This window comes from Pomacea canaliculata, linkage group LG2 (assembly GCF_003073045.1).
Source record: "Pomacea canaliculata isolate SZHN2017 linkage group LG2, ASM307304v1, whole genome shotgun sequence".
Classification (NCBI taxonomy): Eukaryota; Metazoa; Mollusca; class Gastropoda; order Architaenioglossa; family Ampullariidae; genus Pomacea; species Pomacea canaliculata.
The window spans coordinates 41,233,025-41,354,943 of NC_037591.1; the positions used below are offsets into that span (position 1 = coordinate 41,233,025).

Genomic DNA, 121,919 nt, shown 5'->3' on the forward strand with positions numbered 1-121,919 from the left:
TTTCCATCTACATTAGTGCCTTGAGATTAGATAGACAGGTAAAAAAGAAATAATGAGTGAACGACGGCTTTTCGCTGACAGGACGAGAGAACCGAGTGAACAATGGCTGTTGGCTGGGCCAGAGTTCAGGTCTCTTCCTTCTTCAACCTTTCACATCGCCTTTCCTCTTGTCATAACCTTTTAATATTGATTTATGTATCACGTGAGTTTTTAGAATTTTGTTAAAACTTCGTCTGTATCTTGTGTGTATATAGCTATATATATATATGAGCGAGAGAAAGAAGGGAGGGAGGAAGTGGTGTGTGTGCGCGCGCAATGGTATGTATACTGTATCTTTTCCACGCGGATTTTTTTTTTTTTTTTTTTTGGCACGTGCAGGTTGCCGAGCTTGACGTTGATGTTTATGTTTACCAATGAAGACGGACAGTATGCGACACCGACAATATTTCTAGTAGTTTCTCCTGGGGTCATAGGTAACAGCTGGCACGAGTTGGTCACGTGAAGGTTCCATGATGCGAGAGCATCCCTGTATCTGTGCATCTGATATCTGCACTGAAGCGGGGTAGATGGGGGTTTTGGGGGGTAGAGGTAGAGAGGGTGGGCTAGTGATGATGACCTATTCCATCTACCTACCTTCTGACGAGGCCTGAGACGGAGGTGGTGCTAGAGGGGGCAGGGAACTGATGATGACCTATTCCATCTACCTACCTCCACTTCCACTTGCTGACGAGGGCTGGTGGAGGGAGGGGTAGGTGATGGTAGAGGGGGCAGGCTACAGATGATGACCTATTCCATCTACCTACCTTCTGACGAGGGCTCAGACTGAGGGCGGGATAGGTGGTGGTAGAGGAGGCAGGCTACTGATGATGACCTATTCCATCTACCTACCTTCACTTCCACTCGCTGACGAGGGCTGGTGGAGGGAGGGGTAGTGTGGGGGAGAAGGCACGCTAGTTATTCAAGCGTGCTTGTGCGGTGCTCGGTGTGTGCCAGAGTAGATCATTACCACTCGGTGCCAAGGCAGCGGCTGCCAAACTCACAGACAGCTGCGTGCTTTGTGGGTAATCAAGCCTCGGAGAATAAAGCTGCTGGCGAGCTTTGTTTGCACAGAAACCCGTGTCTGAGTCTGGCGGCTCTTAAACACTCGCTCATTTCATTGACAGTAAAAACCAGAGGCGCAAGATGTTTGCCACGATGTTAACATGTGAAAACAAAGAAGTGGAGCGTGAGATGCGTGGATCTGAACCTGGAGCTTCCACTCTCTCTCGGTCGCCACCGTGTGTCGGTGTGTCTGGTTGTCTGTGTGTTCGTGTGACTGCATGTCTGTGTCGACTTGTGTGTATGTGTGGGCGGAGCTTTGCGATGGATTGCTAGTCATTACATGCTCGTGTTCGTGCGTGCGTGAAGGTAGAGCTGAATGTGCAAACACCGATGATGTCATGCGGAAGTAAACAAGAATATTCTTTCAGCCTGAAAACTGATCACTCTCAGTCCAATCCATTATAAACGACTGGGGGCGAACTAATAAAAGAGTGAATAAACGAACAAACTAATTCAGAGATATGGACGGAAAAACAACAGATGGACTGATCAAACAAAATAAAATGATTGACGTAGAGAGGAACTATATTTTACCTGTGAACACTTCACACCCATTGTTATAAAATAGTACCGGTGTTTTCTCAAACAAGCAAAAAGTCAACAACCAACCAAACTCATCAACAAGCGATGGAAAGCTTGGGTTGTGTCGATGTCGAGGTGCGGTAAACAATAGACGAGCTTGTTTACAATAGTCTGCCTGATTGAGACATTTGTTTATCATAAAGTTTCCAGCTCCTCCATGGTGTGCACCAGGGTGGCTGAGAAGCGGTGGGCGATGAGTGATGGATGAAATGAGATAAGGCGAAGAAAGTTGTTCACACAGTGAATATCACTTTTCACGTGAGTGCACGTGCGTGAGACTGTTTGTTATATTGTGTAGGTGTGTGTGTACATGAATACAAGTCTTGATAGTCACTGTGTTCGATCGACCTGTTTGTTCTACTTTAGTGCAGGCATTCATTAAAAAAAAAAATTATAATTCCTTCACACATAAACAAGCACACGCTTCTAAAAATATTCTTAAATTACTTTTAAATTCAAATTGGATGTAAATGAATGGAAAAGATGCAGAATCTCCTTTCAACCCTGTTCATGGTAAGAAAAGGTTAAAGTGGTTAGAAGACCACAGAAACTGACTTTTATACCTGTGTACACTTGTATAGCATCACATAAACAAACAAACAAACAAACAAACAAACAAGCACAATGTAAAGTCTGTGAACGTTGTGATGTGTCTCCAAGGTTGGTTTAGTCCAGTAGCCGGGTGTTAGTGCCCTGAATATCATCAGTTAGGTAACCGTCACTATCAGGTCGTATATACTTCGATGAAAGACCGACAAAGCTCGGGGTGAGGTCAAAAGGGCAAAGTTCGTCCTTTTCGTCGAATCGCAAAAAGTAAAGGGAGAAAGGTAGTGGAGGAGGAGGAAGGGTAGAAAGAGTGTAACAGAGTCCGTGGGCCGATCTAGACGATTCTCAGCGCGTGCAGTGAGCTCACGCGCGGCTGCTGCAACTGCTGTTGTCGCCGCTCACGGCGCAGTGGCGGGTGCGTGTGCGTGTGTGTGTGTGACTGTGTGCGCGTGCGGATCGCCTCCCCTGTGCGCAGACGCCGACGCCGAAGCGCGTGCTGTTACGAAACTGCCGGCCTCCCCGCGCTGCCTTTTTCCATACGACGACAGCGTGAATCCAAATAAGCAGCAAACAACTTTCTCTTTGAAGTGCCCGACTCGCTAATTCAAGGAGAAAACATCACCGCACTCAGCGATGCAGCTCGGCACGCTGCTGACTGCGGCCTTTCAAGCGAGGACACCGCACGAGCAGCCAAGATAAAAGTTGAAAAAAAAATAAATAAAAAGGGGGAGGAGTGAGATGCGCTGCACCGCCAAAGGAGGAGACTGCGCTCGCGCCCGTGTTTAGTGCCGAGTTCATTTACAACGAGCGGCGACAATCTTCCTCTTGATGGAGTTCGGAGTATCCATACTAGAGAGGAGGGCCTCGGGCCTGTGATCACTTGTCTTGAAAAACTTCTTGGCCGCGTTCTTGGCTCCAGTAGTCGGGTCTGAGGAGTATCTTTGTAATCTGAGGTGAGTCTCTCTCTCTCTCCCTCTTTCTCTGTGTGTGTGTCCTCCCACCCCTTACCTGTTTTCTGCATACTCTTGTCTGTCTGTTGTAGGACTGCATCCACACTGATAAGCTGCTGTCACAAACAGTTTACACTCTTTTCGCAAACACTTCATTTTATTTATACTTGTGTGTGTATATGTGTGTATGAATGTCTGTGCATGTGTGTATGTTTGTGTGCCTTGTGTGTTCGTCCATCAAACATTTGACGATCACATGACACTCCACTTACATGCGTGTATCTACATAAGTACAAGGTGACCATCAAGTACATCCCCCCCTGCACGTGCATGAGTTCCTCTAGAAGTAGGAGCCAGTTCCAGACACCGGGGGATCTCTGGCTCGTCCTCGATTGTAAGAGGCAGGCTGCAGTTGACCTCATGCCGTGCCCCGAGGGTCGAAGCCTCCCAGTGACCTCTGCCGCTTGTTCTTTCCCCCCCACAGGGACCGGCTGTCTATTTTTTCTCCGTGCTCCTGATCCTGACCATCAAATGCCGAGCATTTCTGTCCTGTAGTTATAGCAATTATATCTTTATGTCGTCTCACATTCCTGTGGTTCTCACATTGCGCCTCCCTCTCTCTTGTCTCTCTTGTCTCTCTCTCTTGTCTATATGCGTGCATATGAATGTATCCGACAGTGTGTCAGCGTGCGCGCGTGCTAGAGTGTCAGAAAATAATAAAAATAAACATACTCGCCATGAATTCAGTTTTACGATCAGTACATCCACCATCATTTATTCCCACACTCAATATTTTTTGTCATAAATACAAGTCAATAGTCCTCCAAGTTGATCAGTTAATCAGTTAACCTGGTGACCAGTTAGCTAAGGTGGGGAGGAAGCTGGGATGGAGCAGGACCCCAGGGGTAGGGAGAGGCGCTGGTGTCACCTGCAGGGTTGGAGTGTGTCACGTGGTTTACATGGCGGCTCGAGGCAGCGGCGTCTCGCAATATTTCTTTTTGTGGAATCGATCTCAAGAACGACTGCAGTTGTTTTTGCCGGCGAGTATCAAACCACTCTAATCCCCACTTCTGCTCCCAAACATTAGCTTCCTTCCCTTTGGCTTGGCGATAATATTTATAATGGCTTTGTCATTTCTTTTTTTAGCTTTCCACTTTTACCCGTTATTTTTGAATCCATCAAACGTTGGTTGGTTGTTGGTTCGTTTTTTTCCTTACTTTTATTTTATTTTTCACCAAATCCTACCATCTTTCAGCAGGACATTGTATCTTAGAGCAGAACAGACCACAACAGTGTTCTGTCGAAATTTCATAGCATGACTGAACTGAACAGCAACATTTTTCTTCCTCCCTCATTCAATCCGTATTTGTGGCCGTGGCTTGTGCCAGGGGACGAGATGCAGGGGCGAGAGACTGTTTTCCTATTTTTGAGTTTCAGGGGTTTTATTGGTCGTTGTTATTTTATGTATTTTAAAACAGGTTTTATTGCTGCTGTGATAAATGGGAATATAACTGCCAAAGTTCCGATTCTTTTTACTTCGCGAAGTAACCTTTGTATGTAAGGTTAAAGGTCGAAGGGTGTGGAAGTGACAAAAGGAGAGTGGCTTACCGACCCGACCCGCTTAAAAGCATGTACCCTCTCGGTGTCAAGTATGTTATTTGTTTGAATTCCTGTCTCGTATGCTGTCCATGTTTCTTCTCGTTCTAATTTTGCATATTCATATTCATATTATTATTATTTATTTATTTGGGTTTTCGTTATACACCTCCCTGACGTGAGCTCCGCCATTCTTGATGATTTTTGTCAGCTTTCATTGTTGTATGGTCTGTACACTCTGTACTCCCACTGAGCTACATTCACTCCCCGTCTTCTCTGTACCCGTACCCCACGTGTAACATTTTACATCTGCGGGTGTGAATTCTCCCTCGTAACCATCACCGTTCACTTCCTATACAAGTCATTTGCACTGAGATTAAATCCGATTTTACGTGTAAAGAGCAAGCGTGGGAGGAGCAACACGGACAGGACAGGTGATAAAAGCCGTTAGGACTCTACACGTTCCATCCCACCTCGCACGCGCAACTACCGGCTGAACACCCAAGTCTTTGATCTCTCGATGCAGACCAGAAGCGGAAACACCTTTCGAGATTAGACAGCTACCTGACCGAGCATCACATCTCCTCTCACTGGAGGACGTTTCTAGTTGATGAGAGGGAGAATTCAGCAGACGTCGCACTGACGAAAACCGCCCTCCAGGCAGTTAAAATGGCTCCCTGGCGTCCTCCCCTCGCCCTCCTGCTCCCCCACAATTGTCAGAACGAAGTCTGCAAGTGATGCATCGGGGTGCACTTCACTTCTCAACCTGCATCCTATATTTGAGGACAATTTTGTTCTAAGCGATTCTTTTTGGTTAGTCGATATTTGAAAGGGAGCATGCGTTAGAGAAGATGACGTAGTAGACACGTGACCAGGTCCTAAGCCATCCATTTGATTGAGGAGTGAGAACTGAGGTTTGGGTCAAGCGATGATGAAGCACCAAAGTATTTTTTTAATGTTTGTTTTTTGCATTCACAGAAATGTAAAAGTCAGGAACTATCAGCGACCCCTTGAGTTATCCTCTCCTGGTAGTAGTAAAGGGGAAAGCTATTTATAGTCTAACAAATGGAAGTTGCAGAGGCTGGTACCTTTCAAAACCATCACATCCCTGCAACTATTTGGCATTACAAAATATCTTTACCTCCTCCACCGACACGCGCGAGCACTCACACCCACACACACACATGCACGAACAGTCCCACGCATGCGCACACACACCGCATCAAGAACTGTACCAAAGACTATTATGTTTTCTTTTGAAATTGTACCCATCACACTAAATCTTTTTTTATGCTCGTCAGTAGAAGACAGTAATTGTTATTTCGCCATGCACACTACCACCCAGGCTCTCACAGCAGAAAGTAGGACAGGGACTACAGGGACTAGTAGGTCAGCGCCATTCCAGGTCGGTGGCGGCAAGTTCTGGCAGTTGTAGGCATACAGATGTGGCAAAGCTTTGGTGAGGGAATGTGGCATTGGCAGTGACATTACTACTGACATTTGTGTGTGTGGGGATCTGTATGCCAATTACACGTGTGTTATAGTATGACACTAGTTCATACTCTTGCTCGCTCGTGCAAGTCTTGTATAGCACTTCAGTAACATAATAACACTTTTATAGTGTTTCATGGCACATCAAAGCATGACAGTAGTTGCCTGGACTACATTCTAGACACTTGTATTTTATACCATTACAGTAACTCACTTACAGACCTGTCACAACAACACCCATCACCCATAATTCTTCACGCCAGAAAAGACCTCTAGAAGCATTAACACTAGATAATAGTGATTGCAGGATGAGAACAGCTTTACAATAATTTAATAATATTGCATTATCGGTGCGTTAAATAAAAGTACATGGAAAATAAACTCTGATATCATTACACCAGTATATATTCCTACAGTGCATTCTAATTTCAGACATGAACTTGTTCTCGTGTTAACATCGGATGTCACGTGAATAGTGTTGTGATGGCTTGTCGAGTCCATCATCTGTCAGATAGACACTTAGTACAGCATCGCACTGTACCGTCCTGTTATAAGGCTACCTGTACCAACGGTCACACTTCATCGCAAATACGAAACAGCATCGTGTTACGTCACTTATCACGTGACAGTCTTTCTGGTTTTTATTGGCCGTCTTGGTTCTCGTTGTGCTACCGTTGTAGTCACGTCCCACGAGAGGTTAACAATTTCATCACGAGGGTAACTAAGGTCTGAACATGTGTGTATGTGCCAACAAAGTTTTTACCTAAATTCCACGGCGTCCCAGACGCTTCCTTTGCTTCCGATCATGAAAATCATATCGAGGACTCGCCAAGGCCCGTTAATCAAAGCCCTGCCTGTTGATACCCGTTATACAGTTTCCGGATAGGCTACGATAAATGACGGTTCAGTGACAATGATGGGGGTCGTGCCGAGTTCTCACTGACCCAGTCTGACATGTTGCATCCAATCACAATAATATTCAACAATGCAGTGGAATGTTGGAATTCGCGTTAAGGAAGGTACTTACCGACATGATCCATTTCAACTGTTGTAAGGACAAACTCCTCATCTGTCGGCAGTAATTTGAATATTTCTATGAAAGCCCTCATTGTTATAGTTTCGCTCTACTAAGAGAACATTTGGATTGTTTTATAAGGAGAGCCACTAGTCTTGCATCATCAGTAAGAAGATAGCAATCAGCATTCTAACTAATTACAAATTAGCGATGTCACCAATCAGATAAAATAAAAGTAAATTGTCAGAAAATTGTTGTCTAAAATATTTAGAAGACGCAGGTGCAGGAAGTTTATTATTGATTATTTGTTTATGTATTGTTAGTATTCTTAGCTTGATGTTTGCAGTAAGATATCAATCACCTGCTTTGTTTGTCCTTGTCATACGATAATAACACGCAAGCACACCCATCAACACACACACACACATAAACACACACACATGCACAGTGTGTCATCGACTGGATTGAAGACGATCTGCACAAACCGACTGTCACGTGGCAACAACACAGACATCTGAAGGAAAATCTATAAAAGCAGCAGGAAATGTTTGTAAAAGCATCAGGAAATGTTTACGAAAAATATCTTTAAAAGTGTGGGAAAACTTGTGTGAAAACAGCAGCGAACAAAAAAATCTGTAAAAATAGCGGAGAAAAAAATTGTAAAAATATAACACTGGTTCCGCGAGGTTTTATTTACTCGATGAAACAACAACAAGAAGATGAAGGGTCTATAATGTACTCGGTACATCCACTGCCTCTATTCTCTTTTGTCTCTGCTCTTCCTTTCTTCCCCTTCTCTCTATTCTTCTTTGTTGACAAACGTTTGTCCACGTGTCCAACAGATCTTTGTATCGGTTATTTTGCTCCACTACACAGTCCGGATTTTTGAACATTTGTCTGGAAGACAAGCTGACCTCAAATTTATCCAGGACCAGTGGATTATTCACCTTTAACCTCCAATGGTCATCGATCTCTTTTCTCCTCTTAATTCGGAAGTCGGTTCCGTTGGCTCTTGTTTATAGGACGTCTTATTATTTTTTCTGAGATGACTGTGTCCCACTCATTATCCTCAAGAGGTTGGCTAGACAGGTTCTTAGCCCCTAAACGGACAGCGCTTCAAAGTTAGCGGCCTTTAAATTGCTTCTTTCCTCACAGCGGAAGATGTTGTTAAGTCACTGTAATGACCATCGTTACTGCCCCACAGGGACCCCACAGTCTGCCTGATAGGAAAGAGGACGAGGACAGGGACGCCCTGCTGCGGGGGTGGGGAAGTTGAAAGGGGAGACAACTGACCGGCGAAGGGAGCGAAGCTGACCGACGGTTCCCCAGTCAGATCTCAGTCTTGGACTCGCAGTCGTGCCCCCTGGTGGCAGGAGACTTCGTCAGCACTGGTCTGGAAACTAGTCAGCTTCGGGGGAACGCGCGGCTGTCGGAGACCATAAGCGCTTTCACCCAGGGAATCACTTTCACCTTTCAGACCCGGAGCCAGTGTAAACAAGTCCTTGTTGGAGAGATGGGGGAGCAGGGGCGGGGGCGGGGAAAAGGGGGGAGGTAGGAAGGAGGGGGCGGCAGCCATCGACAGCTGTGAGCGGCAAGGGAGGTAACACAATAGCCTTTGACGTCACCGGGGTAGATGTTGGATAACGAACAGCATTTTAACCGTTTTGTTGACGATGGGGAGAAGAAAAGAAACTGGGGTATACATACGTGGAGGACTATACACTTACCTACCCGCCTACCCACAGACACTCCCTCTCATTCCTTCCCCTCCACACGCACTCTCTTCTTCCTGCAACACAGTTACTCGCCCCTAAGCTCAGTTACTCACTCATTTTATCGATTGGTCGCTCGATGAACAATCCCTTCGATTGCTCAAGTCTTCAGCCACACAAACCTACACACAGACACACTCAGTTCATCACAGTTCACAAGCAGGCAAGAGTGTTATTTTTCCCTGAATACCTTACAACATCTGCGTGTGATTTAACGCTGATGGATCCATTTTTTAAGCTTTGGAGCAGAAAAGTATACAAACACCGGCAAAACAAAGCAAACAAACAAACTAAAGGACCTGGCTGTCAGACATGAAGAGAGTTAATCAAGCTTTCAGGCGAGATCATGTTGTAGCTGGCGAGAACATTCCTCGGCTCCGGCGACAGCTTGCCTCTTACCCCCCTTGCCTCTGCAGTCGCCTGTGAAGTAGGTGGCGCTGCCACTGCCCCACACTTCTCAAGCATCCACCCCTACCCTATACACCCACACACACCACCCTGCCCCCCAACTGTGAAGAACAAGACCTCGGTCTCTCAGCTTAATTACTCCAGAGGTGCTGCAATCCTACATGCTTTCGCTTTTGACCTCTGACCTTCCCATCAGTTTCTAATTAGCCAAGCATCTTCTCCGTATCCTCTCTCTTCTTTTCCTCTTTTTTATTGTGGTTGCACATGATGCTGTGCACGCAAAGGATACTTGGCTAGGGTATTTCACATTAAAATATCACTACACGGGGTATGTGTCAGTGGAGGCAGCTTGAAGAGCTGTCAAGCAAACACATTTGTTTACATTCCGTACAAAGATCTTTATAATATAAAACATTATTTTTAGTTAAGTTTAGTATATTCTATAAATCAGGAACTATGTAATAGTAGAGACATATGGATGAAGCATATGTTCCTCAGTGCCAATACAAGTCATTCATAACTGTGTTTGCAGACGATAATTGGCGATAACATTTTGACATCAGACATACCTTTCCCTCTCCATCCATCCCGTTATCTATATGCTTCTTTAACTTTCATTCATTCTTTTTCCCAGGATGCTTTGCAATGGTGCTGGCTCTGCATAAAAATCACATCCCCAACCCCTTAACTTTAGAAATAGAAAATAAATTGATTGTCAACAAGACCAGTGAGTGCTTGTCAGTGAAAATGTAAAGCGGGTCATTTAATGATTTCTACCCGATATTGCTAGACTAGTCGGGTATAATTTACTGTTCTTAGAGATAGGAGAGTAACGGGAAGTTGAAAAAGACAGAAGATGAAACACCTTGTTCTTCTCGACACCTTATTTTATTCAGTATTCAATAAGCTCTCTGAGTGTCTTGGACCATCTTAAGTCGAGCTCTGGTCTTTGATGACCTTACTTCATGTATTGGGCGCCACTTGACTTTGATGGTCATAATTTATACAACATGCTTCATTAGTTTCCCTGGTATTAATTCCTGCACACAGCGCCCCCTGCCAAATCAGACTTTGAAGGTTTTAACTCCTGCAGCGGGGCCCACTGGACTCCCAGGTCTTAATTCATGCAGCGGGGCCCATTAGGCTGTTTAGTCCAGGCACTCATCCTCGTGAGACTTAAATCAAACGTTTGACATTATCATGGAAATTTTCTGCAATCGAGTGTCGATCAATCTCCCGCTGCATCATGAAAGCAAGTTATTTATAGCAAGAGCCGGGGTTGGATTCCAGCGCATGCGCAGAATGTCTCTATTACCTCCACCTGAACCCTTTCTCTACCCCGCATACACGCTCGCAGTATACCACTCATCATCATGGGTTTGTTTTCCTCTTTTGTTTTCATTTTTTTTTAAAGACACCCGCTCCATCCCTTGTGGTTGCTTGGAATGTCTCTGTCTCTCCCCGGGACTAAGACTGATGACGGAGAGTGAGAAGGAATGACAATGAGATCGTCTGACTGAGCAGACGATGGTTTTCATTTATTTACTTTTTGTTCATTTGTTCATTTGTCTGCTAACGTGTGAAGTCTGTTACAATTGTGGACTTGCGTGCTGCGGTGTGAGTGCTTGCAGGCAAGTGGCCGTTATTTGTTGTTGTTGTTGTTGTTGTTTCTTTTTTGATTTTCCTGAATTCTCGCGTGTCCTGGCTGCATGGTGCTGCGCGCCCACAGTTGTCGGCTGCCATAAAAAGGAATCACACAGGAGGCAGGAAGAGCTGTGACAGATCCTATTCTCTTTTCTCAAAACTGCAATCGGATTCGAAATGCTTAACGGCAGTTTCTATTCCATCTGTCCGAAATGTGTAGGCACCAGCCGTTGATTTTCCATTTTTAGTATTCTTTTTTTTTCTTTCTTTGTTTCTTTCTTAACTTCTATGTTTTTGTTTGATTTTTTATTTCTTTACGTGTTGTAGTGGAGACTGGTTTTAAAAATATTCGTCCTTCTTACCATACCAGTCAAACCCTGACATAGCTCGTTGGAGATTTTTCTCTTTCTTACATTCTTTATTTTTTTTTTTTTTGCTTGGGTTTTTCCTTTTTCTGTATTTTTTTAATTATTTTCACATGTTTGCCGAATATTGATGTTTACTGGTTCTAAAAGTTGGAGGCGGTTAGGTGAGTAGATAGAGCACCAGGGCTCAAGGCCTGGGGCGATACACCAAGCGGTTCGATACCTGAATGGCGCAGCGCACTTCCCCCATTTGACCCTGCTGTTGAATGGGTATCCACCCGAACTGGGTTGAGAAAGAAATGGCATCGAGAAAGAGGAAATGGGCAAAGTCCTCACAACAATTCTAGCCCCGAGAACAGCCCTGTCTCTAACATCTCGCTCCCCAGGGACCTAGCATCCAAGACCCTACCTTCACCTTTCTGTGGTCAGGGCGGGCATGGTGACATAGTTCAGCATACCTCTAATGATATTTACCTGCTTATTCTATTTTATTGTTTCACGGACAGTAAAGCAAGACGATTCCAGAGAAGTCTTTTTCTGGGTAACAAAGGTCTGGATGTAATTCAATGCGAGTTTGACAAAGATGAGCTTGGCTACACTGATATTAAACTTGAAACTCGCATCGCTCTTTTTGTCATGTGAACACCGGATAGAAATATTCTTTTGACAAGGCCACGATTTTAATCAGTTTTGTGAACTAAGCCAAATGGATCGTTTTTCTCTTTCTAAACTCATTTTTCTTTCGTCTTGACGTTTATTCAGTGCCTCATACTAAGACAGAGCAGTCCGTGGCCCTCTACTGAAATGCATATCCTAGAGGAGGAATGCAAATAAAGAAGGAACCTTAAAAAAATACTGAGTAAAATCCGTGTTTTTATGTCTATTAAGACAGGATATTTTCAGGATACTTGGCGGTGTAAATCACAGAAAAATTATTTTTTAAAAAACCATAAAAATTGCGGACGATTTTTAAAAAACAACCTTGGCAAGACTCAAAATAAGAAAAAAAAAATAAGTAAAAAAATAAGAATAAAAAATGAGAAAATAATGTAAGTAAAAAAATTAAAAACACACATTTATATGAAATGTATTAGAAAGGATAAAATAATTTTCCCTTACGTATAGTGGTTTTCCTTAATACATATACCTACAACTACAGAAGTGAGAGGGGAACTCTCAGTGTGAATGCTCCAAGAAGCGAGAGAATGAAGGAAATATTGAAATAAAACATGGCTATATTATAACATATTGCCACGAGTGCTCCTCACACTTTTATATTTTTTGTTATATGTTAAAGAAGATCCGAGACATAAGAGACATAAGAGAAAAAATATTTACCCTTTTTAGTACATTTCAAAAGAACTTGAATTTGAACAAAATTTTAGTTATTTCATTTACTAGAAAAAACATTTCTTACTCTTATTTTGTTTTTATTCATCCTCTTCCATTTGATTATTTGTGCCGTCTGCTTAAATAACTGCTGGTGTAGGACTGATGAAGTATAGGTATCTCCTCAAATCCGATCTAAGATTTCCCATATAAAATAAACTTAAAGTAAGTTTACTACTTGGGAACTGATGGAAATAATTTAATGTTGAACTGTCACCGGAAATGAGTAACTGGTGAAAATTTCAGACGTCTGATACTATGGGAATGGGTGAAACATTGATTACAATATTCCAGCCAGACAGAGTTCACTAAAAGTTTTAATAGAAATTCATCTTTTTAAAGGAAATGGGATGATCCATCCGTGTGTAGGTTTGCAGACAGTACCTACGGGTAGATTATAGTCTTGCCTCGCTGACTTTTGACATCCTCACCCCAATGATTTGTCCTCAAACCGCACATCAGAGATAGAAATAAACGGCCGGTACTGAGGACATGTGATTAATAGAACAAAATCGTCCTCCAGTGATTACAAATACATTTGTGACGAAGGCGATATTATCTGATGCTGGTTATTGCGGAGGAGCATGCACAACCTACACTGGCCCTCCTCAGACTCAGACCCTTCCTGCTTTTTGTCAATGCCAGAAGGCTCCTCTACATCCTCATAATAGTTGCGGGTGCCAGTTAATGTCATGGAGCATTCCCTGACGAAAACCAAACCCTAGATGCATTGTCACGATATCTATCCACATAAACAAATGAATGTGCATGCGAATCCAGCACTTAATGATGGCGCCGTGGAGGAGATTGCATGCCTCTTGTTGTTTGTGTCCCGTTCTCCTGATTGCGCCACCTCAGCTCATCCAATCAAACTGTCGAATCGAACATCAAAACGTTTTCAAACGTAGCCCTCGGTAGTCTCGTTGAACCCTCGGTTGAACGCTGCTCACGACAAACTTCTTTCATCTAAACTTCATGTGCTCTTTGACGGGACCTTCTCCTCGTATTCGGAAGTTGCTGCTGACTTCGGAACTTCGCACATCTCGCAAGATATCTGGGTTTGTCTCTAGCCGCCTAGCATGGCCGTCTGACCTCTTGGGACCCTCCATGACCTTTCTGATCCTCGGATGTCGATCCCACACAATTGCGAATAACGACCACCCTTTGTGGGTTCCTGCCTCAGCCTTTCTCCTGGCTGTGTCGGAGCTATCTCAATGACCTTCGACCCTCATTACGGTCCCCCAACCCAGTCTCCAGACCAACTGGATTCCCCTTTCCCCAATCACCACCATCAAGTGGTTGACTCGTGTACAAGTATTCGAGGCCGCCATAGCTTCCCTGCTACACTCTTGTTTTGTCACAAGTTCCCTAAAGTGCATGCTTCCGATCTGTCCTCTCCTATTATTTCTCGTTAACGAGAACCTGAAACCTGGCAAAGCTTCCGGTTTCTTCCAAGACAAAATGGCTTTCTGGATTAAAAAAAACATTAGAACAATTTAAAGCTCTAAAAATCGTAAACATTAGAAAGTTTGTTGTTTACCTTCAGATACATTAAAAAGGAGTTCTTTGTTCTACATTAAAAAGCCCGGATGTAACAAAACACTTGCTACCGTTACGGAATTTCAGAGTTTTACATTTCTCTAATGATGCCTTGAACTCAAGAGGCTAACCTTTGGCTGGGAACTAGTACATCCACCAACAAGTAGTGCCGTTGTGAGGAGAGTAGGAGGATATGACTTGTCAGTGGAGGGCGACAGGTGCCAGTGTTCTCGCCTCCAGGTCCCCAGAAGTCCTGTTCGTGATGACATGTAGTTTGGGGAATGACCCGCTTCCCTGATGACTGGTGAGGGGCAACACTTTTCAGCCACTGAGGCTGCTTGTAAATAAACTTGTTTGTTTTGTCCTGTCACTGTGAGTCCTTCCACCGCGCATTAATCTTCACGTGCCCGGGGTTTGGTGTTTGAGGAGTTTGTCTGGAAGACTAAGTTCGTGAGTGATCATAAATAAAAATTGTTATTAGAGTGGGACATCCACCAACACACACACAGAGCCTAATTCTTATTCACTCTCACACTCTTTCACTCTCTCTCTCACTCATTTACTCACTCTCTAACACACACACACTCACTCACATTCTGAGTTAGTGAGTGGCAGCGAGAGACAACGATGTCAATGAATGGGAACTCTTTATTGACGATAGAAATAAAATAACAACGCAATGATCTTTGTTATTTCCCGCCATTTCCATGGAAAGTGAGAATAACCTCAATCGTAAAAACGAGGATATAAAATGGAAATAAAGGCTATAACAGAATCAATAATTATGAAAAGGAGGAGATATGAGGATAGGATGGAGAAAGACCGGGGTACGGACGAGTCAGAACACTTAACCAGCACGAACCTTTTACTGGGGAGGGAGACTGAGATAGAGAGAGAGGAGTGGAAGAAAAAAAAAAAGAAAACTTTATTCAGCAAGCCTCTTATTTTTGAAGCAGGCATGTTGACATATCAACACATACCGTGTGGAGGTCTTTGATCTCATCGATCCTCGCCGCCACCGTTGCCCTGCGAGGGCGGAGCACCACCGTCCCGCTGACGACGAGCAGACGTTCCGACAGGACAATCAAGGCCGGCATCTGACGGTTACAGAAACGTTGTGTGGTGAAACCCGGTTTATTCCTTGGCTCGCCAGCCTCGCGCATTTCACGCCCATTGCCTCCCGGCCTCGGCGGACCACGCTCGTCCAAAAGAACAATTAAAAGCACAAACAAAGTCCGACTGTGTAAGCGTGCTTCGTGTAACATGATTGAAATCCCAGGGGGAAACGAACCGACCGCTGTGCAAACCCGGCCAATCTCTGACGGGACTCCCCGGGTGGGGAATGGAGGGGAAAGGAAGCTGGCTTTGTGATGGATGCAATTTATGATCGCGGTTTGCACACTGCACGTCAGCGCCTATCGCTCCTACCACGTGTTCTGTAGGAGCGATAGGACGCCATGTTTAGGGGGAACTCTGGGGGCCGGATAGTAATTGGAAGTAACGGTCCGCTGCTTTGAAATAACAGTTTTCGCCGCCCGACACGTGGCTGCTGCGCATAGAGCAGACAAGTGTTCCCTGCTGGGGGGAGTTGTTGTGAAACTAGAGCAAGTCTGTTCGCGAGGATAAAATCGGTCAGTCGAGGATTTGTTTGTTTATTTGAGTTTTGCGTCGTGCCATGAAGTAAGTCACAGCTGGTACTCCAGGAAAGGTGTCTTGTCTCTGTGGTTACAGTATTTCTAGCTTGACACTTAGTTATTTATATTTACTTACCCCAGGCCACAGTAGCTCTAGCTCCAGGGTTAAAACATCTTCTGTTGGGTATGGATTCAGCTTTAAACAAAATGCTTCTCCTATGGTTTCCTATTCTGCCCCAGTCAACGACTTGCACTCTGACCCCTGGAGGTAACCTTTCCACACCACGTTGCGGCATGCAACCAGGGGTTGGGGGTAGAAAAAATTAGGATGCTCATTTTGAGAAAACAAGAGAGCCGCGGAAATCTGTATGCAATCGCAAACAAAATGGAGCAAATATTAATTGGCATAATGGAAGGCAAATAATGTTTTCACGGACTACAAACCAGTCAGCCGACATCATGGTGGTGTGTGGCGCTCTGTCTATCAGGACTAGTGAAACATGTTTTTAAATTTGTCGACTAATGAGAGAGAAATGGAAACCTCTGCCAGCGGTTTGCTTTTTTTATTCTGTCATTCCCTCTATTACTTCTTCCAGTCCTACAGTTTTCTTTCTATCAAAACCGTTCTGTGAATCATGCAACCAAGCACTTACCAACAAACATAAAAATATGTTTACTGCCATGTTATGGCTGCTACACGAATTGTGTATTCGATAACAAACGCAGGTGATGTTTGATTGTAGTGAACACAATGTAGTGTTGTTGACAAATAAACAATCCGTGTTGACAGATATATTGGATACGGTTTACGAGTGCATTGGGTGATGATGAGCTTAATGATGGTAGATTGCTGTTGATGATGGTGGAGGTGAAGATCGGCTCGTGCTAGGGTGGCAGTAGTGATGCCATAATAATTTCTATTGTGTATTTTGCAACTGCGAGTGGTGGAACAGTGTTTGGATAATAGTAATGAGCTAAAGTACTGTTACTGAATGGATTAAAAAGAAATATTGTGTGACTGGGATAAGTAAATAGTGGGTTAGATGGTGGATGTCTTGATTGTTAGAATGGATTACACACCCACACACACACTCTCTCTCTCCTATTTTACTTTGACTCTTTAATATCATCTCAACATTTTATACTTCCCAACTAAAAGATGAATAAATCATGGCATCATATAACAAGCACAGGAATCAAAGAATAAATATTTTTAACCATTTAATACTAAAAGATATGGAAAGCTGCTCTGCAGCATCTTACGAGAGGGAGGCGCAGCACGTCTGTCCTGAAAGCTGTGCTAAAGATGTCAGACTGCTTGGCACAAACCCCAAACTACGACTTAAGGCTTTGGGTAGGGCTGCATGGAGCAGCTTTACTGGCTTTTGACCTTTGCCCAAGTCTTTCTACTCAACTTTTTAAAGCCGCCATTGGTGTCCACGTGACGTCACGAACATGAGTTTTCATTGGTCCTAAAGTCACAAGTCGACTGTCCTACTGACATCAATGAAGTCGACTTGCGCTTGGCATTTGTTGGATAGTTAAAGACAACCCAACCATGGACGCCCACTCATTTTAATGAAGACGAGGAGGAGGTCGTTCGATCAAGCTAGTCTTCTATTGGCTAAAGATTTAGGTTTCCCCAACATGTCTTCACTTTACTTTCTCATCTTGGTTCCTACCCCAGCTTGCATACCCGGGTCCTCTGTAGCTCAGTGGTTCTGACGTCACGTATCAAAGGAAAGTTGAGACAACCTGCTGCAGGCTTTTCTCCGAGAGCATCCTGCCTATCAGGCTAACTTACAGACCTGCAGCAGTCACGTGGGTGAGTCGGGTGCAGGGTGAGCTTGAAGGTGGAGGAAGTGACGGAAGCAGACCACCAGGTTGACTCCAGTGTGGGTGTGCAGCCCCTGTACGGCCATGCATGGTTGCAAATGATGCTGAGTCTAATTGCGGGGGCCAGACAACCCTCTTGTCCAATCAATATCTCGGTTTGGTTCCTCCCTAATCTCTCCCACGGGCCCCCGCCGCACAGGGAGAAAGTTGTCTGAGGCCGGTGAACGCTCGACCATTTCTCTCCAGTTTATACCTTCAATTGACATTTGGGGCACTCACATACGGGCAACTGAGCGTGCGTGCTGGGATACTCGGGGGAGGCAGCGAGAAGAGCGGAAAGACCGGCTTGAAGCGCCCCCTGCAGGGAAGTGACGGGCTGTGTTTAGTTACTAACATACTATATCCGTCTGGTGTGTTTATGATGTCTTCCATCTTGTGGTGTACGTACAGAGGTCAGTGGTGGCGCCATCAAGACAAGGGCAACCACTGGTCCGTGTGTCTCCAAGTCAGGTGTAGTGTTACATACTGGTATCCATGTCACATTTAAATATATTTTTTGTGTTTGTGTGTTACCTGCTCTCATCTCTTGGTGTCACATTCTGTCAAATATAAGTGTAGAGTCCTTCATGTCTGTGACAACACTCAGATGCCAGCAACTTGAAGATTATGTTTATGTTTGACTACAGTAATCCTTTAAATGAAAGTGTTCTACAAGTGAATGGCCGCAGGATGCAGTGAAATGTAAGTGGTTTACTGTGTCTAGAGTTCTGCCAAGTCCTGTCCTTTCATCTTTCCTGATACATTGAGCACCTTTACCTTGTGGGCGAGGAGAGGATTCTGAAGAGGGACATATTATTAGAAATAAGTCAGATTTGTCCACGTGTGTGCATGTTTCATGGCGTCCGTTCCACACCATTTGTCAGATTCTCATCAAATTTGGCACGAATGTCCTTTTTGTCTCACGGAAGGTGATAAACACTACTTCTTTCATATATGTTCTTTGATCTTTCTGTTGACTGTCTATCGCCCTGACTGGTGATGAATAAATAAATATCTTTTCAAGTATACAGTTTATGTCATGTTCGATAATTATATCTATGAAACCATAAATGTTCGCACATGCAAGCACAAGCAATCACATTCTCATGTTGAAAAATACAAAGAGCCTAAATATTTAACAAAGAATCACTGGGTTTCATTTCTTAATATGTAAATTCTCGCAAATCTGTCCAATGCATGACAGTCGACTTCGTTTCAGACACTATTGAAGCTTTTAACTATTATCTCCTGTTAATTATTAAACTTATATTTGACTTCTGCTGCTTTAATTACTACAAATAGAGTGTGAATATGTTTTAAAAGTAGTTATATACCTAGGTATTATGTTGTGAATATACATCTTAGATATGTAATATTTTCTTCTCGCTATGTCTTTATTATTATAATTTTGTCGAACGTTTGCTTTGACGGATAACAAAAATTCATGCTCTGCTTAATTTGAATTTGCTGAATTATATTTTTGGCTTATCTCTAAGCTAATTTTCTGGGAGTAATTAATGCACAAAAGCCAAAAAAGTCATAAAGTGTGCTGAATGTAAAAAAACAGTTCTGTAACCTTTCATCTTTGCCGGCGCATTGGAGGAATAACCAGGGGACTGTAGTGTGCCGAGCCGTTATGCTCTGTTTGCACAAACACACATTAACCCCCGCACTTTTGATGTCGGTACCCTCCCTTGTCCACCCACCCACACACACTCACCCCTCTCTCCATCCAGCTTTAACTCCCTCACATATTTCTCTCTTCTCTTTTCCTTTCGCATCCCTTCCTCTACAACCTAAGTGCTCCTTTCTTCTCGAGAGTGAGAACTGCTCACGAGCATTTTTTAGTGAGTGTTGGATTAGGACAAATTTTCTTCGTTTAATTCCGGATCAGTGAATTTATCTCTCTTTCTATTTTTGCTCTCTCTAACACATTTATCTCTGCATCATTTCTTACAAATATTTCAGCCTATCTTTTTCTTTCTTTTATTTTCTCTTTTTTTTCTGTCGAAAGTTATAATCACAGTAATCTACTCATGTTTGATTGTGCTGTGGTGTACATGGGCGGTTGGCCATTGTCCCGGGTATCTGGCTCGCAGCACAAGTCGGCGTTTAACACTCTTTCAGCGAGACGCACAAACCCGTGAAAGCCAGTGGCAGGGATCGATATCCAGCCATTCACTTTTCTCTGCTTTCTTCTTTTGCTCCCAGCGCTGCTCACGGACTGGGTGCTCTGAGGACCTTCCATTCAGCCTCACCGCATCCCTTGGTGGCATGCTTGACTGAGGAAACAGAAGCGAATATAAGTTTGTTTGCATTGCATTGAAAAATGGGTTTTGAGGGATGAAGGAGTGGGAGTGTTGATGGAGATGTGTTTGGAGATATGGATGTTGTGGAGACACTTCCACCTTGTTTACTTTAGGTACCTCGTGTAATGTACCTATGTCCCTGGAAACACCTTTGACCCCGAGGTCAGTTTTACTCTCTACCATGGACTGCAGTTTACCTTCCTTTATTAATATTAATTATGTTCTTAAATGACAGCATGATATATTTCGACTTTTAGCACGCACACACAAACATATATATATACAGACACACAGACACACAGACACACAGACACACACACGCACGCACATACATGTGTTCATTCATTCACACTCGGATATATATGTCTACAGCTAGTCATCGGAAGCGATGAAATTTGTTCGTGAACACCACTAACATGAACAAGTTATTGTTTTTAATATTTTTTAGTCATCCAGGACACATAATTTGGAACAATATTGTTGAAGTCTCCTGCCGGAAGTGGCTGCGAATCACGTGGCCTTTCGAATACAGACCCGCTAAGATGGCGGCAACCATTTGAAGATCTTGGGTTGTCGGGACCGTGAACAAGAACCTAGAAATAAAATAAATAAAAACAAGCCAAGTGCTCTACAATCACAGGCTTTGTACACTTGCCAGAGTGTGCTTCTATACAGAATTACAGAGGGAAGCAGTGCTCCTTAAGCGACAGCTTGATTTGAAGCCCTCTCTTCTCTTTTTTTTCTTCATCTTACTCTCTTCATCTCTCCTTGACAGTTTTATGCAAATTTCAATACACAATGAAGAAAAATCGAAAATTGCGGTCAATCTAGACACTGAAATATCTGTGCCTTGAAGTGACAAACAATTTTACAATATAATAGTTCTGCTGTCGACAGCTTACACTTTTTTTTTCTTTCCTTCTTTCATTCGGCTAAAGAACTGTTTTCCTGCATCCTATTCTCCTTTCGCCTTGGGCCCAGAGCAAAGTTCAGCTGAAGTTTTACGAGGCTGCTGTGTAAACAAGATCAATTTGTGGCCTGAAAGAAGTTTTTGGAAGAAATCAATGAAATCTTAAATATGGCGCGTCTGGCGTCTGGCATCACACATCTGCCGGCAGGAAGGACGAAGACAATATAAAGTGAAATCCTGGCATAAACACACTTTTTTTGCTCGCCTTTTGGCTTTTGTTTATGGTGAACTGTATTCATTGAAGGAGATGGCACAATGAGCAGACCTGCAGATGGATAAATAACCGGGGCTGGTTTTTATGACTGGTTGCAGTTTTTAGCTCGTACATTAAACTGACCATAAATTTCGCAGGCTCAACGGCGCATGAGCAGTTTTTTGTTCTGAACGATTACACATCTGAGGCAGGGGATGGTTGTTATAGTAAACAGTGGATTAAATAACAATCAGTAGTTCTTCCAAGAATACAAGTGAAACAATATGCATAGAACTGATTTTTTAAAAACAAATTTAGGAACTATACCGTTTCAGTCTACTGAGGTGTATGAGCTGGGTCAGGGTCGCAGCACAAGGTATGACCATAGTGATAAGGACATAGTTGAGAGAATAATATGATAAACATATATATATATTTAACATGTTCTCAAAAGGCTATAAATGTCTATATTTAAATAAGATGAGTTTAGATAAACAAGATGAGATATGTTAGGTGAGACAGGTGGTGCTAGGCTATATTTTAAAATATGTTTTATAGTAAGAACTGCTCCAATTTAATGCAGCTGAGATTGGGAGAGCTAATTTACTTCAAGAAGAAAAGGATGTCAGTTAGAAGAATCTTAAAAGACAAACAATGTAAGTAGCAGATGTCACCATGACATGTTCATTTCTGCCAGAAGACAAAAGAAAAATATTCGCTTTGCAATTGCGAGATGCGCTGCTGTCTTTAGCTGCTCTTTGACCTCTCGATCCGTAATCGAAGATGTTTCTCGACTTCTGCTTTGCCACAGCTCCCTCTGCACCCAAAGTGTCTCCTCGGAGAATTCTGCAATAGTTCTTGGCTGAGTGAAAATCATGAACGAAGAAAAGGAAGCGCAGAAACGAACTAACATTGTAATTATCATCAACAACATTATCATTGTCATCAACAACATTAGAGAAACTTTTAATTTTCGTCGAAAATGGATCAGAAAAAATAGCAGCAATCATAGGTTGTCTATTCTTCTTCCACCAGGGTTAAAACTTTTTACAAAACCAGAGCAAACTGACATTTCGTTTTCAGTTCGACTGTGATAGTAATTTTGAACACAACAGGGTTATTTTGGGTGACATTTGACAGAGAAAAGAAGGTTGCTGGGTATTGTCACGTGACCGGATTGCTTATCTTCTTCCAATGAACATCCATGACGTGTCAGACCTCAGCCTGGCGGCATGTGGCCAGGAGGGTGGCGCCACCATCCAGTCCACACAGTCTCCGCGTTTTGCCCAAAAGCAACCCCAGGAGACCTCCACCCAATTTCCAGTCACATCAACCACGTCAACATAATGAAAGTACTGATGTGAACCCACTTTCATCCTGCGGACATGCCTCGCAGAAAGGCCCACGAACCAAGGGAAGAGCATCGCGTAAAGCAAGCAATTAGGTGCAATGGAAACAGTGGACAAGGGTCACTCACGAGTTCTGATCTTCTGCACCGTCTCTTGAGAACCTCATCAAAACCAGACATCGGGTCCATTAGGGACCAAAGCTCACGCATTGCATGCTGGCAATAGGAGTGTTAGTTCAGTTAGAACTTGGATAAAAAAAAAGACTGATGCGAGGGGCGATCACTCTCGAGCGCAGGGCTTCTGTTTCCTTCCCTCCCTCTTCCTACTCCCCATCCCAACTGCGTGTTTATGTGTGTGTCTATCTTTTACTTTCTGTTATTTCTTCCTTGCCTCATTTTCAGTAATTTTTTTCCTTCTGTTTTTTTTTTCATCCGTCTGTCTTCCCTCTTCCTCATGCAGTCTGTATACTTCAATAAAAGTGTAGGAAACGCACTAACAGATGGACAGAAATACAGACCGAGATTTATTCAGAAGCTAGTTTCTCGTCCAGGGGACTTTTCTGACTTTCATTGGTTGCCGGCCGCCATGTTGAGTCTGTCCGTGCGGGTTTCTCTCTCCCTTCATCTCATCACGTCTGGGCAAGATGGTGGGTTAACAACCACTATGACTGCTCAGACTTCAACACTAACAAGCAAACGCCCCGAAATGATGAGACTGACCGGACACCTAAGTCCACGGACAACAAGAATTTCGAGGGGGTAACTCATCTGCAAATGGCCTCGTTACGTGATGTGGTCCATTGGCTGGTCTCCCTTGGGTTAAGGAGATGAACAGTGCTTAGCGCGATGCTGGGTGAGACAAGCTTGGCTACGTGCGACCTTAAAAGGTCAACAAAGGAAGCTGGGGAAGATTGAATTTGTCTGACTGCATCGTCATGGTCATCGCCGTCCTGACCCTTCCCGTCGTCAGCAAGTCTGGCCAGACGAGTTAGCTTCAGACCTTCCTCCACTTCTGTCCTGTTGTTCTTCCGGAAGATAGGAACCTCTTGCTGAAGCTTGTTTCAAAGCTATTTTCTGTGCTCACCACTATGTTCACTAATTATTCTTACTGTCCGCTCACGACTGTATTTATTTCTAATCCCCCTTCTCTCTATTCCTTTAACCCACCTACCCGGTTAAATACCCGCTAAGAACTATTTTCCAGTATGTTATTCAAATGTTTGCGTCTGGGAGCCTGGATTGCCGTTCTCAGAAGCTACTAATTGCCCTCCATGTTTCCGAGGAAAAGATTCCTGGATCCTCCATACAGCTGCCACGTGTGAAATCTGTGTTCCTCTTCTGAAAAAACTTTTAAAAGTGTGAGCTACGCGGAAGCCAGGAGGAGAGGTCAATGTTGGGAGGCAGCGAGAAGTCGCCCACGTGGCCACTTCTTGGAAGGTGGCACAAAGGTTACAGAGTGGTCTTTCTGCCAGACGCTGACACCTATTGTCCAAACACCAAGGACTGTTTGTTTTACGAGGCCAGGACTGACACTGCCTCCTCCTCCCCTTCCTCCTCCACACGCACAATCGTGTTATCCAAGTCGTCCAGAAAAATTAGTCTGGCGTGCCAAGGACTAAGTTCTGGTTTGTCACCAGCAGCCTGGGAGATTTCTGGAGAACAGGCAGCACGTGTCCCTAGGTGCCACCAGGGGTTGTGAGGTGTGAGGTGTGTCGGCCTGGCGCTGTCTACAGAAGGTGCCACCATCTTGACACCTCCGGGACGCCGCGGACAGAACTTTCGTGATTCTAAGCAGATATTCTTCCCATTTTCGGCATCTATTCTGAGAGAAAGCCATAGATAGAAACTCAGACATTAGAATTATCAGAACCAGAAGGACAGACCAAACGATTGCCTGAGTCGGGGACACATCGTGTTAAACTAATCATTTCCTAGATAATGACAGCACTGACATCGTCAATCACACGATGACTTTGACGAATGTTACGATTATGACTGAGGCCACGTCATTAGTTTTCCTCTATTATCGTCCTGCTCATTGCTGCCACCACGTCTGATGTCGGAAATGAGTGAATGTCATAAGCGACCCGGGGCTCGCGGCAAATACTTTATTCGCTCCCGAGGCTGAGCGAGCCGCTTCCACCAAAGTGAAACTGCTTTTGGTCTCTGGAGCAACATCGCACAAATGTCACTTTAAAAGCTTCCGGTTGGTGAAGACCAAGCAAACCTGCGGCTGAATCGACTTCCGTCGATACCCGAGCATCTGCCGCGGTGCTTGCTGGCCGGTCTTCGGTGTCATGGGAATGGAAGCTGCGGTGTGGTTGCTGGTGCAAGAGCGGGCGATGGAGGGACAGTGGTACCCACACGGAGGTCAGATGAGTTCAGTCAAAGACTGAGAGTGAGAGATCGTTTCCACGAGCGAGCTTTGGCAGGTGAGCCACTCCCAGAAATGTGCGAAGGTGAAAATCAGATAGTCTACACACTTGAGTGTTGGAATGGTTCCAGAGGCTTTGCCTGGAGAGGCTGAGAGAAACGTTCAGGAGATAGCAGCAAGAATAATGAAAATACCTGAGAATATGTTTTTCAAATAACTGACAAAGGTGTTCAAAGTTAGACTTGGATATCGGGTATGGTCTCTGTCTCTCTTTTTATTAGATACTCACACTCACACACTAATACATTAATATTAATATATATGAGTCTACATAGTTATAACAAAGTGGATATCACTGACAGTCATTGTGTGTAGTCAATCTTGCCCACCCGTTACTGTCATACAACCAATGAGCGCCCTCAAGTTGTTCAAATGTTTTTCTCACACTGGATGCTGTCTGGCATCTTATTGATCATACCAAGCATATTGACTCTGCTCATGATGAGGTCTTCACACGGCAGACAAATCTCTACATCGCCCGACAAACACCATAATTACATTTTTCGGCTCATTCATCTTCTACAAGCATACGTCCCTGGTGTACTTGCAGCGGAAACTGTATCTCTGCCTCGCAATTTGTAAGAAGACAAGAAGGTTCCTGAAGGTAGTCTTTTTCTGCTGTGTCTGCGCGCGTTTAAAATCCAGGATTTCCTCTCGCCAAAGGCGCGAGGACAAAAGCAGCTCTCTTCTCGTAAACTGGAAAATTACCCCTCACCCTTCCTCCCACCCGACTACCGACACTTACCCGCGCTGGCGTGGGAATGGACTATGCAAAGAACTGCCATAAACATAGAAGGTGAAGTAAAAAAGAAATGAGGGAGAGGAAATTAGGCAGCAAAGGTTGTTTTATTGCAGATTGAATGAAGGCAGTCTCTCCTTTTATTTGCCCATACTTGCTATCTCTCTCTCTCCCACCCCACCCACCCCACCCACCCATTTCTATTACTTGTTTGCTGGCAGAGCATCCAATGGTCTGACAGTTTGTCTCTGGATCATGTGACTTCCTCTTCCTGGCTCGTGACAGTTTGTCTTCCGCTCTGTGGTCCTTCTGGACTTGTGACTGGCTTCTGTTCACGTGACTTCCGAGCTTGTGACCGTTTGTCGTCCCCGTGTTTCTGGCAGCTTGTCTCCTGCACATTTGGGCTTTAAGCATGTCTCCTTCCTGAGTTCTACCAAATCCTGGCAATCCTACAGGAATTTCAACTGTCTGGACAGCTTCAAGGCAGCAAAGCAGGGATCTGTGAGGAAGAGTATAAAAAGGTAAATGAAGACATTCACGTTTCGATTACTTTTAAAAGCACATCCGACGGATCTTCAGTCTAAATGACGGGAGGGTAATGTCGATGAGGGAGGCATTACTACCAGGATAAAATCCCCAAATCGAAAATTTTATAGCACTAGTGAGATGAATCTTTTTTCTAATGACTGGGTAAAAGTCGGTGCAAGATATTATTTCAACAAATCTGGTGAATACTCGCCTTTTGTTCTCGAGATACAAGTCTTTAAGTATCTATATTCACAGGTCAACAATTCAGACCTTAGTGTTGTATGTGAAACAAGCCAATGGGAGCAGGTGAACTTGTGGACCAACTGGATGTCAGGATGTTGACTTCTTTCAGTTCATGGTGATATCTGAGACGTATATCTCGAGAACTAAATTTTACCCAAATATCACTCAATTATTAGAAAAGGAATTGCACCCCAGTAGTCTTTATGGCCTCTGCAATTAAAGTTTACGAGGTAAGCAAGTTTACGAGGTAAGCCTAAGACAGTTTGTTTCATCCGTGAAAGTAGGTGGTGTAAGTCTCAAAAACCATCCTTCGGTGTTGTTGTCGTTCATCCCGTAAATAACTTTGTTGGTTTGTGTTTGCTGTGGAATGGAAGAATCCAGCGAGGTGCTAGTCCGATGCACTTGATGGCTGCAAGTGTTTCTGTGGGTGATGCAGACTGCGATGAGAGACCTGGCATCAGTCAGGCAGACATTCTAGTGTCGGCAGCTGCCGTGCAGCTGATGGTCTTTGGGGTGAGACCACATCTTCTACCCGACTTGCTGGTGTAAACACAGGCTGTTCGTCTGCTCGTGCTTCTACCCGTGTGTTGGGTTGTGTGTGCACAGGTATGCACTTTTCCTATTCATTTCCTGTTTTCTAAGCCAGCTACAAGAAGTTTCGGCTTACAGCATTTCTGTAAACAGTTCATCAAAGGCCATTTCCACTTTTTCTCTAAATTTCAATATTTTTAAGTCTTAAAGAGATTACGAGTGAAAATATGAATGGGAAATCCATAGATGTTTATTTCCAACACGTTGTACAAGAAGAAACAACAGTATTTTTCAATCTTTTGTTCAAAGTCTTGTCAGAAAATGATGTACTTTCAAGTAAAGTTCATTTTGACATTTTTTCTCATGTAGAGTGAGATGAATTATTCACGCGACATTGTAGAACGAAACACGAGGTTGAAGTGAGTGACTGAGGTTTTAAACAACTTAGTCGGTGCCAAGAGGACTTTTCTTGCCTGCAGAGGATGAAGGGAGAGAAAGAAGGAAAACAAAGTGTTGTGTATAATTTACCTTTATCGACAAATACTGTTTATTATTTGGTCTTATACATACACTCAAGTCTCTAAGAACATGAATGGAACTTGGACTTAAACGGATTTCTTCAAACCACTGTGAGGAATTGCAGGTGTTTTTATCAGATTTGCTAGTCATACCTGAAACCTGTGAAACCTGTAGTCATCATACCTGTGCACGAACACACGGACAAACCAACACACAATCCATATTTATGGCTCACACTCTTACCTTCTACATTTCTGCTAATTGTGTTTCCTTCTCTGAGAAGCGGGATCAACGTGAATACCAGGTGTTGGCTGCTAAAAGTTTGTCTTGGCTCCGCACGCCGCCTAGCGGGACTAAGTGGATCTACATGCAGCGAAAAGTCGACGCCACCTTTCAGCCAGTCAGGCAAGAAACAAACAAAAATAAGACCGGCATTACACAACACCCACGTTTAAACCCCATCCCCCACCTCTCTCAACCCCCCGACATCCTCCGACACGGTGCACGAGACTTGATTCTAACGCGCACCTCCATCTTTTTATGCCTCCCCACTTCTATCTTGTCTTTAATTGCTGGAGTTTTTACCTGAACTGTGAGGCCTTTCTTTGCTGATGGAGCCTCACGAATGTTTTCGAGATGAATCAGTTGACAGCCATTTTGGAGGCGTTGTCAGGAACGATCACGTGATAGCGTCACGTGATGAAGCTGGCACGTGACTGTCACTGATCCTTCTGTGACTTCCATGTCACTAGAGGTGGGATGACAGTAGATATTTTATATTAATATACACACTTTATTCATTAATTTCTCCATGCGCAATGAACTGTGGGTAGTCAGTAAATAACAGGTGTCGAGGACAACCTGTGACATGCAAGTTGACTTGTTTACTGGTGACATAAACAAACACCCTCTCCCACACAACAGGGTTAGTGAAAGAAGCAATCTTTGTCAGGACAGGATGTCCACTGCTGTTAGTAAAGCAAGATGGCTGATAAAGACAATGTAGTATCCTGGAGAAGGACGAGATGACTGATAGATTGTGATCTCCTGCTACAAAAAGCAATATCAGGGGTAAATTCACAAATTAACCTACCGAGAAAAAAAAGCACGATTCCTCTCAAGAGAGGATGTAATCTACTGGTAGAAAAGCAACATCGCTGGTAAAGATGTAATCTACTGGAAGAAAGGGGAGACGACTGTAAAGACGAATGCAGTCTACTGCGAGATTGTCGGCCCGACAAGGGCGCCACGTGGTCTGTGGGGAGGAAGACAACGTTTGTGTCAAAGACTTGATGGGGTGGATGGCGGGCCGGCGGTGTGGCTGCACTCCCGGCAACAGTTGGAGTGTGTTGATGTAAGGCTGAGTTTCATGCTGACTCAGGGCTGAGTTACAGAAGGTGTGTAGGGGCAGTCAGGCGTGAACAGCGAGTCTGATGCACCTGTTGCTGGCGATGGTATTGACTTTTTGTTTAATGTCAACAGACACACATTCTATTTCTCTCTCTCTCACACCAACACACTCTGGATCATAGACTCACCCAGACAATAACACAATAATCACATAAACATTTGCATGTACAATCAGTGTCAAGAGGTCAAGTTAATCATCGTTTTCATCGTCCTTGGCCAGTAGTCTACCTGTCCAGAGCTGCCGAGCTCCACATAATTCATACAGCGTGTCAGACACACCGAGTTTAACAGCTCATCTGTTATTATTTGTTTCACACGAAATCAACCCATTAATCAACCAACCAACCAATAATCAGCCTCCAACACCAATATGACATCTGTAGCAGGTATTCCTAGTCTTTCTATTCTATATATAGAACACACCTGTTGTGCCACAGGTGTGAACGATTCACAGTTTAAGAGCGTTTTTCTTGATGAAATCCTTAGAAAAAGACAAGTAAGAAAGAATATGTGGAGCAAAAAAGTCACTATAGGACAAAGAGAAGAAAAACAAATAAGTATAAGCAATCGAAGAAGAAACAAGAGGAAAAGAAAGATTTGGAACAGGAGATAAAAAAGAGGAAGAGGAATTGTTCACCGGCAGGTGAGGCTATATCAGGCAAACATCCAGCTCTGTAACCGGGTGTCACATTCAGAGAGAGAGAGAAAAAAAAACAGTGTTCCCGAGACGAGATTTGAACCAATCATAACCTAGTTTCGCTGTATTGGTCACAGGCACTAACGGTGGGGCTAGAGGAAGAGTAATGACCAAATTATGAACAAAAGGAGTAGGAACAACAGGATTAGAAACAAAGGGAAGAAGAAGGAAAAGAAAAAGAATTATAAGAAAAAGAAGTAAAAACGAAAGGAAAAGCAAAAGGTAAGGAAGAAGTAAACAGAGAAAGAGAAGTATGAACAAGAGAAAAGTATGAATAAAAGATGATGAGGAAGAAAAGGTGTAGAAACAACAGATGAAACAAGAGTATAAAAACAAACAGAATAAACAGGATTAGGGACAAAAGGAGAAGCAGAAACGAAAGAGCACACAACAAAAGAAAAGAGCAGGAAAAACAAATGGAACAAAAGCATCAGTAACAAAAGGAGCAGTAAGAACAAAGCGATAATTAAAATGGAAGAGAAAGAGAAATATATGAAACAAAAGGAAATGTAGGAATAATGATATCAAGAGCTATAACATTAATAATCTTAATAGAACAGTAGGAACATAAGTAGGAAGAAAAGAAGGTAGGAGAGAAAATGATCAAGAGGCTGAGTAGGAACCCATCAAGACAAGAGGTGGAGAAGGAACAAGAGAAGGAACAAAACATGTCGAAGGAGTATTCCTGTAACCTCGTCAGACCTTCTCCTGTAGGAGAGACTTCTAGAGGACAAAGGTCATTGTTGTAACAGCTTTTAAATGTCTTCCTGCCTCCAGTCCCAAGCGATGGACGTTCACCAAATTGGTCCTCGTGGAACACAATTGGAGAAAATTTGAGTTGAAAGACTGAAAATTGCCTGAGCTTTGATTCCTTAATCACAAACATTTACCGAGTTATTAAAATTGTGCCCAGGGCTGGGATTTATATTTGTGACTATAGTTAAGAATTCTATCTGTACGAATTTACAGTTATTATTTCTTGTCCTTGTGTTTGTTTTGTGCCGAGCGGAAAAACTCCGACAAAATCTGTTTTCAGTGTTTGCTGTGACAGACCACGCATGTCAGACCATAAGGTTGTAATGATTTCTTATATAAATATATCTGTAAAATATGTCGGAAAATACTTGTTCTTTGACTCATTCCGAGCAGCAAATCATATCGGCATTCAGCATATCTCTGGACCAAATGTTTTCGACCAGGTCTGTCTCCGGTGTGAATTCTTTGCCTCATGATTTATGTCTCTAGAAGCCAGCTTTGCCCCATCCTGGCACACGAGGAGAAGGCCTCATCATATTTCATCTGATCTGATCGTACTTTAGCACCTGATTCATGGTTTTCTTTATCTTTATCTTCTTTATTCCTTCTGGAGAAATATTTTTCCCTGCAGAAAACACGACTGAAAGCATGAAACTGTTAAATGCTTTTCACAGTAATAAGAAGCTCCTTCTCCAGAATATGAGAGATCGTCTTTGAAAGGCCTTCAGTATGAATGCTTGTCATGATTGACCTTTCTCCAAGTCCATACGGTGAAGAAAATGTCATATGTTTCCAGTTCATGCATGTCATGTTTAATGCGGTAAATGTCGATGAACATCGACCTCGTGGAAATATGAGTAAAACGAGGGCATGCAACATTGTAAAAAAAAAAAAAAAAAAAGAAGAATAATGAGTGAGTCCTTCCGTCTGACGGTCAATCAAGGCAGACGAGAGCGAGGCTGGACCAGCCAAAGAAAGAAATGAAATGAGATAATGACTGCCTATGTTTAATTGTCATTCACTATTCCCATTTTTTCACCTTTGCTACATTCTTCAAAGTTGACTTGTCTTCCTGGGGTCACAGAAGAGGTCGTGTACTAACGATTCTATTTTGAGCCTCATGTGGGGCAACGGGTCCCTGGACTCATTAAGATGATCCCAGTGCTGCATGTACCATACCTTTTATCTTCTGATCATTCCTTGCCTTTCGATCGTTACATGATGGTCTGAAGAAAGAGGCCGGCTGAATAAATCAGGTTCTGTGAATGAGGTGCGAAATGGCTGAAAGAGAACACGGGCTCCTTCTTGGTGATCGCGAATGTTCGTGCCTTTCCTGCCATTTGGGAGATCAACGGAATAAAATCGGGCAATGGGAAGCAAATCGCAGTCTTGGAGAAAAAAATGGATATATAACTCGTTCATTTGACCGGTACTAAAGACCAGTGCTGCTTGTAAAAGATGGATAGAGAGGGTCTGGGCATCGCAAAGGCTGACTGCTTGCCGTAGAAGATTTTCTTCATCAGTGAAAACGAAATACATTTTCATATATTATGAATGTAGGTATATATTTTATTTAGCTTATATATTATCTTATTTTATATTTATTTTAAATAAAAGAATATAACAGACAAAGAGAAAGTTAGATGAGGTTGGTCCAGAATGCATCTTTCATAAAGCAATTTTCCTCATGGTTGTCCAATGTAGACAAACGAAAATATGTAATTTATGAGTCTGCCATCCACCAATTCTACGATGTGTGTAGAAGATGGTCCAGTCCCAGCCCTGAAATGTTCTTGCCGGCGATCATCTTTCCATCTGTCGGACTGGACATTACTGTAAGAAGTTTATGTCTCCCCTGGGTCGCCCAGTGCTCACTGAAATTTATTCCTTCAAGTGAATAACAAGTCTTGTACAGCGCATGCAATATCTTGATTGACCTGATATGTGGACATACAATACAAAATACAATGCAGACAGGAAAAACACAGAGGGTGAACCAACCAGACAGACACAATCTATCCAGAGCCATCAGTTAGACACCATCACTAATCTACTTAACCTTTTGACTTTCTTACATATGGCAGACGATTATTCACTAGTGAATAAGCATATTTTTTTAAACTTTTTAAAAAACTTTTTATACCTTGAAAGTATACGATAGAAAAAGACCAGACGAACATCAGCAGATAAACCTATGCATCCGTTAAATTCCTTTACGACTAACTTGCGTTCTCAATATAATTAATAATATGCTTAGTATGTTTGTTAAATCATGAGTGCTGAGAACAAATGCTTACTGACAAAGGTTTGTCCTCTCTTTGCTGACACTTATCTGCATTAACATGTTTTTGAAGGAAGTGCAACTTGAGTTGAATGGAAAAAGTTCAAAGGGAACGGCTAAGGTTCCTCCCCACCCTTCCCCAAATCCAACTTCAAACTCAGAGAAGCCTGGAGGCGACCTGTTCGCCCCTGTCTCAGTTCTCAAGATCTGTCGAGCTTTTTAGAGAGTTTGATACGCTTCACCGCACTTTACACCACGTGCCATTCACAGGAGGTGTGCGAGGGCATGGCCACGCCTGATTTACTAACAGAGAGCCTGTCTAGAAGCCAGGTCACGGTCAAACAACATTCTACACTGTTTATTTGTGAAGGACGAAAACAGAGATGGCATGACCTTACGATGACCTATGTTATTTGTGGTTATTTTAAGTGTACATAGAAACATTTTATTTTTAACGAGAATCAGTATTAGTAAAGTAAGTATTTTATTTGTAAAATTATTTCTTGTGCTCCATTTAAAAGATTTTTTTTTCAATATCTTATGCCAATGGATTCATTATTTCAACCTGAATTATATATATAAGAAAGCAAGGTACTCAGAATAATTAGGACAGCCTGACATACATTAGCGACTGGGATCCATGGTTTGGTATTACCAAAGCCACTGATGTCTCAGACACTGATCACCAGTTGCTGGGAGACAGAAGAAGGTATCGGTGAGTTAAACTACACGAGGTCGCTCATTGGTGGCGACTCAGACGCGGGATTATGGAGGATCATCCTGTCGAATATTCTTCGAGCGTTCAAAACTCTTACTTCTATCTTTTTTTTATTTTTTTATTTTTTTCAAAAGATCATCTGAAACTTTTCCAATACTTTTATAAAAACAAACTAAGCAGTTTTCTACACCACAGCTAGAAAAGGAAAATGTGGATGAAGGTAACTGTGGTGGTTAAGACAATATTTCTTTTCTTCCTTTATTAATAATTGTTAATGTTGTTGCTGTTGTTGTCGTGGAAGTAATGAAGGTGTTGGTTGAAAGTAATGGCAGGTTCACTCTTGACCAATTTGTCTCGCATCTCACGTGCTCTTTGATGAGACTGCTACTTTCCGCCATCCACCATCACCACAGCCAGCAACCACTACAGTTACAGCGGCCGTGGACTGCTGTCTCCTCAGTGAGAACCTGCAGCTCTGGAGATGCTTTTGGAGAGTGACAAGTAGAGTGTGTTTTGACAGGCAGGGACTCTGGCAAGCGTCGCAGATGAACTGGTATGGCGGAAAAATGGGGTCGTAAACCAACCCTGTCTTCTCCATTTCTTCCCTCGCACACCCATCAGGACCATTCGCTTGCCGAAAATACTCAATATCATTTCCAGCCACTAGGAGAGCATAACAAACGACTGGAAAGTCTTATATGTTCAAACACTTTCCATTTGTCTTTTTTTTTTATTATTATTATTCCTCCTTCTTGTCGTCTGCGGTTCTCAAGCTGAAGATCCCTGGTACAGGTCTTGAGCCGTCGAAGAACAGCAATGGTCTGTAAACAGAACGAGGGTCAGTCTCATTATTATCGGTCTATAAAGTGATAAACGAGCATTTAAACCAAATATATATTTAGTTTAATTACAATAAATGTAGCTGTAGGCAATAAACAGCTTATCTTGAGATGTCTAAGATGGTCAACATTTACGACCAGACCAATAAGTGCTCTCTGAAGCCTCTCTACAGCGCCTACACGCATTTATGACATTCTCGAGGTTTTAAAAGCAATAATAATAATTGTGAAATGTATTTAGTTCAAAATCATGCTCATGTAGGGACATGCACTTACAAAGACTCTTAAACCGGTTTGAAAAAAGACACAAGGAATAAAAATGTTGAAAGAACAAGAATGTAAGACAGGGGAGATAAAAAATGGGAAAATAAACGCAAGACGAAATGATTGGGGCAGCGGGTGTTCAATGAATGAATGACCTGAAACAAGAAAACGCCTCGTTTCCATCGTCTCGCCTTCTGCCTCTTGTCCAGCTGATGTACGAGTGAGATTTGGCGGGTGCTCAGGCGCGGACTATGACAGTTCCATACATCACGTGGGGAGCCAGAGCGCGGCACGTGCAACGTTCGATACCCGCGCAACAGTTGCGCCAGGCCAAGATGGCGGGAGGAACATGCAGGGGCTACGTTCCTTTCACCTGACCGCAACACGAACCCGGAGCAAAAGGGTACTTCAAAGGGTGGGCATCGCTGTGCCAGGAAGCGCATTAAGAGCCTGAAGCTCGCCATTTGCTTTATCACTCGCGGAGAATAGAGGCGCACGGTTCGCCCTCGCCAAGGCGGCTCGTTACTTTAGCTGCTTTTTTTGATAACGGCAAAATCGTGTGTGCGCCTGCGTGATGGCACGAAGGAGGAGAGCGAGGTGGAAATGACATCACGTGACCCGATGGATGGCGGTCTGTGGTATCGCGTGCATCTTTCTCGTCTTATCCGCAATTCCAAGCGCTGTGATAATCTACCCACTCCTTCATCCACCCTTCCATCTGTACACCCGTTCATTCATTCGTCCATACATAATTACATCCATCCATATATAAATATATCCAGCTGCACTTAAGTACATCCAGCTAGACATAAACATATATATATATCGCAGACATTCTAGATGTCTACCTTATTCCAAGTTTCCTTTCTTATCTAAACTTGAGGGCGCTACGATAATCCATCCAGTCACGATCCATCGATTCATTAACCATTCCATTCAAACTCGTAGTCACGTGTGTACACAAACAACCTATCACGTGGTTACAGCTGTCAAGAAGTTCACAACATAAAAATATCCACTTCCAATACTGGTGTTTGTAGGCGTGTATCTCAAGAACGAACAAACGAACAGTGGATATTCTGCGATCTTTTGCAAAAAAGATATCTTACATTTAGGTTTACTCAATCTTTAAAAAATTCTTGCCCCTCACTAACCCTTCAAATGTATTGCAGGGAATTTACTTGAGACAGAGGTGTACTTTCTGTCTCTCCCAGAAGTCCGTTGTAAGTTGTGATGAGTCCACTGGAACATCTGTTGTAGTGTGTGCACGTGTAGAGTAGAACCTTCCTGAACATACACGTTCTGCTTTACAGAGAAATTTGTAGAAAATAGTTTAAGCTTCAGAAAGGTAGACTCGGCTGCTCCACTCGTTCTCCGAGCTTAAATAATCTGAACATATCCCATCATTCCTGCCCGCTCTCCACTTGTATCAAATAAGAGCGATAAATGCCTAACCACTCATTTCTGACATTCATGGCTGACTACTTCCCTCTCTACTTCTCTATGTCCAGACTCCGGCTACCAACCTCCGCTTTTCATCCCACTTTCCCATTCCATCACTTCTAGACAGTTACATCCGGGCACCGCACGTTCTCCTTCTGTGCTACAAAACAAGGAAGCTGTCTCTGTCTCTCCCTTGCCACATTGGCCATTCAGGCTCAATAGCATCTAAATGCTGGCTAAAAACTCATACTTGTATGTACTAGTCCCTAGGGACACTTCTTCTCCTCAAATTACCAACACAACTAATGGTGGTTCCCCTGAAATTACAGGAGCGCTGCACTGCGACTGTATCTTGGGCTTCACAGTACATGGGACTGGATGTGGGGCCTCTAGGTACTTTGAGCAGTTTTCCCTCACTACTCCATCCCCGTCCATATTGATTTCATCTGGCGGAAGCTGGAGCGGGTAGGGGGGACTAAGGGACGGGAGGATAGCGATCATCAATTGGAGAGCAAATGGAAGAACTGTGGATGGAGTTTCAGTTAGAGAGCTTACAGCTCCTTCCTCCTCCTCCTGCAGGTCTGTACCTCCACAGGCATGATGCTGATGCCTCGGCTCTTTGGAGATCAATGGCGCTCGGGGCTGAGGATGTTCAGATGTGGGAACAAAAATGTGCAGCAAGTCAGCCCTCATTTAATTTGTTTGTCTGCTAGACATCCCCATTGCAGCTTTGTGCGAGCTGTTTTTACCTGCCGTTGACACCTAATAGGATTGATGTCTGAGCAGGTCGTGGATTGTATTTTTACTCACGAGTGTGTTTTAACCTGGTGGGAGGACTTCTCTCTTTTCCACATGTCCGCTTTCTGTCTGACTCGTCCATCTCATTTTTTTACATCACTGGAAATAACTTTTGACTTCCTTGTTTATGAACCTTTTATAAAAAAAAAACAACATTATTCTTTGCCTGCCCTTTGTTTACCTGTTCCTCTACACCTTCCGTTGTATCTTTTTATCTATATCTGGTTACCTTTTGTTGTTATTATCTATTGACATCTTTCTGTCCTTTGCTGGACCTATTTACTTCTGAGTGTCCTTTTAAAGCTGATTTCTATGTCACATCTGCCTCGTTCTGACCATGTCATCACTGACCAATTCTATTCCTGAAAGACACTACCCATCCTGGACTGAAGCCTCAAAGTATCTTTAAAGGGAACTGTACAGGCTAACCCACTCCGTCTGGGTAAACGGAAATGTCTGGACAGGAAACCAACGGACAAAAACCTATTTTATCTTTGCTTTCGGGACGTGCGCAAAGTAATGGCGGGTTTGCCCACATAACGGCCCGTTAGTCTATATTTAGACAGACCATCTTGAGGGTGGGCAGCTCAATGAGTAGCTGAGCAATTCAAAACATTCGTCTCAGATTGCTCATTAATATGACAGCCCTTTGCTCGGTGTTCTGGACGGGTCTTGGACCCTCTTGTTTATTTGCGATTATCACGAGTGGCTCACAATGACAAGACTATTATCTCAATGGCTGTGCTCGGCATTGCAAGAGGTTCTTTGAGATAAGGATGCATTTTCCTAACTGCTCAAATCAAACATATTTGCCGATTTTCCATTTTTTGTTTGTGTATAATTACTTCGTTTCCCTCTTCTGAAGTTTTCTTTCCCACAAGTACAAAGTTCTTACAGACATTCACATAAGGAGCAACTGTCAGTTTATGCAAATGGCATTGCTGATGGTTCACTTCGTGCGAGTCCATGCCACGAGCTCTTATGTGAAATTTCTTGCTTTTCTCGCTTCCTTATGTCTTGTTTTCATGAATTCGATATAAAAACATTTCTTTGCTTGCACTGGTGAGTTTTTCCAATCCCTAAGACCTTTGTGTCTTTCCCTTTATTTTTATATTTTTCTTTATCTCTATCCATTTTTCTAGTTAAGCTTTTATTTTTTTGTAGAGATTACATTGTAAACCACACGAGTATCTTTGTTGTTATTTTTTTATTATTCGTGTATTTATCTATTTCGAAAGGTCACCTATCACACTCTTCAAGACATTTTTTTAGGATGCTTGGTGTTTGGAGAAGAGAGGTTGGCATACTCATCAACTGCATATGTGATTAAGATACTTCGATGAAATCGAGCTAACTTGAGGCTTATAGTATTTACCAAAGGGTGTAAAATAAGATTAACAAATCTCTCAAATCAACATTAGGAACCGTAATGAAGTCCCAAACATCTTAATTAACCTTTTCCCGCAAGTTGTATGCAAGCAACCAATATCTCTCATACCAAAACCAAGTTTCCCCCTTCAAGGGGAGCTAAGTCGACGAAGAGTTCCGGCCAATAAGCAGACCAATCGACTTTGATGTCGGCGATAAGCGGGAAGCAAACACCGAGACCAATGTCTGTCGGCAAGCCGAGACTTCCGGTAAACACTGCAGGGGAGAAAACGAGTGTGCGCAGCCATGCTGGAATCGTTTTTACCTTCTCTGTACATCCTCTGGGCCGTTGACAATAGGTCTGCGATAGAACATTCTTGAAATTAGTGGAAAGGAAGACTCCAAATCTCGCAGCCATTCGTTGTCGCCTCGTCACTCGATTCTGGAGAGTTTCTTTCATATCAAAGCAAACAAGGGTCAAGGGTCATCCCTGTCAGCACTTTTGGATCGTATGCACACACCCTGTACAATGTCTGGTTTTCTGATAAACTTTTTGTAACTCTTCCTAGTTTTCATTTTTATTTTGTCCATTTTCTTCTATTATCTTTTCATGATGCTTTGTTTGCAGTTTACCTGTTGAACAAGTAGATATCTTGAGGATGCTAGGTGTCATGTTTCCCCTGGTTGGTCTGGTTATCATTGTAAAATTGTTTATTTTTTCTAATCTGAAACAAATTTTTAATCGCTGTTTTTTAAAGAAAACAGACCTGCCTGCGAAGATATACTACTCCACTGAATGAGCTTCAGCAGTAAATTTTGGTTCTCGAGTCTGTGGCCTCCCCTCTCCCTCGGATTGTGGCACATAAACCTTACATTGCCTGACAGAGAAAACACATTGAAGATAAGAATAGCGATAAAAAGTTTCAAATGAGCTTTTGTTTGTTTGGTGTTTGTTTTGTATCCGTGTATCATGTATGTCACAGTCATTTACTCTGTGTGTATTCAAGCATGTGTATGTGCGTGTGTGCAAAGCAAGAGGTAGGTGGCGAAACTGTTAAAAACATTCCACATAAAAGCAAAAAAGAAAGAGAGATAGAGACTGGTAGGTCGCTGAGGATGACATACTGACATGTAGAGGGAACAGTCGGCAATACAGATGATGAATGGCCTCAACATGCATTTCCACGCGCCGCGTGACATTCCGGCATTTCTCACCTCACATCATCACTACGAGACACAACACTCAGTCCTTGCTCCAGTCTTCCACACTACTGCTGGGATTTGTAATAATAAAAACAAACAATACCATTCCTAATGGTGTAAGTACGTACACGAATATTCTTAGCTTTTCATCAGTTATCTTTGACTACCTTTTTATTCTGTGAATGTTCTGACAAATATTTTTTTTTTCATTTTTGTCTTGAGTGGTTCCGTACAATGTGTGTTTGTGGTTTACACACAAGCAGAACATGTCAGTTGTTTTTAACATCGAGAGCACTCTCCATTTAAAGTTTCTTCAATGGCTAAAGTTTCGTCGTATCTACACGGTTTGCAGACAGTGAGTTGCAGTCAGCTTTGCTGCATTAGGAAGAAGAAGCAACTAATGTGCCATCAGCCTCTTGCCCACCATCAGCCCGGGAATCTTTGCTCTAATGGCGATGTTTTCTGAGGACTTTTTGCAATCGGGCTTTTTAAGGACTTCTCTTATTTCTGTAACAAAATACTTTGTGTATATTCCTGTTTGTTAGTTTTCAAGTCTAACTTTTTTTTTCTCTCTGTCCATAATTTATTCTTTTTTTCTTTCTTTTGTTCTCTGTGTGCCTGTGATCCAGTTTCCCTCAATAGTTTTACCTTTCTGTGCCTGCATGGGTCACCAAGATATGTGAGCTGCTGACAAAACACAATGAGTTTAGACAGCGGGCACACACTGAACACTAAGATAAGTAGGTAAGTGAGCAGTTAGAGACTCTTGCCAGACGACTGCTGTCACGATCTCGTCGTCAAGACGACCTTTCCCATCAGACACTGCGCAGACCTCATATGAACGATGATAGCACGAGAAGTCTGGGGCAGACGACAGAAATAAGTGAAAATGTACTAAATATTATTGTTGGCTCTACAATAACACCAGAAGCTATACTAATCCAGTTGTTTAGCAAGGAGAACTAGCAAGGTTCATTAGAATTCCAAAAAAATTAATGGAAAACGCTAAATGAAGGTAATCCCCACCCTATCCCCATCCCTAAAAAAGGTATAATATATGGTTGTGTAGAGAAATAACAAACAGTTCAACACAATTAGCTTGCATGACCATCACATATGTGCTTGAGATAACCGTCAACACATGGCGGAAGTGACCTGTTGCGTGCGCAGCGTGTGTGAGACAAGACTGTCTCGGAAGAAGAGTGAGATGATGACAGCGCCACCCTAGAGGCCTGTGGTGGTTAGGTAGAGGTTCAGGCAGCACGAGCTCCACCTAGACTAGTGAGGTCCTGTGTACAAAGCACGGCAGTCCAGCACTGGATGCTGCCACACAGCAAGAGGGTGAGTAGTGAGTAGTGTGTATTCTGTAAAGCAACACTGGGAGGCAGGATCCATCAAAAGCGACAACCAGAGTGGGATGTCAACCATTTTCCAGTTGTTATTTCAGGTTTGGGTTTTTGTGAGTTTTTTTTTTTTTTACTTCGTTTTTTGGCCGGAAGGAGAAATTTTTCTCGATGGTCCAAGTCTTGTCTTAGACGATGTTAAGCGCAGGCTTAAATTTTCCAGTTAGGGGAAAGTATTTTTCTTGTTTTGCTGAAGTTTCGCTTGCTTTTCCTGTTTTGTTATCCATGGTTGTTTACGAAACTTATATATATATATATCAACGGTATATAAATGAAAGTGTTATTGTGCCACAAGAGTGTGATATTCTTATGTTAAAAAATGTTCTCTGAACTAAGCAATGCATCTGATGTCCACAGTAGTTGTGTACCAAACAGGAATTGGAGGAACTGAAAGAAGATTAAGAGGATCTTAATCTTATCTCAGATTATTGGGGATTAGTTCTGCTAGTTTTGTCAACGTGTTTTATGTCAGTAGAAACACAAATGAGTAAATTCAGATGGCTTATTTAAGATGAAAGATACTCCAAATAATGGGAAGTCAGTGTTATTTAGAACGAATGAGAGACCGAGTTGTGTTTCTGGAGAAGGATGTCTCCCAACCTGCGGGTGCCTTCTCCTTTAGCACCGTTTTACAGATGCAGGTGGCTTTGTTTACAGTTAGCAAACTATTTCCTTACAGCATGGAGTGCCTTTATTGTTTGCAAGACAGACAGGTTTATATTTATAGCGACCTTACATCATTAAATTTATACTTTATTTCTAGTACGGTTTTATGACATTCTTCTGCTTTTTTAGAGAAATCATATCTTTTGGTGTGTTTAAGGTTATTTACTGCATTCATTATTTTTATTGCCGTCAGGTCATGAAAACAATAAATAAATCTACTTTTGTCTGCAAGATTACAGAAGGAATTATCAAAAGATTTTATGCCTTTCGGACACCGAAAATGCTTTTTTATAAAAGAAAAAACAAATGTTGTGTGGCATAGTTTGTGTCAGGGAAGTTGAGTTTCATTAGCGGGAGGTGTAAACCGTTTGTCCAAAGAGAGGCTAAAATTCAATTAAAATTTGGACATAGCACCTTCGTTCCTTGCGCACTTACATGCGCACGCATGAAGGCACGCACGTGCGCATGCGCAACCCGGAAAGAATCGACACGAGCATCACCATCCGGGCTTCAAGCTGCGCCTAATAGCACCTCAAAAGATGATAGCCGATAACAGCTCCATATAACCAACTGCTAATTTTCCGTGTTTGATGGACGCAGGAATTTCTAGAAATTACAAGGCATTGAGCACCGTGTAACTCCTAAACGCGGCCGCCATTCTTCCAAAACTCAATTAAACTTTTTAAAAATGCCTCTCCATGGTTTTTCACCGAGCAAAAAACAGATTTCCGCAGCACTTCAGTGGGCCTTGAAGCATTCTTCTCTTGGTCTTTCCTACAAATAGCAATTAGCTAAAAAGATGTCCGCCCACTAGTTGAGGATCGAAGAAAAACCACTTTCTCTTCAAGAAAAGTGTCCAAAAAGGCGATGATTCAGAAAAACATTCGCAGTTTTGGAGTAGACAGCCCTGCGACGACCAGTTGTTGCACCAAATGATGATGGGCCTTCCAAAGCTTAATCATTAATCGCGCGTGACAAAAACAAATAACAATAATTACACTCAGATGAAAATTATTCTCTCAGAATTTTCAGAGGTTAGTGAAGATGACTGTCCCAAGCCTTCATTTCTCAACTCAGCAATCAGTGTCATCAAGATCAAAATGTTGCACCTAAATGCAAATGCATGTGCTGGTGACAAAGAGTGACAGCGACTCAATAGTCATCGCGAAACAGCGCGGCGCTGACGTCACATCACCTTTGATCTCTGACGAGTGTTTGTGTTTTTTTTCTCGTGACTCTTTGATGTTGCCGCTTAATTCTTGAGCCCTTTGTCAATGTCACGTGTTCGCTTTTTATTTCTTCACTGACTTGCTGCCCTCAGACTTGTCAAAATTGTCATGCGCAAAACGTTTTGATTTTCTTGCTTTTCATTTTATTTTCATCTTTTTAATTTTTTTAAATTTTTATTTTTATGAATGAAATGTAATAATAGAATATTGCTGATAATTAGAAAAAAGGTCCTGGAAGGAAACAATTTTAGACATACAAGACATTTTTAGCCAAATTTTCCTGTAGTAAATCTTTAGTCCAATAAACATCGACGAGAGGAGGAGGTGGACATAATGGAAGAAAAAGTGTTGCTATATTTAACAGTTGTGGTGGAGACCAGGTGTTACAAGATTGGCTTGCAAGTCTGTTCAGATCTTGGTTCTATTGTGTCGATTGTTTCTGGGACACTTGGCTCAACGGTCGTTTAGCCGGGCGGCGTCTGGACGTGACTAAAGACGTGGCACCTCCGTGAACTTTGCCCCGCATTTGTCGGCAAATTTCCCCAGACAGCCGGCCGGTGTCTGGTAGTTAAATCACATTATGTCTGTCCACTAATTTCTTTTAAGGCTAGTCACACTCATACAATTTTAACTCACAGCTTTCACAAAAAAGTTATGAATGTCTTAGTGTGGCGGTCTTAAAAAGTCTTCTTCGTGTGTGGATTGTCAAACGTCCACCGCCCCTGACGCTTTTGATGCTAAAAGATTTCCCTGGGCGACCTGAGGATCGATCTTGCACTCTTCCACTAAATGTCCCAAGTGATATTACAGGACTGAGACTTGCTCGCGGTCCTCCAGGAAACCCAGGTCCCATGTCTTGAAGACCAAACTTCAGCAAAGCTGATGCCAGTAGTCACATCTTGAGACCTTTGGGTATCTCGACACCTAGCGACTGGAAGTTGGGAACCTACCTGCTGCCACCTGGCATTTGGGACAGTAGTTGTGAAATATTGGTCGTGTCCCTGCTTTCCGATAAATGTCGGACCCAGTAGCCTCGAGAGATTTCAAATGTGAAGACCGATGGCGGGTGGGAAAATAACTGTAACTGTAGGTGAGGGCAGTGGAACACCGCTCGTCTTAAACATGATTTGGTGAGAATTCACTTTAGAACTTTAGATATATATATACTAAAACACACAAAGAAAAATCCACATACGAGTGTTCGGCGATAAAATATTATGTTCTCACATTTATCTGTACTTGCGCCTGCGTGAGCGCATAAGAAAGATTTTGATTTTTTTTTTTTCTTGCTTCTCTCGTTCACTCACTAATTTTCATCAAATTAGAATTATTTATTTCAGAAAAATAAAAATAATGTTTTATAAAAATAATGTTTTAAAATAATTTATTCCAATATCAAACTACATATCGAGCAATGAGGAGCCTCTGAGTTACTGCCCGTGGATGACCTCACTTGATGACCTATTCACCGAGAAGAACCTGGAAAAGAGAGGAAGAAAAGTTTGATAAGTATTTAATGGTCTTCCCTTCAATGCTCGCTTGTGACAGTGACATTCTCTCTCTCTCTCTGTCTCTCTGTCTCTCATTTCCATACCAGAGAAATCAGCGAGGCCCCGCGAATCCCTCCAGAGCTTAGCAGTCGGGGGTAAAGACCAGGGGATGCCCTGGATGTGACAGCTGCATCACGGACTAGTGGAAGGAGGGAAGGAAGCTGAAAGCACAGCTTACTGGATGAATCCTAGGCGTGGTTATGACGGGTCAGGGTGTCGGGTGCAGTGATTACAGACTTAAATAACACCCGTACCCAGTCACTGATGGTGAAGAGCTCAAATACACGCGCGCGCAAACACACAGACACACACATACACAGCCTCCTCCCACATAAACATAAACACACTTGCACTTTATTATTTGTTATTTTTTCGCTGAAGCAGCTCTGGCACCGAGTTGTCAAGACTACAGATGTAGTTTAATATGTAAAAAGTGAAGTAGTGCCATCAAGCCCGTCTCTCTGCTGTAAATCTCCTCGTGATGGCGGGTGTCTGCATTAAAGCTGAAATCTTTACAACCAACGACAACGAGGCCGCCATAATGCTATCTACCTTGTCTTCCTCCACTGCTGTTGCTGCTGCTGATGCTGATGTTGCTGTTGCTGCTGCTTCTGCTACTACTGCTTTTGTAAACAGAGATAATTGGTTATTCTGACAGGGAACTCCTTACCTATGTTATTATCACGTGTCCCTCCATTTTTATTTATTTCTTCTATTCTTTCCTTGCATTTGTAAAATTTGTTTCCTTTTTTCCTTGAAACCTTTCTGTTTTTTGTTTTTTGTTTTGGTTTTTGTTTTTTGTCCTAATTTCTTTCTTTCGCTGTTTCTGAGCTTATTTCTGTCTGCGTCTCATCACTTTTCACTCAGGCTTCTTCTCATCTGCCTCCATTCTTCTTCCTCCTTCCCTCCAAACCCCCTTTCTTCTAATTCTCTTTCTGGACATCGTGCATTGTGTCGGGAAGCGTTGAGCGCATCCATCAGCCGCCCTGCAGTCGCCGGGTGCAGTGGAGGAGGAATAAAGACAGTGAACCCCTTGGGTACCAATCTGACAGGGACGGGGTGGCGTCCATCAGCTGATTGGCCCTGCTGTGAGGAGGAGAGCAGAGAATAGAGCCAGCAAAGCAGATCGAGCAGAATACGTCACAGGGGACCGTTGGTGCCTCGAGTGCACGTGCGATGTTGTTAGAGTCAAACGCTCGCCTTTCTCCGAGCATGTTCTTCTTGAGAAGTGGAATGGGTCAGGATCAGTCTGGTGTCTTCTTTCCTGCTGGTATCCCAGACAGGCAGACTCCCCTGACAGGGCAAATCCAGTTTTACCCTAAAAAAAGTCCGATCATGTTTCCTGTTGGCAACCCAACACTTTTCAAGGATTTCATGTTAATATGGGGAATAAAGGATAGGTTCTTTCCAGTCGCTGTTCTGCAAGTCTGAACTCACAGCAAGATTTATACTTATGTTAGAATTTTAGTAGATTAAGAAGTTGAATTTGCATTTTTCAGGATTCTCATGCGTGAGAACGGGCGACCACATCCACGGAAGGTAGTGAGCACAACTGTTGAGGCTTCTAAGTGTTGGTATCCCAGCGAAGTGCAATACAGTGAACCTTGGTTGTCGTGGGTTCAGCTCTCGTCTTGGGCACGCTTTTCTTTCTCTGCATGTGGCATCTGTTTTCCGTGGATTAATCTTAGTTGCTGGCTCGGCGTAAAACACCATTGACTCTCTCCCTTCCAGCAAAATCTTCAATCAAAGATGATGCCCAGGTATTTAAGTGTAAGGACAATTTTCACCTCCTTGTCATGGATGACACTTGTGAGACTTGGCGGAGAATTCAGACAAAATCGAAGACAATGTCTTTGGTCTGACATTAAATTCTAAGAAACCATCATAGCAGCAGGTAACAAATTCAGTCAAGAGTACACCATGAGTATCCACGAAGAGATAGCAGTACAGTGTCAGAATTCGACTAGATATGGTATGCTGTGACAGATGTTGCTATATATGATAAACAAAAGCGGAGATAAAATACAGCTTTGGGGTGAGCCAGTCCAGGTTGTTGTGGAGGTTGCCATCTGTCTTACATTAACCGCTCGTAGCCGAGCTTCGCTACCATCGAGCACAGATCCTCCACAAACACTGACTGTTGAAGCAGGACAGAAGGAGGCAGTCGTCCTGCACAATGTAATTACTCGGAAGACAATCAAACCATCAGGGCACACATCAGGATTTGTCTCTCAGTACAAGATACTGCCCAGAGGGACACCAGGGGGCATCCAGCCTGCACAAGTAATTAATTGAAAGTACACGTGTACTAGAGGAGGTCGAGACACGGAGGATCAGGTAGGGAATCACCTTCTGGAAAAAGTCTTCAATCCCAAAGAAAGGATCCCGATTAGTTGTAGTAGAATATCAAATTACTGAAATACTGCAAAATTCGCCATGTCAGTATTATCATCATGAAGTTGTATCGCTCTGCTTCCCCGCTAATCTACACACCTCCACGCATTGTTACTCTTATCAGTGGGACACTGCACAGACACATCTGCTGTACCCGTGCACCCGTGCACCCCTTACCTTCCCACTGTATTGTCTTATCATGTGTGGGACTCTGTTGCCCTCGCTCCTCTAAGTTCTGTTGGTCTCTTTTATTTCTATCTCATTGCTGCAGCCTCACAGTTGCACCTTTTCTGCCGACACATTTTTAGCTTCCTGGCAAGGTTTCAGATGAAAATATTACATTCACACACCTTTCCTTTTCCGATTGCACCTGCCTCGGTTTCCATCTGTTTCCTAGCAACACTGATGTCTTGCTTGGTTGACTTCCTGCTTGCATGCTTTTGATTGCAATATTTTGGAAGGAAGGGCTGGCATCAGAGTAGGTGCGCCTGAAGTTTGTTTTCTTATTTTTCTTATATTTGCATGCACGAGCCTATCTTTACGACCATCGAGTTGTATGCAGAGTTGTATCCGTGCTTTGCTGCAACTACAACCTTCTTTCTCCTGCAGTTCTGATCGGTCTTCAGATTTCACCGATGCTCCATACACTTCCAAGGTTCTTGTCCACTCAAAATATCAAAATTCATCGTAGAGCAAGAAGAACTGGGAAAGAATTACTGTAATAGCTTGAAGAGGAATAAAAAAGAAAAGAAAATTACAATCGGAAGATAGGAGCAGTAAAAGAAAAGGCCAGGGAAGCAGGAGGAGAAAGAACAAGGTGCATTGCTGTAACGCTGAAGGTTTAAAACTAAATTATATTTTTATTACAGACTTTATCATGAAAGCTTTTCCATCCTCTGTGTCCCATTATTCTGCATGACCCGGATTTTCCTTAATAATTAAACATTTTATACCACTCACTTTAATCTTCTGAAGTTTACTTTCATCGTGGCGCTAGCGGTCCTCGTCATGAGCCAAGTATTGAATGACCCGGTAAGTTCAGACAGATGTTCTTTCCGACAGTTTGCTGCCTATTGGATGTATGAGAGAGAGATAGAGAGAGAGAGGGAGAGAGAGAGATGGAGAGAGAGAGAGAAGCAGGCAGCACAAAGCCTCAGACATTTTTTTGCCCCAAAGAATAAAAACCTACACAACCCTGCAGATGGTGTTTCCTAGTAACCGTCCCAGGTCTGGTTTTGTAATAGCTCTCTTGAACCTGATAACTAATCGGAGCGAAGAAGTACCATTCTGTCCGCTTGAACATCTCTGTGCCAGCAACACGCAGCCATTGCTCTTGCTTTCATGAGTTTTCTTGTTTATTTTCTTTTTGGACGGCTATGAAAGGGAACTAGAAAGGTGTCTGTAGTCGTATGTGTCAGTACGATCGTCTTCAGAACAGAAGGTGCAGAATGTGTAGGTGCCAAAGAAAAAAATTTTCCTTTATCCTTCGATGAAAAGAGCTGGTATTAGAAAAAATGAAAAAAAGGAAGTGGAAGAGATTAGCCCTGCCTTCCAGTGGACGCTCCCTAGACACGTTAAGCCACTTACATTTCCAAACGCTAAGATAATATTGACAATCGCAGCTGCAAGAAAACAAACACCAGGACAGTCGAACCTAAATGGATTTGTTTCTTTTCTCTTCCATTATATCTTCTTAATCCGAAAAATGTTTTTAATGTTTTATATTTGGTACGTTAAGCCACTTACCGTTCATTACGATAAGCTAAGATTACAAATTGAATCTGAAAGAAAACAAACACCAGGATAGTGGAACATGAAAGGATTTGCTTTTTTCTTTTCTTTTCATTGGAATTGAATGTGAGAAATGTGTTTAATGTTGATGGTATAAAGGTCTAATCGTTGTGCTGTATGTGTCGAGGCAGTCGTAGTGACTGGCACTCGCTGAAATCATTCTTGGCAATAACAGAACATTACTTATCTCACAGAAGATGAGGCTAGATAAGACTGACGTTTCACAACATCCACGAATTCAGACATAACATCTTCATCAGATTATTTTTCTACTTTTTTCTTCTTCATCGTTATCATCATCTCCTTGATGTGATTTTTTTCTGGAGGGAGAGAAGCGGGAGTATCTTCCAGATTTTCTCTTCCGTCAGGCTTAAGATGAATATGAAACAGATGTCGAATCTGTCTGTAATTAATATTTTAAAAAATCTCCTAGGAATTGGCGATGAAAATCTCTGTTCCTGTGAAGTATTTTGTTCACCCTTAATTCACTCCATCCCAGCCCGTGTTACATTTGCACTTTGCTTGCCTCGACATCTGCCCGACACTGTGTTGCATGCACCGAGCAGGTACCTCCCTCTCTCCTGCTTCTGAAGCATCAAGGAGCCTGTGAGGAGATGCACGCAACAAGTGAACTCTGCAATGGCAGAGTTATCTCCGCGCAGTTGTCTTCCCTTGTCAGCGTATCACCAGCGTGTCAGTCACCAGGTCGGAACTCCTGGAGTTTGTTTACACGACGGTGGATACTCAAGCTCGACTATCTCTCGGCATCTCACGTGTTCACTGATGGTGAACTGAACACTTGCTACTGAATCGTGCACGTGGACTCTCAACTTCCGCTCGACTATCTCCTCACTTCCTGTTATACACAACCTGAAAATTTCTTTCTTTTTCTGATTTTCAAACAATTTCATTGTTCCTCCTATTTTTACCTGAGCATTGTTTCTTTCTCTTCTATATCTACACTGGATGCAGATCGACTGAAAGGAATTATTGACAATCTTAAAGAAGAAAACAAAAATTATGTTTGATATTGTGCAGTTCGGTCGAAATTTAATCAGATTCGCTCTATAACCTCTCTACACCAACAAGCCGAGGCGTTGTCGAGGGAAATCTTTCCGATCAAGATGATATTTTTTTCCTGAGGACGGTCTGATTAGTTTGGCGGATGTTTCAATGGATTCAGTTGCAACGTGTGATACCAGCTTTAGGTGAACTTCGACTCACCTTTCAGAAGATGCTGTTTGACATTTCGGAGTCGTTTGAATGGACAGAGAAGAATGATTGATAAATTTAGGATAATTAACGTATTTCTATTTCGCAGCTGATGGAGAGGGTGATCACGTGATCAGCTTTCCCTGTGTCGATGACCCATTGCGAGACTTCATAATTTTTGTTAAAGAATAACCTTGTTATCAATTCAGAAACAATCATACCGAAAATAAGAGCCCAGACCAGCATAGATGAACTCACCATGCTGTCCCAGCGTTCCTTGTGGTTGATGCAGCCCACCGTGGAATGCATCTTCGTCTCCGGAGTGCGTCACGGCACGTCACGGTACGTCACGCCACGTCACGGCACGTCACGGCACGTTGCCAAAACACTAGCCAAGCCGGGAGCGACGATCACCCTGCTCACTGTTGGTGATGTACGGGTGCCCACCGGGGTGCGTCTGACTTACAGGGTAGGATACTGTCCGCTGGAGGTAGACAAACATAAGTATGATGCGTTGCGCGCTGTTACTTGGATGTTTACGTCACTGCACGAGGGTAGGAGGTGGGTATCTGCGCGCCATCTGTTCGCTCCAGGTTTTCCTTCATTGCCACTAGCTTTATAGTTATCTCCCTTAGTCGACATCTACCCCCTACAACCTTAATCTGCGAATTCCTTTTGAAAGTTGTTTTTATACTTACGTATATAGTTTTCTTTCTCGCACTTACTCACACAAGCAATTAAAAAAGATATGAGAACAACAACTTGTTTTCCTCGCCCTCGTTTTCGCTGGAGGCCGTGGTTGCACCCTCGAGAGCTAAACTGTACCCTTGTGGGTAATAGCTAAACATGTTGCTTTTAGTGTAACGAGAAACATTTTGTTGATGTGATTAATAGAGCTTCAAAAGAGAATGAGACGAGAGTATTTTAACCGTTTTTATGTGGCTTCCTGACGATAAATAAATGTTTACCTAGTTGGCAGGAGGTGTTTGTTTAAAGTGTGTTTACCTGTCATCAAGATAGGTACTACTCTGGCTTATTACATTCTTAAAACTATAATTATCAGAGTCTTACAACTAGAGCATGGGCGGCCTTGGAAATGTTGGACTGGTCATCAGCTGTCATGGAAGTCAAGGAATTTCTCTCATTTTTGTAACTTCATTTCATTCCTTATCGCCCAATCGGAGGTTGTTTTTTCACCTGACTCATTTTCTCGTCGACGATTTTATTTACAGGCCAACAGCCAAACATGTCTTCCAACGTTGTTTATCTTGAAATGACTTGGGGTGTTTAGTGCTTTTTTCCAGAATGATTCAGACATCTTTGTTTTCAAGATAATGAAGGCTTCAAATGTTATAAACACTAGAACAGAATGGAGTCAAGTGGTATGTGTAATGAACTTCGAACCTAGTGCAATAGAAGTCTTATTGTTGTACACATCAGCCATCTTTACTAGACTTACACGTGTCACTTAAATAATCTCTCAAATCAGAATACAGATGAATTGTCACAGCAAAGCCCACATTTAAATTCATTTTATTCTTCCCTAGCAGGTAATTGCACGTGACTCTCCATTTTGAAACTATTAGAGAGACAAGTGGCAAAAACAAAACAACAACAACTGCTTGAAGCGACTTCAAACAAAGCATAAAAGCGAGGACATTGATTTACACTCGATTGTATCATCTGTGGACACAAAGCTTAAACAACCATCCTCACACAAAGAAGTGATTTGGTGGAACTTGCAGAGGAGATTGCCAAAAAACACATATCCATTGGAAGTTATTAATTTAAGACATTTTTTCAAACTATTTCAATCTGCTTGACAGGAAGCATGGCCATCTGCCACTCAGACTCTTCTAATACATCCAACCGTACTTGGATACTTAGTCGACACTTAGCACAGGGACCTTGCTAGCATCATGGGTGTGAAGATGACACGAAACATTAACAGTCGCACGGTCTGTGAACATGTCCTCCCTCGTGTTCATCAGACCGTAAAGATTTCTGACGTCGGTAGTTTCCATACACCGGATGCTGGCCTCTGTGCGTCACGCATGCGCTGTGAGTGCAGCAGGTCGAGCGGACGAGATTCTCGCGGGTCAAGGATCTCGCTAGAAGCGAGATATGCGTCGGCAGACCGACATTTGCATTTACCCAGCATGCTTAGCGATTGTGGAGAGGAGTGTGCATGGCTGAGCTAAGAGTGGATGTTCGTGACGGCTAGGAGCAGATTATTGTGAAGACATGCGCAGTGTGTGTGAACCTCCGGCCATCAATGGGTGCCTGAAAAATGAGAGAAATAATCAAATATGTGAATATTGTACATTTGTATATAACCGCTAGGTACCCAATAGACAAACATAATCACAGTCGACAAAATATGTTTCAGTTGAAATATTTTTATTGCCTCCAAGCTTTGGCATTGCTGCTGGAAATATTGCAAGCTTTGAATCGAATAGAATCAGTTGTTTTTCGATTTTATTCGTTTATTCGCACACACTTTCCTAACCACAGTCTCTCCCTCACACACACACACACGATTACTAACACATACACACGTTTTCTCTCACTCTCTCCCACTCTCACTTCTTTCCTTTCATCCAAACTTTCTTGATTGTTTCCCTTCAAGTCATGATTTATTAATGCCGCAAACCTCTGGTGACCTCCGCATCTCATGCTGCAGGGACATTACCCTCCCAGTAATTGCAGAACTGGATTTGATTCGAGGAATTCAAAACCGTGTAATATGGATACATTGCAGGCTGCCGTGCACCAGGGACCTTTTGTTGTGTTAGTGCGAACATCAAACAGTTCGTTGCCGCGGAATAGTCTCCCAGGACTATTTTTTGGTTAGCGACCTTGCTGTGCCATGCGTTCTGTCTCGTTAGTCCTCTATTTGCCTTTTGATTGGTCACGTGATCATCTTCCAGGCTGCGACTTTTTTGTTCCTCGTTTCACTCGTCCTCCCGAGGGAAATAAGGGATCTCCGGACTTACTTTCGTCTCATGAAATGCTTGGACCAGAAAGCTTGATACAGGTCGCTGCTTCGTTAATTTAAATAAGAGGAAAAAATTTTATGTAATAAGGAAGAAAGGGATGAGGAAGAGAAATAAAAGAGAAGCAAGTGTAAAGCTTAGAAGCAAACGTTTGTTGATAGGTTTTGGACTAACTGGTGACACATAACAGGAGATGTCCATCTTTGTTGTTTCCTTTCTGGTTTGTTGACTTTGACAGAATAGCTTTTCTGTATCTTTGTTCTCAATGAGTTTCAGATGAGACTTACACCTGATATCAATAATCATCTATTTAGAACACTTGAACGCGAAAAAAAGCAAAAAAGTTTCACAAACACAAAAACAACACACGACCGATTTGAGGCGCGATGCGAACACTTCCGAAACAACCTGTTAGTCTCTTATTATTCTTATACGTGTGAGACGTTGTGGGTGTGTGAACACCACCAATCTCTCAGACATGAATCACACTTGGAGACGATGGTGGTGTGAAGCTGTGTATCAGTACTCATCTCTCTCACACATACATCACACTGTCAGAAGTGTCCATGTCTGGCACTGGCACCAACGGTTCAATCGCCAAAGTTCTGGTGGTACACTTCCCTCCCTGACACATCCTGGACTGGGGGACAAGACCATTGGCGATAGGCTCCTCCGCCCTCTCATCTCCTCTCCCTCCCACACTGCTTTGTGAAGCCGAATAACACGACAAAGCCAATTATCTTTAGAACTTATTTTCTAAACATGTGTGAAAGCACAGATTTCAAACACACGCACGCACGCACACACACAATTCGATTCCACCCCTAATTGCATGCATAGACAGACGGAAACACACATCAAGCTACTTACACCCGAATGACCCACTTTATTATTCCCAATGGCCTATTATAACTTGGGAAATAGGCTCAGAAAGTGAAAAAATCAAAGCTAAATACATAAGAAACAGAGAAATTGAAAAAAATGGAAAGGTCAGTAATGGAAACAGAAACACGCAAGCCTGAACCTGAAACCACTCTGAAAGCACACCTGCACCATAAACACCCACACCCAGGTGATATCAGGAGACGGATTCAACATTCAACCCTGACTTTCTTTCCAGCAAGTTGTAATTTTTTAAAAATGTTAAATGTGATATATTTCTGCTAAAATTTAAGTGAAGATGTTTATAAATCTGGGTGAAGACATGCAATTTCTCGAGGTATTCGTGTCCAAACCGTCTCACCCTTCACACACCCAGCAACACATGTCATATATATAATATTTAATACTTTAAAGGACTTGGGTAATGGAGGAACTCGGAAAGTTACAATCCTCTTTCTGTGCATGGAGATGTTTGTCTGGATAAGCTTTGTCCCCCGCCCCCTGATTAAAAAAATACAAATGTACCCTACTTCACCTCAAAGAATTAAATGTAAAAGCTCTTGCACTGGGTGCATTTCTCTTCTTGTATCTCAGCTCGTATTTTCCAGGTACCTTTTGACTGACAAGTACTTAGCATCTCTTTTGTTTGTTTGTTTTTTGTCTTACGTAAAACTTCCAGCATACTTGTTCGTCTCGGGTGAACCTCTCAAATGCAGGAAAAGTTGCATAGTGGTGCTGTCACTTCTCATTGAAAGCTCGTCATACTTACCTCTCCTGTATCCAGATTCCTCTTCTTGCAAGTTCAGTCATTGTCAGCAAAGATCGCTGCCATCTATTTACAGGTTAATTTTGGATACCTAGCTAGCCACCCACCCTCTACCCCCTCTCTGTGATATTCTCCATACCGCAGCTGAAGCCTCCCTAGTCCCTTACATCTGTTTGTGCTACCTGAGCCACCTTCCCTCCCGCTTCTCTCTGGCAAAAAGAAGAAGGAAACAAAAAGAGGAGGAAGGCCAAACAGCTCAGGAAGACGCATCATGTGCCAGACTTTGAGACCGGATCGAGCCATTACCGCCCAGCGCATCCCTGTGTTGGCAGGATTACAGCCTACATCAGGGTTCTTACACTTCCATCTCCCTGCCTCCCTGTGAGCTGGCGTGGTCGACTGGGTATCTTACCTGTAGGTGTGTATTGTTGTGATACCTTGCTTGTGTGATTAGCCAGACAGAAGGATGGGGAGAGGAGACAGAGACAGCAGAGAGAGAGACGCTAAGTGTCTTGTCTTTCAACGGTATTTTTCCTTCACTTTGTTCGGAGGAGTGCCAAGAGATTTGCGCAGAAACCTCCTGACTGCAGGTAACGGAAAGCGCGCCATTGAAGCCTGCTAGAGCTTTCTTCGTATGAGAACCTGTGCACACCTGGTCGGAAGACCACCAGAAAGAAAGGTTTAGCTTTGAGTGTTGAAAACAGGGGCAGATAGGTCTCAAAATATGCGAGAGAAAGAATACATCCGCAGACCGCCTGCGAATTCAATCTACAAATGCCACGCAATCACATTCCACCCTGTGTTCCCTTCACACCTTCAGAAGGCATCGAGGTTTGTTTTGCTGCCAACTTGGAGGAGGAGAAGGACAATCGAGTACCCTGGGTAGAAACATACAGCCAAAGGTACATCGGCACATCCGGGTTAGTCTGACAACTATGGACCTATTCTGTGAACTACACGTGACTGGGACATTTAAATTATCAGGCGACCTCCTACATCCGGGCTTTTGTCTAACGTTAGCCTCCTGCAACGCTCTCTATTCTTGGCGATGATGCCGATGATTGATGATTGATTGATGATTGCCGAACAGCCATAATTTTGATTTTTGTGTTATTTTGTTTTCACTTCTTTGAGTTCGATCACCAATAAATTTCATGTGTTCTAAAGAACAAGCAGTTTACAATGTTATAGGGTAAATTATCTTTTCTGTTACACTTTCTCAGAAAGGTTGCTAGGAATTTTTAGTTTTCAGACAAAGCTATTGAGTTAAAGAGATATTGTTCTTCGATGTCGGCACAAAAATTCTGGAGATGCTTAATTATTTTCTCCTCCCTATCTTCACTTTTCTTCGTTTTTGGCCTACGTTCTTTTCTTGAGTAATTCTGTCTTTCTCTCCGCTTTTTCCTTTTTCAAACAAGCTAATAGCATAATCAGTTTTTCCTTAGAGGCATAACAAAAATATTTTTTTACAGAACAGCAATATGGAAGATTCTAGGCAGGGAGGCTGTGAGGTGGAAGGATGTCGGATAATAGGATGGACAGTAGGAGATACATGGTTTAATGTCAAGCAGCATACTTATTGCTAAAAAATTATACATTTTGAGCTTTTAAGAGAGAGTTCTACATCAAAACAAGCTCGAACCGACGATATTTTTTTTTTACATTTTGGGTGTGACAAAAGTAATTTTTAATACAAGCACAGACAGTTCACCATGGTAAGGCTGTTTGTCAATGACAGACCTCCTTACATTTTTTCCCTTTTTATCTCACTTATTTTTTTCTATTTTTCTACTTTGATTCCTTTCGTTTTCTTCATTTTATTTAAATTTTTGTTTTTCTTTCTTCCGTCAGTTGGTTCGTTTACTCTTCTTTTGTTCGTCCCACCATCATGAGTGTACAGACACAAGTTCTTTAGTTCAGGCCCATCTTTCTTTGACACTTGCACAAGTCGGCGACTGTAGGCGACTAATTTGTTGACCTCATTATCCATCTTTGCTCCAGACTACTTCATCTTTCTAAAGTCTGATTAATAAACCACATCGGACTGAACGCTTGTCTAAAAGTAAAAGAGCGCCGCGCGTGTTGAGGGGGAGCTCTCTACAAAATGAGGTTCGTTTCCTTTATTCAGGATGGGGCTGGACCTTTACCCAGGACCGGACCGAAGGCATGGACCTAGTTCTAGAAGCCACATGAATTATCAGCGTTCGTAGAAGACCATAAAAGAAATCATATATTTATATAAAAAAAATGGATTTTTTTGTTTTGTAGTCCAGAAGGATTCAACTTTGGTCTCATGAAGTTCGTGGCTCACTGACCTCTCAGGTTGTGTTCACTTACTAGAGTTACCATCAATGTTACCCCCGAAGTGTTAAACACTTCACTTGGCCCCAAGTGTCATCGATGTGAAATATTAGGAGAGGGGTAGAAAAAAAGGAAAGAATGTCTTTAGGAAACTGAAATACCTGCTCCAGAAGCTCCGGTATTTTTAATGCGAGTTTGGGCTTCTTTGGGAATTAACGGGCTGATTTGTTCATTTGCGCCGAGCAATTTTTGATGGTGATGAATTAACGTGAGTGACCTGCAGGTCACGACGTGAGAACGTGCGCGTGAAGGCGATGAAGAACGCGCGAGGCGGCCATACTCTGTGCGTCACTCGCCAATCAAGTCAGCGCCGGCAGCGAGCATGGCCATTGGAGGGCAAAAAATTCAGCATGGAGAAGTTTTAATGAAAATTTACATCAATCGCCAAGCAGGATAAATTGTATGTAAATATGTTGCGATCGTGAAAGATCTGGAGGTCTGGAGAGGCCAGGGGTGGCTGCCAGGGCTGAGCGGTGCTCACAACTCATAACTCAGGCCAGCCACGTGACCTGCTGTGGAACTAGCAGATTTCACGATACTTTATGGAATGTTTTCTCTCATCTTCGATCCTAATTCTAAAACACACTACAGACACACTTTTGCTCGCCAGAAATACATAAAAGTAAGGTTTTTTTTCCTTTTTATGAAGACAGGGATCAATGGCGGCATACAAATGGCAGGAATTTTACAAGCTGTGAATTAGTTAAATAAACTGAGGTCAGAGGTTAATCTCCATGAGGATTCCAACCGCAATAAGTAACAGAAATGTCTTTACTGAAGAGATATGTTGCTGTTGTTGTCATTATTATTATTATCGTCGTCGTATCATCATCATTAGTATCATTGTCTTCGTCATTGTTGTCCTTGTCACCAACATCCTCCTCTTCCGTGTCGTTACCCATGCTTGACGGTCAGAGGTCATTGTATTGCTATTAATGTAAGCTAGTCACAGAATATTTTTAATCTCTTGGTTTTTGTTTTGTTTACAGTTGAAACCTCACCTGAACAGCGACATCTACGCTGCGACTATGACGAGGTCACGTGTTCATGTATGACACACCAAGGAGCAGGTGCGGCTGAGACTGGACCCAGCATGGAAGATGGGCTCGCCCATAGGCCACGTCAGCTCGGCTGTTCCATTCTCCTCCTGCTGCTCTTCTTGCTGTCGGATACACAGTCACAGACTCTGCGCTTTCACTGGGTCCCAGGTACCTACGTCCTTCTTTATTTCACCAGCAAACATATTCCTTCTTGGGGATGGACCGGAAGTTGCCTTTTAAGAGGACCAAACGCTTGATGAACAGACTTTCAGGACTGGCATTGCCAAAAAAATTTTTGTCATGTTTGAAAACTGAAACAAGCAGAATAACGAACAAAGCTGATTATTACTAATTTTTATTAAAAAGAACATTTATTGTATGTCGAGGTCAAAAAACGAGTTATCAACATGTTGACCACGCTCACATCTCAACTCATCTCTCTTAAGAAAAAGGACATGAGATGGTGCTAATGCTTGGCACAGCTACACTCTGGAAAGGAATGGCAGCTCTGAGTGAACAAAAGCACTTTGGACCTGTCTGTCATGGCTCTTCATTACTGTCAGGCGCTTATCGGGGTGCGCACGCCCCATAAATTCACGCGTATTGACACCCGTGATACAACCCATGCCGCCATTTCGCTTTTCTTTCCGTTTTTGGGGAATACGGGGGTTTGGGGGAAATTCGCGAAGCAAAACAGTTCAAAAGGGAAAATCGTGTAAAGGGATTAAAACTTTTTTCTGATTTTCGAACGATGGGGAAAATTTAAGGCAGGTCTGACATGATGCAATGGATGTGGTGAGGAGGCTGCAGGCGCTAAGCTTGTTAGCCATGCCAGACAGCCCATACATCAGGCACTGACGGCCAAACAAACAGCAGCAAGCGCCGAGACATTCACAAGTTCAATAAACTCATTTTTTAAATGTAAAAAGCATACTTTCCTCAGAATTGGAAGGGTCTAAAGAGACTAGGTTATCTCCGCCATCGAGATGCTGATGGTAGTTGCAGAATTTTCCAGTCGCTGCAGTCAGTCGGTGAATATTCCTGCGAAACCGAGGTTGCGAGAAAATAAGCATAGCCAAGGAAAACAAAAGAAAGAGTGAGTTGATGAAAGAATGACAGAAACAAACAGAAAATGGGAAGAATAAACAAATGAAAAAGGCATGTTCATGGTCGTTGCAGCGTTTAGTGTATTTGCGAACTGTGTTCCAGTAATTTTATTCCATTGAGGCTGTCTGTCTTTCGGGTAAAATCCTTCGGGCAATAAAGCTATTCCCGAGAGAGAATATCAGCTTCATTCAGTTCCAGACTGTGCCATATGTTTTGTGAGAGAAATCTGCAGATAGCTGTTATCTGTCAGCATGGAAACTATTTTGGAAATATGAGCACACACGAATATGTATGAGCACATATTGTGCAAAAACAAGTCGAAAACAGAATAATGGAAACTAGCTGGTCTATTTTTTAAATCACATATTTTTTAAATAATTCCTCGCCAAAACAATTCCCTTGCCTCGAACTCCCAAAAGAGAAAGCAGAAGGTGATATTGACAAAGAGAGAGAGAGAAAAGAAAAAAAATAGAATCAGTGTCACATTTATTATTACTTTCTGTAGACATCCTTTGTATATTTCTATCATAGCTATGTCCTTTTATTTCATTTTTCACACTCTTTCGATGATTTGTGCTTTTATTGATTTTGTTGTTGTTGTTGTTGCTTTTTGTTGTTATTATTGTTGTCGGTGTTGTTATTGTTTTTATTGTGGTTGCTTTTTGTAAGCCTTCTTGGTCGTGCGTTGTTCTAGCAATTTTAACCATTCGTTGACGCAAAAGGTTGTTCAAAACTTTCTGAGTGATGATAGTGGTCTACCATGTTAGACTAGTGTGGTCAGCACAGCCTCACAACCTCAACAATGGCGCAAAATATTCTTAAAACAAAGACCATGTCAGTCACATAAGACAAATATGGAAGCACAGGGCAAAGATATGACTTATCTCACCCACGGTGTGTGCACAGCTCATGTTTTATCAAGGTTGACTGGACGCAGCTGTGTTACAAAGAATAGAACCTTGCTTTGAAATCAGTAGACAATGCAGCAAGCCTCTCCCAAGAAATGTGGTGTTTCCGGTGGTTGTTTGTTTGTTTGTTTTTTTTTTTTTTTTGTCCAGCGTCCTTAAACAACTTTGTTTAACACTTAACTCGGAAGTCTGGAACTATCTTCAAGTTTTGTGGAATCAGACCTGGAAACAAGAAACGAAGATAAGTAAATCACAAAAAGGATATTTTTGTGGCTGTCTCAACAGGTCTCGTGCCAAAAGCGAAGACTGGTCTAAATTTAGACAAACAAACAAACATCGTGACGCTTCATGGCGAGGTTGGCCACAGGCTGGTCCTGTTTATTACACTTACCTGCCTGCACTCATTAGATTACAGGGGAGGCTGCTAAGTGTTTTAATGAAACAGCCGACTTATTTATTACAGCTTTGGTTTTTAAGACATTGTTTTCCGGAGCCTCTAGCATCATAGCAAAAAATTTTTACAGCCTTGGGTGTCAGACACACAGAGACGGATTGCTAATTATTTACTTCAGGTGCATAATTCGGTAAACTAAGCCGAAAACAGTTTTTTAGACATGCGCATAACTGAAATTAATTATTTTAGCACTTTAACAGTCATGCCTATGTCTTTCATTTCATTTAAGACTATTTGTCTTGAGTCCAAAAAGAAGACAATTCAAATTTCAGACACATTTTTAATACAATAACTGTCATTAAGATCTGTTAAATCACATATTTAGGTCTCCCTCTCTCAATATAGTGGTTTGTGTGATTATATTAGTAATAATGGTTTAGCTATATTTACTGTGGAAAACATTATATCGTTTGAAAGCGGAGTAGTTCACTGATAACAAAACGATGGTCACGTGCTCAGGACATCCTGGTCCTTCGACTATTCCATATTCCAGAGACTAGAAATAACTTCACAAAGATATATACAAACATTTCACGACTCACTTCACACCATCACATCCTCACACCGCTGTTCACAAGAGATTTGAGCAGGAAGACCTCCCTACTAACCGATGCTCAAGGTTTGAGCAACAAAGTCCAATGTCGGGCTCCGCGATGGCGCGAGGGTATGTCATGTCAGAAGCCGACTCTTCACTTGTTTCACTCATCAGGGCGCCTAATGATGTGGCAAAATGCGGGCAGAGCGGTGTGAGCTTAAATGTGGCATCCACTTCACTGCTCTGCACTGAATATTACACACTTCGATACAGCTGGCACTTTTTTTTTCCTTTCTGCCTGTTTCATTTCCTTCTGCTCTGAATATGAAGACACGGCCAATCTTGAGGGGAAACTGGCCATTCGCGGAGGGAGAGGCGAATCAATGGAGCAAGTGTCAAGGGCAGATAACTCTTCTCGTGACCTAGTCAATCTCCTTTGTAAGCCTGACCTGCATGATGACCTGGCCAGAATATTGGGGAAGGACCGATTACTCCAAGCTTCTCTGGTTTCTTACTTGAACCATTGGAGTGGTTGGGGAACAGTTCCTCGCCTCTGTATTTCTCTGTATTTCTGCATCACCACCATCCTGCAGTGAAGAACTATTCCATAATACCCACAAGGCTGAATGTGGTTTGATATCCATATGGCTTACTATGGTATAATGCCCACTGGATATGTGAGATGATTGCAAATCACAGTGTTTTCTCGCTGTATTTCCGTCTTTCTATTTTTACTATTTCTTTCTCTGGCTCTGAATGTGCCTCTCTTTCTCATCATCTTCTCTCCATCTTCTCTATATACCCATTTCCGGCAGGCTGATCTCTATTCACATCTATGCCAGGCCTAGGTTTGCCCAGACTCGTATAAACAAAGGTAAGGAATTGTGGGTAAATGTTGCCTCGGACACGGTCTGAGACTCATAGAATTTGCACAGAGCCTTTGAATTACCTTCCACAAGATCCCCCATCACCTTAACGAATTCAGAGAGGCAGCTAGAACTCTCCAGTGGCCGTAGCTATGAAGCGAGAGTAAGTCGTTTAACCAGGGGAAAGTGGGGAACTCAAGGAGAAGTGAGGATGTCCACACCCCGCGGACACTACTTGATATTTCTCTGCCCCAGGACACCTTTGCCACCACTTTATAACTACGGCTTAGGGGCAAAACAATATTGTGGACACGGCCTTAAAGTTTGGGAAACACGACTCTTGTTCCTGACCCCCCCCCCTGTTGCCCCAGGGCAAGTATTTACTCTCGCTTCATGACTACAGACATATTGGCAGACGACAACCAGTGACCCTGATGACCTACCAGTCCTAATGGAAGAGGTGGAGAGAGCAGTATGCAATCTGAAAGAAAGTTACCTGGTGTTAACCACATCCCAGCTGAACTGGTCAAGCTAGATGGGGAAGATACAGTGTTCAACTAGAAGTCTAATCAGCCACCCAAGCAAAGTCAGCCTTAAGTTACCCAGAATCGTATCACTAAATAACTGCTGGCAGAAGAATCAAGGCAGGAAGAAACACAGATCGTCAACTGTCGCATAGGAAAAAGAAAAAAAGAAAAAAAAACATCATCTGAACCAGCAGATCTTTCAAAAAACCTTCGTCGACTTTAAGAAAGATTTTTACAAAGTCTGATAGTAAGTATCTGGTGCGAAAACTAACCATGTCAGATGTCCTTGTTCCAGTCATCGAGGTGCTGCAGAAAATCTCGATTAGAGCATTAATTCTCGACAGCCAGCCGAGCGACTTCCTTCAGAGAACTGCTGGAGTCTACCCAGGGTGCCTCCTATCGCATGTACTGCTCAACATCCTCTCAGACGGAATCAAGTGAGAAACCCTTCAAGACCATCTCATCTTCATTTGCATCGGCGGAAGAAGGTCTTTAGCAACCTGCGTTTTGCGGACAGCAGTAATATGCTACAGAAACTAAAGACCAAACTACAAGACTGGCTTGTAGCAGGAAGGAGAGGACAGGTCTTTGCATGCAGGATGTGCTCACCACCCTGTAAGACCTAAGTCTGTCCAACTGTTCACGTCCACGACAAGTCCCGGTGGACCAGCTTAACCGCTCGTCACCTGGTACCAGCGGACGAATGAAACAAATATCTCTCTTTCCATTTATTTTCCTTTATCTCCTGTCTTTACCCTTTTATCTATGTTTTACAATCTTTTCTCTTTCTGTCTTTTTCTCTTCATCTTTATATCAGTGTTTCTCTCATCTCACTCTCCCTTTCCATTAGTCTCTCACACTTTTCTGTCTCATTCTCTTTTTATTTTCATTCTCTCGCTGTTTATATAATCTCCATTTTGTTCTGATCACTTTTAGTTGTCATGTGTGACGGTAATGCGTGCATGTGCCGGTGTGTGGTTGCACCTGCGCGCGCTTGACCCGACCTTCCGTGTCCACTCGCCGAGCTTTCCTAAAACTCAAAAAAAACAGTTGAGAAAAAAAAAAGAGAGAAAAAGAGATAAAGCCCCGTGAGTGGATTCAGCACACGCAAAGCGCCCGCCGTATATACACATCACGACAACGGCTGCCACACCGATGGCGTGCTGCTCTCCCCTGGTGGAAAGAGTTGTCTAGCCTGGCGCGCATGCGCACACGCGCGCCCCACGCGCTGCCCATCTCAGTCATTGAGGGGCGCTTCCTCAGACAAATCACATAAAAGCCAGATCAGGCTGCCGGCGTGTCGGGGGGTGATTGATTCCCATCTGCCCGCATTTCAGGCTGTCGGCCGGCCACAGACGCGCGTCCTCGTAAGTCGAGCTCGCAGGATTCCTCGTAAGTCGAGCTTAGCAATCCCTTCTCGCCCCTCCGTCGACTAAAACGGATGATTCTTGGAATTCGCCGCCGGAGACAGCCCCGGACTTCCTTTAAAACTTTGAGACTTTTTTCTTAGGCGATCTATAAGTGTTTAGTTTTAAAGGACTTGTGGGGTGACACTGGAAATTTTTTTTACAGATAAATAATATTTATGAATAATATTACTCGAATAATTAGTACAAAAATATTGAAAGAAATAAAAGTCTCACATTTTTAACGACTAGCCACTATTTCTTAAAATCCGTAATTTTTTCACAAAAATCACTCAAATATCTGCATATAAATGTACAGCTCTGACATCCTTGTTATTCACCTTGACCTGTGGGTGGTAATGCATGTAATTATGTATCTCGAGAACAGAAGGATGCACATTTAGGAATATGGGATCTTATACTGAGCTTTACCAGTCTCCAGACAAAAGCTGCACTTTGTCAGACCGTAATCAATTTAAATTATTTTTCCTTTCTCTATTCTCGCACTTTTCGAAAACACATTTTTCTGGAACAACCTATCTGTAGAAAGAAGTTTGAAATGAATGTCTGTCCAGAAACCCAGCTACTTTTTTATTCTGTCCTGAGAAAAATAGAAAATAATGGGGAGATAATAAGACACGTGACAGCTGAAACAAGCCAGGAGTTATTGTTGCTGATTGTGGATGTGATTGTTGCTTCCCGTGTAGAAGAAGTCAGGAAATGCTCACTCGGGAATTGGAGGATGGTTTTATTTCGTTTCTGAGTTTTCCTGAAACGAGAGTTTGTGCTGTAGCTTTGGTTTAGTGTGACAGGTTGCATGCCTAGGTTGTCGTTCTTGATGACTTGAGTTATCTTGTCGGCCTGCTCATCTCCCAACAGCACGCATCCCCTCACCTTGTTCCGACTGGTGGTATCAGACATTTCATTTAGTCTCCTATCCTTCCCTTGATTTATTTTCACCCGTCCTGCTGTTTTAATGGCTGTATCCCAACAAGTCTACCTTTCCGAAACAAATCTTTCCCATCTCTTGCTTGTTGTTTGTTACTTTTCTCTCCCTCCCACCTCTCTCTCTCCCAACACACACATGTTTTCAATACAAACACTAGAATTTCGCAGTTACTGTAACAGCAGTTCCTCTGTAAACAATTTTAAAACTCGTCGAAAGCTATTTTCCAGCCTCTTGATCAAATGTTTTCTGTAGAATGCTTGAAGCGTGTTGACTGGCGATGTTTACCGACACGTGAGCGCAGCCTCTTAGAGCGACATAAACTCAACACTTGAAAGATGCAAAGCTTTGGGAAAAGCGACAACTGCCACACTGCCTCTTGGCCACAGTCGTTGTAGCCAATTGCCGTGCACCTGCTCCGGGGGGCACTTCCACCCTCTCCCCCCAACACCTCACACACACACACTACTAAACAGACACACACGCACGCGCACACACAGTAATAGCTTGTGGAAAGATGGAAGTTAGGTGCCAGTCGATTTATTCAAGTGAAGATCACGTGACGCGAGTCAGGCAGGGTGGAGGCTCCAGCAGGATGTGACGTAGGAGTAGTGTGACTTCCTCTCTGACTTCAGTGTCGTGTGTGAGTGATGCAGACAGATGGACGCCGTATTTCAAGCTGCCACACACATTATTTCACAAAATTATTTATTTTTGGAAATTTGTAGTCTCACACACAGTCTGTCTTTCCCTTTAATAATCACACACACACAAACACACACAAATACACACACACGCACACATACTTTAACACTAGCAATACCAATGACACAGGGAAATCAGAAAAAAAAATATTTTTCTCCAAGTTGGTCCACTGGCTGTTACGAACTTACCCATTCTTTGATTTATTAATAATTATTATTAACTTTTCTTGATTTTTGGTCATTTCTTTTCCTGACATTTTTCTTTCTTTTATCTTGTTTCTCTTTTCTTTTGAGTGTGTTTTTATCTGTCTTTGATTCTAACCATCTTTCTTTCCTGTTGCCACGTTTTTCCTGTCTCTTCACATTTGTTGCCGACTTTTATTTTGTCCTCGATGCCAGTTCTTCGTTTTATATTTTCATTTTTAGATGGGCTTTTTGTTATTCCTCTAGTTGCCGTTAGAAACCATGAACTTTGAACTAATCCTGCTAATGGTGTGATGCATCCTTGATCAGACAAAGGGATGAGTCAAAGTACGAAAGAAAGTGTGTGAACACCGGATAGATCCCATTAAAGGAAATCACAAAAATGTTTCTTAATCCCTCACCTGATCCTAGGTAAGGCATTGCCGACAATTTTTAATAAAACATTGTTGTCTTTGTACTTTAACAATGTGTGTGTGTGTGTGTCTGTGTGTGCTACTAGCTTTTCTTCCTTTTCGAAAAAAAAGTGTTTGTATGTGTATTTATATGTGTGTGTGTGTGTGTGTTTGTGTGTGAGCCTGTGTGTGTTTGAGTGTGTGTTTATCAAAGAGTTCAACAAGGAGATGTGAGAGATTGTATCTTGACTACCTTTGGTGTTATCGCTTTTAGGATCCGTTGGTATCCTTTAATCAGTATAGGTGGCAGTGTAAGTCAACATTCAAATACTAGTGCTGAGCTTGTGAGAAAGGGTTACGAAAAAGATAATAACAGATGGGGATAATACCTCTTTGCATCATAGAAGTGCTTGGCAGGAGCACAATCAACAGCAGAAGTCAATGCCACCAATCTTCGCACTACTTACTTTTGAAGAAGTCAGTAGGTCTTTGGAAACAGTAAAAGTTTTAATCACATAAATAATCTCCCAGCCTACAGGTAAGGCGCTTGTCACTAACTAAGACCTTTAAGTCTCGTTATCTTTCAACTTACAACTGATTTCTATTCGATTTTCCCCCATCACATTTTCCCCGGTCATCCTTAATGCGAAATGTGTGATTTCTTATCATCCAATCAACCGACCAATCAGTGACAGCAGCAGCACCAGGACTGTGAATACGAATAGTGTAAACAATGGCCTGTAGCACGACAGCCATCTCATTCATTTAATCAAGCACCAGCCGACCTCAGCTGCTAATCCACCCGATCATATCTTGGCTCGCCAATGTCGGTCCGTCCACCCGACAGGCACTCTTCCATCCGCTGAAGCTTGACCCCGCATGACCCCTCCATTCAGACGAAGGGTTATGAGGCTTGACTTGGATGAACTCTGATAGTCCCTCGACCTGGTCAGAGCACGAACATCTCGCTGACCCCCAGCTTAACCCTGACCTTTTCTGGATGGGTCACGTGTGCGTTCCCTTGTCCAGACCAATCCCTCTTCGTTTTCCCCGAGACTTGACTGCTGCGGGACCGAGATTTCCCCGGGTACGCATATTACAAAGCCTTGCATGCTAACACACACACCCATGATGACTACGAGGGCCAATCAAACATCACTTCCTGTTTACAATGTCGTCCAATCATCGTGCCCCATACCAATGGCATCTTACCAGCTACTTTACACAAAGCTCACACCCCAGAGTACAAAAAAAAAAAACTTTTTAAACGACTGACAGTTTAGGAGCATCGGCCAATCTTACAAACTTCTTTGAAAAATTTTGAGTTTGGAATATTTGAAACTTCTGAAAATCTTGAAATTCTGCTGAGAATCCAACAAGCTGCTGAGGGATCGTGCATGTTTTTTTCGATCTTTCCAGAAAGATTGATTTACGAGCTTCGAGCTTAGTTCGAACCCGTGTACTCTTCTGGTGCTTAATATATTCCGTCAGACAACGAGGGGAAGCCTGCAGGAGGCCTGCGAGAAGATTACAGACTTACAGACTACCTATAAACCACAGACTACTTTCATCTACTGCGGTCCTTCATGTCATCTGGCAATGAGATTAAACTCTGACAAGACCGCGCATGCACGTGGTTTATTGTGAGAGAGAGAGAGAGAGAGAGTGACAGAGAGTAAGGGTGTATATAAAGGATGGGTCGACAGAGAAATACTGACACAATATTCCTATAAAACAACGCTTGACATGGACAAGACACGTTTATAACGAGTCAATACAGAGTTATCTCTGATTTATCCCCCTTTACTGCTATTCAAGTTCTGTCTGTCTCCACTTTTACCAGCATGCTTTTCATGTTGATTGTAGTCAGAGTGAAGCAATCAAAGTTAATCAAAGATGCACTTTCCACTACAACAACATCGACAACCCCATCAGAAGCCAATTGCCGAAGTAAATGAACAAGCTGTGTACATAATCAAGCCATTTGGAGCAGGCCACTCAATTGTCAACAAAAGGAACCCAACTGTTTGCACTGTAATGATCTCTTTGACTGAAGAGTTTCACAGAGTTTGCCAGGTCCAGTTAATAAAAAAATATGTTTATTAGCGATGCCAGCAATTTAATTTGCCTTCAAGATATTTACATTTAATATTAGGTTAGACAAGGTTTTTCTAAATGACCCTTTGTGTACTCAGCACGGAAATCCTTACAATTCTAACTGATTGATCATGAGTTCTGGGTTGTTGGAGACAGGATAGATAGAGGAATGGATAGACACTTCTTTACAAGTCCTGCCCTTTATCATATATATGTTATTAACTGTGATGTGTGTGTTTGTGTGCGTGCATTGTGGGTGTATAACCCTGACAAAGCAAGTTGTATGTGCAGTAGTGTCACAGGCCAATATCAAATAATATTCCACGTGACAGTTGGAAAGTCCAGTAATGTGTTTATGAGGCAGACTTTAGTGCAGTCGGCAGACGTGGAAGAAGGACGAAGTAATTTGATGAGACTGTTTATGTCTGCGGCAACAGACTAATACAATGGTGGAGGGAAAGGCCAGAGAGAGAGAGGGAGGAAAACATCGATACCATACCTCCTTGATAAATAATTCTGATTAGGGATTGGATATAAATAAATCTTTTGGTTCCTTTATTACATAGCAAAATTGTTATAAAACGAACATTATTTCAAATTATTCTGAACCATTTTTAAAGAAAGCGTTCATGGCCTGCAGCTGACATTGATGTTGAGTGGATGCACCTGTGATTTAAACTGTGTGCTCTCCTTCTTTTTTCTTTTATTTTACCCCGGGTAGAAAGTTCAGGTGATATCTTGAATCTTCTATGAATTGTTAACACAGTAAACGTGTGTGAAACTTGTGTGCACCTTTCTTGAAGCCTACAATGTTTGTTTGTCTACATTTGCGATTTATGTCTTGACAAAGTTGTTACTGTGTTTGCTTGTTTGTTTGTTTGTTGGTTGGTTGGTTGGTTGGTTGGTTGGTCCGTTTGTTGGTTGGTTGGTTGGTTGGTTGGTTGGTTGGTTTGTTTGTTTGTTTGTTTGTTTGTTTGTTTGTTTGTTTGTTTGTTGGTTGGTTGGTTGGTTGGTTTATTTGTCTGTCTGTCTGTTTGTCTGTATCTATTTTCCTCCCTCTGTGGTTTTCTAACAAATGCAGTCATCCGTTAAAGTCAAGGTCTGATCCATGCCACACGTGTCACAGGTCCCTGGGGTCAGTGTCATCATTCCAAGTGCGGCTACCCGGGTCTGCAGTACCGCGACGTGCGGTGCCAGCTCCCGTCCGGCCAGCCGGTCATGCCAGAAAACTGCGAAGGCCTGCTGCGCCCCAAGGACACGCAAGAGTGCTTCGCGGTCTGTGATGCTGCGCACTCCGGCGAGTTGTCGCCCTCAGGCTGCTGCCCGCCGGAAGGGGGAGAGCAGTCGCCGCGGCAAGGGGAGGTGATCCTGGACACCAACCACCTCAACCTTGACCCCACGGAGGTGGAGTGGGTGGTGTCGCAGTGGAGCAGCTGTCGTCTGGCGCCCAACGTCTCCAAGTGCGGGCGCAACAGCGGCATCCGGTATCGCAACGTCTCGTGCGAGCGCAAGGACCGCCGGGAGTTCAAGGACGAGTACCTGTGCCTGCGCGTGGAGCGCAAGCCGAGCGTGACGGAGCCGTGTGAACTGCTGTGTCGCCAGGACTGCGTCACCACGCCCTGGAACGAGTGGACGAATTGTGACGTCACCTGTCAGGTGACCAACCGGACTCGGACGCGAAATATCGTGATCCCCCCTCGCCACCGGGGGGACCACTGTCCGGCCTTCTCGCAGATGCTGCCCTGCGACAACTGCTCGGAGACGTACACCTATGTGTTTGGGGACTGGGGGCCGTGCAAGTCCTTTACCTACAAGGGGGAGCAGGTGCATCACCTGATTGGCCACCAGACTCGGGATGTCAACTGTCTGCAGAGCAAAGGAACCATCACCAGCTTACGGTGAGTACTGTTGGGCATCTCCTGGTGCGTTTTCAATACCAGGACATGGTCATCAACCTCTGTTAGAATAGCTATTTGTATCCTCACTTTCTTACAATCTATGTGTGTGTTTGTGTGTGTGTGCTTGTGTGTTTGTGAGAGAGAGACAGACTTATCATATGTACACGCTAAACCAAAGTGTTACTGTTCCTTACAGTTTTCTGTTATAATGTTTATCTCCACATAAACACACCTACGATACACAATCTGTTTACATTTATACAAATCAATTCAAATTTGTCCTGGGATACCTGTCAACACTCCAAAGCATATTCATTCATGTAAACTGATTTTCTGCTAACAGATAGACAGATAGATATCTTTCTGTCTGCCGGCTTGTCTGTTTAGTCGGCTGTTGAACACCTCTCACCCTTCTCTCTCACTTTCTTTCAAGCGGCCGCCTACACGTGGATGTCAAAAAGTAGATATGTTGTTCATAACACTGGACGGCTTCAAAGACAGGAAGTGTAGATTAATGTTCTCTCTCACCATTAAATAAACTAAAAAGTCGATAACGATACATCGCTCGTCCTGGCGCCAAACCTTTGAAGTATTTTTTTTTCTGCCAGTTGCAATTGGTGAGTAAGGCAGACACCGAGAAATGCTGTTTCATGTCTCTCTCTTCTCCTTTCTTTCTCTCTCTTCTCCTTTCTCTCTCTCTCCTTTCTTTCTCTCTCTCTCTCTCTCGTCTCCTTTCTTTCTCTCTCTTCTCCTTTCTCTCTCCCTCTCTCCACCCTCTCTCTCTCTCTGAGTATGAGCTCGTGTATGGGGGCGGGTGTCCCTTGCTATGATGAATGACATATTGAAGTACTAAACATCAAACGCACATTTTATTTTTAAAAAATTATTCAGGATGAAAATAAAGACTTGGCTCACTTTTCGCTCTTTGTAAAGCCTATCCTAGCCTCATATTACATGTCATAATTAAAATCACCACAGGGCATAGTTTCCTTCTTTACAGAACAAAGAACTGTTTTCGCTAGTAAATATAATTATTTAAACCCATTATTTTCGTTTAGGATAAACATTCTTACTTCAGACGGAACGGAAAATATTTTATATTCCAGTATATTATGCGTTCAGCAACAGAAAATTTATGTCGAACCTAGCTGAAAACTATCCCTAGACGCCTGACAGTAATTCCTGCAAGTAAGCCTGGGACCCGCACACCATCTTCAGAATGTAGAAATATAAGGCCGTTGGTAAAGTCCACTAAAGGTCAAATGTGAACTTAGAGATCTCCTGACATCTCTCAGGCCTGTCGAGCCGCATTTCTATTTATTTCTCATGCATCACAATGTTTGCTCAGTCTGTCATAAACAAGTCCACCCACTACAAAAACATAACAAGTGTTGAAATAACTCCTGTATCAGACCTGGACATATCACATATAAACACAAATCTTACACAAAACATACGCCTAGCGGTTCAAAGCCTGGTCTTACCTTTGACTTGAGCATTGCAAATTTAGACAAAAATGTAGATAAAGCCAATCACATACTTATATAACAGTTTCAAGCAGAATTCAAAGCTGAACACAACAACACTGCAAATCCAAACTTTGGTCTGTTCTCACAACTGTCTAATCATGTAATAAATTATGAAGTGGTTTGACAACCAGTAGAGATGTAACCTGATGACATTTATTACAGACTAGAGGTCCAGTATTTACGATCGACAATGGTCATCTAATATTTCAACTTTTAAACCCTTGTTAAACCCTTTCTGAAGTCGGTATAAATTAAAGAAAGGAGATGAAGGCAATTTCATCGCACGATGGTCAGATGTTGTAGTCGGCATCAGCCCTCAGTAAGCCCGGTGAGCCACTCTCTCCTACAGAATACACCCTAGTCCCGGTAGACACACACTGTACGATCTGCAACCTCTATATATCAGAACTAACATTTACAAAACTAAACAAAGATATGGGATTAGGCTTAAACTTAGCCAAGCCTCGCCAGGAATCATCCATCACCTCTGATTATGGTGAAGACCACCACACTCCACCCGTCTGAGCAGAATTTAATGCCGAAGGCTGGCAATCAAAGGTTCTACCCACATCCCCACCCTGTCGGAGTCGACTGCTTTATGGCAGAGAGAAGTTTGCTCCATCACCAGCAGCTTCCAGGGTAGTTGAGTTAATGTGTACACAAGGGAACCCCTCTCACTCACCCATGCTCGCCAACACCATTCATCTTCAACCATTCGCCCCACAGAGAAGGTTTCCTGAAAACATCCCCTAAACCTGAACACCAGGCGCTGTAAACCAATCAACCTGTCTCATCAACCTGTAGAATTATCCACAAGGACGATAAATAAGGTACAGTCAGACATTTTGTCGATCGTCTGAGAGTCGGAGAGAAACCTTTCTTGTCTTTAAGGTACTGATGGCAGCAACTGTGTGGGGAGGTCTTTGATTCTCATCAACCTCATGATTGAGAGACGAATACATGGAAGTTTGATGATGATTGGTTGGCAATGACTTGTAATTGCTCACGTGGTTTGTGTGTGGAGGATATGGGTATGAGCAGAAACCTATACACACACCCTCCTGAAACAAATGTAAAAACAAAACCACACAGACACACAGACACACAGACACACAAACACACAGACACACACACCCTCGTGAAACCAGACCCGTACACACACGCGCGTGCAATCATCAGCATGCACAACAGTCTTTTGCCTGTGGGTTCGTATTACCGACAGTCCACACTACAAGAAAAAAGAAGTGCGCCGTGTTTACACTGGGAGCCGAGCGGCGGACGTGCACGAGGGTGCGAAGGACCTGATTAACGCGCCTGTCAAGACTAATAGACGATATTGTGACAGGTCTGACTCCTCATTCAAGCAACTCATCCATTGAGGCTGGAGGTTGGAGGTGTTTACACCTCCCAGTCCCGGGGATGGATGGTCCATGTGTGGCTGTGTGGGAGGCTGAGAGCCAGGAGATGACAACACCGTCGTATACATGTCGGCTTGTAGGAAATGTTACCTCAATCACCAGCCCAGGTGTAATACATCCTCCCAGGCTTCATTCCCTAAAAATAAACTTCGGAATTCCCTAGAAATGGATACTGGATGTAAAAACCACTTTAAGCATCCCTTCTTTCTATTTTTTAAACTCCGAGACAAATAATTTAGAGAATAATTGTTTGGTGTTGGTCTCTGGAAGCTGACGAGTCACCGATGACAGGTCTGTGACTTCTGTGGATTGTCAGGAATGGGTACTTGGAACTCAGTGACCTTTGCCCTCAAAAAGGGAGGTCCAGACGGCTGAAGGTTGTCTAAACACTGTTTGTGTATTCAAGATTTGTTGGTGTAGGTTTACTGTCACTAACATAGTCGCACTCATCTATCTACCTATCGTTGCCCACTGTCTGATGTGAAACTCTCACAAAGAGTATGACTACGACAGACAAGTGTGAAAAGGTCGAGTGTGTGAGTTCTATCTCAGCCTCGCTCTGATAATCAGTTTAGGGTTTACCTTCTTTAATGAATTTCGAATAAGATGAATACATCTCAATTTTCCCTGTTTGTAGACTAAAAAAAAAACCAACTTTACTTCACTTGTGCTTTTTGTTGCGATGGATGCCTTAGTCCTCTGCTTCAAAAATGATATTTATTCCCAAGAACAATGTGTTCACCATGGATATATAAGCAATAAACAAGATTATAATTATTTAAATAAAAAATTTCTGGTGAAAGTTACTTGAAGGAATTTTTTTTTTCATATCAGATTTCTGTGACAATTATGATAAACGTATGAAATTGTCTTAAAACACACCCAATGTCCTTACCTACAATCTGATATACTTTCTTTTACCATTCATCCAATTGATTTTTTTTTGAAAACATTAGTCATCGCTAAATGTAAATAGTCGCATTAATCCATTCCATGATGAACAATGTTCCATGAATCCATCAAGACGAAGGTTGCTTCATCAATCCACTCCGAGATGACCTTCCCATGAACCCATTGCCAGAAGCACGTGTCCACTTCATGGTCATCTGCACACGTGTCATGGTGTCCATGCTGCATCCCTCACATATTGCAGCGATCAACACAAAAATTTGCTCCTTTGTCTCCCAGCGACCTCACAGTCGGCCTCACCTGTGACATCATTACACGCCCACCGTTGGAGATTAGGAGAGAGTATGTTTTATACATGCGGATCAGGGTAATTCACTTCCTTTGCTGGATTCTGGTCTGATGGAAACTAAAGCCATCTCCCCATCGATTGGCCCGTTGTCTTAGTGCACAAAGGTTGGCAAAGAATCTGGTCGTGTAACGAATCGCACGTGGACAGTCAGACCCTACATTTTATTCTTTCTTTCTTCTGAGTATCACCTTCACTAACATGACCGCAAGATCGTGACACCAGCACAGAGTTGACAAACATAAACAACTGATGATGTCAGCATGCTAACTGACGAGAGGACAGACGAGGGAGGCAAGTCTGAGTCCAAGGAAATGTCAGGGTGTCATCGACCAACAGCTACCCGTCTGAAGGACGCCGCCTCCTACTTTGTACCCGAAGATCATTCTCTGCGTGCTGGATGGCAGACCTGACAAGATGTATTTATTGCTTTGAAACCATGACAACCTTGTATTAACTGTAAGGATAAATGGCAGTCTAGAGAGATGATTAGTAACGAGACATGACAAGCTCTGTCGAGTACTTATTGTAGGTTTATCGCTGTGGACAGCCGGCAATCGCTTTCCTCCCAAATCTTGATCAGTTGTAGAGACCTCTGGCAACATCGTCATCAAGAATAATCTTGCACACACGCAAGCGCACTAAGGCTCAAGTACACACATATCTTCCCCTATCTACCGTTTGTTTCTCCTTTCAAACTCAATTTTATGCGTGATCGCTTACTTTTAAACACGTTTATCTACCTGTCTGTCTGTTGGAATGTAGCTGTATCTCGCAAGCCTTCGTTACTTTTTATACCAAGGTCTAAAATTACCTCCAGCATCAAAGACTAGCCCGTGCCAAGTATGCGAGGGAAATTTGCCCTCCGCAACACCGCACAGCCTCGTCGACAAGGTACTCAGACACTTGTAAGACAGGCCACGTGATCCGCAAACACAAACCTCGTGTAAGTCTCGTGTAAGTCTCGCGATGCGCGAGGTTTTGTCTGGCCGGGAGGGAGTGAGTCCGACTCACGAGTCACCTGCACTCACGGCACGCGAGGTGCGCTTACCTGGCAGCCTGCAGCAGTCGGCATGCAGTCTGTGATAGACATCTATCTCTCTACAAGACCTGGGGAATGGGAGGGGAATACTGCCTCCAGTGTAGTCTTCCAAGGAGAGATCTTTATCCTTCCGTTGTAACATCAGAGATTGGTCCTCGCTCGTGAGACTCGGATTTCTGTTTATTCCTCAAGCAGATACAGCTTTATACATCACAGTTATAATTGTGTATATTCTAGCAAATTCCTTCTCCTCTAGCGCGGAGTAATATCAAGAGAAATAATTCTGACAGTTTCCACCGAGGTTTCAGAATAAGAAAGTGTCTTCGCCCCTAAATGTGGACATCATTGGCGTTTTACCAAAGTGTTTACCATACATTATGATCGGAGAGTGCTTGTCCTTTCTAGAATAAGCCCGTCGGAAAAATGGAGGGTTTTACAGCATTAATTGAGTCTCATAATGGAAATTCCTGGTGCTGAGCTAATCATGCTACATGGAGTGTTTAGAGGCTGCACCAGGAGGCTACCCGATCTCCACACCCGCCTACTACTCCGCGGGTGACAGTCTGATGAACTCGTCATTCCATCCTCAGCCCACCCAGTCAGCATCTCCGGCTGATCGCCATTTGCATCCTTGGATAACGGGTGGCGGGCTGTTGTCTGGTGATCGCCTTTATGTTGTCCGTAGAATGCAGTCAATAATTACAGAACACAGCATCTGTCTGATGAACACCTTCCCAGTCTTGTAGCCTGCAGGCACTGATATTAGAGAACACAACAAGCGTATCGTGTGTGTGTTCCTTCAGTTTTACATTTGTAACACAAGCAACATCGGGGGAAGTGTTGTCATTAACACTTAGTATCCCATTGACTGATATTTTGATATTTATTGAGCGAAAGTGATTGTAATATAATTTAACTCAATCGAGACGGTTCATGGATGTAAGGTTTTCTTATATAAGTGATGCTCTGGCCTGACCAAAGGACGGTTGGGCAGTCTTACAACCGTTTCATGAGAAATACAAGTATAAACTGCAAGCACTCTATGCACCAAACTTCAGAGCTTAGAACATACATGTTTTACAGAACTATAGTCAACTATGTCAGAAAACAACGGACAAAGCTATGTTCTCATCTACAATCCAGAATGTTTCTTTGAACAATCTCAAAATTACAAAACATGTGGTCAAACATAACCATTTTACATTTGTCCTTTATTATTGTTATATTTACAGACGCTTTATGAGAATATTTAACTCAAATATGGGAGACATGTGCCACAGGTGTGTTTGTGTAAAATAGTAAAATGTGTTAGAAATAAAGAACAGAGTACCCGACCAAACATCGGTTTTATTTCTTTGCCCAGAAACTGCGCCGAGAAACTTCCAGACACCTTGATAGTCAAGCACCAGTCCTGCATCATTCCCCAGGACTGTCAGCTGACCACGTGGTCCAGCCTCGTCCCCTACAACAGCAGCTGCCTGGCCCCTGATGGATCCATCGTGCCTGGCTTCATGATTCGCACCCGACAGGTAGTGCAGCTACCCCTGGGGGACGGCTTGCCTGCCCCCCTAACCTCGTGGAGCTCGTGAAGCTGTATGGAGAAGACCCCGCGTCCCTGACCCCCTGTAAAAGGTAAAATCGGTTTTAAAATGGACAACAAACAGTTGGCGACTCAATTTAAAATCTTTTACATCACGTGATAGTCAAAGGCGTGAAGACGTGTTCAATGGTCCAGGCTTCTTCTTCCAAGTAATTTATAACTGAAAATGTTTCCATGTCTGTGGCAGTGCCCGGTGGTACAACTCGTCCTGGAGTGTGTGCGAGGTGGTACCCGGCTACAGCCACTGCGGTACCGGCATCCAGACCAAGCGCGCCATCTGCGTCAGTGTGGGCGGTAAGGACGTCAGGGCTGCTGACGCCCTCCTTCAGTTTCTTTTGATTATGTGTGGGGAGTGCTTCTGTTTCCTTTGTTCTCACCTGCACTTTCATCTTCCTACTTTGCTGCGGTGACCCCCATCGACTCTATTCGTATGCCGCCTGTCTGAGAAACGATGGCAACCTCTGAACCATCCATTGGCTTCATCTTCCCTCTCTCTCTATATTTTTTTTTACTGGTTTTTATTTTGTTGCTCTTTCTTTTTATTTATTTATTTTATTATTTTCTTTTTTGCTATTTTTAATTTGTTGCTCTTTCTTTTTATTTATTTATTGTATTTTTTGCTGTTTTTAGTTTGTTGCTCTTTCTTTTTATTTTCTTCACGTCTTTGATTTATTTGTCATGTAAGCTTTATCATAGTCATAATAGTCCCAAACGATCGGCACCATGCCTTACACCTGTCGTAGGTGTGTTTCCCTGTCAGAGGCTCAATGTTTCATGTTCTGTGTTTGGAAGCTGTTAGATATGATATATTATTTCCATTAACTTATTTTAATTCTGTCAATGTATGGGGACACTCCTCTCCACACACCCAATCTGTGTCGGTCTGTCCACAGAGGACGGTGTGGAGAGGCCGGTGGACGAGAGCCTGTGCCCAGACCCTAAGCCCTTGTCAGTGCAGTCTTGCCACACGGACTGCAACTGGGACTGCTCCGTGTCACAGTGGACGTCGTGGTCACCGTGCCAGAACGGGGAATGTTCCAGCTCCACCATCGACCACATCCGCAGACGTCACATCCGGTCTGAGGGTCAAGCCGGTGAGAATCATCATTACATTGCTTTTTTTCTTTCAGTTGTCTTTCCTTCCTTCATGTTTCTTTTGCTTTTTCTTTTTTCTTCTCCCTTTCTTTCTTTTTGTTTCTGCGTTTTCTTATTATCTCATTATCTTATACCAGTAATTTCCCTTTTCCTATCTTCGTGTAATTTCCTCTTATTTCCCATGCTGATATGCCCTCGTGGCGGAATGACCGAGAGATTCCTTCTAAAAAAAGAGTTCACCACTCCTAACCACGGGTTAAGGGCCTTGATAATCTTACGAGAGATAAAGACTGAGGTCAGCAACGATGAGCATGAGGATACCAGCACTGAAGTCGGCAATGACCAACATGAACAACATTTAAAGCAGCAATACTATCAGGTTTGCACGACACTCTAAGACCGATCTTTAGGGTACCTTGGAGGTACACCGAGGCGGACAGAGAGAAAAACTGGGTTCTAACCTACAATAATGGACTGGTGTACCTCCTTTACAGACAGAGCCTAAGTGGTGAGTCTTTTCAGCTCCTGCATCCACCCAACTTCTCCTGACGACCAGTTCCAGCAGACCAGCATAGCTGGTAGTACCAGTCAAAGGATGCATGAATAAAACATTAAGTGCTGAGCCACAAAAAAACGTGTATGCGCTTTGCTCTTTTTTACAAGAAAAATCACTCATCAAAACCGCCAGTTTTCTTTGTAGCCCTGGAGTCACGTGTTTTCTTTCCTGTGTTGCCATGGTATTTTGTCCTTCTCCTGAGGGCAGCTGGCATCGTTTTCGACCACTCCATCTTCCATGCGAACCACAAGACTAATTCCAGGCTGTCTTTACACTCCCTTCCCCTTGTGAGGCCCCTGTAGAGGGAGTGATCAGATCTGACACATCTGCGTGCTCACAGGAGGGCAAATTGTCACGTGGTTGGTGCCGGGAGGTAGGTGTGCAAGGGGGATGGACCCAGCTCTCAATGGCGGTAAAACTTGAGAAGCTGAGTTGGTTTCATTTCAGCTTGGACGAAGCTGTCCTTCTCATCAATAGCCGACAAATGCGCGCTAACAGCTTTCCTCTTCCTCCTCCACATCTCCTCTCCTGCTCCTGTCGTCACGCTAACGCGCAGGGATTCTCCTTAAGAGGCCCCAGCATTCAGCAATCAGCCGGCTTTTCAAACTTGCCTCCTGTTATTATCGGCTCGCCGGCTCAACATATTTAGTGGAGAGAAAAAGTAGACGTCAAAGACTTGACCCTGCATGCGATCCCCCGCCCAGCGCCATGACAGTCAGTACCGGGTGGCGGCTGGTGAAAGCCGCGGGGATGAGGCGTCAAACCGGGGAGATGCTGTTTAATGAAGACGTCAGACGGTTTGGTTTATGTAGGGAGGAGAGAGGGATGGTGGTAGGGGGGTAGTGGGAGGATGTAGGTTGGTGGTAAGATCACCCAGCCTGCATGCTTATCCTCCTCCTCCACCATCCCCCGGGAAAGCTGCCTGGCCAATGTCAAGCTTCGCCTTGCTGATGTCCTAAAATAAACGATGCCTGATTCGTTTGTGGTGTTGATCGAGGACTGAAGATGTCCAAATTCGCTTTTATGATGACCGAGATTCACTTTGCAAAATTCGCTCTTTTGAGACCCAGGGTTTGTGGTCAATTTTCGCCCCCATGATGACCGTAGATGTTTGCACTCAGGACGATTGCAGATGGTTCACGACCGTCCTCGTTCGTCCATGCTGATGGTCCAACAATCGCAATGTCCGAATTCGAACTCAATCCACCGGCAAAGCAGTCAGCTGGTGATACAATAATATATTGGCCATTGCCTCCCCCTGACAGCATCCTGCTTTGCATGCTGGGAAATCTCGAGCTCGCTGCCCTCTCTGTACCTCCATCTGAATTATTTGATACCTGCGCCAGTTAAAATGTAGAACATTTCATTTGTCTTCTTTGTCTCCTTTCTCCTTTTGTTCCTTCTTTTCTTTGTTTTCTCAAACATTTGAATATCATTTGCATATGTCTGAATATTTTATTCTCTTACTCATTTTCTTCTTCTTTATTACTTTCGTGAAAAAGACATGAGCGTCTCTCAAACTAACTTGCACACCAAGAAAAGAGTCGTTTAAGTTAAATATTTTATGTTCAACACCGAAATTAATCTACCTTGCATTCAACTAGAATTACTGATGTTTTCAATTAATCGTAAGATTGTCTTCAGCGCCTACCTCGTGAATTCTTCTCTTTCATCTCATTTGAAGCCTTCCTAATCCTCATAAAGCACGAGCCAAGAGCTCCCGTCCTCCTCATTACAACTTTCTAGAAAGTCTCTCTGCTGCTTTTAACTGGGGTGGAATTTTTTTTCTTAGTTTTATTTTTCGTGAATCGCGCTCCTTCGATTAAGCAAGCGTTCGATGCTCGATGAGATACTTTTTTGCATTAGTTTAAAAGCACAAGCTAAACCTTACCTAGCCTACTAGATTCAATCTTGTGGGTGGAGGAAAACATATTTTTAATATTTTATTGGGAAGTTTCTTGTAAAATTTGGTTTTCTATTGAACTTTCCGCACCTTGTCATCCCCCCTACGTTCTGTAAAACTGTTCTTTTCAACCAAAAATGGTTTTGACGGGTGATCTTCCCCCGGAATACATCAGACAAGTCGCCCTATCCTCGGCTCGTTTATAGTAGCTAACCTAATTGACCTGTAACTCTGGTAATTGCTTTAAGAAAACATTCCCCGACCAAATTTGAAGATACAACAAAGAATGTTGTCGGCAGACGAGGACGTGAAGTGTGAAGGACCGTTAGTGCAGTGGATGCGGGAGGGTACTGGAATGGTGGGAGGCAATTCAATTTGATGTGACAGTGAGGCTGCGCGGTTCCTCCGACGGTTGCTGAGAGGGTGTCTCTGCCTTCTTCCTACAAAGATTAGATTAACTAAACTTGCCGAGCTTTCAAGTTCACAGCATGGCTTACATTAACGTCACCGTCAACGCCTCCAATGAAGCCGCATGTTGAAAATGCAAAGCCGGGTAGCAAGGAGCAAATTACTGATACAATTGCCCGAGCACTTTCACACCTCCATTGGATAAGTTGTGGCAGACATGAGCGAGATTTGTTTGTCTTGGCGCCCGACGATTGGCGCGAAAAAAGTGGCTTTAATTTTATTGGTTCAATTTAGCCGCCAATTTAAACACTTTATTCAGCTGCTTTTTTCCCTGCAAGTGGTTTGTGTTGCTTGACGGCCCCTTGAGGGCTGATCTGTCAGAATCAAACGTGAAGCAATAAAAATGTGAACCATTTCCGATTTCTCCTAAGCCTATTGATGAACTCTGGGTCAAAGCTGACAGGGTGGGTAAGAAGAATGACAGGGGGTAGAGGATGTAAATGTGTAGAGTAGTCCATGTTTAAACATGAAGTTATGTCCTAGGTATGTAATGTGTGCTTGAAAGCTTGCATTTTACAAGCCTTCATATGTGTTTCGTGTGCGAGAACAAACATAACTCCTGGGAGATAATATTGTTTACAAAGAATGGTTGATTTCATAACTTTCAATATGGCAGGCATAGCCAAAGTTAAAATGGTAAAAGAATGGGAAAATGTTCAGGAAAACGATTCCGCACAAGAGAAGTGTTGACTCTACCGGGTCCTGGCGGGAAAAGTTGTCCCCACCTGAGCGAGACACAACTCTGCAAACCCGAGCCCTGCTTCCGGTGGAATGTGACGTATGGAGAGTGCGAGCCGTCCACCCGAGGTGGGTGCGGCAAGGGTACCCGGCAACGGCAGTCGGACTGTGTTGACCGCACCGGGGTAAGATTACCACACATTCATCAAGACTTTAAGGGAACTTTAAGCAGACTTTATTAAAAGAAATGTTAAAAAGATAGTTGACCCATCTCAAACAAAAGATAAATTGAACTAGCTTAATTTTGGGTAAAGTTTTGGGAAGGAAGATTCTCTGCCGACCGAGAACCTGTCCCAACTGTGCTAAAATGTTTGAGGGAAATTTCTGGGTAAAAATGAATACATGCTTTGCAACCAGAACTTTCGATCCTTTGTCATCCGTCCTACGTCGACGATCTGGTCTCCACAGGTTATTTACGCAGTAGGATATCGTGCTCTTTACTTTTTATTTTTTCATCATGCTAAGTGTTAGATGGAAAGCTAGTAACAGCAGCACCGCAATGATGATGATTGATGATGATTGATTGATTTTGGTGATTGATTGATTATGATCATCTTTACGCAGTAGTTGTCTGTCTGGCCACAGGTAAAGGTGAATGCCCGGTCCTGCTGGGAGCACGAAGCAGTCAACCGACCCTGGGAGGAGTGCGAGGTGCCCTGTCCGGATGACTGCGTCCTGTCGGAGTGGAGCGGCTGGTCAGTCTGCCCTGACCCCTGCGAGCGGACAGTCCAGGGACCCTTCACCCGCCAGAGAACCCGACGCATCCTGGCATACAGTGGGCAGGGTCAGTCTTTGTACTGTTTATTTGTGCATGTACGTGTCTCTTTCGGCATGTAAAGTATATCTTGAAGTGTTTAAAAAGCAGTCATCATATCATCAGCAGCAGCAGCAATTTCGTATTCATTACATTTTAATTATTTTTTCGTCGACGAATCAACTGCAATGTGGAATGAAACGATGGAAATAATAGTATGCAAACAAGATGGTAGGAGCCAGGACTGTTTCGAGTGGTTAGCAGCTAAAGACGACAAGGACTGGCATTATTTGAACTCATCCTTCTGTCTGCCAGGGCGGCTAAGTGTGCGGTGCCCTGCCCCCCAGGCCCTGCGCCAGGTGGAGGCGTGCGCTGCCTCCGTGGAGTGCGCCGTGTACCAGTGGGAGGCCAGCGCCTGGGGGTCGTGCACCCTCCTCGACCCCAACACCCAGTGTGGCCACGGCATCCAGCACCGAGAGGTGGGCTGCTACACTCCGACTGGGACACAGATGGTGGATCAGAGGTGAGTTGTTGTTGAAGGTGAGCACCTCTCAGTCATGTGCCCACTAAAGTAAACTTGCTGCAAGGTTTACCCCTTGTGTCCCATTTTCTCACCATCCGCGAGAATTTTCCATGTTAAATGTTGGCGGTGCTATTCAGGACACCCTCGACAGGCACTCCTTCCGTAGAAAATGTTGATGGAACTATTTAGGGCGCTTCAGCAGGTGCTCTTCACTTATGAGCCTCAGTTGCTCTGCACATATTATTTAATTTATCATAGCAGATTTCGGGGAGTCATTTGTTAGAGTTGAAGCTATTTGAAGTCGAATTGAATAGAGGATTTGGGTATTACATAAATAAAACATAAAGGTTTCTCACAAAAGCAGTGAGAAACAAAAAAAAAAAAAAAATAGTGCAGTACTATATATATGATTTATGTTAGTTTTGTGAACAGTTGTGCACTTTGTGTTTCAATGATGTACAAAAGTTGCTGGATGCCCGCACGATGAAGTCATCCGATGATATGTGATGTGTTGATGTTTCTGTGGTCAGGTGCATGGAGAGCGTGAAGCCGCGAACTACACAAGACTGTATGGTCGAGTGCCCAATCGACTGTCACTACACGGAATGGTCCGAGTGGTCCGATTGTGGCGCCACCTGCCGGGCTGTTACTGGTGAGGAATGGCGTTTAGGTCTTGTTAAATAAACTTACTTTTGACTGCCAAAAAATTTCTCCTTTGTCAGTCGTGTATAAAAAGACAAAATCACCTTTTATTTTCTACAACATCTCATTCCCCTGGTTAACTTTTACTGCAAAGAACTCGGGATTTCCTTCACGCTTTATATCTCTTTTACTTTCGTTACTTGTAAAGGGAGGCAACACTAGACGTCTTGACGTTCTTAAAAGGTGATGCATTACCTCCCCTGGTTCGAAGAAGCGTTTGCGAAACATTAAAAAGTTAAATATTTTTGCGAGCTATTTTTTCATAAATTCATTGCGATTTAATATATGCAGCAACCGAGTAGAGCTCACAGCAGAACACAAAACATTTCTTAAAAAGAACGAGTGGGCAAGGGTAGTACTCACTCGAATATATGAACGCCAAGACAAATACAATGTTTGACTTCTCTTTAAAAAGATTAGAGATCATGTTCAAGAAAAAAGTAAGCCACGGTCTTATTTCCTTGAAGATATATTTTGCATTTTTAAAGACTGTCAAACTGTTTCATGAGAAATGAGTATAATCATAATGTCGATGTATAGCATGAATGAAAGAACAGTCTGTTGAGAGACCTTCGGCCAATATCAAGGGGTGAATAACATGATATGAAGCAATAAAGCGAGAGTGTTGAGTCAGAAAGATAACCTGAATGAATTTGCGCGATGATAACAAATTCATCTCATTCGTTAGCAAGCTTTTCTGTGTGTATGCGTGTGTGACAGTAAACGACCGATAAAAGCTGAAACCAGCGAAACAAAAAGAAAAAGCCGGTATAAAAGGTATAAAATATAATGTAGCCAAACCCGACTTGAGACCTGCTCAAGATTCGCTATCACCTCAGACCATTGCAGAGCTGTTCAATCGAAATCGATTTTGGCCGATCTGCCTGTCCTGTCCCAGCTTCCTCCCCAGGATTCGCCTCCCCTGACATAGTCGCCTCCCCTCATCATGTGTTTCCATAAATAGTGTCTTTCCTTCTCTTTTGTCTTTCTTTCTCTTGTCTTCCACATCTTTCCTACTTTCCACACCTGTTGTCTGTCCACAACCTCTTGTGTGTCTGTCCTCAACCTGTTGTCTGTCCACACCTCGTGTCTATCCTCAACCTGTTGTCTGTCCACAGCCCGTCAGCTGCTCCCCCGGCAGAGCCGCCAGCGCTTCATCCTGACGTACGCACAAAATGGCGGCGAGTCGTGTCCCTACAACCTGGACGAGGAGCGCCAGTGCCTCAATCTACCCGTGTGCGAGACCTTTTACTGGGATGTTTCACCCTTCAGTGCCTGTGTTTTTCCGCCTATCGTTCCATTCTGCGGTCCAGGGCTGCAAGCACGAAGTACTTCTAATACACCACTTCTTCTGCACACAGAACAATATTTGAATTGAAAATAGAATATTTAAAAAATTTTCAGAAACTATCTCCTGGAGGCTGGAACAATATTTGTATTAAATATTTAAAGCTGAATAATTTTTAATACTGTTTTCTCCACACCTAACTAACTCTTGTTGGACTACTTCTTTTTTTAATTAATTTTTAAATGTTTTCAGTGAAACAGGCCATTTATCGAGTAGTGAATGTTTAAAGTTATTTAAAAGTTGAATTCACATTTTTTTAGATTATGTCTTTATTATTGTTCAGTGTTTATTCACGTTTAGTATCAGCTGATAAGGCTAGAGTAGCAGGTCAGGATTTGTGCGGGACTCAGATTGGGTACCTCAGATGTCGGGTACCCTCCTACAGAAGACCTTGTGTGTTCCAGATGTCACGTGTCGCCACGCTAACGGACAGAAGCGGGTCTGAACGTGTGTCTGGAGAAGTTGTCGTCCATGCCGCCTCTGGTGGAGAGCTGTCCACATCTCGTGCTCCAGTGAATGTCTGATGACAGAGTGGACACCATGGACATCCTGCAAAAACAAGTGTGAAGGCTCGAAGCACAGATGGAGAGAGGTGGTTGGTGAGTACTGCAGCCTGCTAACCTGGAGCTGGCGATGGTTAGTGTTTGTAACTTTGTACTCCAACCATGACAATCCGCCTGGATTTATAATAACATTTCAAAATATACAAGTCAGTTATGGTGCTAGACGAAAAGAATAGTATCAATCACCCTATCGATACTTTCGCTTGTTTCCAGGAGAGAACAAGAACCACGAGAAGTGCAAGTTCCAGCAGAAGTATATGACTTTCGAGAAAGCGGATTGTGTCTGTGGTGAATTGCGACCAGTGGTCATCGGGGACTGGTCTGACTGCATCCTGCAACATCCGGACGAGGTAAATAATGCTGTAAGTAAACAAACTAGATGATTTTTCTCCTCGTCAGACATGTAAATTGTGTCCTGCATGTTAGAGTCCCACAGCTGCTTCTTCTGCCGCCCTTGCCAGTTATATAATAACGATATCAGCATTGAATGTTAGATAATAACGATATCAGCATGCTACATGTTAGATAATAACGATATCAGCATGTTGCATGTTAGATAATAATGATATTAGCATTCTATATCTTTCGTGTATTCTTCGTCGAATATATTTTTTGAAAATTCTACTAGATTACTACAGCACAAATATATAGAAGGGCAACAAATGTGTTTGATATTTACCTTTTTTTTTTAGGTTTGTATTGCATTGTCAATACGTTTGCGATGGTTTTCTAATACTGACCTGCTTTAATATTTTTATATGACCTGTCTGTTGTCAATGTTTTCTCATAAAATTCTGCTTATTCGTGTGGAATTTTTTTTAGTAAAGTTTCACTTTTTAGCTAGTTAAGTTTATTGAATTTATATTTGTTTCTGTTTCTTACTTCAATTTACTTATTTTTTACCAAACATGGCTTAAAATGTGTCTAACACTGATAACATCATGAATTTGCTTTCTATGTTTATGGTGTGGGAGAATGTGCTACATTGTTAATTAACACTTTTGAGATACTTTCCATAACTGTATTCCACCCACATGTCTATTTCTACATTTTCTACATTTTTACACATACTATTTTTCTATTACTTATATCCTAAGATGCTAAAAATTTGCCTTATTAACTGCAAGTCTTTTACTGAAGTTTGCTGTGACATCTGTTTTGCACACAAAGATATATATATATATAAACACATTCCTTTGTAATCCATTGCTAACACAAAATGTCTCGAGGAGAAAAGTAATATTAAAGATGAATATTGCAAAACACAATTAGGCGAATAGGCTTTTAGAGATAACCTCCAAGTTCAGTATGCCTACAGTGAGTAGCTTTTGTCTCAAGGATGGCCTTGAACTGTAACCTTTGACCCAACCTGATCTGGAAGGTCTGGTTATAAGAACCCCGCGTAGCTGCTGATTAGTAACTACTGTCTGTAAGTACATCACTTCATGGTTACTGTCCCTTGTGGTGAGTCGCATTTGGACATTTGCACCTGTTGGCAGGTTGAGGAGAAGTTCGCTCAGATGTCGCTAAAAAGCCTGCATCAGCGCACACCCAACGACACCCTGAGGAAGATCTACAAAAGCAGGCGTACTGCGGGTCAGGGGTCAGGTACAAGGTCATCTCATGCCAGACCAGCAGCAGGGACATGGAGGGCTCGGCCAGCTGCTCCGCTGTGGGTAAGGGCAACAACCTGTCAACCTTCTGTAACACTAAGGCAACAACCAGTCAACCTTCTGTAACACTAAAGGCAACAATCAATCAACCTTCTGTAACACTAATAAAATCTTGATGGATACAAAAAAATAGCGCATCCAGTATTTCTATACGACCATCACCCATACGTGCATCTCACATATACAAATGTTTTCTAAAGGTGAAAGGTTTGTTTTCGGAGATTTGTTGTCTTTAATCCTTTTTTTTTAAGCATTTTTATTTCATTTGTATCTGTATTGTGATTTTTTTTAATGTCTGTAATTTTCTTTTTTAATATCTGTAATTTTTGTCGTCAACCCAAACTATTTTTGGTAGAATTGTAGTCTGTAGTAATTACTAACAAACAAAAACAATGTGATATATGTGTAGACCGAATTCTTCCTGTACAATCAAACCGTTGGAGTGGATGTGATTACTTCTACAAGGACTAGTGCTTGACTGCTACTAAACCCGACTGACTGCTACTGTACCTCTCCCTATTTTCATATCACTTTCCCTTTTTTTTCCCAAAGAGTCGTCTCTCCTGTCTCCTTTCATGCGAAAGGAAGTTCGATTATTGGCTGTAAGTGTCGCAGCGAAGACAACTCTCACCAAATACTAAACTGGTACTCTGCTTGTTGCCTCCCCTTCCTCTCCGCAGAATATGAGGAGGAGCCGTGCACCATTTCTTGCCCCGTGGATTGTCTGATGCACCCCTGGAGTGAGTGGAGCCAGTGCAGTGTTACCTGCGGGTCAGGTATTCAGCAGAGGTACCGGAGCGTGAAGACCCAGTCCGAGAATGGAGGAAGAAAGTGTCCAACCAGCTATGGCTACACCACGGTGAGAACACTTTCTTTCTGAGGATCAACCATGACATGCATGTCTAATACTTCAGGAAAGCATGCACCTTGAGAACATTTTAAATCCCTGACAACTGATGTAATTGAAAATTCAAGTAATTCAAATAGCTGACATGTATCGTGTAAAGATAAAGATTGTAATCCATGTTGCCGTCGATGTGAACATCATTGGGATCGTGTGATGAAAACTGTTCAGGAATCGCAGACCCGGGTGTGCGTGTCCCCTGTCAGTACCACCAGTGGTACACGGATGACTGGGGGCCGTGCCAGCCCCATGGTGGCGACATCTGTGGAGAGGGAACACAGACAAGGAGCGTGGGGCAAGTAGAAAAAAAGTTTCTTTCTCAACCCTCTCTCCAACTCCCAGGTTGAAAATTATCTCTCAAAATGAAAACCTTAATCCACAACTATGAAGATTACATTATTCAATCAAGCAACCCCACATCAATCCCTCAGTCAATGGGTTTACAAGTGTGTGATGGGTGTAGGTAGGAAAGACTACACCAGGTAAGATGACTGTATCGTCTTGTGACAGGTGCTTTGCTGTCATGAACGGTTTGGCCAGACCCACTCCCCTGGATCCAAGTTATTGTCCAGGAAACGAGCGACCTGCTAATGTCCAGGCGTGCGACTTGCCGTGTCCAGGACACTGTGTCATGTCTGACTGGACAGAGTGGACACCTTGCAGGCAGGTGAGCTGTCAGGATGTTTCTATTTGAAAGCACCTGGCGTAGTAAGATCTTCCTGTACAAGCATGTGAGATAAAATGGTTTTGAGCCATCAGTAATGTAAAATGGTGAACTAACCCTATACTTCTCTGAACGACTTTAGAGGGGTGAGTCACGTGAAAATCTGAACCAGTGATACCTGAGACTCACTCAGCCGCTAGGGGGAAATAAAATCTTTATCTATCACCGATTGCAGCTAAATTATAAAATATCGGAAAAAAGGGAAAACCATAAATTCACACATAATATTATATATAATTTGGCATAATTTATTATCAAAATTTTTGTTTAAATTATTATTTAAACTTTCACAAATTAGCATCCAAGCTTTCATCTAAACTTTCACTTAAAAACACTTAATTCCCGCGTGACTAATCACGTGTCACCTACATCTCACATAACCTCGTTTGAAAATTAAAACCTAAAATCCCACAAAAATTATCACCAACAAATCTCACGGATTTTTCAGCATTTGTTGCCTCCATTCAAATGTCTGCACTTAACGACCCTCACTCCTGTTCAATTTCCATTAAAAGATTATCTCCCTTGATGCCTTCACGCCCGCATTTCCCTCCCTTGCAGCCGTGTAACGGGAAGCAGACGCAGGTTCGGAGCCGGAAGGTGCTGCGGACTGCCGGGCAGAACTGCATGGCACAGCAGGACGTGCGTGTGTGTCTCAAGGGCGACACGTGCATCGAGTACTCGTGGGAGTTGTCGGACTGGACCTCCTGCCTCGTCAACGACGGCTCCGAGGTTTGCGGCGTCGGCCACAAGGAGCGCTTCGCCCTGTGCCGCAACGAAGCCGGCCAGCGGGTGGACGACCACAAATGCATTGAGGTGACCCTCTGTCCCTGCCCCCGTCACACTCTCAACAGAACTAGTAATTATACCCAGGGTATTCTCGCTCCTTTTTTTATTTCAGAATTTATTTATTTATTAAAACGTTTTTCCGACGATTTCAACTGTTTTATTTGAAAACTACATGTAAGCAGTTGTTTCTCCAATTACGCCTTCCAACTATCATCCTTCTCTCTACAGCTGTTCGGACCCATGACCGAGCCTCTTGTCGTGTCCTGCGAGATTCCCTGCGACAACGACTGTCTTCTGTCGGACTGGTCGGACTGGAGCACCTGCACGCGCACTTGCGGTTTGGGTACGCCGAGCACGTGTCCAGACCCTGTGCGAGGACATGACACATACATTAATGTTTGTTGTTCATCCGCATGCACACCTGTCACGATACCAAACACAAAGGGATGTTGATTTTGTTTGTAAGCAAGTGACTGGTCGTTGGTTTCAACTGCATGAAATGATGTCAGCTTCACACGGTCCGACTAGATAAATAAACAAGCAACAACTAGTCCGACAGGATTAAATGAATGAATTTTGAGAAATTTCAGGGGCGGTATATAACGACCAAATTAAAAAGTAACACAAACAAACAAACATTTGTACTAAACGATATCTTTACTGAATATGAATTTAATTTCATCAAGGTTGACAAGATGTGGACAGTGATGCACATCGACTTTACTCGTGTAAATGTGTGTGAGTGTGTGAGAGAGAGAGACAGAGAGTGTGTGAAAGTGTGTTTCAGCATGTGTGTGCGCATATACAAGGTGTGTGGATAATCCCACAGCTTCGTGATTTCTTGAAAGCGAAGGACTTAATCCACCAATAGCTCCAAAGACAGGATTTTGACAGACAGGTCAATGAGTCAAAGGTTACAATAAACATCCAGGGTGAATTTGAACAAAGTTCAGTTGGCCGTTAGACAGGAGCAAAGTTATTACCTATGGTTTCTCGTCATGCACAGGTGTGACCACCAGGTACAGAGTTACCGTGCAGGCGCCAACTGGCAACGGGAGGAAGTGTCCGGGTTCCATGGACCAGAGCAGACCGTGCTTCCTGCAGGGATGCTATCGCTGGATGGTGACTGACTGGACAAGCTGCAGGACACAGGTGTATCATCGTGCATACCTGCCCTGTCACTGCCAGTGTGCATGTGTTTAAATGTTCACGTGACTAAATATAAAGTGGTGTTCGTCTGTGTGCGTGACTGCGCTCATGAATACACTCACGTATGCACATATCACCCCACCATCTCATGCACAAACATGATTTATGACAATTTCGATGCGCCTGGCTGAGCATTCCTCTAAGTATGATGTGGTTGAACATAACTTCTGGACTATGCTCTACAGAAAGGCGTGTGTGGCCAAGGTATGCAGGAGAGAAACGTGTCTTGTGTCGGGGAGGACGGCCAGCCAGTCAACTCCACTCGTTGTCCCCACGACACTGAAAAGCTCGTTCTAAAGGTAATCCTTGCAGCCTGATCTTTTGACCTCAGGTAAACAAAGTAGAAAATGATGAATCTGCACATTAGTCCATTGGACCCACAGGACATCAAATAAACAGCTGCTCCTGTATAACGAGAAGCTCACCCGAATGCTAACGGAAATTACATTCCGATAACAGCTGTTGGCAATCGTGCGTATCGAGCGAAACAACTCATAAAACCAGTAGATATATTGGTATTTGAAATCAGTCCATGCCCGTGTGTGCGTCTGACAATAAATATACTACCACCGGTGTGCTTTGATCGATGTGTCTGTCTCTTTGTCCCTAGACCCGCCAGCCGTGTCGTGTACCTTGTCCAGGTGAGTGTCGCCTCTCCGAGTGGTCTGAGTGGAGTACCTGCTACATCGGATGCCAGGACTTTAGAGAAGGTAAGCAATAAAATATTTACAGACATGGTTGTGAGATTTTTACAATTAAAATGTTGACTCCATGAGAATGTTGGAACAAAATATTTGCGTGATTTTATGTGTGCATGGAGCTGATTGTAAAGTCGGATACTTGGACCGTTGTCGCGCTTCATACATCCTCCGTCTGTTGACCCTCTCAAGGTTTTCGAACGGGCGTGAGAGCGAGGTCAAGGGCCATTCTTGTTAACCCCAGCGTCAACAACCCTCCCTGCGACGACACCCTGTGGGACGAGGAGACCTGCCAGACAGACACGTGTCTCAACTTCACCTGGAACGCCACCCCGTGGAGCGCCACCGGCCTCCGCACGGTCACCTGTCGCAGGTCTGACGGCTTTGTGGTCGAAGGTAGGTAGAGTGGTAAATAATGAACTGGATATACAGTAGGTAGTGTGGTAACTCAACCACATGAAGTAGAAAGGTGGGTGATGAACATGCAAAATTAACAGACTAGATGAAAAACTAGAAAGGTAAATAACAGACTTAGCAAACAACACCTAGTGGGTTGAATGACTGACAGGTTGAATGCATGGTGGGGAACATACAGACTCGTGGTATAAAGGATATTGTGGGAAGGATGCAGGACTCGTGGTGGTAAGTGCTGTACATGACACGTGGATTGTAGAGAAAGCAGTAAAAGACAGATAAAACTGTCTATGACAGCCTGGCGATAAGAAGTCAAGGCTAGTGACACCTGTCGGTATTATTATCAATGATAATCGGTGATCGACACCTCAATGGGCATCGAGAGGATCATGGCAATGTAAGCATCATTTAAACTTTGTGATGATGTACAAAGTTTGCTCCACACCACTGTTCACTGACTGTATACTTCTGTTTTATTTTACTAGCAGCCCATCGCTGTGTTTATCATTCACTCGTTATACTTCCAAGTTTTATGTTCATGTCAGGTAGGTAGCAAACAGACAAAAGTGCTAAAAATAAAATACAATCATTTGTATACTATAATAATAAATCTTAGATAGCTAGATATAAAACATTACAATATTTTTATTTTATGTGCAGTTTCTTATGTTGCAACTAAAAAGTAAATATAACTCAGTAAGGCACTTATGAACTTTGACCTTTGAGAAATGAGGTGGGCGCTAAAGTGATGAAGGAGAAAGTAGTGCCCTAACATTCCTAACCGACACACCATCTATTCCACATTCTTCGAAATAATCCTTGCTGCGGTGTACTTCTTCACGAACTTGACATGAACTGGTTTTGAACCTGTGAGGATCGCATCCCGTGGGTAATGGTCTGCGCCCCAGACTGCGCTGGTGTGTAATGGGGTCGAAACCATTTCCCGGCCATAAAACTGTCTGCCAGCCACAAAACCTTGGAATGTTGTATATTCACAAGAATAATGGATTGTAAACTCGAGGTTATATCCGGGTCATGAGAAACACCGAAGACGTCCTTTGTCGAGCAAAATGATTAACTGCCATTTATGTTTTAATAACTTAAATTTCTTTATGAGTTCCTAAACTATAATGCATTATTTTCGTTAGAATCATCGTCGGAGGGGTGGGATACAGGCTGGGATTAGTGTTTTAAGGCTATACCGTGACAAAACAGCCCTGTAGACAGATGTAATACACAAACATCATGATGATGATTACAATTTCCTAAGTGCAACTGCTCTTTGCTCAACACATCCCGAGGGAGGGAGAAGGACTTTTTGATCAAAGGTCGATTCCAGACAACGGTCACAGCAGTTCTTTGGCAAGACAATTTTAAAAGGCTTATCTACTGCCATTCCTAAGCGAAAATGTGTACATTGTAAAGTAGGACGAGATCCAGCAGACAGGACCTGAGGGAATTCCACATCATCCAGTAGAACCATGACCTGAATACGCGAACTATTTAAGATTTTTTTTTTCACTCATACAAAATTTTAAAAAATTGGCTGATATACACCAGAACTTGAATAATTACACATAAAATTACATGCCAAAAATGTAGATATTAAAATAATCCAAAAGTATGATTTTTAGTGAATAACCTGGTTGACGTGTCTTTTGTGAAATCAGTCGATTGTGGAGTGTGATGATCGTTCATCTACATGTCCACTTAGTCCCATTCTGTTATGCCTTCTGCAGTTTATTGCTGTTATTATTGCTCAGTCAGGCCTGTTACTCGCAAAATAAATGCAGCTGTTATTGTTTACTCAGATGACAATGATAAACAAGAAAACCATCATCGTTTTCATTACCTTTGTTTCCTTCTTTCCAGCACAAAATGAAAAAATCCATCCTCTATTTATGTGTTCGTGCGTGTGCGTGTGTGTCCTTAATTTATCATCATCGACGACAGACTAGTTAACACACTTCCGGTAGAACCTAGCTATTTTTTTTTTTATAATATTCTGACTGACTGGCAGTTTATCAGATTGTGACTGCAGCAAACGCTAAGCTCTTTCAGTGAAGACATGAAGAGAGAGAAAGAAAGAGAGACTTTCAGACAGACTAAAAGGGAGGAGAAGTGTAGTCAAAGAACATCACAAACAACACTTAAACCCTCGCGTACTCTGACCTGGGTTGACCACAGCTTAAAGGACTGGTGAGCCTCTCCCTAACAAAAGTCTAATTAGGTCTTTACCCTTCAGCTCCAGCGCCCCTCTCGACCCTGGCTGCGGTCGGAGGGTTAATTGCCCTGCCCCGCAGAACGGTGAAAATTTGGTCTTTCTCCTGGTATTCACCCGCCACAATTACCGCCGGTGTGCGGCGAGCTCGGGTGTTATAGGCGGTATTGATTGTACCCCGGTCCGAGGCTGGCTCGGGAGGGCCGCACGTGCGGGGGGAACGTGCAAAGTTACATGTGGAGGCCAGGACTTGCCAACAGCAGGTCTGTCTAGTCATGTCTAGTCAGGTCTAGTCAGGTCTGGGGGAGATGCTAGTCAATGCTGGCGCCTCTGGCTCCTCGGCTTCTTCAGTCTCGCCCTCCAACGGCCGCTCGCAGCCTCCCACAAGTTTTGGGGGGGAGACCATCGGGTCTGGTGGACAAGTCGTGTGGATGTACAAATGTTTGGCTGTCGTCTTCTCCGGCTGGCGGTGCTTTGAGATTTGTTTATCTCCATGCTGATGTAAGTAAACACAGCTTCACACTTTCACTTCTTGTTTATTCTCCTGGTGTTTTGACATTGTAAACATCACATGTCTTCCGTCTGTTGACTAATTTATTACTGATGTTCGGTGACCTGTTCAAGTTCTGTCAATGAAGTCATTTTAGTTCCTTGTAATAATAAAATAATTATCGACATTTAATAATAATGATAATAATATTTTTATTTAATATTTTACTGCACTGTTTACTAAAAAGCTAACTGCTGTTACACGATAAATATTTGTGTAGATGTCTTGCTTCATCACTTCGAGGTTCAATTATCGCTTTATCATTGCTTCTCGCTGAATTAAGCACGTTTGACTTGTTTGTTATTTTATTTATTTTATTTTCTTTTTTTTTTTTTGGTTAGCATCGTTGTAATGGCAGGATAACGGACAAAACTAACGTATAACTCAGCACATCACAGATGTCAACGAGTTTTGTGACACACAACAGTAAAGTACCATTGCTGTATTTATATTAGAACCCACTCATCGTCGTTGTCAGTGTCATTAGTCATTACCATCATCATCATCAACATCATCATCATCATCATCATCATCGCGCCTTTACCCTTTGGATTATTTTTTTTAAGAGAAGCGTGGCATAAGCAACAGAAGCAAGAAGATGACTTGGAAGCTTGCATAGTCTGTTGTTGATAAAATGTTTAGAAATGTGTCGTGATGCTATGTACTCTATACCTATCTGTAGCCTGTATATCTATCGCCTCTTTATAAATTCTTTCTTTTGTTCCTTTCTTCTCGCCTCCGGGTGGTAATAAAATTAATTCAACTATTTGAAATCATCTTTGCACCAAAACGCAGTCTGAGACAAAATAGTAATCAGTGTGATGAAGACTACAACGGCTTAAACAAATAATGAGTTGTCAGTGGTTTTATAGTAAGTGTCAGTTAGGTCCACAGCAAGTGTCAGTGGTTTTATAGTAAGTGTCAGTGTGTCTACAACAAGTGTCAGTTGGTCTACATCAAGTGTCAGTGGGTCTACAGCAAGTGTCAGTTACAGCAAGTGTCAGTGGTCAGTACAGCAAGTGTGTCAGTGGTCTTGGTGTACAGCAAGTGTCAGTTGGTCTACAGCAAGTGTCAGTTTGTTTACATATCCATCATCACTAGGTTGGTTGTCTTGGCAATCATGGACATGGAAGCTTTTGTAGTAGTCATCATTCATCCTTTCAGTTTAATTATTGTCAGTGTTGAGTTGAGGCTTTAGAAATCAGTATTGGTAATCAACAAAGTAATCAGTATTGGTGATCAAGTAGATACTGTGATCTTACACAGCGCAGTACCACAGCCAAAGCCAGACCACACTCCACCAAAATAAAAATGTCGACATTTTAACCCAAAAAATCACTAAAGTAGTGTCAAGTAAAAGGAAACTCATAAGAGTAATGGGGATACACAGATAAATTAGTATTTATACAAACATAAATAATTCTGACACCTACACACGTGCACGTGCTACTTGTTGGTCCTGTGAGTGGAGGTCACTTCTCAAACATCTCCTCCATCACAGAAACCGTCTGTAGAAATATTCTGACAGTCCACAGCTGTCTCCTGAATAATGATACTTCACACTTCTGTAGAAGAATAATGATGTCTCACACTTCTGTATACTCATAATGATATCGAACACTTTTTGGAAGCATAATGATACTTCACATAGATATAATTATAATGATACGGCAGCCAAAAGGGATTGAAAGGCTATCTGTTCGAAGTTCATAAAAGGATAAACAAAAATATGACAGGCAAAGGAATATTATTTTAAAAGAAGAAATCCACAAAAAGGAAAGGGAGAAGAAATAAAGACAAAGTGGTGTGGTTATATAACAGTCCGCTGTGCGCGCATTAATGCCGAATAACAGGCGGACTATTTAGCGCCCTGCTACAGCCACGAGAGTCACGTGATCTCACTAAACTTGCCACATGAAGGATAAAGGCTTGTAAATCCTCACAGACCACCTGCAAACAAAATTCACATTATATTTGATGGAATGCGCTGTAACAGCTGTCAGGGTACCTCAAGCGTGAACATGACGGATGCGGCGGCTGATGAGTTGTTCGTGTACTTGGATCGCACGCCCTCCACACACGTGTAGCATGACACCCCCCGACAACATGACCCCAGGGAGGGCAGCGAGACCTTTCTGTCGGGGCTGGGGTTCAAGTGGCTGCTGATGGTGGGCAGTGGGGCTGAAGGTAGGACGAGGGTGGTGGTGAAAAGCTCGCTGACCTACCTTCACCTCGTCGGTGTCATCGAGTTTCTTCAAGAACTCCAGTGAGGTGAGCGCGTGCGCTCCTCTCGGTCTTTGAGAAAGTGCAGCTGCCAGAGTCCCTCGCCAGCAGTGCCAGACCACAAAAGGGGAATTCCAAAGAAGGTCTTGCAGTCCTAGCCGGCGGGGGCAGGAGATGAGGAGGCAGACGAAAGGTCAGCAGAATGGCGGACACATGTCGGTGTTTAGCTTGGGAGAGAAATATTCTCTCTCTCTAGTTCAGAGTCGAATGCCACCTGGTGGTAACCAAGACTGTAGACCTGTGCTGCAATGGAAAAGCCTTGGTTCGGAAAGGTGTGAAGGAGAGATTGGAGGTAGGCTAGTGAGGAGAGGAGGACGACAGTGCCAAACATTTCATGTGAGAGTGAGAGAAGGAGAGCATTTGTGTTTGTTCAATAATTGTTTTCTGCTAATCCATCTAAGAAAGAATGATAAAGACTGTAGTCTCAGAAAAAAGTTTAGTTACATCACACAGCTTCATTACTTATGTCTGTCTGCTTCTCTCTCTCTCTCCTTCCCACTAAAAGGTTCTACATCACTTTCTTCTAAAAGCATTCTGGCGTGTGGGGTAAGTAATCATTTTACGAGGCAGCGCCATCTATCAGTTGCTGTGCATGTGTTTGCGGATAAAACAACCGCCTCCAGCCTGTGTCGACACACGAGCGGCTTCATACTCTCCCCTGCTCTCAGTCTCCAGACAGGAAGCTGCTAACTCTCCATGGCGGGAGGACAGGAAAGGACAGTCTGCGCGTGGTCCAGCGTCATGATGGCGGGTAAACGTAAACCCTCGACTAGTTGATCCACCGCTGATGTAATCTGAGGATAGGATCACAAGTGCACAAACTTACAGCATCATTTCGTGCAAACTTCAATTTTCCTTCGCCGATTTTTCGGATTCAATGTTGATTGTCGCGTTGATATGAAACGAGCTCTGACCGAGTCTGGAGTAGATTGTCTGGAACACGCGCGGCTCTACTTTTCCTCCATTGAAATGTTTTTGTATTACTACATCGAGGAATAAAAGTTGTTGTCGTTCTTCCCTTACCTGTATTAGATGGAATGTGGTTTTTGTTTTGTTTTTGTTTTGTTTTTGTTTTTTGGGGGGGTGGGGGGATGGTGGTTGAGGTTAGCGTAGCATCACACTGGTCTTTGCTGAGTTGTCTCCCTTTAAACTGCTGCTACGCTCCCCTTAATATTACACTCCGGCCCACTAAGCCTTTTAAGATAAATGCAGCTCTAGAGCGCATTTCCCCCATCGAAGCCAAACCATAAACATAAACCTCACTGACAGTGAGTGCTTTTGTGTCTGGGTGGAGCTAATCTATGATTATTCCCTCCTTACACTGTGAGTGTGTGTGTGGTGTGCACGAGCGAGGGCTTATGCATAGGATGTTTTAAAGTTAGTAAATATGTTAGTGGGTTTCTTAAAGGGCTGTAAGCCTGGCTGAAGTTGGTGAAGACAGTTATTAAAGCCATCATCATCACCACCACCACCATTATTACACAAAAGAATACAAGCCAATCAACAGTGAACTATGGCTTCTATCTACCCAGTGATGCTACTGATGGCCAAAAGCTGAGAGTCTGGCAAGAAGCATCCCTGAGGTGATCAGAACTCCGGGTCAAACTGTAGGGTCATCACGAGGGTGCTACTAGTGCTTGGTGTGCAGCCGTCGGTGCGCCTAGATGTGAAGGTGTAATCAGCATCACTGGAAATACCCAAGAAACACACCTGCGGCTCGATGAAAGAACTAAGATATGTTCCCTCCAGAAAAATCCTCCGTGCAGGTGTGGCAAAGCTCCGCCCTCGACCGGTGTGCGTGGCGCTCTGTGAATTCACGAGCTTTGCCTGCTGATCGCGCGAGACGCTGCGAAGTTTCAGAAAGAACTCGTTGCATCCTTGGATGACCAGGGTAAAGACGATATTGGTCTGTACAGGTGAGGCGTTCATCTGCGTCATCTCTTTGAAACAATGTTTGATATAGCTTTCCAAAGTTCATAACAGAGTGTATACAGAGTGATAACATCGGAGGTATGTCACGTGTTGTCGCTCACGTGATGTAGTGTCCGGCACAATATGAGAAAGACAAAAGATTAAACCAACTGATCGACTCAGTTATCTTGCACTTGCTGGACAAGTTCATAACTGTGAGGATGCAGCGACACCATAAGTTCACCGGACAGGGAGATAGGTTTTCTGTCTGATCTGACGTCACAGTGTACTGGATAGAAAGGTATCTTTCTGATGACGTCACAGTGCAGGGAAGAGAGGGGCTTTCTGTATAATCTGACGTCACAGCACACCGAGGTAAGGATGGAAGTACAGATATATTTATACGCAAAAACATTTGAGCTTATACCTTCATTTGCACATGTACGCGTTCATGCGCATGCGTGGAGACACCTCTCTGTCTCTCTCCCTGAAACAGGTTCAACAACAAACTGTGTCCATCGAAAATGAAAATTGCTTTTAGAAAAAAAACAAGCCTGATGGGTTGAAGAAATCATTGAAAATTGCATGGACAGAAGATGATGGCGGACCCAGGGTGTAGAGAAGGAAGCGATCTGTTGCCAGTCTGACGCACAAATTCCTTTTCAGATTCCATGTCAGATTCCACTTCTGCTGAAATTCCATCTGCTTGAAGCCGGGTACAGTTAGCGATTGATTTTGTTGTTGTTCTCCTTGCGGGGTGGCTAGTTGAGAAAACAAACTCTCCCGAGCAAGGGGCTTACATCAGTGGCAGCAGCAGCAGTCTGACGGAGGTCGCGACCCTCGCCATCAGCAGCCATGTTGTTGACGGCCGGTCAGCCGGCGGTTGGCGCCCATCGATTGGTCGGTCACCGAGTGGCTGCAGCAGCCGACTGCCTCAACCGTTGGTGGCGCCATCTCTGGCAGCAGCGGCTGTCGGTGGGTAGGACGGCTTTACGTGCTCGGCGTCCTGCTGCATCAAAGCAGGCGGGTGGGAGCTGATGGTGGGGTGGGAGGAGGAAGGGAGAAGAATTTCTTTCCGCACTTCGTTGTTGTTCCTGCCACGAGAATGTCATTCACAGGTCAAGGACAGACAACTCGTGTAGATATGGAGAGATGCCGTTAGATTAGAGCGTGTAAAGCAGGGAGTGTAAACATATCCTCATCCTCATCATCATCATCATCATCATCATCATCATCATCATCATCATCATCATCATCATCGTCCTCCTCGTCGTCTAGCAGTTGTTGATGTTTTCTGCCGAATTTGTTTTAATAAATTCTTTTTTCAGTGGATGCTCTCATCTAATCATTGTGTAAGAAGAGAACGTATAAAACTCTTCTTCCTTCCAACGGTTTCTGACTTCGGTTCTACAAAATCCCGCAGATGTGTGTTAACATCACCATGTTATGTCTTTATGCTGGTATAAGCAGTCTGTGTGTGTGCGTGTGTATGCGTGTGTGTGTGTGAGAGAGAGAGAGAATGTGTGTGTGTGCGTTTTAATGGGAGGGGAAGCAGTGGGGTGGGATACAGAATCGCTCCTCCAGCTCCAGACTTTGATCGACTTCGGCAATATTCCTTTATGATGGTGCAGACTTTGTTTGAACTGATGATGGTAGAGGCTGGCTCTCTCTCTAAATACTTGCCAGTGTTTAGGAACAATTTTGTCAACACGCTGAGTATTTTCTCATGCTTTGTAAATATGTTATCCAGAGCTCCAAACGGAATGGTTAATGGGGAATGTGGTAGATTACCATTGCTCATTTATGCTTCTGTGAGAGGTATTGCATGTTGCTTGAAAACTGTTGATTTGCCCACCCCACCCCCAATCGTCTGCCAAGAAAAGTTCTAAATATATTGTTAAATATGTACAGGTTTAATGGCTTCTGTGATGAACTGTTGAACTGTCAGACTATTTTACCGACTAAAGGACGAGGCTTTCCTCTTATTACAACGAGTTTCATTCAAAATGTTGAGATTATGTCAGAATGTTATAGAAGGGAGTAAATCTTTTCCAAGATTTTTCAGTTTCTAAGGAAATATTTACCAGTTCTGAAAAGCTGTCCTTTTTTAAGGACGGTGAGGCATCATCAGCTTGAAAGCATTAAAACTTTTCTCACTTTTAAAGTCTAGTCGAGACACATCCAACTTTTTAATGAGGTTGCAACTGTTAAGATCTTGTAATAACACTGGAGGCTAGAACTTGTATAACAGCTATAATATATCAATAATATAGTTGATATGGGCCGAACATAGTTGATACTTATTATTTGTATTGTATTCAAATCTACTTTTTAATTTTGATATCTTTTATGAAATAAGTGAGTTCAATGCACGTGAGCAAAATATTTGTACTGCAAACACATATCACAGTTGAAATGTTCACGAAGAGAGAAGAGAGCAGAAGATGAAAGTAGAAAAACAGACTGACGGATTTTGGAAATGTTTGTGAAAGAAGCAGGTTTTGTTTACCTTTAAAGCCTGGGAGATGCCCGTAGCTACAGAAACGAAACATTCCACAAAATAAAGGAAGACAAAGGATACAAGTGGCTCTCGAGTCGTAGGAGGTGGACATCAGGAGTTTTCTATGAGTCTGTGATATATTTCATTCAACTTCACACATGTTTACCATGACACCTTCACACACGGTGAGTCTTTTGTCGGCAGGTGGGTGCAATGATGCTGTGCGACCGGCCGATGTGCTGACCTGTGTACCCGAGTGCACCCCGCTCAACTCCAAGTGTGTCGACAGCAACCTGTGCTCCTGTGTCCCACCCTACCGACCCGTGTACTCCCCCAACAACACCCTCACCGACTGTGTCATGAACACCACCACGACACCAGCGGCGGGAGGCACCACTGATGTTCAGCCAGGTGTGTGCCGGGTCCTGATGATGCAAAATTAAAGCAGGTTTAGTGATAAAGATTTATCCTACAGCAAACTTATTTGCAAGTGGCACTATGAGTGTGTACGGGCTAAAGAACACGAGTCCAGGTAGAGAATGTAAAAGTTTTCTCAGCTTCCATTTAACGACTGATAAACGGATGCACGTGTCCCCAGTGTCTTGATGACAGTCTTTGTGTTGCAGTCAGCACCACCAGCATCTGGATGTACGCTGTCATCGCTGTTGGCACCATCTTCGTCATCTCCGTGGCAGCTGCTCTCTACAACATGTGGTGAGTTCCAAAAGTTGCATTTTTGCTGACAACTTCTCAAAACGAAAACATACATATAGGAGACAACACTCACAAACCATTATAAAATTAATATTAATTAGCATGTTCAATCTACAGATACACATACACACTTACACATGAAACAGTAGGAGATGTTTATGGTTTGAATGTTGGTAAATAAACTTGCAAGAATCCTTTAATGCCTGCTGCTTAATGATGTGTGATCCTGAAACATCATGCAGCACATGTTAAACACATTGTTAGTGAGGAAGATGGTCTAGAAACATTTAATTCCCATGCCGTGTGAGCTGTGTCATTAATTTCTTTATGTGAACAAAAGAAGTAACAGGCTGGTTCCGAAAAAAAACTTCGGCTTCTAACATCTGACCCCATAACGACAAAAAGCTCCGTTGACCTTTACTCCTCTGTGCAATTCCTCTAATGTCTGTCGTTCCTTTTCTCATTCCCATCGGACTTTTATGGACGCCATCCACGCTGTTGGCCTTTAACCCTCATCCAGCCCTCATCAACCCCTCATCCAGCCCTCCTCCAACTCTCGTCCAGTCCTCGTCCAGCCCTCGTCCATCCCTCATGCAGCCCTCATCCAGCCCCTGGAACGAGTCTTTCAAAACTGCGCCGTGGTTTGCGAAAGGTTTATGAAAACTCAAGCACTTACATGGATACCTCTTTACCTACAGCTTCAGCCATGAACATCCCTCGAGCGTGGCTGCTTCTCTACAAGTTAAGCGATCTTCTTCTAGAAAGCCCGCTGGGAACTTTGACATCATTAATTTTCAAAAACGAGGTCGACCACAAGGACAAACACATCTTTTAAATTTCTTTTTCCGAGAAAGGGCGATGGCGTGTCGATGTTTATGACTTATTTCCATCTCATGGCTGTGGAATTAATGTGTTCGTATTGATTTCGTGTTGCAGATGTGGTGTTAAAATTTTCCGCTAAGAAAAGTAATTTAAGAAATACAGCATTTCTGAACCCGATCTTTTTTTAGAACAATGACAAAGATCACTGACAAAAATGGACCTTGTCAAAATTATTTGAAATATCACAGTGACATTTTACCGCCCGGTGTAAAGGAAAAAGACATTCTCATAAAATGTAGGACCGGCAGTAATATCTGATGAGGTTTGATTTTAATGAAATTAAAATAACATTATGTTGCCTTCTGATGTCCCTTCAATTTTCTTCATTATCTTCCACAACAAGCTGAATTCTACTGCAGATGGCGACCAGAGAAATTGTTGTGTCGATCTGAGCGCTTTAAAACGGTTTTATTGTCCTTGCTTGCACTCGGTGACTTTTCATATCAGACGAATATTTCAACCAGACACCCAGTGAATGAATACTTCAACAATGCTTTGACTCTTCCCCTCTTTCCCTCTCATAGAGATTTGTTGCTCGAGTATTATTGAAAAGTGTATTTACATATTAAATATTGTTGGATGATGTGTTGTTGGGTTTGCTATCCTGACAGCTTTGTCCACTTTATCCTGAAATGTAACTTTGCGAGTTTTTTTTTTACCCTGGGCAACTGGATTGAGTAAGACTAGATAGAAAAAAGAATAGTAACAAAGATTGAAGTAAATTCATCATACCCTTGAGGAGTTTGTTTCTCAGTCCCAGGAAGACTGGCAAGACCTGTTATTAGCTGTAGGAAATGTGTTGTAAACAATAATGTAAACAATATAATCATCAGATGAAGATAAAAGTTGCATGTGGTCATATGTTTATCGTTGTTTGATCTATGTCTGTCGTGGATGTTGTAATTGTTGTCGTCAAGCTTGGTGTTTGATGTTCCCGATGAAGGTTTGCACAAGAGTTTTAGCCGAGACGGGGAGTGCCCCCTTCTCACTGTCCCTTCACTGTAGGGTGTCTGCCATGATTGATGCTATAAATAGCGCCGTGTAGCCGCCATCAATCATCCACAGCTCTGGGTATTTGGGTGCAACGGTTTTGTGGCTGGTGATGACGAAAATAATGACACTGCGGACATCTTGGCCGAGAACTACTGGATCCCGCTGTGAAATATGGAACTGTTTTTGTCAATCCTCTCTAGCAGCTTTATTCTTTTTTCTTTGCTTTTTATCAATATTATAACTGTGAAATGTAGAGATGTTGTTGTTAGCTTATTTAGCTAGACTGTTGAAAGTTGCATCGATGTCGTGCTGATATGGCTTCTCATTGGTTTTTTCTATTTTGCTTCTTCTGTTCGCTTTCCTGTAGTGAGTTATTCCGCACGGGGCCCCGCCCTCGCAGGAAAGCCAACCAAGCTAGCAAGACAGCCAGTGGTGCTGACCTCACCCCCAGCGCCACCCGGCGGACAGGAGACTCAGACTACGTCAGAAACACGGAGATGGAGGAGCTGTACAAGCAGGTCGTGCCGCGGGCGCTAAGATCTGACACCCGCAATAATCATCCAGATATGACCTCTGACCTCACGAGAGATCCTGACCCTGCCTACCAGAACCTGGATCCCGAGAACTTGCCGACCCCAGACCTGGCCTTCGCAGACAGCGGCAACGGACGGAGAGCGGAATCGGAGCGGAACGCGGCAGAGTCCTGCGGCCCGACGGCCAGAAGCAACGTAGGTCTCGGGGTGAGGCTTCCTGGAAGGGGCTCCAGGGAGGAACAGGAACATTTGCTGCCTCCTTCCTGTCCTCTTCCACACCCACCCCTCCCTCCAGCATGCTCCTACCCTCTCGCTTCCGGCCTGGCCACCGCTAACAACAGGCGCTACCCTGCATGGCGTGGGTCCATGCAAAGCATGGACGGCGGCTTTTTCCGAAAGTGTGGCGTGTTCTCTGCATGTCTTTCAGATGCATCCCCAGGATACGAGGACGAGGGTCGAGCGGAGGAGAGGGTCCAAATGGTGCCCGACGCGTCCCTCGACAGTTTAAGGACGCCATGTTTGGCGCACGTGCGCAGGCAGGGTGGTGGAGGAGAAGCAAACGATGTGGCATGCGTAGAAGTGCACTGTTCTGTGTCGGGTCTGACTAACCACCCTAACTGCATGCTCAGAGATTCACACCTGCGCCCGTCTTCCAGGCCGGTCAAGTCGCCCCCGTGCAGGCCCTTGCCAGGCCGGCCGGTTGTCAGTCCCTCACCTCAGGAATCCCCCCTCCCTACATCGAAGATAGACACAGACACCAACTCCACAGCCTCTGAATACATATCAGCCTCTCGTTCCGCTGCGGGAGACAACCTAACAGAGGAGCTAGAACTCGATGGCATGCAGTTGTTACCCCTTGACATTTCTCTAGATCCTTCTTCCTTCAGGGGGGACCGCACGGGGGCTGGCGCGAAGGGATCTTTGTCGAACATTTCAGAGATGTCTTTCGACAAGCCCCCTCCTGACTCTTGCCCCAGTTTCCCGGCACAGATGGATTATGGGAACAGTGGTGCGAGTGTGCAGCAACTCATTTTGCCAGGGGCTGAGACTGGCAGGTCGAGCGTGGACAGTTCTCCTCTGTCAGGAAGGTTGCGATCCTCGCAACTTCGGGAGGAACCTCTGAACAGCATGCTGGGAAAGACGCCGAGCCTCCGGATATCTTGTGCACGGATCCACGGATCCTTCACCTTCAGCGGCCGGTCAAGGACGGGTCTCTAGACTCCGGTCGCTCGACTTTGCCTCCTCCCGCAACGGCTCGCTGGACACGCCCAGCGATAACAGCACCTGGCCCTCCTCCAACGGCAAACGTTTGTCCCCTTCCCAGCCGCACCCTACCGGCGCCATGCAAGCAGCATCGCGCGACAGTCACGTGGTCTTCCGACCGCCGCTAGAGGGCTCACGGGCGTCGCGACGCAACATGGTGCCGCTGGTGTTCGGATCTCTCCCGACAGCCAAAGCGCGCAGCCCCACGGCATGCCCGCCCAACTCCGTCTTCGGATCTCCTGGTCTCCGACAACAGAGAACTCCGCAAAGGCCCGTAACTCCATTGGGCTCGCCCGGTTCTCGCAGTCTGTGTGATTCGTGCCGGAAGGTGATGGGGCCAGGAGACCTGTTCCTGTCGGACACCCCCGACTCCATGTCGGAGACCTCTGAACGGAGTGGAATGGAAACCACGGTGTGACGTCACCTTTTAGCCTTGACGAGCCCTCGACGAACGCGTGTAGATAGTGAATCTACCATCGAGACTCGCTCCTTGTCATGCGGTTCCGGTTCGTTCCACGAACTAAAACTCCTCCTAACATTGTGGTTTGCACGGTGCACTTATTTTAGAAATCATGGTCTCGCTCCTGACAGGTTTAACTGTGCTCAAGACATCAGTCATCACAGCACGTGAAAGCTGCAAATAATAATGAACTTCAGAACTCTACACCGCAGAATGTATTTGTTCCTTTCTTCCATTGGACGTGGTATAGCATGGTTCACAGTAATAACTATTGTTATCTCGCGTCCAAGATGGCGAAAACCAAACAATCGCTCAAGGAGACGGCACCAACTGTTATTCCCATTGCTAGTCAGTATGTTGACATTTGTCCTTTTGTGTCAACCCTCCTGTGAGTCATTTCTGTGTTGTATGAGAACTTTCCCTGCACATAGTTTTATTTGAGACTGTAGCATGTCGCTCATTCATCTGTCTCATGATAGTAGAGTTTTTCTTTCGTATACTTCAGCATGAGAGGTTTCCAGCTTCCCTGTGTTACATTTACAAAAACATTTTTAAGTTGCAAACGAAAGTCCTCTAGTTAGCTGATTCCACCCTACCCGACATTCCAGTTTTTGAACCTGATGGTATATTGTACTGCTTGCTCAAGTTTCTTTCGCCTTCCCTTGGAGATAGCATCATCCTCATCATCGTTTTTCATCCGACCCACGCCAAATTGACTGGGTCACGTGATATTTTCTGTCTCACATGAAAGGCTTTCACCATATAAGGCAGACTATCCTTTGTAAGGATTCTTACATCACATGGTCATCTGCGATCGTTCTTACCTTGCATTTTTCTCTTTTCTTTTTTTTTTCTTTTTCACAAAGTCAATTTGCACAAAAATTTGTTTTAAATTGAAATGAAGCGTGACAAGTTGTTACACTAGCAGTAGTGTATTATTATCCACATTTCACATTGAAATGAAAATGTCTGATTCTTGAGCGAATTCCATAAACTAGGAAGTGTGATAAACTTTGTTACACCATCTTCAACTCAAAGCTAACCGAAAATGGAGGTCACGCCCTCGGGGAGAGCGTTGAAGCTGAAGTGAAGATAAGCGGCTCGACGATGCAACAGAGAAGCGGTTGTCACCAGGACAACAAGGATCGGTGTTTGTGGGTTCAAATCCCCGACACATGCAATTTCTGTAGGTGGCGCTTTCTACAGAGCCGGTCAAGCTTGTGTAAACCTCAGTTACTGACGCCACGTCAGCACCAATGACCAGTCGAGTGGAAACAAAGGACCTCGTCATCCAGGCCTCAGCACGCGCCGTCGACTTCACTGACCTCGGCTAAACTAAATCTTTTACAGGCAACCATTTCTCTAGAAGGAAAACCACGGAAACATTTTTTAAAGGCAATAAGCGAAAGGGGAGATAATAAGTAGAACGAGCCGGTAAAAAGGGAGAGTACTCATATAATGTGTAAGAGGGAGATAACACATTGTGTCGCATGAGCCGGTAGAAGGACAGTCGAAGTGAAGACTCTCCATGGCTCCTCTAAATGAAAACAAAATCCTGTATTGTCCAATGAGACAAAATAATACAAGTTCAGTCGGCTGACGTGGAAAATGTCCTCCCGATGAATTATGGTTTGGGGGGATTATTTTGATTATTATCAGTTGATGTGAAACATTCTGTGATACTCCCAGCACGTCTCGTCATTTCACACTCTGTGTCCACATCATTCCACACAGAACTTGAGAAACTGAACTCTATGTCATCCTCATCATCATTCCACACACTACGTCGTCATCACGTTAACACTACGTGATTGTCAACACACATGTCACCGGTTGTATGCATGTTACATCATGCTCGTCCCCCACATACGTCACGTGCACATCAGGCGGACAGGGAGGCTCTGTCGCTGGTGATTAACAATGCATGAAATACGGAGCGAGACTGAGATTGAGGGAAGCTGTGTGCGAGCGGAGAGGCAGAGAAAGAGAAGAAGATAGAATTCGGAAAGGATAGATGAAGCTTTGACAAGATCAAATGAATCAGTATTTTGTAGGTAAGTACGAGATGTTAATTAACCTGTTGCCAAAATATCAGATGTTGGTGTCTTCTCACATTTCTGTTTTACTTTAGACATTCTGAGTGATAGAAGATAGGAAGGTTAAATAATAAACGATAACAACAGCATTCCTTCGTGTGACACAACGATAGTCTTGTACAGTGTACAGCTGCTGACCAGTGTACAGCTGCTGACGATGTACAGTGTGACAGTGTACTTGTACAATACTAGAGTACGAGCTCAACTCTAGAACAAGTGATTTCACAAAGAATTATAATATTTTTCTCGGCGTACAAATTCACAGCATCACTAGTGTTTACAAATGGTCTCAGCTCGACTCCTGTTGAAAGGTTGGAACTCATGAGGTTGGTGAGAGCAGGAAACTAACTATTGGGTTGTCAGAAAAGTCTTGACACATTTTTGCACCAGATGGCGCTAGTCATTATTGGAAGTACTAGAGTCATTGGCATCTATGTCACTGCCACATGACAGCTGACAGTTGTAAGCTTGATTCTGAAAAAGAAATTGAGCGATTTGGTTGAGTTTGGGAGATTTTATATGTCGAGGATGGAACCAGTGCATTCACGCCATATTTTATTGTTTACTTCAGTCAAGCTTGTGAAGATTAGAAAGTTTAACCCAGTGTTCTACAAGAATGCCAGTGCCAACGATGGTTTGCGAAGTACATTGTTGGTCATTTCGATCTCAGTCACGGAGGGTCACTGAGGTTGATAATGTCATAATAAAGGAATTGGCCGAGTCAAACCCACGTGACCAGACAGGAGAGAAACATTGAACATTCATCGTTCAAGCGTTTCTACAACCATCATAACAAGCTGGGACATTGTAGGAGCCTCCATATTCGGGTTCCTCCTGAACTCAAAGACATTTACTGACGGCGCGTGTACACACATGCGATATGTGCATTAAACACGAAGGAAAATAATCTTTTTCTGAAGCGAATAATAACTGGGAATGAACAGTGGATTGTTTACAACAATGTGGAGCGCAAACAGTCTTGGTCCTGATATGATGATTCACTTCAAACGACATCGAAAACAGATATTCATCAGAGAAATTTGTGGTGGGATTTTAAGGGTTGCGTGTTTTTTTAGCTTCTACCAAACAATCAGTTCAAATGTATATTGTCGGCAACAGGACCGTTTAAACGAATCCATCATCCAGAAACGTCCATTGATCGTTTAATAGTAAAGTAGTTGTGTTCCATCAGGTCAACATGAGACCACACACAAGTCTGATCACTCGTCAACAGTTACTGGAGCTTGGGTGGGACATGTTGCCACACCCTCCATACTGGCCTGACCTTCCACCCTCAGAATTCGACTTGCTTCACGCTCTTCACAACTCCTTGTGTGTACAACTTTCAGTTCAGATGAGTCTGTAAATCGACACCTTGTTCAGTTTTCGCCGATAAAGACAGGTCCTATGAATTATGAAGATGGCAAAAGGTTATCGAACAAAACGAAAAATATATCACTCGTTTGTCATTTTTTTCTTTATGTTAATAAATACTTAGAAAAAAATATGTCGTGACTTTTCCGACAACCCAATAAAATGTTTTGTCACACAAACGGACACAACATTTAGTGACATTGGTGACTGAATAAAATGTTGTGACACTGGTGAGTGCATCAAATGCTAGAATACTTGTGGAGAAAGGAAATGTTCTGCCAATAATACAAAAGTATGAAATGTTCTAACCCTGGTGAGTGGCATAATACACATTGAACACTTTGTTTGTGTTTGTGTTTCTTTGGGCCATCTGTGTTCATGGTTGTCATTTCTTTCAGGTATATTTTCCTTTTTAATTCCTTTTAAATATGTTTGGGATGATCTCCTCACTTGCTTGATTAATGTGTTGACTGCTTCATTGAGAGCTTGCTTGCTGCATTGATTGCTTCATTGGCTGATTGATTGCTTGGCGCTTGTAACCCGGATGAAGCCAACTTATTGATCAAATTTGTTGTATCCTCTTCTTGGCCACGCGCTGGGAAGACAGAAAGTTGCAGCTAACCTTTCCCTGAAGATATACTGAAAATAGAAACAGATTGCTCCACGTCTAGACAAGCCAGACCATCTGACAAGACCTGGCTTCATTGGCGTGCACGCGCATGCGCAATAACTCTTAGCTGATTCCACATGTTTGGAAAGTAAGCTCTGTGTATGGTCCTTGATAATCTGACCAATCAAAGAAACCCCGCAATAAAACATTTATTTTAGCGAGGAACAACTTCTGACTACATTTTATTATGATTAAAGACAAAAAATATTCTGTAGGAAATGGAAAATCGTGTTTGAGCTCTAAGGTCGGGAAGAACGGTTTTCTTACAGTCGCAGAATAATAAAGAATATAATCAGTATCTCGGATACCAACCATGAAAGTGCGCGACTGTTGGTCAGTCTGTACGTGGGTATCACTCATACGGAAATCTGTGGAAGCCAGGACCGACTGGCAGTCTCTGTGTTTTCTGGAAAGAACTGGCGAGACAAGTTCTGAGCTTCAAGTGAAATACTCGATGGCGAATCAAAGCCATGGCTTCTGGGGGATCTGATATTTGTGCTGGTAGAGGGGGGTGCAAAGGAAAGGGAGACAAATAAATTGAGGGACTAGGAAACAGCAGGGAGCTGGATCAGAGTAGCCCTCGACAAGTGTTTATTTAGGAAATATTTATAGAGATTCGGATAAAAACTTTATCTCCAAAAGAAAAAAAAACCAAAGGGTTCGGAGAATGTTGCCAAGCCAGTCAAAAGTCTAGCATATTACATCATGAATTTAATTCACGGGAATGCATGACTGTACGAATTATTTAAAAACCTTTAATTGCTCTACAGATAACTTTCTGTATTTACAATCGTCTGTACCAAATGTCCAGAGGCTGTCACGTGCTCCTCACGTCAACAACAACCAAGAGCATACAGAGGACACTAATAATATTAATAACATTTTATGTTCCGATTTCTTAGAACAGAACACCAATACTAAGCTGTTCGACGACAGGTTGTTACCCGCGACTTTTTAAATCTTTTTAAAGTTGTTAATGTCCTTGACCTCCTGGCCTCCCGTAATGGAGGAAAGGTGTTGTTTGAAGTCTTACAAAGTCGGCTTCTGGAAGGACGACCATTAAGTCATAAGTGGACACACATCCTGTGGGAGATGTCTCGGGTAACAACTGGTCTTTGATGACCTCGCGCTAGACACTAACTGGTATCACGGTCTTATGATCTCACCATAAACCACTCACAACGACGCCGCCAACAGCACTTTCCATTTCAGACCGCGAGGGCTGATGGGATGGTAGGAAAATTGCCCGTTTTTCATTGTATGTGACTTGTGTAAAGAAAATGCACGGAACGGAGCCGTTTGTTGCCCTCGTCGGCGTATGGACCCGCCAATCTGGCAAGGATCCACTGTGATCTCTGAAGACATCTTGTCCCGCGTTGAATATTACCAGAGAGGCTCTTAAACAGGAATGGTCTACCTATCTCCTACCAAAACCCCTTTCGCGGCTTATTTCTCTCCTGAAGCTTTTAAAGAGAAGAGTTCACCCTGCTGTACACTAGAATTGCTTTCGGCTTCTGTGCCTTATACGTCAAGTTTGTGACTGTTTATATTTCAGTGGAGGTCCCCAGGAGGGCAATTCCCCATCGATCCAATGGAGTCATGTTTTATACAACCTCCAAACCGACTTCTTTCTTTCTTTTATAGTGAAAAGCAAACTGCTGAGTCCCGAGTGTTAGTAGAGGGCGTTGGCTTGTGTGTTGCACGTGACAGTAGCTGACAATGGCAACACGTTGGTATTACGTTGTCATCACGTTGTCATCAGTGCCAACGGATTTCCAGTTCAAATTAATGACGTAATGGTTACGTGATCAAGTCTTTGCCGTCCAATCAAACAAACAAAACTAATAAATCAGGAAATTCAAACTCAGACAGAAATTTTCAAGCTTTTAAACTCAAATAATTATGCTGAGCACAGCAGAAAATCTCAGTGGCGTTTCCCTTTTTAAAATTTTGTGAAGATGGCGAGTTTAGGTGTGAGTAAAAACGCGGTTGATATTCCAACTCGGAAAACCGAAATTCACAAATATACGCATCAAGCTGAAAGCAAAAAAAAGTGAATCCGTGTTTCAAACAAGCAGCCGTAGGGGTTGACATGTTAATCTTTCTCATGCTTTTCTACATTCTCCGGATTTTCCGGGCGCGCACTTAAAACAAACCCTTAGCACTTCCTGGGACACGACAACACAGGAGTGGAGATAATCACAGATCGTCTGAACCTGCAGAACTGTCTTTTTTTAAAGATAGAAAACCCTGCACGAGCAAGATGGTTCCGGGTTATTATCGATTACATCCTCCACATCACCGTTTTGCACTGAGTTGTGAGTGTTACAGTGTGACGAGTACGCGCTGTCAAACATCACAACAACGCCGTCCTCACCTCACCTCTTACCTCACCTCACATCTCACCTCACCTCACCTTACCTCACACATCACCTCACACCTCACATCTCACCTCACCTTACCTTACACCTTCCCTCACACCTCACCTCACACCTCACACCTCACCTCACCTTACCTTACACCTTCTCTCACACCTCACCTCACACCTCACATCTCACCTCACCTTACCTTACACCTTCCCTCACACCTCACCTCACACCTCACACCTCACCTCACCTTACACCTTCTCTCACACCTCACCTCACACCTCACATCTCACCTCACCTTACCTTACACCTTCTCTCACACCTCACTTCACACCTCACCTCACACCTCACCACCCGCTTTCTTGTGTTTCTCGGCAAGTTTTCTCTTTGAGCTCAGTCGAGTTTCGACTTATAAAACATAACCATGAGGAATAGAGTGGAAGCACAAACTCACAAAACAACTTTCTGAGTACATCAACCTATCCTGGGTTCAGGGATGAAGACTTCCTCTTGTTACAAACAAAATGGATTTTAAAAAAGTGAGACAGAACATATATCCTGGGCTTATCTTCATACAGATGGAGATTATCTGTAACTTTCTCCAAAGAAGATACTTTTTCAAAGAAATTGTCGTTTTTACACAGGATAAATTGAATTTTCTGCAGTCCAGTTCGCTTTGCACAGTCGTTAGATATATATTCCAGTTTATACACACTATATTTGTACAATGTTTCGATGCATATACAATTTTCATACACTTAATCATATAACCGTTAGTTTGTAAAATGATTATTAACCTTAGTGACAAAGATCTGTGAGCGGGTGAGGGACATTAAAAGGTCTGTTAAAACGTCCATGGTGAGTTTTGTTTGTATCAAAAACACTCGTTCGTTGGGGAATTAATCATTTTCATTTTGATGACCTGTGGTCAATGGTGCCGTTCCTGCTGGCCTTCAGTCTTCCCGTTGGTGATAAACAGTTTACGGGATGTTTATCATGTTTATCGCCTACCTTTACATGTTAGTCAGGTGTAAAGCTTCTCTAGTTAACGAAACTCGCTCCCTCGTTTGTGTAGTGTAAATTAATTAGCTTTTATCCACTCGTGTTCATTGTATGAATTGTAAACTGCATCTTGCTTACATCTGTAAACTCTGTTGCCTTGGTTCTTTATTAGCTCGAGACCAAATCATCTTACGGTAGTTTGGATTTCATCTTTCGCTCCAAGTACCCAGACATTTGTAAATCGGTGCTTACTTGGAGTCTGGTGGTCTGTGGTACTCCGATATTGAATCAGAGATGTTCTGGACACCAATATCTTCCTTTGTAATATGTATATATATCATTGTCAGTCCTCCCTTCTCTGGTATCGGTTCATGGCAGGGAGATGGGGAACACGTTTACGGGGCAATGAATTCTAATAAGGGATACATAGGGACCCAAGGATAGAAAGGGAAGGTGGATAGAGAGAAAGCTGACAATATTGGGAATCATGTCTTGTTTCTTCATGGTTTCTTCAAATAGTTTTGTCTCATATTATCTAACCCTAGCTTTTCCAAAGGTTGTGCCTCTTAGCATCAAGTTTCTTTACTGGATGTGAGGACTCCTACACTCAGACTCTCCTACACACGAGCACGCAAACGCACGAGACAAGAACGCAAACACAAAAACAAAAACAAAAGAAACAGAAACTTGATGCTCAGGTCAAAAACTGAAGGAACCTGATGCCTGGAGTCATGACCTGACCTGCTGGACAAAATGGCTTCTTCCCCAAGAGAAACTCCAGCTTGGTGAGAGGGAGAGTAGGACATAAGGTTTTAAGACTGAGAAAATATTTAACATATTATCTTGGTTTACTTCGTCCACAACACAATGTTCGCTAGACTACTTCACGGAGAGTGGAGAAAAGAGTGTTAGTATCAGATATAAATATGATGGAGTGTGTCTCAATCTTCTCGCAAAAATATTCACTGAGTGACCTCTGGTTTACAATTGTTTCTCAGCTTTACGTACTACGATGAATAAACCCTTTTGTTTTAAATATATTGTAAAGGTACAGGCCTTGGGAGAGCACAGGTATCTAGGTGATTAGACAGTAATAATAAAATAACAGAGCATGATCACCTTTAGCTGCTCATATTGTTCTCATGCCAAACAAAGTTCCACAATTGCAAATTTCATAAACTCATCGCAACCCCCGACCAAGACACGAAATGGAATGTTGTCTGATGAGGTAACAAGATATCCACAAACAACATTCTTTACAGATCATTTCCGCTTTGGAGGGAACTGAACACAAGAAACAATCATCAACGCTGTTTGCTTTGTTCGGATAATGAACTACAAATCTGTTTACAAGCTTCACATGAGCGAGCATGGTAACCAATATGCCGATGGTGAAGTCAGGCGGAACCTTTACAAGAAGTTGCTGTTCTCAGGTTGTAAACCTCACAGTAATGGATGCCGATCACGTGGCATGATAATCCAAGCAATCAAACATAAGATGACATCATTAACCTCAAGACAAGGCCGCGGAGTGAAACCTTGTCCTGTTAATGTTAATAATTCCCTCCAACATCCCATTTAGTAATCACCATAAAATTAATGCCAGTGAGAAAAGCCATTGGGCCAAACACTGTGGTAAACATTCTGTGGCTAAAGCCGAAGTCAATGTGGACATTTGAAAAATAATAGTTCATGGTAGGTTGGCTTGTTGCTAGGAAATCCTTTGGGCGATTAGGAAAAGCGGGAAACGTGCTGTGGAAAAAAGTCATTATGGATGAAGAGCACACCGGTAAAAAGTTGGACAATCCATTGCAGATGTGGAAGTTCTGGAGTTACTCTCTAATGACATCAAGCGACTGTGCAGGTCAATGCTGCACTGCGGTCCAGTGAAAATATTATGGGAGGGAGTGTAAACGGAACAGGGAGAGCTGAGAAAAGTAATTATCGTCTGCCAGGCTATGGTCCCTTCATCGAACGGCCTCACCCTTTGCCCATTGCGCCCATCTAAAGGGAGGAAACACCCCCATCGATTTCTAGCACCGCCATTTGCAGACTTCATGGAATTCAAGGGAGAATATCCGCATGTGTACAGAGTTGTGTGCCCGGGTTGTTGCAGGGTTTTTTTTCCCGGAAAGAGCAGAGCAGCAATTTCTTTCACTTGACTGAATTCTAAGAATTGAAGCTGCATGAAACTTTCAGTATCCTCCTTTGAATGACAGAATCTTTGTGTCACGTGATTCTGAGGCCATAAGACTAAACCCTCTAATATTGCCTATAAAATCATAAACTTCTGTGGTAGTAATAAACTTTATTCGGTTTATTTTGAGCTTTTGTTTCCAGAACTAAATATTTATTCTTTCAGACATTTTATGTCTCTCGGTAGTAAAAATAAAAAAAAACACTTACATTACACACCAGTGTGTAACTTTCTTGTGAATCTGCCATTTAAATAATAATATATTTATAACCTTCGAGCAACAAGATTATTTACTTCAGAAAATGATTTTTATTGTTGTCTAGACTGGATCGAAGCTTAATGATAGCATGCAGAGTGACTAATACAAATCAGTTTTGAGTAAATAATGTATTATAGGAGTTTTATAATGCGTATCAACAAAGAGAAATTATCTGGAATAGGTTATTTTCAAAGCATGTACCACTCGTGGATGGGAATTATATAACTTTTAATTATACACCCTTGATACTTGAACCACCAATAACTAGCTTTAATATGGAAGTAGAGGAATGAGCATTTACTGCGTGTGGCTTGTATTTTCTCTAAAAAGAAATACATTATTTTCTTTGGAACAGTAATAATGCAGAAGAGATGAGAAAAGCGTGTTTTGATTAGGCTAATATTTATTTGTTATACACAACTGCGCTGGTCCTTTGGTCGTCTGCTTGTCTAAATGTTTTCTCTTTCGTTTTTCCCTACATTTCCCCCCACTTCTCCCCCGCCACCCACCCAACCCCGTTTCTCTGTCTTTCTCCATCCTCTCGTTCCAGTTGGCGCACTAGACGCGAATAACACAGTTATTCTCCGAGGAAATTGAAAATTTCCTTCATCACAGCTTCTCCTTGGTCTCCAGTCGACAGGGAGATAACCAGGTAATCCATTCTGATTTACGTCCAGCGGCTTCACTCAATTACAGACGACGGCCAGAAGGAAGTTCTATGAAGAGGTGGTTATGGATTACTCCACTATTCGCATGCAGCATAAACGAATAATGTGCCGGAGCTGTGTGTACACCAATAATTCATGCAAGCAGACGGGGTGAGAAGGGGAAGCAACTGTTGATAGATGTACATTAAACATTAAGAGGGTGGATAGCGGGTAGCATTGTGGGTAGAGCAGCGACATTCAAACTTGGAGATGCGCACGATAACTAGTCTGATACCTGTGGGACACAGCCTACTCCTATCCCTTTCTCACGACTATAAGTACTGTCTTATTTATTATTTATATTATTACTTACTTTACACATCTTTGCGACCATTGATTACAATTCTGCGCATATATATTGCTCTAAGTATCCCTTCAAACTACCCTATTTGTCTGCCAGGGGCCCTTGGGGTACCCTCCGCCACAATGATGTCTTTTGCCGCTAATTCGTGTGAAGTCCCGGAGGGAAGCCCGAGTCTGCTTTGTCCTGTCACAGGCAAGACCACAGTAAAGAAAATAAGTTGGTGTCTGGTAAACATCTCGTCGTCAGCACTGAGTCTCATAGGTCGACTTGTCTTCACGATTGTTTGTTGGCTCTGTTAGCTGTGCTTTCAAGTGACCTTTGACCTAAGTGTCTTGACTGCCAATGCTGGGAAAGGACTGCATGCTGGTGTTCTTGAAGCTGCTGTGAAAACGATTGATGGTTGCATTCAATTTTTGTTCAATCGTTTATCCAGAAAAGGAGAGAGAGACAAGTCAGATGACCGATGGAACCAAGGGAAGACCGTTTGAATAAGACTGGTTAAGGGTCCGCTCTTCTCTGTTCTTTCATCTCTCGCTGATGTTCGCACACACACACATACACACACACATTTTCACACACACACACTGCATGCGTTTAAACAAGAAACTTTCCGTTCTCAAGTGGCGCTTCCATCAGGTCGTCACGTGCAGTGTCGTAGCCACGTGAGGTCAGTATGGCCCAAACGTCGATGGCAATTTCTCAAGGCAGGGCGGTAATGACTGGGGACAAAAACACCGCAACGAGCTTTACTGCCTTATCCGAGGTCGGCCCTGTCCCTGGCTGCTCTGCTCTTCCAGCACAACTAGCGGGACAGAGACAGAGAGAGATAGAGATGAGATATTTTATGTAAATCTGCGAGGACGCTTGCACGTGTGACACTCTGACCCTCTCTGAAGGATGGTGTCGATAAATCGCCCGAGCTGCCGGAAGTGATGCAATTTTGGATGTTTCTACACAGGAACTCTCGTGCACAAGAAATAGAAATGCTATCTGGCGTCCACGCGCGCGCACGCGTGAGCAGAGAGGTGGATGACAGACACACACGATCGGAGAGATTAAGTGGAGGAAGAGAAGGGTTTGTCCAGTTAAGCCCTAATGTGATGTTGTCATTTCCGGTCTTAATGTGAACCACCGTGATAGAGGGGGTGTCCATAATCCCCCCACCCTGTCCTTTTACCCATCAGACCTCTCGCGTGTATGGAACACAATCCGGGGTGTAATGCAGCTTCTACCTCATCTCGAAGGTGATATCGTCAGTCATCTACCACCATTTTTTTCTGATTCACTGCTGCTCCCAGGACCATGTCAAAGTTCAAATGTCTCACTCACCCATCTATCTTTCTGTTGGCCTCGCTTTCATCCTGTGTGTGGGGGCGGATATCCCTACCTTTTTGTTTTCTTTCTTTTTCTACTTCCCACCACTAGATTTCTTTCTTCTTACAGGGTTTTTTTTTATCGATACCAACCGTTTCCCAATTTTTAATACCAATCCATCTGAAATATTTTTCTCAAAAGTTCTCTCATTATTTAGACATAATCATGTATGGAAATGCTTATTTAAATTAAATTAACCGCTCTTTTTAAGGCTTACAATATGTTCATATTTTAACCAAACACATCTATAACATTTTCAAGTACTTATATTATAATGTAAGTTTGGTTTGTTTTGTGGGATGTTTTGGCTGTGTTTTTTTTTTTTTTTTTGTTTTTTTGTTTGTTTTTTTTGTTTTGTTTTTTGTTTTTGTTTTTGTTTTTTGTTTGTTTGTTAGTTTGTTTGTTTGTTTTTTGTGTTCCAACACTATGTCATACAAAGGTTTAGTCATCTTACAGATATAGACTGGGAGTTTACACATTATCATTGCTTGAATGGAGACAGTCCTGATTGTAAACCCCAAACTAACCTTTGACCTCGCTGTTTTGCTTGTTGCAGCCAGAGCATGAGAAAAGACGTGCGCTATAGGTACACTTCCTACCAGATGCAGCGCTGCAGCAACACGGACTCGGCGGTCATCCTCAACTCCGTATCCCACAGTGCATCCCGCCAGGCCATGACCTTCGGCGAGGGCATGGCCTAACCTGTCAGGGTCAAGGACGGCACGAGCACCCTTATTGTCTCGGCAAGATGTCGGAGAGGCCACCCAGCATCCCGATCACCATCAAGGACAGATTACAGACGTGTGATGATGTGGAGGGCTGGGGGACGGACCCACGTGTTGTTGGGAGGACGGAAAGTTGTGTTGGTGCAGCCAACAGACCATGAAGCTCCTCAAATCTGTGTGTGTTGGTCTCGTCTTATGATTTCACATATTTTTTCAATATTGTATACGTTGAGATTGTGTCGGCTTGCTTGTATTTCCCAGGCGAGGTTGCCAAAGAATATCCTGCAACCAATGCTTTTGTGTTTTTCCCCTTTATCGCCCATTCCACCTCATTTTGAATTCTGTACGTGTGTTTACACGATAATTTTTTTTTTCTATATTTGGATTTGGGGTCTTGAGAAAGATAAGGGATCAGAGAAGTCGTAGTGGTATGGTTTACTTTCTATATATATATAACTTACGACATAACACTTATAACCAAACTAAATCAACAAAATAAAATTTGTCACATGGCCCCACATGTTTCAAAAAGTGGAAAGTTTCTATATTTCCATAATCGTAAGAGTGTATCTCTCTTGTAAAACTTTTGGAGGTACTGTTATATGACCTTAGGACTTAAGATTGACTGACGAACTTTTTCGGTTTAAAAAACCAAATCTTACTAACGTTAGTGGCTGAAAACCGATGTTTACCTTTCCTGGCAGCCAGGTATGTATGGTCTTCACTCAAAGATTCGCCTACTTCTGTCATTTCTCTTGTCAACCACTCACGAGTTACTGTTGCTAATGAGCGTGATCACTAATGAAGATAATGAGAGCACCTGTCACTGGTAGTCCTTCACCTGGGTTGCAGGTGAAAACCTGTTAGTGACGTCACTGTTAGTGGCGTTTACCTGCGCGTCTGTTCTAATGTAAGTTCTGGCTCAGTTACTGCGATGTCTGTCCGTGGTTACCTGATATATTACCTGCGTCTTAAAATTTACCTATCACATTTTGCATGTGAAGTTGTAAGCTTTTCATTTTGCATTTTTAAGCTTCCGATTCCCAGCACGTGGATCACGTCCGAACATTCCCTGATGTTCTTTAGTTGATTGTTTGATTGATGACCCTGCAGGTAACCTTTGTATCGTGAACTTCCACCCACATTCATTCCAAACAGGTGTATTCATGTTTGCACCCGTTTGCTGCACATGTATGCTTGTATCCTTTTAACCCTTTTGCATATGTTGACCCAATGTGAGCACCGCTTCAACACGTTTCTGCTTCCACCTGTTCATTTAACTGAATGAAATAACCAGGTATGAAATCATCAGCATCCTTCACCTCATGTACCAAAAAAAAAAATTGCTTGATTTTCAACCATTTTTTTTACCCCATCAGACTTCAAATTTTTCAACGCACAGTTTTATTGCTTCATTTTTGTCTGACTCAGCATCTGTCCGGATGTCAATCCCTCTTCCTTTCCCCGAAAATACACACACAAACGCACGTACATTCGCGAACTCAAACCTGCAAGCAGCAGTGCATTTCTGGCATACTCCTACCTAATCTTGGCATGACTATGTCACAGAGTCGGCAGTTGAGTATCCAGGTCCTCCTTATCGCTTGTGACACACCCATTGCTCCATGTCCCTGCTGCCCACATTCCTTCGTCGTCGTCGAAACTGTCATCACAACTCCTCTCCCTCTATCCTCCCGCCTCGTCTTTCTCGGCCACCCCCAGTGCAGCCTCTGGCCATCAGGTATCTATCAGCCGGATGTATAGCCCCCAAGACTTTCTTGAATCTTTAGGGCTGAAACATTTTTGGTCCCACATCCTAAATTTGCACAGCAAACATGTCCGCACCCTCCATCTGTCTATCAAGGCGCGAGGTGTGTATAGATGCACAAAATGTTTGCATAACGGTTTTACAAGAGAAGGGATTTTTTAGAAACACAAGAAAATGTAATAATAAGTGAAATCTGAAACATTGTTATCAAAAACTTGTGTCCATAAATCTTGCCAGTCTTTGCCCGTGACTAAAAGACCATGTGTGTGTCCTATTTGAAAAAAAAAATCTCAAAACTTGTCCTTCAAGTCTTTGAATAGTAGCTGAACACCTGTTCATGCACAAGGTATGACTGTTGGCCCACTGTGATCTGATTTTCGACCAGCCTGTACAGTACAGTCGCAGGACAAAAAGTCACAGAAAGAATTAATTAACCTTATCAGTTCTGAATCCCCGGTCTTAGCCGCGTGGCCTACTGACCAATTTCGAATTATTTTTAAGCAGTCACTGGAGTTTGTCAGACATCTAGTGCTGTGATTTGGTAACATATGGCGGGGAGGGAAAAGTGTTCAAAATGGTCCAGTCTCTGACAAGAAATATGCCTGGGTGTTGTTTCTGTAGTCCTGTCTGCAGAACAATTACACTTGGTGACCCCAGCGTGTTGGTGTAGTTTTACTTATGGAAATGTCTGTCGATATGAGACCTATAAACTTCTGGAGTCACTTTCATAGTTCAAATAATTACCGTAGGAATCCACCCCAACCAAAAAAAAAAAATATTTTTTTTAAACAAATAAAACACCAACTAAGGGGAGTAATCACTGGCAACAAGTAAGGGATAGTTTAACGATGCTCTCCCCTGATAGCATACCAATGCTGCGTGGATGGGGATCGTTAGATACAGCAATCCTCTGCTTGATTGCTAGTGAAGTAAGACGTGTCACTGGTGTGATTGACCCTAGCTCTTAACCTTTGGCAGATTCAGGTTCGTGTAATTCTTCAAAAGGAAGGTTGGTGTAACAGGTCAAAGG

At 43.2% G+C, this 121,919-nt stretch overlaps 1 protein-coding gene across 1 annotated transcript; it reads left to right on the forward strand.

Moving 5' to 3' along the window:
- The first annotated feature begins 2,431 nt into the window (after positions 1-2,431).
- On the forward strand, positions 2,432-106,909 carry LOC112556053 (thrombospondin type-1 domain-containing protein 7A-like). Its single transcript, XM_025224666.1, is given in 28 exon segments — positions 2,432-3,182; positions 57,738-57,956; positions 69,061-69,832; positions 76,440-76,571; positions 76,574-76,708; positions 76,864-76,970; positions 77,570-77,770; positions 81,359-81,561; positions 82,022-82,220; positions 82,506-82,713; positions 83,244-83,365; positions 84,534-84,743; positions 85,197-85,258; positions 85,260-85,362; positions 85,540-85,692; positions 86,832-87,002; positions 87,680-87,858; positions 88,075-88,202; positions 88,414-88,570; positions 89,189-89,443; positions 89,645-89,759; positions 90,423-90,568; positions 90,811-90,924; positions 91,236-91,335; positions 91,516-91,719; positions 101,407-101,613; positions 101,829-101,916; positions 104,159-106,909. Coding segments are annotated over 27 exon segments (5,970 nt in total). The 5' UTR covers positions 2,432-3,182; positions 57,738-57,841; the 3' UTR covers positions 105,543-106,909.
- The last annotated feature ends 15,010 nt before the right edge of the window (positions 106,910-121,919 follow it).